Source organism: Canis lupus, chromosome 1 (genome assembly GCF_048164855.1).
Source record: "Canis lupus baileyi chromosome 1, mCanLup2.hap1, whole genome shotgun sequence".
NCBI classification, from domain to species: Eukaryota; Metazoa; Chordata; class Mammalia; order Carnivora; family Canidae; genus Canis; species Canis lupus.
The window spans coordinates 1,018,306-1,119,959 of NC_132838.1; the positions used below are offsets into that span (position 1 = coordinate 1,018,306).

Consider the following 101,654-nt stretch of genomic DNA (forward strand, 5'->3'; position numbering starts at 1 on the left):
CACTTCTTAAAAGTAACTAGAAATGGCTCAGAAATCTTAAGAGCCCACCAGTTGAATTTGTGAGGATAAACTGGTTCAGAGTAGCGTCCTTTTCTCTCACGGCCTCACATATCTCAAATATTTTATGCTTCTATCTCCTCTCAATAATGTTTGTTCTTCGTCTGATGTTTCTTCTACACGAAAGAAAATCAAAAAGCAAAATTGAATGCATTTTTATTCCTGCTTTCTTTCAGCCATTTGCCAACATTACACTATTTGTTATAAGAAATGAGCCTGTCTTTTCTAGTCTTTTAATTTTGTATACTATTAATGGGGCCACTTTGTTATCCTTAGGTGTTTATGACTATAAAAATCTGGTATTAGATCATTATATCTTTCAGTTGCTAATACTGTTAGGAGTTAGCTAGATGGTTAGGGAGTCAAGACCAGGATCCCCAACACAAAAATATGGAGTCAGGACAGATAGAAAAACACTACTGACATCCTGTTCTACAGATTACACGGGACCACACTCACATTCTGCTTTGCAGCCCTTGCAGAAATGACTTCTGCAAAACATCCTAAATTGAGACAATTAGCCACAAAGCATTTGTCAATGTCACGGGCAAGGGGCAGTGAAGACCTAAGCCCCCAGATATCAGCATAAAAAGGCCATCAACAGCACAGACACATTAACCTAATAGGTAGACAGATACTGGACCAAAGCCCTGATTGGCAGGACTCAGCACACCCTGATTGCTTAAGATAGTTCTGCAAAAGAGCTCTTAAAAATCCCTAAACTTAGAAACTCCAGGAGCAACCCTCTCAGGCTCCCCCTTCTCTCTGGAAGTTCTATATTCTCGCTCAGTAAACCTTGCTTTGCTGCTCACCACTCTTGGTCTGGTCTACCTCTTCATTCTTTGAAGTGGAGTGACCAAGAACCTGGGCACTTAGGAGCACAAATCCTGTAGCAATGAAACCTGAAGAACTCATGCTGTTGATGAGCTTTAGTGTTCTGACTACTGCCTAGGCTGCCAAAATGAGCACATATTTTTGAGCACTCAACAAGCTATCTACATGACTTATAGACCATTGTTTGAAAAAATATGGCATTATATGTTTTGTTAACTATCTCATATAAAAATATGGTGATGAGATCTCTGATAACCACACCTAGAAAACCTGTCACCCTGGGTAGTCCGTGTATAAAGCCTGCACCCTTCCACTACATTACCCTGTTTACTAACTTTCTCTCAATTTTAGCTTTAAAGTGCCTGATTCCTGATGGACACAGCACCTAATGTCTCTTCACAAGCACACAGGGAGCCCGGGAAGGGATCCAGAGAGCGTGGCCTGAAATGCCACAGCAGCCCAATCCCATACATCAACGTGTTGACAAAGGGCTCAGACCAGTGCAGACATAGCTATTGCTGGTTTCCCAAATGGGACATTGGGCTTCTAGAACGTGGTATCCACTTTTGAAAACGAGAGAAATTGGTTTGCCTGGGTTGGGAGAGTCTGTTGGACTTCTCCGCTTCAACAAACATCTCTGAATCAGGCTTCTATTCCTTCAAGAACCATACTTACCTTCAAGTACATTTTGGCTCAGAGAGGCCCTCATTACCAGTTATGTTCACAAAGAAAGGAATCCTTTCAGGGAGACTTCAGAAAATATATGAAAAGGGTCTTTGAAAGCTATCACATTTTGAAATTGACTTTCAATGAGCTACTGCAGCTGCAGTGATCACGTCATGTAGATGCAATGGTTTTTCTGTATTTTTAGTATTCTAGAGTTCACTTTTCCCTGCTATTCTCAAATAACCTAAATATTCTGAGCCTTCTGATGCTCTCTTTACAAGAAAACTGATAGCATAAGAAGAAGCATTCTTTTTCCCTGGTAATGTCCCTAGCAGATTTCTGCATTGCTGACAAGACTATGGTTAACGAGGGCAGCCCTGGTGGCTCAGTGGTTTAACGCCGCCTTCAGTCCAGGATGTGATCCTGGAGACCCGGGATCAAGTCCCACCTCTGGCTCCCTGCATGGAGCCTTCTTCTCCCTCTGCCTCTGTGTGTGTGTGTGTGTGTGTGTGTGTGTGTGTGTGTCTCATTAATAAATAAGTAAAATCCTTAAAAAAAAATTAAGACCTTGACTTCTTAAAAAAAAAAAGACTATGGTTAATGAGCATACATCTATAAGCATAACTATAAACTGTATTCAATAAAACAAACATTCAAAATGTCACCTTCACTAAAGGGTAGTGCTACTTTAAGTACTATGTTTTGGGGTTTAGGAACTGAAAGAGATGCTTTTTTTTTTTTAATTTTTTAATTTATTTATGATAGGCATACAGTGAGAGAGAGAGGCAGAGACACAGGCAGAGGGAGAAGCAGGCTCCATGCACCGGGAGCCTGACGTGGGACTAGATCCCGGGTCTCCAGGATCACGCCCTGGGCCAAAGGCAGGCACCAAACCGCTGCGCCACCCAGGGATCCCAAGATGCTTTAAATGAAGAAATAGCTGCCTAGATGACTCCACGCGGGTGGAGATCACATCCCCAATGTGGCAGATTCTATTCATAAACTCCTTTTCTGTCCTTCCTCACCACCTCTCACACCAGAATCAGGTCAATGTTTAGCTCCCCGAAACTGTTCTGTGCTTATGTTACTTTTATTAAATACTTATTACATGCATTGAAAGTGTGAAAGTGTGAAAAGCGAAATAAAATAGAGTCACTTAGGTCAAGGAATTTTACAATGGAACCGGGAGGCCATGAAATAGGGGGCTGTATGCATGTCTTCACCAGATGGAACCATGAACTTTTGAACTGGGCCAAACAGCAAATAAATGCTCCAAGGACTCTGCTCTGAACACCTGCAACTTGCTTACAGTTGGGGACTTTTGCTCAGTGATAGCCTTAGCAACCAATTATGTCTAGCCACATTAGTTTTCTGTTACCTATACTGATTAAAATTCTTTGTAAACATCATATTCAAGTATTCCCTTTTGGTCTTTAAAAACCCCTGCCTTGGGATCCCTGGATGGCTAGCGGTTTAGCCCTGCCTTCGGCCCAGGGCGTGATCCTGGACACCCGGGATCAAGTCCCGCCTTGGGCTCCCTACATGGAGCCTGCTTCTCCCTCTGCCTGTGTCTGTGCCTCTCTCTGTCTCTGTCTCTGTTTCTGTCTCTCATGAATAAATAAATAAAACCTATATTAAAAAAAAAAACCTGCCTTTGCTCCCTAATGGGAAACTATTACCTTGAATTATAAATGTGTTGATCCCAAAAGAATACTTTTTTTAAAGTTTTTATTTATTTATTCATGACAGACAGAGAGAGAGAGAGGCAGAAGGCAGAGACACAGGCAGAGGGAGAGGGAGAGAAGCAGGCTCCACAGGGAGCCTAAGTGGGACTCGATTCTGGGTCTCCAGGATCACACCCTGAGCCAAAGGCGGCACCAGACCACTGGGCCACCGGGGCTCTCAAATTTTTGCTTAATTATTGCCTCCTGACAATTTTAGGTTGACAAGGAACACAACTGAATTTAATTTTCATAGTAACCTCTTGAAGTGGGTACTATTTTTGTTCCCACTTTACAAAGGCAGAGGCTGAAGCTTGTAAATTCTGCTTAACAATTGGCCGTTAAGTAGTGACTCAGACTCAGAGCCCTGCTTCTTCATTATTGCACTAAAATATGTCTCCTTGCCAAGTTCCTTCCACCTAGGATTGGTCCGTAAGTCCCTAAATTTAATCTGAAGTGTTCTAATAAGAAGGATAATCACAGGTAGGAAATAAGTTAGTGGGACCTGAAATCTCTGGCCACTAGAAACAGAAAGGAGCCCCTGACAGAAATAACAGTGAACATTAGGTGTGAAGTCAGTTATTCCGGCTGCTTCACCCAGCCTTGGCCAGCCTTAGCCTAGAGACATCAAGACCTGCCACAAGCACAGAGGGGAGACTCTAATGCTTTATTGTTCTTTTTTTATTTTTTCTTTTTCAGACTTGTGGGCTTTGGAAATCTGCCAGAAAAGCTTGACAATGGCCTTAGGAGAACTGTTGGCAGCACCCTTAGGAGCTGTTGGCCAAAAGCTTCAAACACCACTTCTCATCACTGAGACTTGTCTGTTGGGAGTAGTTCAAAGATATTCTTTCAACCAAGATAATTAGTTTCACAAAAGGAACCCAGTGTGGTTTAGAGAGCTCACCATCAATTACTAGGTCAAGATAAGGATTGTTCTCTCTTTTTTCCCTCCAAAGACCTTAGATAGTAAAGTACTTCCGACCTTGTGCAATAGAGATTCTCTTTCCCTTTCAGAATCATGTGGTAAGGTGCAAAGAAATCAACATCCATTGTACCACTTCTCAGCACCCATGTTTACACTGTCAGTCACTTAACCCACAGGCATGTGGCCCTAGCCAGCAGAATCAGGAGAAAAACACAACATTCCTCAGACCAGCAATGGCCCTGAGGGGGTCAGAACATACCACCCTGAGATAGGCTGCCTTAGCATATTGATTATTTTGAGCTGAAAGCACTTGGCAAATAACAGATGCAGAAGGGGTCCCGCTTTCTACTAAAAGTATGTCATAAGATTTGTCTTGGAAAAGATGTCCTTCTTGCACTGGGAAAAGAACGTTCTTACCACCAGAGATGAACACACAAGCAAACCTACTAAAATAACTCTTATCTTCCATTAGTTTCTCCCATATATTTTCTCATCACTGCCTCACGATTTGCTGCCCGTAGCCCAAACTTCTCTGTCTTAAACCATATACCCACAATTTTTTTTTAAGATTTTATTTACTTATTCATAGATACACAGAGAGAGGCAGAGACACAGGCAGAGGGAGAAGCAGGCTCCACGCAGGGAACCTGATGTGGGACTCGATCCGGGGTCTCCAGGATCACACCCCAGGCTGCAGGCGGCGCCAAACCGCTGCGCCACCGGGGCTGCCCACATACCCACAATTTATCATTAGTTGCTTTAAAAAAAATACATAAGCTTTGGGACCTAATGGCTTCTTTTGGTCACCAGTTTCATTTGAAGACTCACATGCACACATTAAATATTAAATAAAATTTGTATGCTTTGCTCCTGCTAATCTGTCTTCTGTCAGCTTACTTCTTAGAGCCAGCCACAGACCCTACCTAGGATGGTGGCAGGAAGTTTCCCCTTCCCGAGAGACCTCTTGGAAAGCATGGAAAGTTTTGTTCCAAGTAACTTGATGACAAAAAAACAGCCAAACTGATGAAATGCCTCATTAAAATATTTTTTCCTCTTTTTTGTTTTTATGCATTCTATTCACAATCATTGAAAAAAAATGTAAAAAATACAATTGAAAAGAAAGTGAGGGGATGCCTGGGTGGCTTGGTGGTTGCACGTCTGCCTTCAGCTTAAGGCGTGGTCCCAGAGTCCCAGGATTGGGTCCCACATCAGGTTCCCTGCCTGGAGCCTGCTTCTCCCTCTGCCTCTGTCTCTGCCTCTCTGTGTGTGTGTCTCTCTCATGAATAAATAAATGGGTAAAAGTCTTTGAAGAAAAAGAAAAGAAAATGGGTAAATTAAAACCACTCAAAATACTACTATTCAGAGATAATAACCATTAATACTTTTTGCAGATTCTTCCAAGCTCTTTCTTGGATTTGTTTTGTCTTTTTCAGTTTTATTGAGAAATTACTGGCATACATCACCTAGTAAATTTAAGGCATACAGCATAATGGTTTGATTTGCATATATTGTGAATGATAACCACAATAAGTTCAGCTAACAACCATTCTCATATAGATAAAATGAAAAGAAAAGGAAGAATGATAGAAAAAATTTTCCCCTTATAATAAGAATTCACATTTAGTCTCCTATTAACTCTCCTCTATATCATACAGCAATGTTAGCTATAGTCATCATGTACATGGCATCACAAATACTTACTTACCTTGTAACTGGAAGTTTGTAATTTTGAGAATCTTCCTTCAAGTCTGCCTTCCCCTACTACTTGCCTCTGGCAACTACAAATCTAATCTATTTTCTTTTTTTTTTTTTTTTAAGATTTATTTATTTATTTATTTATTTATTTATTTATTTATTTATTTATGATAGACATAGAGAGAGAGAGAGAGAAGCAGAGACACAGGCAGAGGGAGAAGCAGGCTCCATGCCGGGAGCCGGACATGGGACTCGATCCTGGGACTCCAGGATCGCGCCCTGGGCCAAAGGCAAGTGCCAAACCGCTGAGCCACCCAGGGATCCCCTCAAATCTTTTTTCCTATGAGTTTGGGGTGGGTAATTTTTTGCCCTGTGTTTTTGTTTGTTTTAGGTTCCACATATGAATGAGATCATACAGTATTTGTCTTCTCTAATTTATTTCACTAACCATAGTGCCTTCAGGGTCCTTCCATGTCATTGAAAGTGGTAGGAATTTCTCATTTTTGTGGTTAAATGTGTATACACACATATATATACATGTATATATATAAAAAACGCAAAAAGTAAATATAAATGTATATGCATATGTGTGTGTATATATATATATATATATATATATATATACAAAAACTCCTTTATCCATTCATTCACTCATTCATTGAAGGAAATCTAGGTTGTTTCCTTGTTTGGGCTATTGAAAATAACGCTTCTATGAACATGGAAGTGAAGATGAACTTTTTAAGTTAGTGTTTTTGTAACCTTTGCCTATATTCCCAGAAGTGCAATTGCTTGGGTCATATAGCTGTTCTATTTTTGAGGTTTTTTTGAGGATCCTCCAACCAACATTTTCCTTAACAGTCCTTGAAAGTGCCATAACATCCTTAGCAGAGCAAATCAATGGGTCCTTATTAAAATGCCAGAAGAGAGAAGAAGCAGTTTTGCTGCTTTGCCACGAGGCCCCTCCACTGGGGTCTTATACTTTGCTAAGATAATGTAAATGATTGTCATTCTGTTGCCCCCGTTTGTAAAATGAGACGGCAGCTGAGTTAGATTATTATCTCAGAACAATGGAGAATCCAGGGGCCTTCTGAGAAGGCATTTGTTGCAATGTGCAGCTTTGTTAAGACAATGGAGCAAAACCCAGCATTTGGTGTAGAGCTCTGCAGCAGTTGGTAAAAGCTGATGCTTCAGAGATGCAGAACTTACTTATTAGCCTAATATATATATATAGCACTTAGTATGTGCCAGCCGCTCTAGGTGCTTTATAAATCTCAAATCGTTTACTTCTTATAACAATCCTGTAATAAGGTAAATAGCATCTCTATCCCTATTTTTACATGGAGGTTAAAATAACTTGGGATTAATTCTAGAGTCTGTGTATCTAACCACATAACAGTATTGTCCATCAGGGAATGCTCTTAATCATACCAAGAACACCCCCAACCACTCCCACACGTCTAGCATAATAAATGCTCAATTTTCCAATCAAGCAGAAAGCACCATTTAACTGGTATTAGAAAAGTAAAAACAACAAAAATGGAAATTTGCACACAAAAGGCCACATAATACCTAAAATAACGAAAATAATTTTTAGAGGGTAATGTGCTCCCGGCACCTGATTTAGCCCTGGTTTCATCTGCCATTTATTAACTTTTTCTTTTCCAGGCAGATTCATTTTTTTCTTCAATAAATCATAATCGGACTATTTAAGGCTGTATTTTTCCAAAGCCCTATGACATATATCATCTTATCAAATCCCCCAAACAATCAGTTAGGAAAGTATTGAGGCTTAAAAAGGCTAAGTGATTTATTTGCGGTAACAAAAGGAAGACATGAACACATCTTCTGACTATTTCACCACTCTATCATATGTCTTGGCCTCCATAATCTTACAATGGGCATTGAAACGAAGCAAAAATGTAAGTGTGCTTATATGTTAACAGACATAGGCAGTTAGGTAAACAGATTAATATCTAGACACACACACACAACTATAATATTTCATGTATTTTGAATTCAACCATCTGGTGAGCTCACCTTTTAGAACTCAGGATCACCTAATCATTTTATGTATGCATGCATGCATGCATTGATGTATAGAATATGCATGTATTTGTTCACCTCTAGTCAGCTTCCTCTTGCATACCTCACAAAACTGATTCTTTTTTTTTTATTATGATAAGTGTACTCTTTAATCTCCATTACCTATTTCATCCATCCCCCCACTCACCTTTCCTCCTGTAACCCTGTTTGCTCTCTATACTTACGAGTCTGTTTTTTGGTTTGTCTCTTTTTTTCCCCTTTGCTTATTTGTTTTGTTTCCTAAATTCCACATATGAGTGAGATCATATGGTATTTGTCTTTCTCTGATTGACTTATTTTGCTTAGCATTATATTCTCTTGCTCTATCCATGTTGTTGCAAATGGAAAGATTTCATTTTTTATGGCTGAATAATATTCATATATATATATGAATATATGAATTCATACATATATATATCACATCTTCTTTATCCATTCAACTACTGATGGACACTTGAGCTGCTTCCATAGTTTGGTTGTTGTAAATAATGCTGCAGTAAACATAGGGGTGTATGCATCCCTCTGAATTAGTGTTGTTATATTTTTTGGATAAATACCCAGTAGTGTGATTGCTGAATCAAAGGGTAGTTCTATTTTCAATTTTTTGAGGAACCCCATCCTGTTTCCCACAGTGGCTGCTCTAGCTTGCATTCCCAGTGACAGTGCATGAGAGTTCCTTTTTCTCCATATCCTTGCCAACAGTTGTTTCTTATGTTTTTTATTTTAGTCCTTTTGGCAGGTATGAGGTGACCACAGAACTGATTCTTAAATTTCACATGTCAAGCACCCAAGCTTTTTTTCTCTCTACAATTGACAGAGAAAGTTAAGGCCATCTTTCATTTATTTATTCAGATGCTCATTCAAATGTATGACACCGTGCTGGAACCTTCTACACAACTTATAAAAACACCCTCAGTCTCTTTCAACATAAACAAATACACTTGCAAACACATATGCACAGACATGCATGTATACACACACACTCATGTGTGTACCCATGCACACACCTACATTCTGTAGTCTTGAATTTCCTCTGGTTTCTATAGCTTATAGATAAGATGTCAAAATCTCCTTTTATTCATTATATATTACATTATTTCCAGCATACCCCAAGGCCCCATATACTAATAACCTAGATTTGACAAATCCTAACATTTTAACTTTTTTTATTTTACTAAAGAATACCATACTATATGTATCATAGGAACTCTGATACTCCTCTCCTTGACCCCTTTTCTTTCTCTTCCTCACTGAAGGTAACCAGTAACATGACTATATCATATAGGGGTTACATATTTTATTATTTATACATGTATCAATTAATAATTAATGCATATATTAATTAACATTAATTTAAGTATAGTTAAATAAATAATTGTAATCTTTTGTATTCTCAAAATTTCCTTTAAATGGAATACTGGAGTATCATCTTGAAATTTTCTTCATTCATCTAACATTGCTTTTTGAAACTTATTTGCAATGATCCATGTAGTCATAGTCCATTGTAATTTCATTTTAGTAGTAGGCTACTGTATGTACACGTTACAATTTATTTATACTGTTACCTGTTTATGAATATGTAGGTTATTTATTTATTTTTTTAATTATAAGATCTCATCTCTTGCTTCTTCATAGAAATGAAGTTCCTAAAAGGGAACCCTCTTACACTGTTGGTGGGAATGTGACCTGGTGCAGCCACTCTGGAAAACTGTGTGGAGGTTCCTCAAAGAGTTAAAAATAGATCTGCCCTATGACCCAGCAATTGCAATGCTGGGGATTTACCCCAAAGAAACAGATGCAATGAAACGCCGGGACACCTGCACCCCGATGTTTCTAGCAGCAATGTCCACAATAGCCAAACTGTGGAAGGAGCCTCGGTGTCCATCGTAAGATGAGTGGATAAAGAAGATGTGGTTTATGTATACAAGGGAATATTACTCAGCCATTAGAAACGACAAATACCCACCATTTGCTTCAATGTGGATGGAACTGGAGGGTATTATGCTGAGTGAAGTAAGTCAGTCGGAGAAGGACAAACATTATATGTTCTCATTCATTTGGGGAATATAAATAATAGTGAAAGGGAATATAAGGGAAGGGAGAAGAAATGTGTGGGAAATATCAGAAAGGGAGACAGAACGTAAAGACTCCTAACTCTGGGAAACGAACTAGGGGTGGTAGAAGGGGAGGAGGGCGAGGGTGGGGGTGAGTGGGTGACGGGCACTGAGGGGGGCACTGGACGGGATGAGCACTGGGGGTTATTCTGTATGTTGGCAAATTGAACACCAATAAAAAATAAATTTATTATTAAAAAAAAAGAGAGAGAGAGATGAAGATCCCGAGTTCAGAGTTCAGCAGCAGCAGCCCGAGCCCATGACTCCCATATGCCCTGTAGTTTCTTTCACCTCCGTGCCCAGCCGCTGGGGGAAGATGCCAAGATGGCGGCCGGAACTACTTTGGATTCACCCACAGTGGGGCGGCGGCAGCAGCGGTAGGGCTGCGGCCCAGTATAGCCAGCATCCAGCTTCTGGTGTAGCCTACTCTCATCCAACTACAGTTGCTAGCTACGCTATCCATCAGGCTCCAGTAGCTGCTCACACAGTTACTGCGGCCCATGCACCAGCAGGCACCACAGTTGCAGTTGCCAGGCCTGCCCCAGTAGCTGTTGCAGCTGCTGCAATAGCTGCTGCTTATGGAGGCTACCCCACTGGACATACAGCAAGTGACTATGGCTCTATCCAGAGACAACAAGAAGCACCACCACCAGCACCCCCAGCTACTACACAGAACTACCAGGACTCATACTCATATGTAAGATCCACTGCTCCTGCTGTAGCATATGATAGTAAGCAGCTGCCTGCCCAGCCTCAGCCTTCTGTTGCTGAAACCTACTATCAGATTGCCCCCAAAGCAGGTTATAGCCAAGGTGCAACTCAGTATACACAAGCCCAGCAAACTCGACAAGTGACAGCCATAAAACCAGCCACACCAAGTCCAGCTACCACTACTTTCTCCATTTATCCCGTATCTTCCATCGTTCAGTCAGTAGCAGTTGCAGCTACTGTGGTGCCATCCACTATACCCAGAGTGCTACTTATAGTACCATGGCAGTTACTTATTCTGGTACATCTTATTCAGGTTATGAAGCAGCAGTATATTCAGCTGCATCCTTCTACTACCAACAGCAGCAGCAGCAACAGAAGCAGGCAGCAGCGGTGGCAGCAGCAGCAGCGGCAGCAGCAGCTGCTATTGCAGCAGCTGCCTGGACAGGGACCATCTTTACTAAAAAAGCACCATTCCAAAATAAACAACTGAAACCAAAACAGCCTCCCAAACCGGCCCAGATAGATTATCGTGATGTTTGTAAGATTAGCTGTGCTGAACCACAGACTTATAAAGAACATTTAGAAGGACAAAAACATTAAAAAAAAAAAAAAAAAAAAAAAGAAGCCACATTGAAAGCTTCACAAAATACCAGCAGCAGCAACAATTCTATCGTGGGACTCGAAATCACCTATGTTGTGAGCTCTGCAATGTGTCTTGTACAGGAGCAGATGTATATGCTGCCCACATTCGTGGTGCTAAGCATCAGAAAGTGTTTTTATTATTATTATTATTGGTGTTCAATTTGCCAACATACAGAATAACACCCAGTGCTTATCCCATCAAGTGCCCCCCTCAGTGCCCGTCACCCAGTCACCCCCACTCCTCGCCCACCTCCCTTTCTACCACCCCTTGTTCGTTTCCCAGAGTTAGGAGTCTCTCATGTTCTGTCTCCCTTTCTGATATTTCCACCCATTTTTTTCTCCTTTCCCCTTTATTCCCTTTCACAATTTTTTTATATTCCCCAAATGAATGAGACCATATAATGTTTGTCCTTCTCCGATTGACTTATTTCACTTATTTCACTCAGCATACCCTCCAGTTCCATCCACGTCGAAGCAAATGGTGGGTATTTGTCATTTCTAATGGCTGAGGAATATTCCATTGCATACATATACCACATCTTCTTTATCTATTCATCTTTCAGTGGACACCGAGGCTCCTTCCACAGTTTGACTATTGTGGGCATTGCTGCTATAAACATCGGGATGCAGGTGTCCTGGCGTTTCACTGCATCTGTTATCTTTGGGATAAATTACACACAAAACTTGGTAAACCCATTCCTTCAACAGAACCAAATGTTGTTAGCCAAGCTACTTCTTCAACAGCTGTGTCTACTTCAAAACCTACTGCCTCTCCCTCAAGCATTGCAGCAAGCAACTGTACTGTAAATACTTCATCAATTGCAACTTCTTCAGTGAAAGGTCTTACAACTACAGGAAACTCATCTCTTAATAGCACATCCAACACTGAAGTATCACCAGAGCCTACAAATATGGCTGCCAAGAAAACATCTACACCCAAAATAAACTTTGTTGGTGGGAATAAGCTGCAATCAACAGGAAATAAAACAGAAGACTTAAAAGGAACAGAATGTGTTAAAAGCACTCCTGTCACCTCTGTACAGATTCCAGAAGTAGGCCAGACACCGTGTCAGAACCAGTCACACCTGCATCTCTTGCTGCTTTGCAGAGTGACATGCAGCCAATGGGCCATGATTATGTGGAGGAGGTACGAAATGATGAGGGAAAAGTAATTCGATTCCATTGTAATTATGCAAATACAGTTGTAATGATCTCAATGCTAAGGAGATGCACTTGAAAGGGCAAAGACACAGACTTCAATATTAAAAAAAAAAAAGTAAATCCAGATTTGCAAGTAGAAGTAAAGCCCAGTATTCGAGTCAGAAAGATTCAAGAAGAGAAAATGAGGAAGCAGATGCAGAAAGAAGAGTATTGGCGAAGACGAGAAGAATGCTGGAGAATGGAAATAAGGCGTTATGAAGAGGACATGTACTGGAGAAGAATGGAGGAAGAACAACACCATTGGGATAATCGCCACCGAATACCTAATGGAGGATATTCTCATGGTCCCCCAGGCCCATTAGGCCTTCTAGGAGTCCGACCAGGCATGCCTCCCCAGCCACAGGGGCCTGCACCTAACTTATGCCTGACTCCTCTGATGACCATTATGTAATGACAAAACATGCAACCATTTATCCAACTGACGAGGAATTGCAGGCAGTTCAGAAAATTGTTTCTATTACTGAACGTGCTTTGAAACTTGTTTCAGACAGTTTGAACTTGAGAAGAGCAAGAGCAAAGAGGGAGATGATAATAAAGAGGGAGGTAAAGACAAAGCTTTAAAAGGAGTTTTGTGAGTGGGAGTATTGGCAAAAGGATTACTTCTTCGAGCAGATAGAAATGTCAACCTTGTTTTGCTGTGCTCTGAGAAACCTTCAAAGACATTATTAAGCCGTATTGCAGAAAACCTACCCAAACAGCTTGCTGTTATAAGTCCTGAGAAGTATGACATAAAATGTGCTGTGTCTGAAGCTGCAATAATCTTGAATTCATGTGTGGAACCCAAAATGCAAGTCACTATCACCCTGACATCTCCAATTATTCAAGAAGAGAACATGAGGGAAGGAGATGTAACCTCAGATATGGTGAAACACCCACCGGTGTTAATCTTCTGTCTTGGACAGGCAAAAATGCCTTGACACTCTGGCTGCTCTACGCCACGCTAAGTGGTTCCAGGCTAGAGCTAATGGTCTGCAGTCCTGTGTGATTATTTACGTATTCTCCAGGACCTCTGTCAGACAGTTCCAACATGGTCTGATTTTCCAAGCTGGGCTATGGAGTTACTAGTAGAGAAAGCAATCAGTAGTGCTTCTAGTCCTCAGAGCCCTGGAGATGCACTGAGAAGAGTTTTTGAGTCCATTTCTTTAGGGATTATTCTTAAAGGTAGTCCTAGACTTCTGGATCCTTGTGAGAAGGATCCATTTGATATCTTGGCAACAATGATTGATCAACAGCGTGAAGACATCACATCCAGTGCACAGTTTGCATTGAGACTCCTTGCATTCCACCAGATACATAAAGTTCTAGGCATGGATCCATTACCCAAATGAGCCAACGTTTTAACATCCACAGGGAACCAAGAAAGGATAGCGATGGAATTGATGGATTTGAAGCTGAGGGAAAAAAGACCATTATGATAACTTTTAAAAAGTTCCTGTAAATCTGCAGTGTTAAAAACAACAGGTGCCCATTTATTGGTTGTTTTTCATTCATAATAATGTCTACTTTGAAAAATTTATCAAGAATTTAAAGAATTTCATGGAAGAACCAAGCTTTTCTGTGACATTAATATCTTAATGTACAGTGTTAGGTATTATATGAATGGAATGACACCCAAAAAAATTGTGGTCCAACTAGGGGAAAAACAATACTTCACATGTTTTCCCCATTATTTTGGTTTTATTTACTGGTTGCCCTCTCTCCCCCTATTTTTGTGTCTTTTATTAGCTGGTCTTATTAAATCTTTACTGTATTTAATGCAGTATTTGTGCTTCGGTTGCTATGTGTATTTTGATATTTTTATTTAGGAGTCTTGTTTGCTCTTTGACACTAGTTGTTATTTTGGGGGGGGTTGTTTTTATTTTAAAGATTTTATTTATTTATTTATTTATGAGAGACGCAGAGAGAGAGAGGCAGAGACAGAGGCAGAAGGAGAAGCAGGCTCCATGCAGGGAGCACAATGTGGGACTTGATCCCTGGTCTCTGGATCAGGCCCTGGGCTGAAGGCAGCACTAAACCTCTGAGCCACCAGGGCTGCCCTCTAGTTGTTACTTTGTGTTATAGATGATATCCTTTACCCCTTCTTAATATTTTACAGCAGTACCTTTTTTGTAATGTGAAACTGAAGAATTTTTTCCTTTTGTTTTGTTATTCTGTATGTGATGGATTACAACACAAAAAGTTATCCTGCCATTTAAGTGCTCAGAATTGAATGTTTCTGCAGATCTTGTGGCATTTGTCTCTAGTGTGATATATAAAGGTGTAATTAAGACAGATCCCTGTTAATCGAGTTTGCTGTTAGTTGTGCATTAGCAGTATAAAAGCTAATATATACAATATGGTCTTGCAACAGTTTTAAAGCCTCTGCATAATTGAATAAAAATGCATGACGTTTTTGTTTTTATTTTTATTTTTTTCATTTTTGTTTTTAATAGACTTTTAAAATTATAATTTTAGGTTTGACACGTAGATCTTTGTACAATTGACTTTTTGACATAGCAAGGCCAAAAATAACTTTCTGAATATTTTTTCTTCTGTATAAGTGGAAAGGGCATTTTTCATATATAAGTGGGCTAGCCAATATTTTCAAAAAACTTTATCATTGTGCAACTAACAACAGTAACCAGCCCTTAATTATGACAGTTCCTTATTGTTGTGTGTGAGATTACTGTAGCAAACTCTTACAGTATAACATAGTTGAATGATCCTCCCCTCTTCCCTCACACCCCATCACCCAGATAATTTACAATTCTCTTAACAGCGAGGTTGATAAAGTATTACTGATAAAAAATTAAGGTTATCTAAGGAAGTAAAACCCAGAAAATTATTTGGTGTGGCCATCTCACATGCTTATGTGTCCTACGAAAAGCTAAATATTCTAGCAGTGGTGTAATGAAAAGTTACATCTTACTTTTGATATATGTATGCTCTGGTACACAGATGTCATTTTGTTGTCACAGCACTACAGTAAAATACACAAATAAAAAGTTAAATTAAAAAAAAAAGAAAGAAATGAAGCTCCTGGCCCCTACAATGGTAAACTACCCCAAGGCTGCTAAAGAACCTATTTATGCACTCACCACTCTTGTGTTGAGTTATCCCTTTGTGTAGGGGTCCTGGGGTTATCTCTTACATTTTGCAAATTTAGCTACACATTTAAAGCATGTTTGTTATATTTTATCCAACATATTAGGTGTGACTTAGCAAGGTTGTTTTCTGGTTAGCAGGTCCCTCTTACTACCTGAAGTGGGAAAGCCACTACTTTCTTTTCTAAACTTTCCTTTTCATTGGTATCACCACATTCTATTGCATCTCTCCCTTTTTGCTCGTCATCCCACTTCTTGTTCTTTAAATATAAAAATCATGATAAAGTTTGCCTGATCCTTCTCACTCTAATGTATACTTCCTGGGTGATCGTTTTCATAGACATAATTGACCATAACATACAGATGACTCACAAGTCAGGAACCCAGAATTCTCTGACCTAAATCTTCCTGATTTTCAGATCTGTATATCCAACTACCTCCTATTTATTTTCACCTGAATGGGCCACTGGGACTTTAAATCCATTGCTTCTGAAACTTAACTCATTCCTTCCCCTAAATCTTCTTTCTGTTTTGTATCTCTAAGAAACAGACAATGTCATCTACCCAAGTCAGAAAACTTAGTCACTATACACTCCTTCTTTTCCCTCAAATCTCAGCCTCCTATATCCTGCCAGAATCATTAGCTATCACATCCACCCAGGTCCATCTCTCTTCTCCTCCACTCAGTCTTCCACTTTTTTCTCTCTTTTTTTTTTTCACATTTTAGGCCTTGTCATCTCTTTGAGCAATCACCACAGCCACTTAACTGTGCACTTGTGCCTTCCAACCAGGGTTGCCAAATCTAGCAAATAAGAATACGGAATGGCCAATTAAATTTGAATTTCATATAAACAATCAATATTATCTTAGTGTACATATTTCCCAAATATTAATAGGAACCTATCATTTATCTGGCAATCCTACAAACACATCTTTAATATTGCTGTCAAAGTGAGCAAAAAAATTGTACCATAGTATTTTCCAGCTTAATGTTGTCAAAGTTTCCTTTTTGTCCACAAGACTGTCTTTGGAAAGGTCTTGACCTGGCACACAAAGCCTGCCATGACCTGGCCACTTCATATCTTTCCAATTTTCCTCACAGATCTCTCCCCTCATTTACTGTGTTCCAGCCACATTAGCCTTGGTCCTATTTTCTATCTTAGAACTTGCAGGCCCATCTACCTGAATCACTGTCTCCCAGATATTTATACAGCTCTCAGACTCTCATTTTTCAGAACTTAGCTAACTGTTACTTCCTCGTGAAATCTTCTCCGGGCATTCTATCTATAGTAGCTACTAGTTACTCTTCATCTCATTCTTGCTTCTTTTCTTGATGACAGTTTCATAATCTGAGAGTATCTTGTTTATTTGCTCAATAGTTTATTATCTATCTTTTCATTAGAACATAAATTCTATGAGATCAAAGACTTAACTTGTTCACCACTGCACTCCCAAGCCTTAAAACAGTTCCTAACACAGAGTTGGCACCCAATGAATATTTATAGAACAAATAAACAAATGAGCAAATAGGTGAATGAGTGAATGAATGAATAAGCAAATGAACAAATGAATGAATAGTTAAGTCCTCTAGCCATCAGTTCCTTTTGAGTCCTTGCTTACCCTATGCTGCATGCCCTATCTTAGTTTGGGCTGCCATAACAAAATATCCTAGGATGAGTGCTTTAAACAATAGAGATTAATATTCCCACAGTTCTGGATCACGATCAAGGTGTGAGCATGGTCAGTGTCTAATGAGGACTCTCTTCCTGGCTTATAGGTGATCGCCTTCTCACTGAATCCTCATATAGTAGAGAGAGAGAGAGAGAGAGGGAGAGAATGAGCAAGCTCTCTAGTATCTCTTCTTACAAAGACACAAATCCCATCATAAAGTCTCCACCTTCATGATCTCATCTAAATCTAATATCTATCTTCCAAAGTCTCCATTTCCAAATACCATCACATAGGGGTGAGGACTACAATATCTGAATTTGGGGGAGACACAATTCAATCCATAGCATGCTCCAAGTGTAGTGCCCTCTTCCCGTTCTGTGTGCTCAAGAATCACTATCTCTATACAGAGACTCCAGGGAAAATAAATCACTTCTTCCTTTGAACCTCACCAACACCCTATATACTTGTTGTAGTTTATTATAACTAGTTGTTTGTTTGTTTGTTTGTTTTATATAGGACTGTCTCCCTCTCTGAGATTTTAAGTTCCCTGGGAGCTGTACCAACACCTCACTGTGCCATGTCTGCCATAATGTCTGGTACTATATTCCTAAGGTTTAATACAGTTCAACAAATATTCATTAACTGCATAGATAATTGGATGAATGAATAGAAGGTACCTAAGAAGGCAGTATAAAATAATCAGGATTTGAATAGCCAATATTCGTTTTATAAAGCTCATAAAAGCTACTCGTAGAAAATATATTCTTAGACTTTTTCAAAGTCTATTTATGGTTAGTTTTCATGGTATTCATTAATTTAGATACAGGATTTTCAAGCTAACCTATAACAGTTTGCTAGGGTGGCCATAACAAAGTACCACACACTGGATAGCTTAAACAACAGAAATGTATTTTCACTGTTTTGGAGACTAGAAATCTTAGATAAGGTTTTAGCGGGGTTGGCTACTTCAGGGGGCTGTGAGGGAGGGATCTGTTTCAGACTCTCTCCTTGGCTTATAGATGGCTGTTTTCTCCCTGTGTCTTCACATCCTCTTTCTTTAGGTTTCTGTGTCCAAAGTTTCTCTTCTTGTAAGAACTCTAGCCATTCGGATTAAGCCCACCCTAACGACCTCATCTTAACTTGATACACTTGTGAAGACTCTATTTCCAAGTAGAGTCACATTCTGAAGTATTGGGTTAGAACTTCAACATATAAATTTTGGGGAGAACACAATTCAGTCCATAACATAATCTCTGTAATGCAAATGAGAAAAATGGCTGTCAGGGCTGGTCTAAGCTGTGACATAACTACAGAGAAAGAAGTGACAACCAATCTCCTGAAACCAAAAGGCAGACAGAGCATAGTGGGCCCGGGCTGGGTAAGGAGTGGCAGCGAAGAACACATTGAAAAACAAGCACAACATACATAAAAAAAAAAAAAAAAAGGTCTGGCGGCACCTCGGTGGCTCAGTGGTTGAGCATCTGCCTTTGGCCCAGGGCATGATCCCAGAGTCCCAGGATGAAGTCCCACATCGGGCTCCCTGCATGGAGCCTGCTTCTCCCTCTGCCTGTGTGTGTCTCTCTCTCTGTGTCTCTCATGGATAAATAAATAAAATCCTAAAAAAAAAAACAAAAAAAATTCTGGCCAAAGGGCAGAGTGCATTGCTGTTCAAGATAATAAACAGAGTCTGTAGGACAACATTTGGTTATGTATAGAATACTTCGTTTAAAAGGGCAAAGGGCTGTAATACATTTTATAAAGTGGTCTTTTCAAGTACAATTGCATTGTTCTAAATATTGTGTCTTAAATATAAACCTCCAAGGCACACGAAAAGTTTCATTACTCAGCCGGCCACTGCTCCCAGTGGTTTCTAGTAACTCCCATCTTCAAGTGAATTACCATAGATTATAGAGTAAAAGTGAAAAAACAAAATATCAAGTAGTTCCCAAAAATGGGTTAAAATACCAGGAATATGCATTCAGGCAAGAAACACCATGTGCAAAATAAGACATATTCTATTGTTTAATTCTTATATTTGCTCTTAATTTCTCCTTTGCCACCCACGTTCTGGAGCATTCTGGAAGAATGAATCACCATGTGTTAAGGAAACTCAGGAGTATTGGTTTCTTGGAAGTCTGGGAGGTGACTCATATTTCATAGATTTTGTCTTAAACAATTTCATTTGGAAAAAAGGATTCACATTTCCCAAATATACAGTATGTCTGTTAAAAAATTTAAACATAAAATAAATACATATAAAATAATACATAGCTTTTTAAAGCTTGAAAATGTTATATATTTTTGTAACATAAGGTATTTTCATTTCATTATGTTGTCTTCTACACTCATATTTTTAACTATAACTATAATCAATAATTGCATTAATCAGAGTAATGCTAATTGTTTTGGCAAATACATGACCAAAATTGTATTTTTGTTCAAACACAACAACCTTGAATATTTTATTTGGGACAATTCAACTCTGTCTTTGAGGATCCTAGCACTTCAATATTTGAAAATAAACCAAATATGAGGATACTTCCTATTATATTTCAATCAACATAGAGAGAACTCTATACATTGGATATTCCTGAATTCTTTCTTCTGTACATTAGAAGTTTGGTTTTGATCTGGATTTCTTTATATTCCTGAAATCTCCTGAAGGAATATTCCAATTTAGGCCACTGTCTGGGCTGAAGTAACAGTGGAGCTTACCAATTTAAGGCACCATACACCATAAATAAGTACAGTGGCTTTGTAGAACCCCCAAAGGAGTTAATTTCTACTTCTTTAAACAGCCAAGTATATACACATAAATGAGATAGCATTTATCTCCTGGTATAAAAAGAAGTTTAATGAAATACTGTATGTAGAGTATTTAGCATAGTACTATATTATCTGTAGGATACAGAGAATAATGAATATACAGAATACGACCTTCTATAAGCAGCACTTAAAAGAATATGCATTCAGATATTAGCAGTGATTTGCTCTGTTTGATAATATTTTGAGTGTTATTCCATTTTCCTATCTGTATTTCTCTGTATATAGAGAGCATTTAGAGTTTCATAACAAGATTAATAACTGATTTTTAGTTTTTAAGATAATACTTTAAATTCAGTGACAAGTGTTTGTTTTTTCATCTTTTTACATCAGAAATTTCCCTGTTGATTAATTAGTCCAAACTACCCATTTGCAAAAGAGTTTCATGTATTTACAATTTTGTTAGTGACATACAGATACAATTATAACACATATATGAAAGGAAATGTTTTCTTGCCTATGAAAGCAGTCATCTTTTTTTGCTTCTACAGGCTAAATTTGGAGCAAAAGTATTAACAGCAGATAACCTGATAATCATAACAGTATTTCCGATTAAGATGAGATGAATCACTGCCTGAAAATCTAAGTTACAGGATGTGCCTAAAATTCTATGTTGGCTCCCATTCTCACCCTGTATCTATTCTGAAGCCAAACTCAGGTTTTGCCACATCCACAGAATATATCCAACACTACCATGCATTCATTAGTAATACCAATTTTACTGATGATTTCTAGGGGAAATGAGGAAAAGAAATTACATAACATATTGCCCAGAAAAATGTAATGAAGGTTAATCTTCACTGTTTTACATTCCCTTCTCTTGTCTGCTAATCAAAAATTATTTCTATTATCTTAACATTCAAATCCAGCCTTTGGCTTGAATTCTTCAATTATCAAAAAGGTGACCAGTGAATGCCCTTCACACGTAATAGCCATCACCACCACTGTAAAAAAACAGATCAATAAATAATGAGTGTTGATTAAGTCTGGCTCATGGGTTTTTCATGTTCCATCCTGAGTAGTTTATCAAAATATTCACCCAGTAAAGCAGGTGTGTGTGTGTGTGTGTGTGTGTGTGTGTGTGGTGGTGGTGGTGGTGGTGGCAGTCGTGAAATGCTGCAGGTAAGAGAATGTTATTTTTACCTGATAGATAAATATGCAATATTGTTATATATCCATAAACATATATGGATAAACATACAATATGAAAGTGACAAGGACTCTCAGTTCTGCTCCTGGCCTGTCTTTGCCCTGGCTTCAGCTTCTGATGAGAATAAGCTGGCCAACCTAGAGTTCCTGGTGCTGGGACAAGGGCTCTTTGAATTTAAGTTCCCTCTGTGTTGGGAGGTTTCTGTATGACTTCTCAGAAAGCACATAGCTATGGCTACTGAGGACACATGGAGCCTCCCAGGGTAAGTATTTTTTAAGAGAACTTTTTTAAAATAAAAAAAAAATGTCTTCTCTATACTTTTATATAACACGCTTGACAGATCGAGATGAATTTTAATTTGATATACCCAGAAAACTTCCACTTTCCTTCCAGAGTCCTGTGTCCCATTCGTATATAAAGCTATCTATAATATGAGTAAGAAATTTTAACTTGATAGCTGTCATGAATCCAAATTCAAGCTTTTTTCCAACTATTGATGCCATCACTCAGCAACCATTTACTAATTGCCTAGTTACTGTTTCCAAGTATGTGGGCTCTGGCTTGTAAAGTCAGAGTGGGAAAAGAGGAAAATCCAGCCTACAAAGTTTCCGTCAAATAAGTCTAAACATCAGACATGCCTTGAGTCACTCCGACTCTACTTGGTTATTGAAATTATATGGAAACTTTTTCTACTTGTTGGCACCACTAAAACTTTCAGAAAACTGGTTTCCAGCCTTGTGGTGCCATGTGCTGTTTTTCTCTAATTACTTTTTGAAACATGAAGAGAGTCTGACCTTTCCACTTTCTTCCTTGCTGTTTTGAGGCTTCAAAAATGTATGCTTGCATATTATCTAAGTAATTCTTATTTAAAGGTAAAGATGATTGCAACTTTAAGTTTTAATATTTCACTTCTTCATTTGATGTTGCTTTTCAAAACCAAAGTCACTCCAACAGTCTAAGATAACCACGTTTCATAGTTGTCTCACACTTACCTGATGAATATAGCTTTCTGGCAAATCTGTGAAGGAAGTGTGTTTGCCCTGGATACAACGACATTTCCAGGTTTTGGTATTTTATTATAGTCCTGTGAGATGTTACCACTGGTGGAAGCTGGGGGAAGGGTATACTGGATTCTTTCCTCTATTTTTTCAGCTTCCTCTGAGTCTATAATTATTTCAAAAATACTTTATTTATTTACCAGATTGTATTTATGCATTTGACAGGGAATGAGAGAGAGCACAAGGAGGCAGAGCAGCAGGCAGAAGGAGAGAGAGAAGTAGCCTCCTTGCTGAATAGAGAGCCCGACATGGAGCTCCATCCCAGACCCTGGAATCATGGCCTGAGCCAAAAGCAGACATTTAACCAACTGAGCCACTCAGGTGCTCCTCAGAAATACTTTAAAAAATGATAAAGGAATTTAAAGTTTTCCTAGAAAGGTACAGTGCACTAAAGAAATAGTGTGAATATCTTACTTGCCTCATTTTCAGTTACCTTCAACATCTTGAAGTGCAATGTGCATTATTTCAAAGTAACTAACAACTGGGGTGCCTGGGTGGCTGCATGGGTTGAGTGTGCCTGACTCTCAGTTTCAGCTTAGGACATGATATAATGGGTGGTGAGATGGAGTCCCACAACCAGCTCTACCTCAGTGGGGAGTCTGCTTGAAGATTCTCTCCCTCTGTCCCTCCCTGCACTTATGCCTGTGCCTTCTCTGTCTGTCTCCTTCTAAAATAAATAAGTCTCTAAAGTAACTAATAACTACTCCCACAAAACAACTCACTAAACAAGAAGCATCTCCAATTCTCAAAAAAATTTTTTTGAAAGCATTACTATGACTTTTCTCATTTGCCTGTTTTGAGCAGAGTTATTCATCCTGACTTGCCCAAAGATGGGTAAGAGTGAAGTGGGGGAAATTAATATGTTTTTCACTGTTTAGAAAATATCACATGAAACACTGGAGTTCTGATATTCAAAAATAGGGCTTTGCCCAGAGACACTAGCCTTTCACCAGGGATTATTATTTGGGGAAATGAGTATCTAAATTTCTTTTTTTTTAATTTTTATTTATTTATGATAGTCACACAGAGAGAGAGAGAGAGAGGGAGGCAGAGACACAGGCAGAGGGAGAAGCAGGTTCCATGCACTGGGAGCCCGACGTGGGATTCGATCCCAGGTCTCCAGGATTGCGGCCTGGGCCAAAGGCAGGCGCCAAACCGCTGTGCCACCCAGGGATCCCAGTATCTAAATTTCTTGATCTCCTCTTCAACATACTCAGGAACTGACTTGACTGCCAAGACACAGAGTTTTCAGTGCAGAGGATCCAGAAGGAGAAGATGTTCCTCCTTTTTGGCCTTGTTGACTGTGGAAAGAAGAAGAAAACAGTCCTTGCAGTTGGATGTGTGTATCAGTTTTTACATTGCTGGGCTACAGACCAAATGTGGTAGGTTCCTGAGGAAATAACTTTTGAGGGTACAGAGGAGGTGGCCTTGGGAAGCTTGGAAGAAGCTGATGGGAGCCAACATAAGGCAATAGGGCATGGTCATGGAGAGAGAGGGAGAAGAACCCATTTTCCTGAGGCACAGATCCTGGTTTAAAGGCAGCTTGTGTGGGAGAAGAAATCCCACATTAGGAGGTGGGATTGGATTTCAAGGCCAGCTGGATAGAGAAGATGTGGTGAGAGACTGAGGCTGAAGTGCCTACGTGGAATGGATGGACCTTGAGTTTAGCACCAGTAGATTTCAACACAGGGAACCAATGGGCAATTCCATGGCAAGGCAGAGATGAATGTACCGCTCCCTGCAGAAGATGCCAGCCAGAGCACATTCATGAACAACAGGAAGACAGGGATCTCCTCCCAAGCATCACAAGGTCATGAAATCCACCTTTTTTTTTTTTCATTTAAACGTGGACATTATCCAAGACAGAAAAAGAGAATGAAATATTTTCATCCTAGAGTGTTCAAATACCACTCAAAAAGATTGCTTTTACATTATAAGGTCACACTAGGCTTTAAACAGAACTAGGGTTCAACTTTTTCCTGTCAACCAGCAGATGGTGACTTCTCTGCCCATCTGAATTACAGCATAGTGAATTATGAGTTAGATTTTTCAGTCTGCTATGTGTCTTGTAAACTACAGGCACTCTACAGGTACCTGGAAGCTAAAGAAAAGAAGGAAGATTAAAATTGAGCAGAATTTAGTCTAACCAGATTTAAATACATGGCAGGACAAATCATGTTATTGTATCCTTACATGTAAAGTTTCTCTAAGCATAGCTTAATATATAGCCAAAGCTGTTAGTGCTTTCCTAACACCAGTTTAAATGTGCCCAGAGAAACGAACAAGGGGTAGTGGAAGGGGAGGTGGGTGGGGGATGGGGTGACTGGGTGACAGGCACTGAGGGGGGCACTTGACGGGTGTTAGCCCTGGGTGTTATACTAATGTTGGCAAATTGAACTCCAATAAAAAATATATATAAAAATAAATAAACAAACAAACAAACAAGCCCAGATAAGTTTACTTAGCATTTACTGAGCCCCTTCTCAATCAGACACTCTGGTAGTCACTGGTATAAAGGTAAAGTTTCTACTAACAAGTTACTCAGATTGATCATAAATAATTGTGATATAACAACGTATGAGCTAAAATTACTTTTAAGAGCAATGGTGTGACAGAAGTTCTGAAGTTATGGAACAGAATGAAGATCTATCAGCCAGCCTTTCACCAAGGCTCTAGCCAGCCATGTTATCAAATCAATAATGTATCTAGTAATAGTACAATAGGTTCAAAGAATTATGTTTTTAAATCTGTGGATTATTTTATATTTTTTAAAAATGTGTTATTTTCCTACAATCTAATTTTTAGGACCAGACTAAGTTCTTTCACATTGGGATCTATAGTCCCATGTTAATTTTCAGAGCAAGTAACAGATGATAATAATAGCAGTTTTCACTTTCCTAAGCAGGTTTCATGTGTTAGCTCACTGAATCTTTACAACAGGTATTAAACTGTCCAATTTTAGCAACGAAAGTGAACTGCACAGAGTTTATGCAGTAGGATACCAGAGCACCATTTTAACCTTGTGCCCTACTTCAGTTTCCTGTGCTTTCTCTGAAGCACTGGGCAGGCCCATCCATGTAGTACTAGTTTAACAAATTGTCTCCGTTGCTCCATATTTACAAGTCTATTCTTCAGAACACTAGCACTATAGGCACAGGTTGCTGGCGCACCTTTTGTTTTTAGTTACAAAGTTCTTTTTATTTTTTTATTTTTTTTAAAAAGTAACTGAGAGTACTATTTAACTTTATTAATTTTTAAAGATTTATTTTTATTTATGATAGAGAGAGAGACAGGCAGAGGGAGAAGCGGGCTCCACGCCAGGAGCCCGATGTGGGACTCGATCCCAGGACTCCAGGATCGCGCCCTGGGCCAAAGGCAGGCGCGAAACCGCTGAGCCACCCAGGGATTCCCTCTTTTTATTTTTTTAACTGAAAAGAAAGAAATCCTTGGGCCTTTGATATCTTAATGTGCACAAATATACTTCCAAAGGACATAATCATGTTCAATGCTTCCCAAACATAGAGACCAATTGGAAATAGAGCATCCCAGGTCTGTTAGTCAAGTTTCTCCAGAGAAACCGAACTAATATCACACACACACACACACACACACACACACACACACACACACACATATAATAAGTTTTATTTTAAGAAACTGGTTCATGGGGCCACCTGGGTTGGTCAGTCAGTTAAGGTCTGCCCTCGGCTCAAGTCATGATTCCAGAGTCCTCAGTTCTAGCCCCAAGTTGAGCTCCCTGCACAGCAGGGAGCCTGCTTCTCCCTTTCCTTCTGCCCTTTCCCTACCCTCCTCATGTACTCTCTCTTGCTCCTTCTCAAATAAATAAATGACATCTTAGAAGAAGGAGAAGAAGAAGAAGAAGAAGAAGAAGAAGAAGAAGAAGAAGAAGAAGAAGAAGAAGAAGAAGAAGAAGAAGAAGAAAGAAGAAGAGGAGGAGGAGGAGGAGGAAGAAAGAAGAAGAAGAAGAAGAAGAAGAAGAAGAAGAAGAAGAAGAAGAAGAAGAAGAAAGAAGACGACAACTGGCTCTTGCCGGGCACCTGGATGGTGAGTCAGTTAAAGCATCCAACTCTTGATTTCGGCTCAGGTCATGATTTCAGGGTCATGAGACTGAGACCCGCATTGGGCTTCCTGATGGGCAGGGGAAGCTTGTGTGGGCACTCTCTGTTTCTAAAGTAAAAGAAGAAGATGAAATAAAAAGATACTGGCTAGAATGGAATTATGAAAGCTAGAGAATTCAAAATCTGCAGGGTATTCCGCATGATTTTCCGACCTAGGGAGGAGCAATTTGCAGTTCAAATCCCAAAAGCTAATGTTGCAGATTAAGTGTTGAAGAGAGTTTTCTGGAAAATTCCCTCTTGCTTGGAGAGGTTTTTGTTCTAGTCAAGACTTCAGCTCAATGGATGAGACCCATCTACATTTCAGAGGGCAATGTGCTTTCTCAAAGTCCACCTATGTGGATGTAGGTGTAATGCAAATTTTTATTAAAAAACACCTTCAATGGAAACATCCACCAGGCAAGTTAGTGCATATAATGAGACAGCGTACGTGAGGATTAGGATTCCACAGATGTCGCCTTAGAAAACACTGCCTTAGCTGGATAATCAGTTTGAAGGCAAGACCTGAGTTTTGGATTCTTGTATCCTTCAATATCATGATTAATTGATAGCAATAGGCTATCACTATAGTGAAATAGAATGAGCACTTAACTTGGGGTCAAAAAAACATGGAGTCCAATCGTGGTTTAGCATTCTAGTAACTTTGAGATCTTGAGTAAATAATTTGGACTCTATTCTTATCAGGTTTGTTATAGTGTACTGGGAGCAATCACAACTGTGTCAAAAGATTGTGAAATTAAATGAGGAGAGAGGCGAAGGTGTGTGGTGCACTGTATGAATTAGAAAATGTTTCATAAAGCAGACAATGATAACTCCATGACAAAAGACTATGTCAAAATATGGCAATGTCAAACCACATCTCTGAAAATCAAACACTCTATTTTAAACGACAGAGCCTAACCACGTGAAATTGTCAATGCTTAGCAATTTTAGTTACATGCATGGAGATTTCTTATGGCTTATCTTGGTGCTGTAATAGGAATAGAGGATAAGATGCAGGCTTATGCTTGGGGCTATTGCTAACAGATTGGTTATTGCAAACTAAGAACTTGATATACCCTATTCAATGAATATATCAGAAGGAGAAGAAGAGAGAGAATGTTAAGAATATATCCTATTCATTATCTGCCTACAGGGAGACTTGACTCTGGAATAAGGTGACTCAGAGTACCTGTTAAACATAACAAAAAGAAGGTATGCCTGGGTGGCTCAGCAGTTGAGCATCTGCCTTTGGCTCAGGGCATCATCCTGGAATTCCAGGACCAAGTTCCACATCGGGCTCCCTGCATGGAATCTGCTTCTCCCTCTGCCTGTGTCTCTGCCTCTCTCTGTGAGTCTCATGAATAAATAAATAAAATCTTAAAACAAAAAAGAAAAAAATACCTGATCACTTTTTTAACTTGGTTGCAACTTTGAAAATAATCTCCTTTATCTATTTTTTTTTATTTGTAAGTGGATTCCAGGAAATGATGAAGAGAGAGGTCTGAAAAGACAAGAAATTTTTTTCTTACAGCCATGCTGACTTTCTACAGCTCCTTTGAGCACACGCCTTTGTAGCTTTCCCCATGAATCTGCCTGCTTAACACCTCATTTTGTTCAAGTCTCCTCATACCTCACCTTCTCAAGGAAGGCTACCTGACCAACCTATTTTACATTTTTAGCAAGCTGCCCTCACAACCTGTTTTCCTGCTGCTTTTCACCAGCATTACTTTTCTTCATTCTTTTTTTTTTATAGCACTTACCATTTTCTCACACATATGATTTAATTTTCTTATCTGTTGTATCTATTATTTATTGTTTGTCTTCTTTGCTAGAATATAAGCTTCTCTAGGGCAAGGCTTTTGGTCCAGTTTTTTTTCACTGATTATCCAAAGCCCCTGGAACAGTGCCTGGGACACAGAAATTCAATTAACATTGGCTGAATAAAAGGATTTAATAAGAAGATCTTGAATAGGCAAGACATGCTGCCAAATGACTAGGAAAAGGTAGTCAGTTCCAGATTCAAAGGAACAGCAAGAGAGGAAAGCATTTTTAATATCAAAGTAATCCATTAAAGATTTGATTCTAAATTTCTTTTCCTAATTTGTGAAAAATTTTGCTTAAATGCTATAAGAGGCAGAGGTTAGAATATGATTCTTGATGAAATCTCTGTAGAAAAACCTCATTTTCTGAGACGAGATCCATGCAAATCAGGCAGAAACTCATAAATATACTGCCAATGCCAGTTGATTGAACCATTGTGGTCAATCCATTTCCGTTATTTTTATTTTCCTTTCCAATATCCTGAAGTAAAAAGATTAACCATGCCATGGTTCTTACCCACCCCACCTTCCTGCCTTAAAGTGCTTATGTGGCCATAACTTAGAAAAATATTCTTGGACCTAACCAATGGATATGGATTGTAATAAAAGCAGGCCAAATTTAAAGATCAGGGCAACCACTAACCATGATGGAGGATGCTATTAATGTGGCTAACTCGTCCTGGCAGGAAATATAGGAGTCAAACCTGCAAATCACAGGGCAAAGAACAACCTGACACAATCCACAAATCTGAGTCATTGAGGTTGTGCCTAAACCCAAGTGAAGCAGAAGCAATTGCCTGGTTAGTTCAAAATGAGTGCTTTTATTTCCTTTGGAAACTAACAAACCTTTTAAGGATCCCATGAAATAGACAAGACACTGTCATAATAGTTAGGCAAATCTTCTCAATTTCAAGAAATGTGAAAACTTTTTTTAGGTCCTTGTTCATCCCTCAGAGAAACAGAACATTATTCTTTAATTAAGTAAGCCTTAACAGAAGGACTAGCTGGCCTCTTCAGATTTCTTCTAGATCTAGGAGCCTTTGACTTATACATTAACAAACAGTATCATAGGAGAATAGAAATAGTGTAGCTCTAAGTCTGGGTCCTACTTTATTAGTCATCATTCAACTGCCTTTATACTGTGAATCTGGGAGTCAGAGTTGCACAAATTCTGTCACTGGAAGACTGAGGTTTGTTCCTGTCTGGAAGTTTGTTCAAGCGTGAGTCCTGATTGAGGGAGTGATTGTGGTCTGCCAAGGGTTCTGTGTAAAAAGGAAGTCGATTCTTCCAACAGCCTTGTTTGTGTTTTCAAAAACTGTTTCAGTTTATGTTCTGTTTCCATTCCCATGCCTAGCCCTCCCAAAGTAAACAGATGACAAGTAGTGGTGGTGGGATAGTGGTGATGCAGGGGCGGGAATGGAGGTGGAGGAAGGAAAGAGAGGTCCCTAGGGCAAGAGGACTTCTCAAAGAACCCAAATGTAATTTGGATATAAACTCAAGTGCCAAAACCAGATGGGATTTATAGCATTAAGATCAGCCCAACCTATAGGCATAAATACAGACTCCTAAAAATTCCATTTACTTATTCTAATGTGATCAAACACTGATGAACATTCTTATACTAAACTCCAGCTAAATTAGTGGCTGAAGATGAATCATTGACACATCAATAGGTGCACTCCTTTCTTCCATTCATCCCACCCATCCACTTCTACTTGCCCAGAAAACTCATTTATTTCTCACTTTTTAGAATAATAGACCTTGAACTCCCTTAATAAAAAGTATGGCATTAAAAACTCTGAAAGGTTAAAAAAAAAAGAAAGAAAGAAAGAAAGAAAGCATAGAAAAGAAAAAATAAACAAATGTATTGAGAAAATAAACTTCCAGAATTTTAACTAAATCTGGAAAATAAGCCAACATTTAGAATTTTCCTTCTTTCCTAGTCTACTCCTAAGACCTTAACTGACCTCACTCAGAAAGTTCTATTTCTACAAAGGAAATTAATTGTAAACTTTGATTCAGTAACATTGGAACTTATAAAAATCTCCCTTTTATATATTTGTCTACCAAAATATATATAACTAGTAGTAGTATGTGGTCCCTCTATTTAAAGGCAAATAATTCTATTGTATTAAATTATAATTTATATAGAAAGTACTTGTCAAAGTTAGTTGATCATGTATTTCTGTGTCAGCAGAATAAAAAGAAAAGATAATTATATTACTGAGATGACATAATTCTATTGTCCAAAAGTAAAAAATAACTATATATGTATATATATAGTTATACAGTTTGTATAGTGTTACAATGAGTATGTTAGTTTTATGATTCAGAAAGCATAAGTTATTTCCATTTTTGGTGGGGGAGAACTACATCTCATTAAATTTGGATTTTAAATATATCAACTTAGAAATTAAAGTTGTGCCAATACAGTACTTTTAGTTTTAGAAAATAAAACTACCGGGTGCCTGGGTGGCTCAGTGGTTGAGTGTCTGCCTTTGGCTTGGGTGGTGATGTTGGTGTCCTGGGATGGAGACCTGTGTCAGGTTCCCTGCTCATCGAGAAGTCTGCTTCTCCCTCTCTTGCACCTCACTCCTGCTTCTGCTCTCTCTCTTCTGCGCTCTCTCTCTCTCATAAATAAGTAAGTAAATAAATAAATAAATAAAATAAACAAACAAATAAAATCTTAAAAGAAAATCCTCAACAAAATATTAGCAAATTGAATCCAACAATATATGGAAATACTTGTACTTCACGACCAATTCGGATTTATCTCAGGTATGCAAGGCTAGCCAGACATTTGGAAAACAATTAATGCAATCCATCACACCAAAAAGCTAAAAAAGAAAAAATAATATATTGATAGATAGATATTAATAGAAAAAAGATTAGAATAGAAAAAAAGCATTTGACAAATCCATTTTATAATAAATAGTTCTCAGTAAACTAGGATTAGAGAAGAATTTCCCCAACTTGGTAAAGAATATCTACCAAAAAAGCTACCACTAACACCATATGTAATAGTGAGAAACTCAAAACTTTCCTACTAAGGCAAAGTTCAAGGCAAGGATGTCCCCTCTCCCTTCTCCTTTCCAACATCATACTGCAAGTTTTAGCTAACATAATAAGACAACTAAATGTAAGGAAAAGGCAATTAAATGTATACAGATAGGGAAGGAAGAAATAAAACTGTGTTGGTTCATAGATGCTTTGATTGGCTATGTAGAACATTCAAAAGAATCAACAACAAAAGAAAACTTGGAACCAATAAGTGATTTTAGTAAAGTTGCAAGATACAAGATTTTCAAAAGTCAATCACTTTTCTTTATGCCTGCAATGAACAAGTGGAATTTGAAATTAAAGACACAATACCACTTAACATTAGCAAATTCAAAATGACATACTTAAATATAAATCTAACAAAATATTTGCAAGATATAAACGAGGAAAACTAAAGTGGTGAAAAAAATAAAGAACTAAATAATGGAGAGATATTCCATGTTCATGAATAGGAGGTTTCACTATTGTTAGGATGTTAGTCTTCTACTTGATCTATAGATTCAAAGCAATCTTAATCAAAATCCCAGCAAATCTTTTATGAATATCAACAAACTCATTCTAAGTTTATAGAGAGGCAAAAGATCTAGAACAGCCAATATGATACTGAAAGAGAAGAACAGAGTTGGAGGATAATTGCTACCTGACTTCAAGACTTATTAAAAACCTAGAGTAATTAAGACAGAGTAGTACTGCAGCAAGAACAGACAAATAGATTAATGGAACAGAATAGAGAGCCCAGAAATAACTCACATAAATATAGTCAACTGATCTTTGACAAATGAACAAAGGGAATATGATGGAACAAATATAGTTTTTTTTTTAATAAACAGTCCTGGAACAAGTGGAAACTCACATGCAGAAAAATGAATCTAGATACAGACCTTCCACCCTATATGAAAAATTAACTCAAAATGGATCATATACCTAAATGTAAAATGAAAAACTATAATACTTTTAAAAGATAACGAAGAAGAAAATCTAGATAATCTGAATTTGGTGATGACTTTTTAGATACAATACCAAAGTCACAATCCATAAAAAAATAATAAGCTAGATTTCAGTAAAATTAAAAATTTTTGCTCTGCAAAAGACAATATCAAAAAAATTAGAAAATGAGCCACAGGGGGATTCCTGGGTGGCTCAGCGGTTTAGTGCCTGCCTTCTGTCCAGGGCATGATCCCAGAGACCTGAGATCAAGTCCCATGTCAGGTTCCCTACATGGAGCCTGCTTCTCCCTCTGCCTGTGTCTCTGCCTCTCTCTCTCTCTCTCTCTCTCTCTGTCTGTCTCATGAATAAATAAATAAAATCTTAAAAAAAAGAAAAAAAGAAAATGAGCCACAGACTAGGAGAAAATATTTGCAAAAGATACATCTCATAAAGGACTTATTCAAAATATACGAAGAACTCTTAAAACTGAACAATTAAAAAAAATCTTATTTAAAAATAGGTTTAAGACCTTAACAGACACCTCACCAAAGAACATAGCAAATAAGCATATGAAGGTTCTCCACATTCTATATAATCGGAGAAATGCAAATTAAAACAATGAGATACCATTACACAGCTATTGGAATGGCCAAAATCCAGATCACTGACAACATCAAAAGTTAGCAAGGATGTAGAATGACAGGAAATTTCTTTTATTGTCATAGTAATGCAAAATGGTAGAACAAATTTGGAAGACAGTTTGGCAGTTTCTTACAAAACTAAACAGGGGTGCCTGAGTGACTCAGTTGGTTAAGCATCTGCCTTTGGCTGAGGTCATGATCTCAGCATCCTGGGGTCAAGTCCCCAAGTAGGCTCCCCATTCAGTGGGGAGTCTGCTTCTCCCTCTCCCTCTGCTCCCTCCCTTCATGCTCTCTCTCCAATAAAAAAATAAAACCTTAAAGAACTAAACATACTCTTACCAACAATTATGCTCTTTGGTATTTATCCAAAGGAACTGAAAACTCATGCCCACACAAAAACCTATATATGAATGTTCATAGGAGCTTTATTCATAATTGCCCAAGCTTAGAAGAAACCCAGGTGTCTTTCAATAGGTAAATGAATAAATAGATGAGTATATCCAGACAATGGACTCACGTTTTTTTGTACATGTAGTTATAAATATGAGATATAAATAGAGAGATCCTAGACAAAAATATGTAGACACAGATTGTATTTTTGTTGACTAAAGGGGCATAGATACAGTGATACTCCAGAAGTAATTAGGGCACCAGCACTCACTAAATGGAATAAGAGCTCCTTGGACAAATGGCTGACTCCAGAGTTAGCACAGAGAAGTGTAAGAGGAGCCTAAACATTTTTTGTATCAAAAAGTAAGGAGGTGCTCTAAAAATGATGAGGATATGTCAAAGAACACAAGAGTTCACTTAATGGAGCTCCCACAGGCCAAATCTGGGGCAATTTGAGTACTAAAATAAGTAACAATTATAGTGTATTTTACTTCATGGGAATAAAAAGAATCTATGAGTCTATACAAATAATAAACAAATAATGAGCAAATAAACACATAAGATAGGAAAACTTTTCCTTACAGTAGAATGTTAATAAGTGTAGAAGGAGTAATGGCAGTTTAAGAAAGAACCCTTTTGCAACTATAATAGCAAAAATTTAATCAGAAAGAATTAATTATTAAATAATTAATTATTAAAGATAGTGGATGATTTAATGAACCAGGAAGTTTATAGGGTCTCAAGTATCCCCACAAATAACTTACAAATTATAAAGGGGGAAATATTATCTTTACAGAAGGGAAGCCAGGTGAACACCAACTTAGACAACTGATCAAATTTGGCATCAGTAACAATGGTATAATTGAACATCTTGTGCTTCTCGATACAAAGCACTGAGAACACACCATCACTGTTGTACTGTTTCTGTCAAAGATGCAAAACATTGATCCAATTATCAAGAAATGTCAGAAAACCCAATTTGAGGGACAGACATGTACAAAATACATGACCTAGACTCATAAAAAAAAGGTCAACATTATTTGGTAAAGCCTTATTATTTATTTATTTATTTGTTCATGAGAGACAGAGAGAGAGGCAGAGACACAGGCAGAGGGAGAAGCAGGCTCCATGTGGGACTCAATCCCAGGACTCCAGGACCATGCCCTGGGCGGAAGGCAGGCGCTAAACTGCTGAGCCACCCAGGGATCCCCTGTAAAGCCTGATTTTACATTAGAAGAGAACAAAGTGGAAAGAAAACAAGGCATTGAACAATTCTGTCTTGGATCCCAGAAAATAATATAAAGGACATTACTGAAAATATAAGAAAATTTGAATTAGACCTATAAATTAAATAATAACGTCAGTGTACAAACATTAAACCTCCCAACTACAGCTTAATCTTAGGAAATACAGACTGAAGTTTTGGGGGTGAATGGGTATAATGACTAGCATGTACTCTCAGAAAGTTCAGGGAGAAAAGACTATATATATAGTCAGGATATTAACAATTGGTAAAGCTGGCTGAAGGTTATACAAGAGTTCTTTATATCATTCTTGCAAACGATGCATCTTTTGTATCTGGAAATTCTAAATAAATGTATATTTCTGTACATTTCTGTATCTGGAAATTCTAAATAAATGTTTTTCAAATGCAACTAACTTTATTGTCTACATTTTCAGATTTAAAAAAAAATAAAACAAACTAATTGTAAAAACTTGACTACATACTTAAAGTTGTAGCACTTTCAAAGCCCTTGTAATTCCATGACCTGTCAAATAATTGGTATCCTTCCTTCAAAATGATTTCAGATATATGCACTTCTTTTTAATAGGATAATGATTATGCAAAAGAAAGGTATAATATCACACAATCTCTATGCAAAACAATAAACTTCAATTTTTCTCTGACTGAAATTTGTGTTGAGTACTCATTTGATCTAATAATAGAAAACAATTCAGTCACTTTCAGAGAAATTCAGAAACACTAAGAACATTCAGAGTTAAATTCAGTTCAGGATTGTAACCATCCTCCATTTGTCTCCCCATGGTGCAGTCTAAATTCAGGTGATCTTATCTAATTTCCAGGTTGTGATGGGGCAGAGAAACATGAATTGTGGGAATTCTATTTATACTCGGGGTTTTAAGGTTTCGGGTTTAATGTTCCAGGTAACTAGAAATAGTTTAATTGGTGTCTTACAGTTTTCACTGCACAATTTTTTAAACTATGAGTGGAGAAAATATGTTAAAACAAAACGAAAGATGAATGGATAAAGAAGATGTGGTTTATGTATACAATGGAAATGTATACTCAGCCATTAGAAATGACAAATACCCACCATTTGCTTCCACGTGGATGGAACTGGAGGGTATTATGCTGAGTGAAATAAGTCAATTGGAGAAGGACAAACATTATATGGTCTCATTCATTTGGAGAATATATAAAATAGTGAAAGGGAATAAAGGGGAAAGGAGAAAAAATAAGTGGGAAATATCAGAAAGGGAAACAGAACATGAAAGACTCCTAACTCTGGGAAACGAACTACGGGTGGTGGAAGGGGGGTGGGGGGGTGACTGGGTGGTGGGCACTGAGGTGGGCACTTGATGGGATGAGCACTGGGTGTTATTCTGTATGTTGACAAATTGAACACCAATAAAAAAATAAATTTATTAAAAAAAAATAAAGAGCTGGTTTTCAAAACAAAACAAAACAAAACAAAAAACCATTGGCGTTTAAACTAACTAAAGCCTCTGTCCCCTGGATGAACAATCATTTGGAACATTGCTAGTCTAGCAATCCAAAAATCTGATCAATGGTATTTCCTCTCAAAAAGTATGGGATCTCCTTGATTAATATGTTTTGAAAAATTAAAGATAAACAGAAACAGAGTGACTTTTAAAATTTTTAGATACCAAGAGGTCACCAAGTTAAAAAAAAAAAATCTCCCTCTCTCTTTACCATTAATTATTAATTCCTACCTCTCCCCACCCCAGCTTTATTATAAAATCAGGGATTGACAAAGGATAGCTTGTTTTTTTGCTTGTTTCTTTTTTTTTTTAGAATTATTTCTTCACTCATTCATTCATTCATTCATTCATTCATGAGAGACACAGAGAGAGAGAGAGAGAGAGGCAGAGACACAGCCAGAAAGAGAAGCAGGCTCCTGCTGGGAGCATGATGTGGGACTCCATCCCCCGACTCTAGGATCATGCCCTAAGTAGAAGGCAGATGCTTAACCGCTGAGCCACCCATGCATCCCTGTTTGTCTGTTTCTTAAATAAAGTTTATTGGAGCCAAATCTAACCCTCTGTTTCTTTTTGTAAATAAAGTTTTATTTAAACACAGCCACTCCAATTTCTTTTACATATTATCAATGAGTACTTCCTTGATGTAATGGCAGAGTTGACTTTAGGGGACTGTATGGCCTAAGACATTTTATCATCTGGCTCTTTTTCTTTTTTCTTTTTTTTTTTTTCGATTCTTTTCATTTATGAGAGAGAGAGAGCATGAAGGAGGGGGACGCAGAGGGAGAGGGAGAGGCAGACACTCACTGAATGGGGAACCCCTACACAGGGCTCCAACCCAGGACCCTGAGATCATGACCAGGGCCAAAGGCAGATGCTTAACTGACTGAGCCACTCAGGCGCTCCCTCTTCTGGTCCTTTAAAGAAAAAGTGCTGACGCCTAAGACATGATAGCATGCTATTTTACCTAGTTCATTTAACAGTAGACATACATTCAATATATAGGTCTACTTCTTTCTTCATAGTATTGGAATAGCATTTTTCCATTCCATTGTTTAAACATAATTCCATAATTTGTTCAACCAGTCTTTGAGGTTGTTTTCTGGTCTTTTCTACTGTAAAAGATCTGTTTATACAATTTTTACAAGTGAAATTATTGAATGAGGTAATGTGCTTCTTTTAATAAATATTGTCTGATCGTCAAATCTAACACTTCTTGTACAATGCTCACCAAAGTGATACTTTCCTTGCTCTCCCTTCTGTTTAGATAATGCTGGGCAGGAAAATATAGCCAAAGATTACAAGTGAGATAAGAAATCTCATATAACACAGCACAATCTCTGCAAAACAAAACAAACAAAAAAAAAGTGTGACCTCAAAATACAGTTCACATTTACAGAGATGAAGAAGTGAAAAGGAATAATGAAATTATGCCACATGGCTTTTTTAAGGAGTTAAGGAAAAATAGAGAGTTTTATTTTGCGATTATTTAAGAGGGAAAAATCATTTATATTCCCCCAGAATTCATTTATATATTAGGTTATAGTTTCAAATGTGGGTAAATATGTCTTTAGTTGCAAAATTTCAGAGACAGGCTGTGCTTTTTTCTGGTAAAAGTCCAGCTCAGTAAGTTCTACATCACAGACCTGAGCGATGTGGGCTTGCCATCTTTCTTCAATCCAAACAGCTTTCTGGTTTATCTTCCTATAAAACAGAAACAAAAGACTGTTTTTCATAGGGTATTATTTTTCATTAGCAGAAAGATCTTTTATCATTTAGAAACTTTCCTTTTTCCTGGGATTTTTATTGCCTTAAATCTTGATATAGCTAAATTTTGTGGTTTACTAAAATAAAAAGAAGACAAAAGTATACTATAGCAAATACAGACCACCACAAAGTCATAAAATTTAACTATTTTAATATTTACTTCAGATAGAAAAGAAATAAGATCTTACAGATGAAGTTAAATCCCCAGTTCAGCACTAATCATGATCACAAGTCCATGTGAATTCAGCCTGTGTTTTAACTTTTACTGCACATCAATATATAATACATAGTATTGACTTAAGAGTTTTCAAGCTTATGTTATTATAAGTGACAGTGTATAATTACTTTCTCAGTCAGTATTATGTTTGCGATCCATCCATAGTGATATATCTAAAGCTAGTTAAATTATTTGTTATTAGTTGTGGCTTATGATAGCATTTTTTTCATTGCCATATTGATAGTATTTTTGGCATTATAAATAATATGGTAATGAATAACTTGGCACATGTCTCCTATATTCAAGAATATGAGTTTCTAAGATCTATAAATGGACTTGCTAGATCATAGAGTACATGCAACTTTAATTTTACCAGATATTAAACCTTCCACTCCTCAAGGCATTCATACCAATTTACACTTGTCTTGGCAGTGGAGGATAATACCTATTTCCCTCACATCCTTGCCAAATTATGGTGCAAAATACTGTTTCATCTCTGTTTCATTTTATTACCCTAAGTATCATTATAGAAGAGTATCTTTTCAGACATTTCTTTGCCACCTGACTTTTAATAGGCTTTTTACTATATAAAAGTTAAGTCGATCATTTAAAGCCATGGATTTCTACATATTTTCTTATTCTTTATAGTAATTTTCTGATACTCACATGGTATTGTTAATTTTCATTTAGATTTTTTTAAGTATGAAAATTTAAGGGTTTGTTTAATTAGATGAGTGTTTTAATAACTGTCATTTGAATTCAGCATAGTTATTTTTTAAATATGCAGGCTTTAAAAAGGCATCTATTATTTGACCTAAAGGAAGTGTAAGAGGAAAGTACTGCTTGTCTACAGCCTCTCAAGCACTTCTCTGTGTGGGATTAATGTTGTGTGTTAATTTTTAAAAATAAATATACAGTGTACTAATTTGACCTCATATTTCCAATGAGAATGTAATTAATTCTTTTTTCCTGCCTTTACTATGCCCCATTTCAGCAGTGTTTAATAGTTTTTATCACATTTTTTGTAAAGTTCTCTCCCACTTGATTTATATTGCTCTGCTCTCTTATGGTTTATTTGGTATTTAGCCAAATAAATATTTACTCAACACCAGACTCGGTCTATCCTCTTAAAATTCTGATTCAATAAACCTAAAGCACAACACATAACTATATCTAGGCAGAGGTGCTTCTCAAGTCCTTTAATATCAGCTAGTCCCCCTGCACCAACCAATCTGAACAGAAGCCAGCAAGAGACAACTCTTACTATACTCGTGCATCCCAACAGAAGAGCAGCCTTGCATACATACAATTTTTATGAGCTGTATTTAAATACAATTGATCCTTGAACAAGTTTGAGCTATGGGGATCCACATATATGCAGATTTGTTTCATTAAGTACAGTACAGAACTGCAATGGTCTTTTCCTTATTATTTTCTTTCTTTGTTTCTTTGTTTCTTTCTTTTTCTTTCTTTCTGTCTTTCTGTCTTTCTCTTTCTTTCTATCATTTCTACAACTGATGACAATTCCTTCAGATCTCCTACAGTAGGGGAGCTGAGGAATTGGATTATCTAAAAGTGCAGTTTCCATACATCATGCCCTGTAAAGCAAGTCAACTATTTCATTGTGTGCTCAAGGCACAATTACCTTTTCTAATGTTAGGGGGAATATTGGTTGATTTAGACTTAAGGTATAGTTTGTAGATGCCTTATTGGGTGATTTGATTATAGAGGATTTTACTTGTATATAGTCTCCCTTTATGTGGACTGCAGAATGTGTAACTCTAACATAAGATGTGATTCTTTAAAATGGCCACCATTTGTTTACTATTTATTGAGATTTCTTAGGATTTTATAAGAAATAACTAATGCTTACAGGAATTTTATGTGAATTTTTGTATATAGTTGAGGAGATTGACATTCAGTTATTTACCCAAAGAGGCAATGTCAATAACTCAGTACAGGATGTCCAACTCAAAAATCCATGCATTTAAGATCTTTTCTACACTGTTTCTCATGTATCCTCCTAGGTGTTCAACTAGTTTCTCAAATTGAAGACCACCAAAAGCAAATTGATTCTTTGCAAAACAACTGATTGTCTCATATATTTCTTAGTCAGTCATGCCTAAATTTTCAGTTACTTTTGACCCTTTCTCATCCTGCCACATCCTATGCATAATCTCTTATAATCATAGTTTGGGGGATGTAGGGGTTGCTCAGCCATTGAGCATCTGCCTTTGGCTCAGGGAGTGATCCTGGTTCTGGGGTCGAGTTCCACATCGGGCTCCCTGCATGGAGCCTGCTTCTCCCTCTGCCTGTGTCTCTGCCTCTCTCTCTCTCTCTCTCTCTCTCTCTGTCTCTCATGAGTAAATAAATACAAATCCTTAAAAAAATCATAGCTTGGCTTAAGTTTGCTTTACACTCATCATAATCTTTATAAATGTCATATCCTTATTATTATACTGCAAATTCCTTAGTATCTTAAATAATGTCCAACTCATTATTGTTGATGTCTTCTTCAATGGAGATGATGCCCTACCAATTTTGAGATTATCTTTACTTTGGATGTCAGAGATTTCATACCATTTGTATTTTACCTTGAAGCCTTCTGTCTTGTATTTTACCTTCTATCTTGAAGGTAGAGTTTTTAGCAGATGGAAAAGAAAGGCATTCTAGGAAAGAAAAGCATGAGCAACGATGTTGAAGTAGGGAAATTCAAGATGTATCAAGTCATTTCAAGGACTTCAGTGGGCCCACAACTTGGGTTTGTAAGGTCAACTGAAGGTACATTGTGAAGAGCCTTAAGTACAGGCCTAGATGTTTTTGTTTGCTTGCTTTTGTTTTTTTATTTAGAGTAGCTAAAGTTTTGGGATGAGAAAGGATATCACAATGAAAACCTAACATTTAGGGTAAGTCAGTAGTGGTGTACAGAGGTGAACAAGAGGAGGACAAGAGACAATGAAGCTATTTAAGATTCATTTTCAAAAGTTCTGATAAAAGGCAATAAGGGCCTAGACCAGGGAGAGCCAATATTTTCTTCTTTGCATACCCATTTTAATCAATCCATAGTAGCTACCTAGACTCTGCTATAAAGAACTACTAAATTCTGACTGATAACCAGCATCACGCTGTATTAGCCACCACTGTCTGACACTGGAAAAGTAAGTGAAGAATGATTGCTTACCATTTTTTGGAAACCCTTGCCTACTCTAGGACTATGAGAGACCTACTGCTTAGCCTCTAACCTTTGCTATCCAACTTTAGTCATTGAAAGGCCAGTAACATTCAAGTTAAAATACTATCTTCCACACCCAATTAGAATGTCACCTTCCCTATTAAGTAATATTTCTTCTTTTAAATCCTATAGTAATTTTCACTGTCCTTCTTTGTCTCACTTATCTCTTCCTTCTTCTATTGTACTAGGCATTCAAGGGCTAGACTATGAGTCCCTTTTGATAGAATTCATGACTAATTTATTGGTGTATCTCCCACAGTACACAGTATGGTGAAGGAGTTATGTGTTGAACACCTGAAAGAAGAGAGATGAATCCCAATCTGGCCTGGAACCTAAGTTTTAATTTCCAGTCTCTACTAGCCTATGGGATTTTTCCATGTGAACCCTTATTTCTACAAAGAACATGCATAAACATAACTGTCTTATCGACCAACCAAAATAGTTCTCATTCCTAATTTCCCTCTGTTATCTCCTGATTACCTACATTTAAAATCTATGATTCAGGGATGCCTGGGTGGCTCAGCAGTTGAGCATCTGCCTTTGACTCAGGGAGTGATCCCGTGGTCCCGGGATCGAGTCCCACATCAGGCTCTCTGCATGGAGCCTGCTTCTCCCTCTGCCTATGTCTTTGCCTCTGTGTGTGTGTGTTTCTCATGAATAAATAAATAAAATCTTAAAAAATAAATAAATAAAATCTCTGATTCATCTTCGAGTATCCCTTTTTCTTTGTCTGTTGCACCCAATCAGTTAGTTATCAAATCTTTTCTCCATTGAAGGTTCTTCTCAATCCTCTCAATTTGTTCAAATTCTGCCCATTTTTAGGGCCCAGCTCTACTCTCCCATTTTATATAACCTTCCTTTATTGATTATTCCAGCCAAATGTGCTTCAAATTTGAAACACTAAATCCTTATAACATTATTTAGCAGTTAATCCAACTTTGGATTTAGCAATTAAAGCAACTTTGTGACATCTCTTATTTTTTAAAATAACTTTTCTATTATCAACTGACCCATTATGTGTCTATATTTCATTTATCCTTATTTATATCTCATTTATATATCAAAATTATATATGAACTCCTTAAGGTCAGAGACAATGTATTCCTCCATGGTGTGTTCTAAAAAAGTTTCTTTCACAGTACTATGCACTTAATAGATACTCAATATATTTGTTGAATAACTAGTAAAACACAATTACAAGAATATATATTTTTCTATAAAAACATATGCAAGTTTAAGTAACTATTTACATACCATTTTCCTTGATCCATATTAGATACTAAAGTAGACTAACACATGATTTTTTTTTTTTAACACATGATGTTTTAAAAAGGTGTTACTCATTATCTATGTGTCTGTAATTAATTTCAGACCTCATGTTCCCAGCTGGTGGAGTTTTTGTATTTACATATTCATTCAGTAAACACTGAGTGCCAGCTTTGGCACAGAACTCTAAATTTTCTGTATTAAGAATAAAAATATTAATATGATATCATCCCTTCCCTTATGAATGAGTGTGAATAAAGTGTATATAAATTTAATACAAAATATATGCATATATATATATATATATATATACACACACACACACTTGGTCAGGTAGGCATATACATATTTAAATTGACATCAATTACATGAAGATCAATAGTCCAAGGAAAAGCTCAAGAATGAGGTAATTTTTAGTACAGCTCTATCCATGAAACAACTAAAAAGTATGTTGTAGTCAAAGCCACTTTGATGAAAGCCTGGAGGAACTTGGACTAATCATTTTCTCAGGTCCTGAGGACTCTACAGGAGCAGACTCACTGGGCAGCTCTTCATGTTGGTAGGTCAGTGAGGCATAATAAGAGGTAGGACACTAACCCTTTATCTTTCCTTCTATTCTGAATGACAGCCTTGCTGGATAAAGTATTCTTGGCTGCAGGTTCTTCTCATTTAGGACCCTGAATATATCCTGCCAGCCCTTTCTGGCAAATTGAACTCCAATAAAATTTTTTTATTAAAAATAAACTAAAAAAAAAAAAAAGGAGGTAGGACATCCAACCAACCAGGGAAGGCATTAGGGGTGTGGCTCTAGCTTTTGCACTGGTCAGCACCACAAAGTAGTGCACTAGGGTAGGAACACTAGTGTTCATTATGTATCTAAAAACACAATTGAAGGGAAAATACAAATCAAAACCACAATGAGATACCACCTCACACCAGTGAGAATGGTGAAAAGTAACAAGACAGGAAACAACAAATGCTGGAGAGGATGTGGAGAAAGGGGAACCCTCTTACACTGTTGGTGGGAATGTGAACTGGTGCAGCCACTCTGGAAAACTGTGTGGAGGTTCCTCAAAGAGTTAAAAACAGAACTACCCTACAACCCAGCAATTGCACTGCTGGGGATTTACCCCAAAGATACAGATGCAGTGAAAGCCCAAGACACTTGCACCCCAATGTTTATAGCAGCAATGTCCACAATAGCCAAACTGTGGAAGGAGCCTCGGTGTCCATCGAAAGATGAATGGATAAAGAAGATGTGGTTTATGTATACAATGGAATATTACTCAGCCATTAGAAATGACGAATACTCACCATTTGTTTCAACATGGATAGAACTGGAGGATATTATGCTGAGTGAAGTAAGTCAATCAGAGAAGGACAAACATTATATGGTTTCATTCATATGGGGAATATAAAAAACAGTGAAAGGGATTACAGAGGAAAGGAGAGAAAATGAGTGGGAAATATCTGAGAGGGTGACATAACATGAGATACTCTTAACTCTGGGAAATGAACAAGGGGTAGTGGAAGGGGAGGTGGGCCGGGGTATGGGGTGACTGGGTGACGGGCACTGAGGGAGGCACTTGACAGGATGAGCACTGGGTGTTGGCAAATTGAAATCCAATAAAAAATACACAAGAAAAGAAAAATAAATAAATAAAAGTAAAAACAATTGAAAATATATTGTTATTACACTTTTGCTTCTAAAACTTATAAATGAAAAAGAACTTATAAATGTCATACATTTTTAAAGAAACGTTATAGTAAAAATATAGTCAAGAAAGTAAATGAATAGAAAGTACAAAATCTTATCACATGTTTTTAGATTTCCATAAGCCAGAACAGAACTTTATAGAAGCCTGAACTTGGTCATTATAATATTATGGGAAAATATGAGAATACAAAGGAAAGCAGACCATGATATTATGCCTCTTGTGTTTTCTAGTTGGAAAACAGAAGCCCCAATTCCAACTCTAGCACGGCACTTCTGCTAGATGTCTGGGTGAATGCTAATCTTCTCACATTCTATGACTTGATAAGTTTCCTTAATTTTAACATAGAGGTGATCCTGTACTACCAACTTCATAATGAAGACATGGGGATAGATCCTTACAACTAATATGACAGTCCTTTAGTTTTAGATAATAAACATGAAAGTGCTTTTTAAAGTTTTAAGTGAAAAATAAAGGTAGACTATTATTAGGAGCCCATGAAAAGAAATATGACTGTATGACTGCTATACATAGTGATATTACTGTGATTTTAGGATTTCTACATTAATTCAAAGGGTTTGTATTCTGACTTTCCCACTTATTAGCTGTGGAACATAAACAAGATACTTAACCTCTCTATATCTGTTTCTCCATCTCTAAATAGGGAGGCTAACAGAATCTAACATAGGAATGTTTTGTGGACCAAATGAAGTGTATGTGTTTAGAAAGGTATTTATCATGTAGTAAAGTGCTATCAAAGTGATTGCTAGAATTATTGAATGGTGAAATGTAGGATTAATAAGCACTAAAATAAGGACAAGACAAATGAAATACAGAAAGGCCACACACTGAGTTGTCATAAATGTTCCTCTATCAAAAGGTACAGGTAAGAGGAATGCCTGGGTGGCTCAGTGATTGGGCGTCTAGCTTTAGCTCAGGGTGTGATCCTAGAATTCCGGGATCGAGTCCCACATCAAGGTCCCTGCATGAAGTCTGTTTCTCCCTCTGCCTACGTCTCTGTCTCTCTCTCTCTGTGTCTGTCATGAATAAATTAGTAAAAAAAATTTTTAAAGGTATAGGTAGAAACCATTGCTTTACACAATCTAGGCTCAGACAGCATAATTGTTTAGTTCGGTCCTTCATAAACTTTGATAATAAAAGAAATAATAGATAAAACTTCCAAACCTCTCTATTCCTGTGTGCTGTATCCAAAGGTAATTCTTAGCAATGTATTATGACCAGGTTTGGTACAAAGATGTACAAGTTAATACAACTGGTTTCCTAGGGGAAACTTCTACCCTCTCCTGGAAGATATTTTATGAATCATCCACTATTGGACAATATTATGAATCATCACTACTTGGTCTTTTAAATTAATTGCCGGACTGGCTCTATATTTATTGATAGTACAATGAGTCTTTCTTATCTCTTTAACCTTCACAAAAACACATGTTCCCTGTGCCCATTTGTTTAGAAATTTTCTAAGTAAAAATTTTGCTAAGCTTTTCCTAAATAAAAACTTTGCTAATTTTTTCTTTGCACATTAGTTTAAATATTTGCCATATAAAATTTTGTAATATATTTAGACCAGTTGAAGATAGTCAGTGATAACATCCCTATGTAAATATATTGTGTAATATTAGAATTCTAACCTTTTATTTAGCATACTGAGGTTTCCCCTCATGATACCCTATTGCTAAATCAAAAAATCCATTTGTTTTCAAATTATTTACCCTGTAATTTCATTTGGAGAATCAAAATGACCATCATAATTATAATCAAATACTGGCCCACTAACCACATTTACTCCATTTCTTTCCATGGTGTGTTTTACAAGAAGAAAACTGTGGAAGTAATCCCACATTTCTAAAAAATAATAGAATAAGACGTTAAAAACATCTACCTTTATTGAACACAGAAATATTTTCTATAATAGGGAGATACATTTAAATAGCATCAAATTCTGTTTCAATAATTGTCAGTGGTGCTTAGGTAATTCTGAAAAATAGTCCATGTAACAAAAAGAATAGTCACATTGATAGGGGTACCTGGGTGGCTCAGTCAGTTGTGTGTCTGCCTTCAGCTCAGGCCATGATCTGAGGGGTCCTGGGATCAAATCCTGCATTGGGCTCCCTGCTCAGTGAGGAGTTTGTTCCTCCTTCTGACCCTCCCCTCCTTGCACTCTTTCTCTCTCTCTCTCTCTCTCTCTCAAATAAATAAATAAATAAATAAATAAATAAAATCTTAAAAAGATAGTCACTTTGATGATACTTCCTGTTACTGAGGTAGTTGCAGTCTTGAAATTAAGTAAAATGTTTCCTTTAAAAAAAAATTATTTATTCATGAGAGACACAGAGAGAGAGAGGAAAAGACACAGGCAGAGGGAGAAGCAGAAGCCTGATGCAGGACTCGATCCCAGGGCTGCAGGATCACACCCTGAACTGAAGGCGGACACTCAACCACTGAGCCACCCAGGCGTTCCAAGTAAAATATGTTTCCAAATTCCTTTCTAGTACTGAGGTGCTTTGGGGACAGTTATATTAAATCATGGTCAGAATATACACATTGCTTTATTGATTATGATTATAGAGACAAACATGTTGCACTTACTTATGGTGAGTGTCAGTAAAATTTTGTTTTGTGATTAGCCATTTACAGCTGAATTAGATTAAAAACAAATTATTGAAGTTCTAGTCAGAAGGCACCCAAAATTGAAGTAAGCTGAAAAAAACATAACTATGCCAGAGATCTTCCTATTTCTAAATTAAAACATTAGAACATAATGACTCAATATCAGGGACAAATTGCGAAAAAAAAAAAAAAACCAAAGATGTGTTTAATTTATAAGTTCATAAAGTCACTTAGGTGTTTTAAAATTAATAATCTAAATGAATACTTACCTTTAAATGCTTTATACATAGGGACCAAATTACTTGTGATTAAAACATCATATTGACTACCAGAAGTCCTATTATTTGCTGTAAAACAAATTTGATTAACTCTAGCTAGTAGAGAAAATATAACAAAATACGTAATCAGTAAAATACTATTACATACCAATGAAAATTTATTAGCAGCTAAAACATAGGAATATTAAGTACTCCCCAGTAAAGGTTATCAATAAGGCCAGCAGTTTTATGCATTTGATACCTATAGGTCGAATGGTGACCTTCAGAAAGATATGTTCAAGTCCTAACCCCCTGTACCTGTGAATGTGATACATAGGAAAATCGAGTCTTTACAGATACAATTGAGTTATGGGTCTCAAGATGAGATTATCTTGGATTTAGAGTAGGCTGGTGTTTTTATAAAGACAGGAGGTTCAGAAGAGGAGAGATTCAGGGGAGAAGGCACTGTGAAGACACATGCGAAGATTGGAGTGATGTAGCCATCAACCAAGTGATGCCTGAAGCCCCCCAGAAAGTGAAAGAGGTAAAGAAGGATTCTCTCTAGGTTCTCTCCTTTAGAAAGAGCATGGCCGGGCCATCATCTTTATTTTGGACTTCTGGTCTCTAGATCTATGCGAGAATACAATTCTATTGCTTTAAGCTATCAGTTTGTTGTAATCGGTTTACAACAGCCCTAGAAAACAAGTACTGTAACAATATGAAAGCATTGATATTGAATGTGCACAAAGTAATAGTGCTGTTATAAACAACTCTTCCAAAATCAAATGTTCCTAAGAAAGTAAGTTTTAACTCAATGCTCATGACACCACACATGATTGGTTTGGAGGACTGGGGGATGTGCTCCCTGGCTTAGTGCCGGACATGTGTGGTCCAGAATCAGAGTGCCTGGGTTGAAAGCCCAGCTCTGCTGCATACCAGCTTAACCAGTGGAGCAAAGTGCTTTGTCTTATGACATTTATATCGTGGAAATATCATGAGGATGAAAAAAGCTGCAAGCCTATAAATGTTTATCATAATGTTTTTTTATATTTAAATTATACTTGGATATGCGAACTAATATTTAAGTGAAAGGCCAGTGGGTGGGTACCAAAAACCAAGGAAAAACAAATTGTTGGGGTCTTTTTCCTTAAAATTTCACATGCTATTCACAGTCCTCAGAACCCTAGAAGCTTTCTCTATTTTTTAAATTAAGCTCTGAAAGTTGGGATAGCAATCTGGACAGTATTACCTCATTTTCAGAGAAAAGTAAGATTAGTTTCTGATGGAATTTCTAACAAACAAAATAGTGGAGAGTTAGCAAAGAGTTTCATTTAATCCTTAATATTTTAAGACAAGTTGTTTAGTTATTAATTTCATTTCCTGGTTGAGGCAAATATTTATATATCAACCAATGCCTTACGGCTCAACAGATATAATTTTATATGCCAATTTTAAAAATTATTAATAAAATGTTGCAACTACTTAAGGTTTGCATAAGCTTGGGAGCTCTGCAGATATTTTAATAAGATATATCAGTTTATTTATCCTAACTCTGTGCTAGGTATTTATTTATTTATTTATTTTATTATTTTTTTTTATAAATTTTTTTTTTAAATTTATTTATGACAGTCACACAGAGAGAAAGAGAGAGGCAGAGACACAGGCAGAGGGAGAAGCAGGCTCCATGCACCGGGAGCCCAACGTGGGATTCGATCCCGGGTCTCCAGGATCGCGCCCTGGGCCAAAGGCAGGCGCCAAACCGCTGCGCCACCCAGGGATCCCTGTGCTAGGTATTTAAATTGATATACTACTTCTTTTCACCAAGCCTTTTTTTTCCCCCACTCTAAAAATCCCTAAGCTATAAATCTCCAAATTGACCTCTTAGGTCATGGCTTACAGAAAAATTAAGCCAAATATCAGGAGTAAATCCATTCTCAGAAGCTGAAATTGTTGAAAATCTCATGAGTGAGTTAATAAAAATGACATTTCCTGCTAAATAGGGAAGAGATTTCAGTTCAGAAAAATGACACTGGCTTTTGCATGTTCTGAAGAGAGATGCTTTCTAAAAAAACAAAGCAAAACAAAACACAAAAAAATGTAAAGTTCATTCAGCTGCTTAATCCACAATGTGAAATTGTTGGACACAAGCATGCTCTGTGTGTTACAGGCGTGAATCCCAGTCTGATTTCTTGCTACAGGCACAGCTGCATGCACCGTACAGGCCTTAGCTTGGGTAGCAGCCAGAAAAAATGTGTTTTTTAGATGCCTTGTGTCCCTCTCCAAAGAATCTTCAGTTTTAAAATTAAACCCTAAATCTGCTGACCTCTCTAAACATCTGGGCCAGATTACAGCTGATGTGCAGTTCCTACTGCAAAATTTATTAGTCTTTATTATAGCTGTTACATGGCTATAGGTCACCCCACAACCACTGGAAGCCTCCTGGGCAGCCAGTTTTGCCCAAGCAGGTAGTTTCGGTGGGGGAGCGTATGTTTAAGGCACATGCCCACATCCAGCTGATGAGGGCTTTCTAAGTTGCTGCCCTAAAAAAGAGTTATACTAACCAGGAGGATAGAGGAAGCCGTGGGTGATATTCTCGTCTGCTAAATAAAAGGAACACTTTTGGCTTTCAGAAGGAGCAACTCTGACATCAGCCCGCAGACAGTCTGGGACAGTGGGAGGAAGAGGCGATGTGTCTCCCTGTTGAAAGAGAAAAAAAAAAAAAAAAAAAGTTACGCCTACAGTGGTGGCTAACCCATTACCTTATATGGTTTGTAACTTCCCTAGAATGTTTTTCATTTAACCTTTTCTTATTTTCTTAGTGAATCAGGTCTACGCAAGCAATGGAAATGGGTGTCTTCAGCAATGTTTTCTTCTGTGGTTCCCTTCTGGTTAGGAACACTGGGAAGGCAAATCAAATACATCCTGGAAAGGAATATTTGCAGAATAAAATCCTGAATTGAGAGCAAATGAATAATGAGAGCTCCTGCTAAAAAACAAAAATTCTTTTTAAGATCTAACTTTTAGTTGGTGATGATATATGGTGTACTTACAAGTAAATATTGAAAGTAAAATAAAAGCAATTCATTTTTAAAATGCACATACGAGGGATCCCTGCGTGGCGCAGCGGTTTATCGCCTGCCTTCAGCCTGGGGCGCGATCCTGGAGACCCGGGATCGAGTCCCACATCGGGCTCCCGGTGCATGGAGCCTGCTTCTCCCTCTGCCTATATCTCTGCCTCTCTCTCTCTCTCTCTCTCTGTGTGACTATCATAAATAAAATAAAATAAAATAAAATAAAATAAAATAAAATAAAATAAAATAAAATAAAATAAATAAAATACCCATACGAGGGACACCTGGGTGGCTCAGTGGTTGAGTGTTTGCCTTTGAATCAAGACATGACCCTAGGGTCCTGGGATTGAGTTCTACATCCCCACTTCTCCCTCTGCCTGTGTTTCTGTCTCTGTGTCTCTCATGAATAAGTAAATAAAATCTTTTAAAATATACATATAAAAAATAAAAAATAAAATAAAATACACATACAAACTGTTGGGCAATCTGAGATTAATTTAAAGCAACTTCAGTTATCTGAACTTACTTATTTGGGGACTTAAAAAAATTGTAGCTGTGCTTCATTCATCATGTAATATAGGAATATGTTTTTTGCAATTTTCTTTGTAACTTCATTTAAAGGCTAAAACAATAATTAGTCCACTAGCAGACATCCTATAAATATGCTGCCTAACCCAAGTGTTTAAGGCAATATAGTCTTAAATCATCATATTTCAATTAGCATATAATCATAAGTAAACATTTCACTATTCATTTAATTTTTTTCAGATTTTGATTCATATGAACATTACTGCCCATAGTGTATATATTTCTTAACAACAAAGAAGGTTTAATTAAATTAGGATATCCTTCCCTTATTTACTGCATTGTAATAAAAGCAAAAATTACCTGGTGTCTAAATGTATAGAGTAATCATTTGATAATATATACATGTATGAAATTATCACATGGTGCATTTTGAGCTTACACAGTGTTTTATGCCAATTATATCTCAGTAAAGCGGAGAAACATAAAATGTGAAAGATCAGTTTACAAAGAAAAAGGCAAAAAACACTGTACTATATCCATAGGCATGATGAGGTATAGAATAGGTAGGAGAGGGGGGATCCCTGGGTGGTGCAGCGGTTTGGCGCCTGCCTTTGGCCCAGGGCGTGATCCTGGAGACCTGGGATCGAATCCCACGTCGGGCTCCCAGTGCATGGAGCCTGCTTCTCCCTCTGCCTGTGTCTCTGCCTCTCTTTCTCTCTCTCTCTCTCTGTGACTATCATAAATAAATAAATTAATTAAGGAAAAAAAAAGAATAGGTAGGAGATGAGGATGGGGGAAGTCTGGAAAGCCAACAAGAGAATGTACTCCCTAACATACTACAACACTCCAGTTGGAGAAGACTATATGGAAGTTGAGTAGACCCCTCAACTTAATTGAACACATTTATTTCTGCTCCCTTCCAAAATTCCACTAAAAGAACATTAATGATGAAAACACATAATAGATAATAAATGTTCAGAAGCTGGAAATCAGATCAACATAGTTGTTTACTATTACATTACAACATGACTTAGTAGACCACTAAATACTGACATTGAAAAGCCGTGACTCGGGAAGGCACAATGGAATGGATTCCTACTGCCAAACCTCAAGGGTAGAATTTGGGAATCTCCTAAAGACAGGCAATGTACATAGGGCCAGAAAGAAGAGACCCGGTTGAAAGTCTGTAAAAGAGGATAGATAAAAAGTTTACTCACTGGAGAAGTTGAACCAGAGAGATGTTCAGTCTAAGGACACAAGACAGGCCAGAGAGCAAGTGCACCATATTGAAAGCAATGGGATTAAATAAAAATTTATATACTGCATGGTAAGACTCCTCCCATTATCATTGCTCACATGAAGGCTGCCTGATTCTATATGCTAGGTCAGATTAAAAGTGTCCTTCTTTGGGAAACAAACCAGCCTGAAAGGAAAACTAGATGCTTACAATTGGAAATTTTCCCCAAGAAATGGCTGGTTCTTATCCTGAACAACCTATCAGCCTATCAGCTGGCCAGCCCCAGCCATGAAGCTTAGCACCTCTCCCTTAACATATAAAATTATAACCAAGGATCACCAAACATTTTGTCAGGGTTGAAGAGGAACCATGATAAAAAAGAGACAATGCAGAGAGAGAAGAAAACTTGCTCCTTAGAGAGATGAGAGTATACAAGGCATCCATACAGAAAGAAGAGAAAGCTATAGAAAAGGAGAGAGAGCTCTTTGAATTAAAAAATATATAAATATGACAACAGAAATAAAATATTCAGTAATATTTATAAGATGAAGTTGCAAATATCTCTCAAAAAGTAAAATTAAAGACAAAAGATGGAAAAATTAGGGAACATATAAAAATATTAGACAGTGCAGGAAATGTTATCTCCTATTAATTTGAAGAAAAATTATCTCTAAAATTCTAATAATTCTTAATAATTCCACTAAGTATATAGATGGAATAAGAATTTTTAAGATGCATAAAGTCTCAAAAATATATCTTTCCTTCTTTCAAAAATACATCACAACAAACAGTTCTGAATGACATAAAGGGGCATGTGAAGATGTTATAAAATGGGAGAACCAACAACATCAATTGTGAGCCTCAGAGACAACCAGAATATTGTGAGTTGATGTTTCCTGCCACACGTCTTATTCATTTTACTCTAAAACTTCACAGGTTTTGTACATTTTACTTGAAGAAATGTACAATACATAAATGTAGCCATGGGTGTATTCTCTGTAATGTAAGGAAGATAAAACCCCTATTTTCAACAGTTAAAATTATAAAAATGTTAAAGAAAGAAGTGTATTATAATTTTTAGCAAAGGCTGCAGTTGGGCAAAAATGTTTACTATTTTCTCAAAGTAGCACAGACTTTGAGTTGGGGAAAATGGATCAGGATGGCTTTAGTCAGAAAGTACTAAAAAAAATTATACTTTTTCTGTTTACTGAAAATCTTGTTTCTTACATACCAAACTTGAACCCCAAATATAAGTGTATTGACACTAGGGAAGACAGGATGTGGCCTCCTTTATAAAGGTGAGATTATGCAACAGGCAGCGCTCTACCAGGATGGGGGGGGGGGGGCGGGTATGGTCATGTCATTTCTGAGTCCTGGGTTCCTGAGAAAGCACAGCAAACCATCCTCCCATCCCCACATATAGAAACAGCTTCAACCCTGCTAGCTTTTCAGAGTTCCTTAAGAGTTTTTTAAGCTAAAGGATAGAGAGTCAGGAAAACAATAATTAGAACTCAGATAACATCTGAACTCTCTAGCTCTCAAAATTCTTCAAGAGAAGTAGATGATGAGCATAGACAGGAAAGTGAGATGCTTTCATTTATAGTCTGGTATGGGGTTAAAATAATACTTGAACAGTGGATAACATTATTTTTATTGAAGTTATAGCCTTTCTTTACCTATAGGCTGAACATAAAAGCTGAAGTTATTTATTTAGATATTGGATTGTTACCATCTAGTCTTACAGTAAGGATAATGACTATATACTTTTAAAATTCTTATTCTGGTCATAGTTTTTTCCTACAGGGAAAAATATTTCTTATAGTTCAAAAAATGTGATACATAAAAATGTTCTTAGTTTTTTAAAGAATCATAAGACATAATTAGATCATAATTTATATTAGTGCTAACAAGCTTTGGAAACAAGAAAAGGCTATTCAAAAATCCAATGATATACACATATATATCAAGAGAAAGGGAAACATTGTTTAAGTGTGCTAGATTTTCCTCTCTCTAAAAGTTCTTTGATATACATCAAATTTATAAGGTAAATGTTCTAAAACGTAATCATAATTTCTGCTCTTAATTTCAATTTTTCACCCAGCAACAGAAAAAGCAGTTCACATAATCCTACTGAGTGGCCCCAGAAGTGAAGCCCATATATAGTCTAATAGTTTTGAAGCTCTTGTTGCAGGACCGTGATTTCAAATCACAGCTACTTCTCCAGAACTCTTCTGAGATAACAATAACAACAACAAAAATTAGAAAACCCACCAAAACCACAGAAAAACAAAAGCTCCATAAAACTTCAAGACACAAGCCAATTGGGCCCATGCTCCGAAAAGTGCTTATTTAAAGTCTGATTTTTCAAACACAGGGCTGATTTACAACATTTTTATGTGAATCTCAGAACATCCTTGTATGTAATTTTCTTGAACCACAACATACTAACGGAGTAATTTCTGAATTAGAAAGCAGAAAATTGCTAGAATTCCATCCTGTCACATGGAGGGAGAAATACTTAAGTAGTTCTGTGGGATCAGTGAACAGACAGCAACTTTTGGTAACAAAGAAGCTAGTTTTAAAACAATAACAAAAAAGAATTGTACTAAACTCTTGGTCTGAGCCCACTTAAAATCTCCTTGCCTCTGGTTTCCGCTAAAGCTCATATAAATTCAGGAATGCAAGACAGTAGGAGAAAATATTAAAAACACAAACATTCCCCTTAACTCCACACAATCCCTGATACCTGGACTTTTCAAAATAGAGAACTAAATCATATGATTGGTCTTGAATCATACCGCCTTTCTCAAAAACAGAAACAAACTATTTTAAGGAATAAGTAACTTCACATTGTTGTTCCACAGTATGTTGAAAAAAATCACAACCTGAACATTTTGCGTAATAGGAAAGTGATATTGCCATTAACCATACACATGAACTCAGGTAACTGTTGGTAAAATATTTGCCCACATTGGAAAACAACATCAGTGCTCTCCTACCACTGACCACAATTAAACCATTGTCAGCAACAGAGTTGGTGTTCAGAACACACAAAGTTTCAATTAATAGTGGGCAAATATGCTTATTTTTCTCCAGAAATCTTGAATTGGAACAAGAAGAGTAAATAAACCAGATACAACCAATCACTTCCCTGCCATAAAAAGTATCTCTTGGCTAAGCAAGAACATTAATAGGTTGAGGTTTGTCAAAAGAGTCTTTGGACCTAAGAGATCACAATTTTCTTTACAAAAACAGCTTCCTGATTATTTACCCTTCTAGTTGAAAGTACTGCTTTGTCCTCAAGTCTTTAAAAATAATGGCTGGGATTAATGTAGCCAATGCATTCATTCAGAAACATTTACTGGGCAGCACTATTGGGCGAGGATACATTAAATAGAACCATCTCTTCCCTGAAGGAGTGTTTTGACTGATTTTTGGCAGACTTTAATTTTTGCTTTCCTTTACATTTCCCTGGTTGCTAATGAGGTTCAATTGCTTGGCTCATATATTCATTGCCCATTTATTAGCTAAGATGTTTGTCATTCTCTTGTTTATTGGAAACTTATTAGCCATTCTGGATTTTAATTACCATTCTGGATACTCATCTCTTGTTTCTTACATACAATGTAAACATATTCCCTCATCCGTAACTTTGTCTTTTTGTCACACGTTAGCATTAATATAGCCAAATTAACCAATTCCCTCTGTATTTGTTGTTGTTCTTGTGTCCTAAGGAAACCTTCTCTACCCCAAGGTCATAAAAATACATGCAAAGGAAAATATGGATTTGCTGTTCACATTTAGGTCTATAAATTCACCAACAATTTAATTTTGTATATGGTGTGAGTTAGAGATCTGACATTTTCTTCCTTTTGATAGCCAAATGACCCAGGGTCACTTATCGAAAGAGAGATTGTTGGACAGTGAAAAAAGAAGAGAATATCAATAATTGAATTCTCAACCTCAGCCTGGAGAGACCTATGATATAGCACATCTCTACATGTAAGTCTAGCCTGACCTAGGGGAGTACTAGATACTTTGGGGAAGGATTACTGCTTATTCACATTATGTTCTTTGTGCCTACCATGATACACAGCAGAAAGTAAAGTATGTGGTAAATAACCAGGTAAATGTAAAGCCCTTTATAATCTAGTTAGCATCACCTTCTAGGTGCATCCACCATGTACTTAGGATGTACAAAATAGATAGTGTGCCTCTGTGTTTCCTGTTGCCACTCTTCAAAAGCTTCTTTTCTACCTGCCTTACCAATTGGCCTGTACACATCTTTTAATTTCTCCAGGCAAAACATGATGTGTTCCCCTTTTGCACCCACATATCACCCATAAATACATTTGAGAAATATGTGGGACATTGTCTTACAAGACACAGGCCAGCGAACTCCCTTTGGGATCTCTACTGAAAATCAAAATTCAATTCTTAGAATATTAGGGAACCACAGATTTTTTCCAGCCTTCATGGATCAGTGGACACAGGAACTTACTGGTTTTGGTACTGTATATGATCTCCACAAGGGCATCTTGATAGCTTTTCCAAATCCACTGACATATTCCCTGTGATATAGAAGACAGTATTCCTTGTTCTGCATAATCCTGGACCTCCCAAATGGCATATTTAGTTCCTCTGTTGCTGCTACTAGAGTAAAAATAACCTAAAATAAAAATGGTTGTAAAATTAGCAAATGCTTCCATGCATAAAAGCATCATCATTCTCTGATGGTTTATTATGCACCTGTTTCTCTGATAAATATTTTACATTCTTAACCTCTTAATCCTTATAACTCCGAGGCTATTACTGTTCCATTCTGTTCCATTACAAAACTAGGGCTTAGAAAAGTAATTTGGCCAAGCAGCTAACAGTGCATAGGACATATTTGAAGAGATGAAACCTCAAAACCAAAAGGACATACTTTGTAACAAAGATGATCTACCTTAGTAATTATCATAGGAAAGATATTGCAATTTTATAAAGAAAAGTATGTCCTAATGTACTTATTTATTTTTATTTGCCTGTTGTAATATTCTAAAAATCCATCAGTTATTGATGGTTTAAAAACCTACAAGATATTCATGTCATGTCAATAGATTATAAAAATATTGTCAACCAACAAAGATATTTACTGAACTCTTACTGTGTGCCAGGCACCATTCTAAGTACACATTAAATTAACACATTTAATTTTCACAAAAACTCAATAAAGACGGTATTCCCATTTTACAAATGATGCAACAAGCCTAGTGAGTTTAACACAAGAGCACTTGGTGTTATTCTGTATGTTGGCAAATTGAACACCAATAAAAAATAAATTTATTATTAAAAAAAGAATATTTAAAAGATAATAGGTAATAAGAATGTTGTTACAGGCCAGGGACTGTTCTAAATTCTTTCCATGCATTAACTCTTTCAGTTTTTACAACGACACGAGGTGGGTTCCATTATTATAGATGAGGAGACTGAGGTACAGAGAGGTTAAGTGATTTGGCCCAGTCACACAGCCAATAAGCTGCAGGGGTAGGCAGTTTGGGCTATTCACATGTAACAAAAAGAACAGCCACAACCATTTGAAGGAAATTTGTTATGTTCCTGGAACCACTGCAAGTACTCCAGGCTTATGATTATTGTTATTAGATCAGTTTTGTGGGATTTTTTTCTTCCTGTATATCAGCAATACAATCTTGATGTTCAAAAGCTTCTGTGAGTTTATTTTAAAGGATCCCCAAAAGGCAATATTGTGTTTTGTTAGGCCTATACACCAAAGACTTGACCTATTTTCTATTGACTTACTTTGGTCTTCAGGGAGATTAAGCATTTGATTCACATGTTCTAGAGAAGTATTCTACAAGACAACGTGGGCAAGAGAAAGTAATTCAAAGTGATAACACATGTTGTAAAAGGCCATCAGAATTCTTTCTCCAGTCACACCCAAATGTTATACTACTCAACAAAGAGCCAAACCAGCTTGAATTTAAATTCCCATTCTGCCACTTGCTCAGAAATACTTTGTGTGGGAGTCTGCAGATACAAGAAAATGGGGCAAAGCATTTTGACAGCAGCTAGAATCGACTACTAAATTGGCAGGACAACGTCCCTGGGCTTCTCAAGCTAATATGAGTACAACTCACCTGAGGGTCTTGTTAAAATGCAGATTTTGATTAGTAAACCCAGTGAGGCCTGAGATTCTGGATCTCTGATCAGCTTGCAAGTGAAGCAGATGCTGATCCTGTGACCACACTTTGAATAGCAAAGGGCATTCTTAACAGAGAAGAATTTGGACATTTGTAGTCAGGTAGACCAAATTTCTGTGGCCTTGGACAGTTTTCCTAGCCTTTCTGATCCTTCTTTTCTCCTAAAACAGAGACAAAAACATCCACATTGTAATGTTTTATTATGATGATGATGATTTTTTTTTTGATGATGATGATTTTAAATGGCAGTTTCATCGAGGTAAGCTATAGATAAGGAATCCATACCCCTACCCTGATCTTGGCTGTGGATTTGACTTTTATTGGACATATTGACTGGACTTTTTTCTGTTCAAGACTCTTTTGGTCAGCATTTATTTATAAATACTTACTGATCTATGTGGTGTAATGTTACTTTGAGGATTAGAGAAAATCAAGTCTTTGCTGACTCCTGGCTATAAGGAATAATTCTTACCTGAGACAGTGGATACTTATTGAGTTCTACAAAAATATTTTTAATTTGGCATCAGATGCACCTTGACATTGGTTTTAACTTGATGGACTCTTGATAACTGGGCTCCAACTCCATTCTGAAATCCCAGCCCCCATCCTTGTGTTGCAGTAGGGTTGGTCCTTAAATTTGGAACTTCTGTTCTGATCCCATATCTTTGGGGAGTAGGGGGATCTCCTAGCACTGGAACCTCACCTTACTGAGTCTCCTGGGATCTGAAGTCAAGCTCCTGAACTCAGCCAAGTGCCTGATCCACTAAAAAGACCTGTAAGAAAACTTGCAGCTGTAAGAGCGTTCTGTTGATGAAAGAAATCAAAGAGCTCCAAGATTCTACTGTTTTGAAGGGTTAAGGACATTTAGCTCACAAGGGAATTAATAATTTTCAGATAGTAGTTTCTAGTTTACAAAGCATATTCACACACTCAATCTTACAATGTATCTCCTCTCATCTCCAGACAAGTTTCAGAGAAATCACATACATTTACTTAGGTAAATACCTAAACTAGAACACAAACCTGATCATCAGCTACCCTGGTTGTAACCCCGGTTATAGATTTACTTGCCCCTTTACATTTTTATGAATATGTGAAGTTATTACTTACACTTTGTAGCTCAGGGCATGAACAATCTAGAGCATCTGTGGGCAATGCAACAGTAAGGCCACAAACAGAAAACTTTGACGCTTCCTCTGTATGGGATGGCTCATAAAAAGGTACCTTCAGAAGATGGTTTAAACTACCGTGGAGGCCATTGTTTGGTGCTGGTTGAATGTGTAGAAGATCTGTTTTTAAAAATAAGTTCAAAGTAGTTTTATTTTTTTTAAGATTTTATTTATTTATTCATGAGACACACACACACACACACAGAGGCAGAGACACAGGCAGAGGGAGAAGCAGGCTCCATGCAGGGAGCCTGGTGTGAGACTCGATCCCAGGACTCCAGGATCACGCCCTGGGCAAAAGGCAGGCACTAAACAGCCGAGCCACCCATGGATCCCTCAAAGTAGTTTTAAATTAAAAGGCACAACATCTATCTAGGAGATGGGAGAAAACAAAACCTCCTTTAATAAATTCTCTTGTACTGTATCTGCCATCCAAGTTAGTGACTCTTCCCCTCAGGTTTTGTTTTTGGGTTTTTTTTTTTTTGGAGGGGTGTTTTTAGAGAGAGGGAGAGAGAGGGGTGAGGTGGGGACAGGGCAGAAGGAAAGGGAGAGAGAAATCCCTCCAAGCAGACTCCCCACTGAGCAGAAAGCCTGATGTGGGGTTCAATCCCACTACCCCAAGACCATGACCTGAGCTGAAACCAAGAGTCAAACTCTTAACCACCACCCAAGCACCACTGCCCTCTCCACCAGGGTGTCTATCACCTCCTCTTTCTAGAGAATGGCCATATTTGTTATAGAAGCTACAGGCACTTCCAGGAACTATTTCTGCTCCTCCAGAAAAAAGTATCATCGCTTAAATGATCACTTTGTTCCTTAAGCATATCCCAGTTTTCTAGCATACAAAGCTATACTTTTATCAAAAACAATTTTGAAGAAGTTAAATAATTAACAATCTTATTTGTAATATATTTGCTTGGTTATATGAAACTTCTCTAAGGGCAGATACCTTTAAAATATTAAACTCATGAATTTTGTGTGATTTTTGGATAGCTTCTATTTTTTTCTACAACAACACAATATACAAATAGTTTACAAACATAGTTCTTTAAGTGGCTCCTGCTGAATACCACCAAATCTCACTTAGAACTGAAATCCTACCTTGTTCCTTCTAAGCCTCTACACAAAGGGCCAACATCCCAGTCCACAAACTCAGCTTGATAATCAAGAGTCTGAGCTGTTAAGACTATAACAAATTATTTTCAAATGGATACTTTATTGTTTCTAAGCCATATTTAATCACCACATGCCTTTGGCAAGATTAGGAATGACAACTGTGAGTGTATTTATGTCAGAACTCCTGCAGCTCAAGGTGAAATTGCAACTTATCCATTTGCCTTGCTTAGATAAATGATTTATCAGTACAATGGTCTGACGTAAGCATGTAGGCAGAAAGGTAGGGGAGATCCCCGAAAATTCTAATTCCTTAAGGTGGTTTTTGTTTTTCTTTTTGTTTTTAAACACTGTTATAATCCCAAGCATCTGTCCATAATAGGGCTTTCTAGCATCCTTTTATGCCAGAAGTTTTTTTCTCTGTCATTACAAAAAAAAAAACAAAAAACAAAAAACAAAAAAAACACTTGAGCTTGAGGGGGTTTTTCCTGCTTTGAAAAGTTTGAAATGGGGATCCCTGGGTGGTGCAGCAGTTTGGCGCCTGCCTTTGGCCCAGGGCGCGATCCTGGAGACCTGGGATCGAATCCCACATCAGGCTCCCGGTGCATGGAGCCTGTTTCTCCCTCTGCCTATGTCTCTGCTTCTCTTTCTCTCTCTGTGACTATCATAAATAAATAAAAATTTTAAAAAAAGGAAAGTTTGAAATGTAATTTTATTTGTCTAAGTTTTATGAAATTTTCAAATAGTGAGTAAGTGGTAGAAAAGCTGGTCTCCTGAGATCTAATGTTTATCATTATCATGAAACAAAGAATTCACTCTTACAGTTCAATCATTCTGAATGATGACTCATTCCCATCTTTTCCAGTTTCTGTCTTAGTACAGAGCACCCACCTCAGAGATTCAGTTTATTACCAATTTCAAAATACATAATTTAAAAAACATATCCATATTTTGATGTTAAATTTATATAGATGTCCTCACTACATACAAGGTTATAGACTTCAATATTTTCAAATGGTTCAATTTCAGTTTTTTCTTTAAAACTGGATCCACATGCCAAGAAGATAGCCTAGGTGGTAATGGTCCTACTGTTATTAGATGCCATCTCAATTCAAAAACAGATGTTGGAAGAGACACAATTTTCCTTCTGTCACAGCTCTCCCAGTTATGACTGAGGCCACTGTAAGGATTTCTTTTCAGATTTGCATGTGATTTTTATATCATTTGCACCTATGATTGGGATCTCAACTATACAATAAATTATCATCTGTATTGTGTTTACTTTTTCTAAATGTACTTGCTTCCACAGCACCTCTTATGCCTACAGATGAGGGGAAACAAGCAACAGTAGACAACCAATGTAAGCACAGTTCTACTATATGTAGACAATATAAATTATAAATTCATCACATAACATCAGATACCCTTATCATAGTCATTTCAAATCATTGTTCAAATATGTTAACACATGGCCAAAAGCTGTTGATGTTTCTAAACACTATGTTTTTTCACAGCTTATACTAACCCACCGATATCTCAAATATATCTCCCCTTTACTTTTAGGGTGAAGAAACCTAAATATTTTTATGTATATTGAATTAACTCATGTTTAACTTAATTATATTACTCATAACACATTTGATACTTTTATATTGTGAAGAACAAGAAGAAAAGTGTCAAACATAAACAATTATTTTGCAATAATGGGGCCAAATACATACATTTTTATAAATATATTTTAATATATTCATATATTATATATTTATATATTTATAAAAGCACTTATTATATATTATAAATATGTATATATATTCAACAGTTGTCCAGGCTGTATAATATATGTATTTTTTTCCAAGATAATTAGCAAAGAACTGGAGGCATAAGTTTTCCTGATACTGATTGACTTAATTATCAAATAATACTCTATTTAATAAAGAAGCACTCTGTCTCCAGAGACTTTTCAAACATTTACAAGGATATATAGCTCATCATGACAATGTTAAAAGGCACTATATTCATAAAGAGCCCAACACATTTTCTTTATTTGGGAAGGGATATGTGTGTGTGTGTGTGTGTGTGTGTGTGTGTACGGAAATAGATAAGACAACCAGGCTGCAAAAACCATAAAGCCTTATCTATGGGGGAATATCAGCTACACTTTATTCATGAGCTCTTCCAAATAGTCTCTTCCCTGGGTTTCTATGACATACTATGTTCCTGGTTTTCTTCCTTCCTTACTGCCTGTACTTGTAGGTGTGTTTGCCAGTGATTCTCTTTCTTTCAACTTTTTCAAGTAGAATTGCTTAGAGCTCAGTACTTGGTCTTTCTTTCTACTCATACTCAGTTTCTGAGGATCTTATCTAGTTGCATATTTTTAAAATAAGTTACATTCCTAAAACCCAAGTTTTAATCTCTGAGTAGATAGACTCTCTTTAGGTGCCTATATAACATCTCTACTTTCATGTCTAATACATATTTTGAACTTCAGATACCCACTTGAACCCTTGCTCCTTCCTCTTGAATCAGCCACAGTCATAGCTTATGAAGGCTCTCTTATCCCCAGCATATCAGGCAGGTTGCCACCTTTGGGCCTTTGCACTGGCTGTTTCCCCAGCCTGGGACACTCGTCCCCTGAATATTTGAAAGGTTGATTTTTTTCACCCTCTTCAAGTCTCTGTTCAAACATCATCTCAATGAATCTTACCTTCTCCACCTTATGTAAAACTGCATACTGCCCCTCTGGTACCCTGAAACACACCCAGTTTCTACCTACTATGCTTTACTTTTATTTCTCATGGCACTTATCCCCTAACATACCAAATAATGTATTTCTTTATTATGCCAATTGTCTATATGCCTCTGTTAGAATGAAAGCTTCATGAGAGCAGAGATCCTTATCTGTTTCATTCAGTGCTGTACACAAGGGTCCTAAAAATTGCCTATCACAAAGTAGGTGCTCAGGACTCCTGGGTAGCTCAGCAGTTGAGCATCTGCTGTAGCTTGGGGCGTGATCCCAGAGTCCTGGGATCGAGTCCCACATCAGGCTCCTTGCAGGAAGCCTGCTTCTCCCTCTGCATATGTTTCTGCCTCTCTCTGTGTCTCTCATGAATGAATAAATAAAATCTTCCAAAAAAAAAGTAGGTGCTCAATAAATACTTGTTAAAAAAAAAGCAGTAGGTTACCTCCATGCTCTTAAATTCATTGTTATAACAATGATTACCTCCTCCACAGAATATGTTTTACTCCTTTAAAGAAATATTACATTGCAATCAATACATTGATATGAGATCTTACTGTATACTGAGCTTTAATGGATTTTTATGTAGCTTCTCTTTTATATAATTTTTCTGTCAACGATAGCATAAACATAGTTATTTTTGGACTCAAATTAATAACTAGAGGAACAAACAGAATGGTAGGAGAGAAAGAAGGAGAATCCAGAATCTATAAATAGAATTTAAAAGCCTTTGGCTCTTAGACATTGACAACACAATGATAACAGAGGCACAGATTAAAAAAAAGAAGAAGAATTTGAATATAACATTGTACATTAGTACACATCAATTAAAAATTAATTTAAAATGTTAAAAAAATTGTCTTCAAGCTTACCTGTATCTTTTAGACATTAATTAATGCCCATGTGATTAAGAATAGTTTGACTAATATACTACTTTAAGCATTTCAGTACTTTAGAAACCAGTCTTTGAAACTGGGAAAAAATATTGATTTCTATTTTACACAGGAGATATCTAGGAAAATAGCATAAAATATAAAGAAGAGGGCAGCCCTGGTGGCTCAGCGGTTTAGCGCCGCCTTCAGCCCGGGGTGTGATCCTGGGGACCCAGGATCGGGTCCCACATCAGGCTCCCTGCATGGGGCCTGCTTCTCCCTCTGCCTGTGACTCTGCCTTTATCTCTCTCTCTCTCTCTCTGTGTGTCTCTCGTGAATAAATAAATAAAATCTTTAAAACATATATATAAAGAAGATGGAAAGTTAATTATAATACTTGGTAAGAAAAGGCTAGTACATTCTCATAAATTCAGACTTTATTTTTAATTTTGGGGTTGCTGTATTACTTGAATGACTTCAAATGTAATTAGTCTTTTGCCTATCTCCTATTTTAGCATTTTAATTCAGCAGTATTAGCAATTTTATACTGTTTGTTTTTATACATGAAAACAAAATATCAATAAATAAACTTAGATTTATTTTTTTTTTTTATTGGTGTTCAATTTACTAACATACAGAATAACACCCAGTGCCCGTCACCCATTCACTCCCACCCCCCGCCCTCCTCCCCTTCTACCACCCCTAGTTCGTTTCCCAGAGTTAGCAGTCTTTACGTTCTGTCTCCCTTTCTGATATTTCCCACACATTTCTTCTCCCTTCCCTTATTTTCCCTTTCACTATTATTTATATTCCCCAAATGAATGAGAACATATAATGTTTGTCCTTCTCCGACTGACTTACTTCACTCAGCATAATACCCTCCAGTTCCATCCACGTTGAAGCAAATGGTGGGTATTTGTCATTTCTAATAGCTGAGTAATATTCCATTGTATACATAAACCACATCTTCTTTATCCATTCATCTTTCGTTGGACACCGAGGCTCCTTCCACAGTTTGGCTATAGTGGCCATTGCTGCTAGAAACATCGGGGTGCAGGTGTCCCGGCGTTTCATTGCATTTGTATCTTTGGGGTAAATCCCCAACAGTGCAATTGCTGGGTCGTAGGGCAGGTATATTTTTAACTGTTTGAGGAACCTCCACACAGTTTTCCAGAGTGGCTGCACCAGTTCACATTCCCACCAACAGTGTAAGAGGGTTCCCTTTTCTCCGCATCCTCTCCAACATTTGTTGTTTCCTGCCTTGTTAATTTTCCCCATTCTCACTGGTGTGAGGTGGTATCTCATTGTAGTTTTGATTTGTATTTCCCTGATGGCAAGTGATGCAGAGCATTTTCTCATATGCATGTTGGCCATGTCTATGTCTTCCTCTGTGAGATTTCTGTTCATGTCTTTTGCCCATTTCATGATTGGATTGTTTGTTTCTTTGGTGTTGAGTTTAATAAGTTCTTTATAGATCTTGGAAACTAGCCCTTTATCTGATATGTCATTTGCAAATATCTTCTCCCATTCTGTAGGTTGTCTTTGAGTTTTGTTGACTGTATCCTTTGCTGTGCAAAAGCTTCTTATCTTGATGAAGTCCCAATAGTTCATTTTTGCTTTTGTTTCTTTTGCCTTTGTGGATGTATCTTGCAAGAAGTTACTATGGCCGAGTTCAAAAAGGGTGTTGCCTGTGTTCTTCTCTAGGATTTTGATGGAATCTTGTCTCACATTTAGATCTTTCATCCATTTTGAGTTTAGCTTTGTGTATGGTGAAAGAGAGTGGTCTAGTTTCATTCTTCTGCATGTGGATGTCCAATTTTCCCAGCACCATTTATTGAAGAGACTGTCTTTCTTCCAATGGATAGTCTTTCCTCCTTTATCGAATATTAGTTGCCCATAAAGTTCAGGGTCCACTTCTGGATTCTCTATTCTGTTCCACTGATCTATGTGTCTGTTTTTGTGCCAGTACCACACTGTCTTGATGACCACAGCTTTGTAGTACAACCTGAAATCTGGCATTGTGATGCCCCCAGATATGGTTTTCTTTTTTAAAATTCCCCTGGCTATTCGGGGTCTTTTCTGTTTCCACACAAATCTTAAAATAATTTGTTCTAACTCTCTGAAGAAAGTCCATGGTATTTTGATAGGGATTGCATTAAACGTGTATATTGCCCTGGGTAACATTGACATTTTCACAATATTAATTCTGCCAATCCATGAGCATGGAATATTTTTCCATCTCTTTGTGTCTTCCTCAATTTCTTTCAGAAGTGTTCTATAGTTTTGAGGGTATAGATCCTTTACATCTTTGGTGAGGTTTATTCCTAGGTATCTTATGCTTTTGGGTGCAATTGTAAATGGGATTGACTCCTTAATTTCTCTTTCTTCAGTCTCATTGTTAGTGTATAGAAATGCCACTGACTTCTGGGCATTGATTTTGTATCCTGCCACGCTACCGAATTGCTGTATGAGTTCTAGCAATCTTGGGGTGGAGACTTTTGGGTTTTCTATGTAGAGTATCATGTCATCGGCGAAGAGGGAGAGTTTGACTTCTTCTTTGCCAATTTGAATGCCTTTAATGTCTTTTTGTTGTCTGATTGCTGAGGCTAGGACTTCCAGTACTATGTTGAATAGCAGTGGTGAGAGTGGACATCCCTGTCTTGTTCCTGATCTTAGGGGAAAGGCTCCCAGTGCTTCCCCATTGAGAATGATATTTGCTGTAGGCTTTTCATAGATGGCTTTTAAGATGTCGAGGAATGTTCCCTCTATCCCTACACTCTGAAGAGTTTTGATCAGGAATGGATGCTGTATTTTGTCAAATGCTTTCTCTGCATCCAATGAGAGGATCATATGGTTCTTGGTTTTTCTCTTGCTGATATGATGAATCACATTGATTGTTTTACGGGTGTTGAACCAGCCTTGTGTCCCAGGGATAAATCCTACTTGGTCATGGTGAATAATTTTCTTAATGTACTGTTGGATCCTATTGGCCAGTATCTTGTTGAGAATTTTTGCATCCATGTTCATCAGGGATATTGGTCTGTAATTCTCCTTTTTGGTGGGGTCTTTGTCTGGTTTTGGAATTAAGGTGATGCTGGCCTCATAGAACGAATTTGGAAGTACTCCATCTCTTTCTATCTTTCCAAACAGCTTTAGGAGAATAGGTATGATTTCTTCTTTAAACGTTTGATAAAATTCTCCTGGGAAGCCATCTGGCCCTGGACTCTTGTGTCTTGGGAGGTTTTTGATGACTGCTTCAATTTCCTCCCTGGTTATTGGCCTGTTCAGGTTTTCTATTTCTTCCTGTTCCAGTTTTGGTAGTTTGTGGCTTTCCAGGAATGCGTCCATTTCTTCTAGATTGCCTAATTTATTGGCGTATAGCTGTTCATAATATGTTTTTAAAATCGTTTGTATTTCCTTGGTGTTGGTAGTGATCTCTCCTTTCTCATTCATGATTTTATTAATTTGAGTCTTCTCTCTCTTCTTTTTAATAAGGCTGGCTAATGGTTTATCTATCTTATTAATTCTTTCAAAGAACCAACTCCTGGTTCTGTTGATCTGTTCCACAGTTCTTCTGGTCTCGATTTCGTTGAGTTCTGCTCGAATCTTTATTAACTCCCTTCTTCTCTTGGGTGTAGGATCTATTTGCTGTTTTTTCTCTAGCTCCTTTATGTGTAAGGTTAGCTTTTGTATTTGAGTTCTTTCCAGTTTTTGAATGGATGCTTGTATTGCAATGTATTTCCCCCTTAGGACTGCTTTTGCTGCATCCCAAAGATTTTGAACGGTTGTATCTTCATTCTCATTAGTTTCCATGAATCTTTTTAATTCTTCCTTAATTTCCTGGTTGACCCTTTTATCTTTTAGCAGGATGGTCCTTAACCTCCATGTGTTTGAGGTCCTTCCAAACTTCTTGTTGTGATTTAGTTCTAATTTCAAGGCATTATGGTCCGAGAATATGCAGGGGACAATCCCAATCTTTTGGTATCGGTTCAGACCCGATTTGTGACCCAGTATGTGGTCTATTCTGGAGAAAGTTCCATGTGCGCTTGAGAAGAATGTGTATTCAGTTGAGTTTGGATGTAAAGTTCTGTAGATATCTGTGAAATCCATCTGGTCCAGTGTATCATTTAAAGCTCTCGTTTCTTTGGAGATGTTGTGCTTAGAAGACCTATCGAGTATAGAAAGAGCTAGATTGAAGTCACCAAGTATAAGTGTATTATTATCTAAGTATTTCTTCACCTTGGTTAATAATTGATTTATATATTTGGCAGCTCCCACATTCGGAGCATATATATTGAGGATTGTTAAGTCTTCTTGTTGAATAGATCCTTTAAGTATGATATAGTGTCCCTCTTCATCTCTCACTACAGTCTTTGGGGTAAATTTTAGTTTATCTGATATAAGGATGGCTACCCCTGCTTTCTTTTGAGGACCATTCGAATGGTAAATGGTTCTCCAACCTTTTATTTTCAGGCTGTAGGTGTCCTTCTGTCTAAAATGAGTCTCTTGTAGACAGCAAATAGATGGGTCCTGCTTTTTTATCCAGTCTGAAACCCTGTGCCTTTTGATGGGGTCATTAAGCCCGTTCACATTCAGAGTTACTATTGAGAGATATGAGTTTAGTGTCATCATGATATCTATTCAGTCTTTGTTTTTGTGGACTGTTCCACTGAACTTCTTCTTAAAGGGGAATTTTAAGAGGCCCCCTTAAAATTTCTTGCAGAGCTGGTTTGGAGGTCACATATTCTTTTAGTTGCTGCCTGTCTTGGAAGCTCTTTATCTCTCCTTCCATTTTGAATGAGAGCCTTGCTGGATAAAGGATTCTTGGTTGCATGTTCTTCTCATTTAGGACCCTGAATATATCCTGCCAGCCCTTTCTGGCCTGCCAGGTCTCTGTGGAGAGGTCTGCTGTTACCCTAATACTCCTCCCCATAAAAGTCAGGGATTTCTTGTCTCTTGCTGCTTTAAGGATCTTCTCTTTATCTTTGGAATTTGCAAGCTTCACAATTAAATGTCGAGGTGTTGAACGGTTTTTATTGATTTTAGGGGGGGATCTCTCTATTTCCTGGATCTGAATGCCTGTTTCCCTTCCCAGATTAGGAAAGTTTTCAGCTAGAATTTGTTCAAATACATATTCTGGCCCTCTGTCCCTTTCGGCGCCCTCGGGAACCCCAATTAAACGTAGGTTTTTCTTCCTCAGGCTGTCGTTTATTTCCCTTAATCTATCTTCATGGTCTTTTAATTGTTTGTCTCTTTTTTCCTCAGTTTCCCTCTTTGCTATCAACTTGTCTTCTAGTTCACTCACTCGTTCTTCCACCTCGTTAACCCTCGTCGTTAGGACTTCTAGTTTGGATTGCATCTCATTCAATTGATTTTTAATTTCTGCCTGATTAGCTCTAAATTCTGCAGTCATGAAGTCTCTTGAGTCCTTTATACTTTTTTCTAGAGCCACCAGTAGCTGTATAATAGTGCTTCTGAATTGGCTTTCTGACACTGAATTGTAATCCAGATTTTGTAACTCTGTGGGAGAGAGGACTGTTTCTGATTCTTTCTTTTGAGGTGAGGTTTTCCTTCTAGTCATTTTGCTCAGTGCAGAGTGGCCAAAAGCAAGTTGTATTGGGAAAAAGAGAAAAAGAGAGGAGAGAAAGAAGGAAAGAAAAGAGAAAGAGAAAAAAAAAGGGAAGAAAAAGAAAAAAAAAACGAAAAAAAAAAAAGAAGAAAAAGAGAAAGAAAAAGAAAGGAGAAAAAAAAGGGGGTGGGGGAAGGAAACAAATCAAAAAGCAAAACAAAACAAAAACAAAAACAAACAAACAAAAAAAGAACCACCGGGGAGTATCTTCTGATTCTGTGTACTTTAAGTCCCTTGGCTTCTCCTGGAAGTTGTCCGTCTAGCTGGTGTTCTGGGGGAGGGGCCTGTTGTGCTGGTTTTCAGGTGTTAGCAGTTGGGGGAGCTGCTGTGCCCCTGCCTGGTGCAGGGCTCGGTGGGGGTTGTTTACCCCGTGAGGCCGCAGGAGGAACAGCCCCAGTGGCGGGGCAGCTCTGGAAACCTGGATTCAGCTCCGGCAGGAACTCCGGAGCTCTCCGTCTGCAGGGCCTGGAGGCTCCGGGGCGGGGCCGCTGATGTGCTCAGCTGGGGCAGGAGCGTCCTCGCTGTCCTGGGCCCTCCCGGCCTCTGCCTGTCCCGGGGGAGGCGGGATCCTGGGCTGTGTCCCGGCGCCCTGTGCTCCGGAACCTGCGCTGGTGGATTCGCGCTCCCGGGCCGCGCAGCCCCCTCCGCGGAGCCGCCGCCCGAGCCCCTCCGAGCTGCTCCTGGAACCGCGCAGCCCCCTCCGCACGGAGCCTCTTCCTCTGCCCGAGCCCCTCCGAGCTGCTCCCGGGGCCGCGCAGCCCCCTCCGCGGAGCCGCCGCCCGAGCCCCTTCAGCTGCTCCGGGTCCCGCCGGGTCCCGCCGTGCGCGCTGCAGCCCTTAGGGAGCTCGGCGCACTCTCCTGGGTGCGCAGTTGCTGTTACTGTCCCCGGGAGCCCTCGGGCCTCCCCGCCCTCCTGGGTCCTGCTCCAACTCCCCGCGAGCCCCTTTCCCCCGGCAAGGTCGGTGCAGCTCCTGCGTCTCCGGGACCAGATTTATTTTTTAAAGTAAAAATGTCATACTGGTTCCAATTAGGTTTCTAATGGGTAAAAGATTCCTCTTTTTTAACAGTTGTCCGGGCTGTTTACAGAGACGGGCTGGGGGCTGCATCACCTCTCACGCACCCCTTGGAGGGACCCCGGCCTCCCTGGAGGCGGTGTGGGCACTCTGTCTTGCTCCGGGCCGCCTGGGGTCTCACCAGCAGGAGTGCCGGCGGGCGGGCCAGTCATCCCAGCGCCTCAGCCCTCGGATCCCGGGCAACAGTAGGTGCTTTCACTCCCTCAGCCTGCAAGGGTCAGATTTGCCATAGAAACGACGACCTCTACTGTTTTCTTTTGTGTTTTGATAAACACTGAGGAAGCTGGAGCTGTACAACTTTATCTTGGGGAAGTCCTCAGAACTGGTTTATTTGGTGTCGTGTAACCTCTTTCTGCTTTCAATACACGATTAGTAATAAAAAAAAAAAAAGAGAGAGAGAGAGAAAGAGAGATTTGTCTCATTTACTTTCCTACTACCCACCTCAGGTAAATACACAAGCACACAATGTTTTTGTTTTTGCATTGTAGGCAGGACTTTAATTTAGTGTCTTAAAAAAAAATCAACTTTCAAAACATTCATAAGTGACTCTCACTCATCTTAAATAAAAATAAATCACAAAATGGAAAATAAATCACAACACTGAGCAGGCTACACTCAATGCTACCTAAAAGAGGGAAGAAAGGAAAGGCTAAGGACTATCTAGAATGGGGAAAGCGAGAGGATTCTTATTTATAAGGGTTTTAAATTCAGTTACTCAAAGGTGCCAGTTCATTACCTTGGTTAATTCTAATAAAATTTTTGGCATAAGATTTGTTTAAAATATATACATATTTTTAAAGATTTTATTTATTCATGAGAGACACAGAGAGAGAGAGAGAGAGGCAGAGACACAGGCAGAGAGAGAGAAGCAGGCTCCATGGAGGGAGCCTGATGTGGGACTCAAACCCAGACCCCAGGATCAAGGCCCTGAGCCAAAGGCAGACACTCAACCACTGAGGCACCCAGGCATCCCTAAAATATTTTAAAAGATAAAAAGTATTTTTTTCTTTATTACATAGATATTTGCAAGATTATTGGAACTATTTGGGTATAATTAAGTTTTAAATTCTGTGTGGGAGGCTAGAGTATTCATTAATGAAAGAAAAAAGGGTCTTTAGAACTAAGTCATTGGTAAAATTTTCTAAAATGGATCCTTTCTATATTTTCAGAAAAAGACTTTTAAAAAATGTTTTCGACTTCTAACCCAACTCAATTAGAAAGCTTTAGTTAATACTAAAGTCAATACTTATTCAGAGATTAAAGATGAGAAATAGTGTTTGAAAAACACTATTTTCTATTCTTCTCAAGTGAAAATTTTAGAAATTTACTCTTCTAACTGCTCATGTTTATGCTTTCCAATCATTAATTTGACTCTGGAAATTACATATGGAAAAATAGAAGCTAGCATTTGGAAAAAATGAGTTGATTCTATCTGTCATGATTTAGCTCAACTTCCAAGTACCATATGAAATCTTCTGGAACAAATTCTCTTTTATCTTCTCAATGTCTAATTAATAAAGTCGAAATCAAGGCCAGTTCCTCTGCCACAGGTGAGTGATGACACAGATGGGAGATGAGTAAGACTTACTTCCTGACCCCAGGAGAGTCCTAGCCACCTATGTAGAACCTTTCACATTTTCCCCTGCTCTCCTCTTCTGCCACCATTCTAAGCTGACCCGAACAAAGTTCCTAATTGGTTATCCTAACTCCAAACTTCAGAATCTTCCCACAAAGAGCACGTGTGCGCACGCGCACATACACATACACACACCTACTATTATTGAACATTGTTAGCTCTCTGAAATGCAACTCCACACATCCACATATTCACCTCCAGCCACATTGTATCCACCAATGTGAATTTTCTTTACAGTCAAAGTCACACTATTTAGTCATGACAGTTGGATCCTTCAGAAGGAAAGCAGCTTCCTTCATCGGAACCTAGTCCTGTAATCTATTTCTACACTTCCTTGTCCCAGAGCAACTGCTGGCTTTAAAAAAGATGTCCCACTACTCTGGGTAGAGTATTTCAAGACAGAAGCACTTCTGAGATTATACAGCCTGACAGTGCTCAAGGCTTGGTCAGCAGATGGATGTTTTCCAGTCAAGAAAAATGGCCCATTTCCTTCTGCAGATAGAGCCTCCAGTCAGAGCTCAGTGAGCTAAGCAAGGGTTATGCTTCTATTGCCTCTCATCTTGGCTGAGTGCCTCTGGACAATGCACAGACTGCACAAAGCTTGGGGCAGACCTGCTGTATGTGACAGCATTTAGCCTAACCCATCCTGACTCTTCAAAGCCCATACCAAGGGCAGCCCAGGTGGCTCAGTGGTTTAGCACCGCCTTCAGCCCAGGGCCTGATCCTGGAGACCTGGGTCAAGTTCCGAGTCAGGCTTCCTGCATGGAGCCTGCTTCTTCCTCTGCCTGTGTCTCTGTCTCTCTGTCTCTCTGTCTCTCTCTCTCTTTCATGAATGAATAAATAAATAAAATATTTAAAAAAAAATTTTTTTTTAAAAAAACCCAGAGCAAGAACCACACCTACCAGGAAGTATCATCTGACCTTCTTTGACATCCACACCTGGGCTGTGTAATCACTCTTTTTGTTTCCTTGTACCTTGTACTTGATCCTAGCTCAGCATTTGTTACACCTGATTATAATTGTTGTCTTCCTCCCTGCCTGCACAAAGATCATTAGGGTGGGGACTGTGCCTATTCCCATTTCTTAGAAAAGTACCTGGGAAGTATTTGTAACTTTCCAATCATAAAATAAAAAGTTATTATTCATGTTCTTTAAGGGAGGCACTTTAACAATATTTCAGCTGTAGTTCAAATAATTGGGTTTCCCCGAATTAGTAAAATCTAAACATTTTAGGCAAAATAAGGATGATAATGGTGGTGATAGGTTACACTAAGTGATGGAATTTGCTGATTCTGGAAAGGAAATCAAATCTAGTCATCAAACGTTGGACATTATAACTAAAGACAGCATACTTTAATGTAGAAACTAGGTAGCCTGACACTTGTGTGTTAAAAGAGTTGGAAGTAGAGTGAACCCAGGACTTAATCAGATGAGACCCCTTGATTGCTCTGGTTAGAGCTGTAATCAACATTTCCCTTGATGTAAATTAGTTTACTTTAATATCAAGGGAGTAATAAAACCAGGCTCATTTTGTGTTACAGATGATGAAAATGAAACCTGAGACATGAATTTAAGTTCTCATAAGTTAGGGTGTGGAGGTGGGTCTTGAACTCTCAGCCTGCTGTTCTTTTTACATCTCACCACTAGCTATTAAATATACAAGGCTTATAATTTGAGACTAGATATTAATTATGATACCCAGATGTACTGTGGTGGCTGGACTCTCCTTCTATAACCCATAGGCCATGTTATAAGATGGATGGGCACTTTCTCATTTTGCATTAATGGCCTCCTAACTTCTTTAATTTCATACTCTCAACAGTAAATATTTGGGTAATTCACCTACATTTGGACATATTTGTTCACATATTATGCACTTAAATTACTAAAAACCTTACATACTTAATATTAGTAAAGCTTAGTCTTTTTAATTCTTCTAGAGAATGCTATGTTGAGTCACACAGTAAAGCCACTGACCTTCCAGAGAAGAGCTATGAAACTCTAAACCCAAGAAGAGAGGCCAGTGCCATCTAGAGGCCAGGGGTGAACATGCACACTCTCCGGATCAGCCGGGTACTGACTGCTTGGGTTTCAGGGTTGTCTCATACAATAGGCTCTACCAAAATCACAGTTCCTCATCCTGCACACACTTATATTAGAGCCCAACTACCTCATTTGTTTTTGCTTCCTCTTTGTGAAACATATCTTTCAAACTCTGAATTCCTATTTTCCTCTGTATCTTCCAGCTTTACATAGCATACAAATAAGGCCAGAAAACAGTAGGATCCTGATTCCATTTAAAGCCACTTATGTACAAGAAAAAAAAAAACCCACTGGAACGAAATATAAAAATAGGAAACATTAGTTAAACTACTAGAAAATGTGTATGTATTTGTTTGCTGGCTTATCATCAGTCTTCTTCATTTGACAAGAATCCTGCCTGTATCCCAAATGCCTAGAACAAGGCCCAGCACATACCATAACACCAATATGATTTTGTGAAACCAGTGAATTAATTGGTTATTTGGAATGAGCCGATTTGGAATGGTTTTTATTTTCTCTACACATAATTATCATTTGCAAATTCTCAACAATCAACATGAATTATAACTAGAAAAAAGAAATAAATGTTAATATCTAATTAGTTAGCTTGGCCTTAGAACCAATAAAGGTGCTCTTTCATAAAAACCATCAAGATGACAAAGATCTCAAAGAGCCATCTAATCAATTACTTACTACCAGCCTGGAAGACAACTGATACTGTCTTTACATCCTGTCTACCCCTGGAAAAAGACCCCATGGGGGTTAGCAATATGCTGCTATTGACAGCTTCTGGAGTGGTCTATAAACAGTGCCAAGCTTCTTCTTCCCATTCTTCTATATTGTGAGGCTTAGGAATCTAAGATTGGCCCCCTAGTAATAGGGGTTTCTAATGTAGAAGTGCTAGGTAGCATATAAAAAGTCAAGGAATTATTAGTATCAGGAAAAATTACAGGATAATAGCAGGATAAAATTAAGGTAATTTATAATGAAAAATAGTTGTTAAAACTATCAAGAGACAAGTAAATATATGCACAAATCTCACAGCCAGCTACTGCCGATCCACCAAAAGATGAGCTTTATCAATTCTGACATTTTTGGCAAAATGTAGTCGTTTTGGCAAATCAGGAGTCAAATAAGGTTTGAAATGCTGATCAGGTTTCTGGCAATAAAAATAAGTAAATTCTTTCTTTGTGTATGTTATAAAATATGCAAGCTAATTCAACAATTTCATCTTCTAAGACAATTAAGTACTTTTTAAAAGTAAGAGGGTTTAAGCTTGGCTAATAAAATAAGGATATTAAGTATTAAATTAAATGAGAATATTAAAATATTAAAGGATATTATGTTGTTTTTATTGTTGTAACAATACTTAAATTGAAATTAAAAATGTGATTTAGGAGAGGAGGAGCAAGATGCCGGAAGAGTAGGGTCCCCAAGTCACCTGTCTCCACCAAATTACCTAAATAACCTTCAAATTATCCTGAAAATCTACGAATTCGGCCTGAGATTTAAAGAGAGACCAGCTGGAATGCTGCAGTGAGAAGAGTTCGCGCTTCTATCAAGGTAGGAAGACGGGGAAAAAGAAATAAAGAAACAAAGGCCTCCAAGGGGGAGGGGCCCGCGAGGAGCCGGGCTGAGGCCGGGGCGAGTGTCCCCAGGACAGGAGAGCCCCGTCCCGGAGACGCAGGAGCTGCACCAACCTTCCCGGGCGGAAAGGGGCTCGCGGGGAGGTGGAGCAGGACCCAGGAGGGAGGGGATGCCCTCGGAATCCCGGGGACACTAACAGACACCTGCGCCCCGGGAGAGTGCGCCGAGCTCCCTAAGGGCTGCAGCCCGCACGGCGGGGCCGGGAGCAGCTCGGGGGGGGGCTCGGGCGGGGGCTCCGTGGAGGGGGCTGCACGGCCAGGAGGGCGAATCCAACAGGACAGGCCCGGGAGCACTGGATGCCGGGACACAGCCCAGGATCCGGCCTCCCCCCGGGGCAGGCAGAGGCCCGGAGGGCCCAGGACCCCAAGGACGCTCCTGCCCGGAGCTGAGCAGATCAGCGGCCCCGCCCCGGAGCCTCCAGGCCCTGCAGACGGAGAGCACCGGAGCTCCTGCGGGAGCTGAATCCAAGGCTCCAGAGCTGGCTGCCGCCACTGGTTGTTCCTCCTGCGGCCTCACGGGGTAAACAACCCCCACTGAGCCCTGCACCAGGCAGGGGGCAGAGCAGCTCCCCCAAGTGCTAACACCTGAAAATCAGCACAACAGGCCCCTCCCCCAGAAGACCCGCTAGACTGACAACTTCCAGGGGAAGCCAAGGGACTTAAAGTATACAGAAACAGTAGATACTCCCCCGTGGTTTTGGGTTTTTTGTTTTTGTTTTTTTATTTTTGCTTTTTGATTTGTTTGCTTCCCCCACCCCTTTTTTCTTTCTTTCTTTTTCTTTCTCTTTTTCTTCTCTTTTTTTCCCTTTTTTTCTTCCTTTTTTCTTTTTCTCTTTTCTTTTCTTCTTTCTCTCCTCTCTTTTTCTCCTTTTCCCAATACAACTTGTTTTTGGCCACTCTGCACTGAGCAAAATGACTAGAAGGAAAACCTCACCTCAAAAGGAAGAATCAGAAACAGTCCTCTCTCCCACAGAGTTACAAAATCTGGATTACAATTCAATGTCAGAAAGCCAATTCAGAAGCACTATTATACAGCTACTGGTGGCTCTAGAAAAAAGCATAAAGGACTCAAGAGACTTCATGACTGCAGAATTTAGAGCTAATCAGGCAGAAATTAAAAATCAATTGAATGAGATGCAATCCAAACTAGAAGTCCTAACGACGAGGGTTAACGAGGTGGAAGAACGAGTGAGTGACATAGAAGACAAGTTGATGGCAAAGAGGGAAACTGAGGTAAAAAGACACAATTAAAAGACCATGAAGACAGATTAAGGGAAATAAACGACAGCCTGAGGAAGAAGAACCTACGTTTAATTGGGGTTCCCGAGGGCGCCGAAAGGGCCAGAGGGCCAGAATATGTATTTGAACAAATCATAGCTGAAAACTTTCCTAATCTGGGAAGGGAAACAGGCATTCAGATCCAGGAAATAGAGAGATCCCCCCCCTAAAATCAATAAAAACCGTTCAACACCTCGACATTTAATAGTGAAGCTTGCAAATTCCAAAGATAAAGAGAAGATCCTTAAAGCAGCAAGAGACAAGAAATCCCTGACTTTGATGGGGAGGAGTATTAGGGTAACAGCAGACCTCTCCACAGAGACCTGGCAGGCCAGAAAGGGCTGGCAGGATATATCCAGGGTCCTAAATGAGAAGAACATGCAACCAAGAATACTTTATCCAGCAAGGCTCTCATTCAAAATGGAAGGAGAGATAAAGAGCCTCCAAGACAGGCAGCAACTGAAAGAATATATGACCTCCAAACCAGCTCTGCAAGAAATTTTAAGGGGGACTCTTAAAAGTCCCCTTTAAGAAGTTCAGTGGAACAATCCAAAAAAACAAGGACTGAATAGATATCATGATGACACTAAACTCATACCTTTCAATAGTAACTGTGAACGTGAACAGGCTTAATGACCCCATCAAAAGGCGCAGAGTTTCAGACTGATAAAAAAGCAGGACCCATCTATTTTCTGTCTACAAGAGAGTCATTTTAGACAAAAGGACACCTACAGCCTGAAAATAAAAGGTTGGAGAACCATTCACCATTCAAATGGTCCTCAAAAGAAAGCAGGGGTACCATCCTTATATCAGATAAACTAAAATTTACCCCGAAGACTGTAGTAAGAGATGAAGAGGGACACTATATCATACTTAAAGGATCTATCAAACAAGAGGACTTAACAATCCTCAATATAGGGATCCCTGGGTGGCGCAGCGGTTTAGCGCCTGCCTTTGGCCCAGGGCGTGATCCTGGAGACCCAGGATCGAATCCCACGTCAGGCTCCCGGTGCATGGAGCCTGCTTCTCCCTCTGCCTGTGTCTCTGCCTCTCTCTCTCTCTCTCTCTATCATAAATAAATAAAAAAAAAATTAAAAAAAACAAAAAAACAAAAAACAATCCTCAATATATATGCCCCGAATCCGGGAACTGCCAAATATATAAATCAATTATTAACCAAAGTGAAGAAATACTTAGATAATAATACACTTATACTTGGTGACTTCAATCTAGCTCTTTCTATACTCAATAGGTCTTCTAAGCACAACATCTCCAAAGAAACGAGAGCTTTAAATGATACACTGGACCAGACGGATTTCACAGATATCTACAGAACTTTACATCCAAACTCAACTGAATACACATTCTTCTCAAGTGCACATGGAACTTTCTCCAGAATAGACCACATACTGGGTCACAAATACTGTCTGAACCAATACCAAAAGATTGGGATCATCCCCTGCATATTCTCAGACCATAATGCCTTGAAATTAGAACTAAATCACAACAAGAAGTTTGGAAGGACCTCAAACACGTGGAGGTTAAGGACCATCCTGCTAAAAGATGAAAGGGTCAACCAGGAAATTATGGAAGAATTAAAAAGATTCATGGAAACTAATGAGAATGAAGATACAACCGTTCAAAATCTTTGGGATGCAGAAAAAGCAGTCCTAAGGGGGAAATACATCGCAATACAAGCATCCATTCAAAAATTGGAAAGAACTCAAATACAAAAGCTAACCTTACACATAAAGGAGCTAGAGAAAAAACAGAAAATAGATCCTACACCCAGCAGAAGAAGAGAGTTAATAAAGATTTGAGCAGAACTCAACGAAATCGAGACCAGAGAACTGTGGAACAGATCAACAGAACCAGGAGTTGGTTCTTTGAAAGATTTAATAAGATACCTAAACCATTAGCCAGTCTTATTAAAAAGAAGAGAGAGAAGACTCAAATTAATAAAATCATGGATGAGAAAGGAGAGATCACTACCAACACCAAGGAAATACAAACTATTTTAAAAACATATTATGAACAGCTATACACCAATAAATTAGGCAATCTAGAAGAAATGGACGCATTCCTGGAAAGCCATAAACTACCAAAACTGGAACAGGAAGAAATAGAAAACCTGAACAGGCCAATAACCAGGGAGGAAATTGAAGCAGTCATCAAAAACCTCCCAAGACACAAAAGTCCAGGGCCAGATGGCTTCCCAGGGGAATTCTATCAAACATTTAAAGAAGAAACCATACCTATTCTCCTAAAGCTGTTTGGAAAAATAGAAAGAGATGGAGTACTTCCAAATTCGTTCTATGAGGCCAGCATCACCTTAATTCCAAAACCAGACAAAGACCCCGCCAAAAAGGAGAATTACAGACCAATATCCCTGATGAACATGGATGCAGAAATTCTCAACATGATACCAGCCAATAGGATCCAACAGTACATTAAGGAGATTATTCACCATGACCAAGTAGGATTTATCCCCAGGACACAAGGCTGGTTCAACACTCATAAAACAATCAATGTGATTCATCATATCAGCAAGAGAAAAACCAAGAACCATATGATCCTCTCATTAGATGCAGAGAAAGCATTTGACAAAATACAGCATCCATTCCTGATCAAAACTCTTCAGTGTGTAGGGATAGACAGAATATTCCTCAACATCTTAAAAGCCATCTACGAAAAGCCCACAGCAAATATAATCCTCAATGGGGAAGCACTGGGAGCCTTTCCCCTAAGATCAGGAACAAGACACGGATGTCCACTCTCACCACTGCTATTCAACATAGTACTGGAAGTCCTAGCCTCAGCAATCAGACAACAAAAAGACATTAAAGGCATTCAAATTGGCAAAGAAGAAGTCAAACTCTCCCTCTTCACTGATGAAATGATACTCTACATAGAAAACCCAAAAGTCTCCACCCCAAGATTGCTAGAACTCATACAGCAATTTGGTAGTGTGGCAGGATACAAAATCAATGCCCAGAAATCAGTGGCATTCCTATACACTAACAATGAGACTGAAGAAAGAGAAATTAAAGAGTCAATCCCATTTACAATTGCACCCAAAAGCATAAGATACCTAGGAATAAACCTAACCAAAGAGGTAAAGGATCTATACCCTCAAAACTATAGAACACTTCTGAAAGAAATTGAGGAAGACAAAGAGATGGAAAATATTCCATGCTCATGGATTGGCAGAATTAATATTGTGAAAATGTCAATGTCACCCAGGGCCATTTACACGTTTAATGCAATCCCTATCAAAATACCATGGACTTTCTTCAGAGAGTTAGAACAAATTATTTTAAAATTTGTGTGGAATCAGAAAAGACCCCGAATAGCCATGGGAATTTTTAAAAAGAAAACCATATCTGGGGGCATCACAATGCCAGATTTCAGGTTGTACTACAAAGCTGTGGTCATCAAGACAGTGTGGTACTGGCACAAAAACAGACACACAGATCAATGGAACAGAATAGAGAACCCAGAAGTGGACCCTGAACTTTATGGTCAATTAATAAAGGAGGAAAGACTATCCATTGGAAGAAAGACAGTCTCTTCAATAAATGGTGCTGGGAAAATTGGACAGCCACATGCAGAAGAATGAAACTAGACCACTCTCTCACCATACACAAAGATAAACTCAAAATGGATGAAAGATCTAAATGTGCGACAAGATTCCATCAAAATCCTAGAGGAGAACACAGGCAACACCCTTTTTGAACTCGGCCACAGTAACTTCTTGCAAGATACATTCACGAAGGCCAAAGAAACAAAAGGAAAAATGAACTATTGGGAATTCATCAAGATAAGAAGCTTTTGCACAGCAAAGGATACAGTCAACAAAACTAACAGACAACCTACAGAATGGGAGAAGATATTTGCAAATGACGTATCAGATAAAGGGCTAGTTTCCAAGATCTATAAAGAACTTATTCAACTCAACAGCAAAGAAACAAACAATCCAATCATGAAATGGGCAAAAGACATGAAGAGAAATCTCACAGAGGAAGACATAGACATGGCCAACATGCGCATGAGAAAATGCTCTGCATCACTTGCCATCAGGGAAATACAAATCAAAACCACAATGAGATACCACCTCACACCAGTGAGAATGGGAAAAAGTAACAAGGCAGGAAACCACAAATGTTGGAGAGGATGCAGAGAAAAGGGAACCCTCTTACACTGTTGGTCGGAATATCAACTGGTGCAGCCGCTCTGGAAAACTGTGTGGAGGTTCTTCAAAGAGTTAAAAATATACCTGCCCTACGACCCAGCAATTGCACTGTTGGGGATTTACTCCAAAGATACAGATGCAATGAAACGCCGGGACACCTGCACCCCGATGTTTCTAGCAGCAATGTCCACAATAGCCAAACTGTGGAAGGAGCCTCGGTGTCCATCGAAAGATGAATGGATAAAGAAGATGTGGTTTATGTATACAATGGAATATTACTCAGCCATTAGAAATGACAAATACCCACCATTTGCTTCAACGTGGATGGAACTGAAGGGTATTATGCTGAGTGAAGTAAGTCAGTCGGAGAAGGACCAACAATATATTTTATTTTCATTTGGGGAATATAAATAATAGTGAAAGGGGATATAAGGGAAGGGAGAAGAAATGTGTGGGAAATATCAGAAAGGGAGACAGAACATAAAGACTCCTAACTCTGGGAAACAAACTAGGGGTGGTAGAAGGGGGTGAATGGGTGATGGGCACTGATGGGGGCACTTGACGGGATGAGCACTGGGTGTTATTCTGTATGTTGGTAAATTGAACACCAATAAAAAAAAAACTTATTAAAAAAATAAAAATAAATAAAACAGGAGAAAAAATAAAATAAAAATAAAAATAAAAAATAAAAATGTGATTTAAATTATGAAATTATGATTAGAAATAAACATTCTAAATTTTTATTTGTATATATCTTTAGCCACCATAAATCCCCCTCCTTTTTTGGCAGACAGTAGGTCTGTCTAGATTTTTTTTTAAGATTTTATTTATTTATTTATGAGACACAGAGACAGAGAGAGAGCGGCAGAGACACAGGCAGAAGGAGAAGCAGGCCTCATGCAGGGAGCCCAATGTGGGACTCAATCCCGGGATTGCAGGATCATGCCTTGGACTGTAGGCAGGCACCAAATTGCTGAGCCACCCAGGAATCCCCTATATGTCTAGATTTTGAGTGGCAATTACAACTCTTGAATTTAAATTATATATGAAAGTATACAACAAATTAGTAAATATCAGGAAAAATTTAAAACATTAGTTTAATTGCACCAAAATCCTTTTACCATGGATTCAATTTACCCTTGAAATAACCTACATTTGCTTAATTGTCAAATCAAGTCAAAAGTTTTTGAGATCTAGTACACGCTCCTTATTTGTGAAAAATTCGTGGATCTCTTACAAACTGGAGTGACATGTTTCTTTAATAATTACTGCCGTAACTTGATGACGTATTTTTAAACTGTGTAAAAGTGCAACTCCCAGGCATCTAAAAAGAAAGTCGGAAAATGAGAACTAGAAGTACAAAGTGACTTTTTCCCCCTTATGACCTTTTTGAGAGAAAAAGATACAGGGAAGAATATGGGAAAATTAAAATTTTTCTACTTCCTCATTCTTATTTTAAGTCTCAATAATCTCAAATGTTAAGGCTGTCACTACTATTTTGTGCTCAATTTGTATAAGAAAAAAAGACACTATGAAATTGAACAAAAAACTTAAAAGGAAGTATGGATAATAGAGCAAGGAGAGTTATAGAATAAAAAGAGAAAAAGAAATGATTTCTTGCACAGATATGTTGGCCAGGATTTTTCTTGCTTATTTTGGTATCTTTACCAGTCTTCTTCTTTTTCTTTTTAATTCATCATGATTTCCTTCTGAAGCCAGTATTTTTGTAATATCCAGACAAGGACACGATGGCAGCTGTTGGGTATGTGGCTTCCTCAAAGATACAAGGGACTAGAATGTGTCATTAAGGACCAGAGATCATGTGATAGGCACACTTTCCTAGTTGGTGTGTAGCCAGAGTAAATCCAGAGGAAACTGCTGCCAATCTCTGTAGAAGTATGGGGTTATACTCTGCATTTGAGAATTGAGGCTGAAGACCCTAAAGTTGGGAAAATTTGGAGTCATTTTATCTAAAAACATAGTTGATGCTGTTGTCTAATATGTAGCCAGAATGAGTCGCCTGTTCATGTTTGGTTATGTTTGTCCAATATAAGCTCAATACAGGCCCATGGTATAGCATTACTTGTGCTACCACATGAAATATTTCCTGGGAGGGGGGCAGGGCAAGATGGCGGAGGAGTAGGATTCCCCAAGTCACCTGCCCCCACCAACTTACCTAGATAATTTTCTAATCATCCTGAAAACCTACTAATTTGGCCTGAGATTTAAAGGGAGAACAGCTGGAATGCTACGGTGAGAAGAGTATGCATTTCTATCAAAGTAGGAAGACAGAAAAATAAATAAATAAAAAAAATCCAGTTGGGGAGGGGCTCCTGCGAGGAGCCAGGCTAAGGATGGGTGGTGAGAGCCTCTAGAATAGGAAAGCCCAGTCCCGGAGAAGCAGGAACTTTACCAATCTTCCCGGACAGAAAGGCACTCGCAGGGAGCTCGGGCAGGATCCCAGGAGGGGTAGTGGAGCCACCAGGTTCCCGGGGTCACTAACAGAGGAAGTGCACCCTGGGGGAGAGGGCACCACACACCGCAGGCTGAGCTCCATAAAGGGCTGGAGCGCACACCTGGCGGGGCCTCAGGAGCACCTCAGGTGGCAGCTCAGGCACGGCCTCCGGGTGGAGGGGGCTGCGTGGCCCCCAGAGCGCAATTCCAGCGGCATAGGCCCCGGAGCCCAGGGCACTGGGGAACATAGCTCAGGATCCGGTGCTCCCTACGGGACAGGCAGAGGCCGGGAGGACACAGGACAGGAAGGGCGCTCCTGCCACCGGGAGCCCCCGAGCTGTGCAAGTCAGCACTGCCATCCCCGGGAGCATCTAGGCCCCTGCAGACTGGTGTCTGTGGTAGTTACTGCGGGAGCTGACTCCAGGGCTGGAGAGCTGGCTGCCGCCACTGTTGTTATTCCTCCTTGTGTCACGCTGTGTCTGGGAGGGTCGGGGCCACAGGGAACAGGGGCCTCACAGGAAAAACAGTTCCCATGGAGCCATACACCAGGAAGGGGCAGGGCAGCTCCCCCAGGTGCACACACCTGAGAGTCAGCACAGCAGGCCCCTTCCCCAGAAGACCAGCTGGAAGGACAGGGGAAGAGCAAGTTCTTGACTGAGCAGCACTGGAAACTTCCAGGGGAAGTCGAGGAACTTACAGTATATAGAATCAGAGGATACCCCTCCTTGTTTTTTTTTTTTTTGTTTGTTTATTATTTTTGTTGTTTTCTTTTTTGTTTGTTTTTGTTTTTACTTCTTTGTTTTCCTCCTTTTTTTTTCTTTTTCATTCCTTTTTCCAGTACAACTTGTTTTTAGCCACTCTGCACTGAGGAATATGACTAGAAGAAAAACTCACCACAAAAGAAAGAATCAGAAACAGAACTCTCTCCAACAGAGTTACAGAATTTGTATTACAATTCAATGTCAGAAAACCAATTCAGAAGCAAAATTATAAAGCTACTGGTGACTCTGGAAAAAGCATAAAGGATTCAAGAGACTTCATGACTACAGAATTTAGATCTAATCAGGCCGAAATTAAAAATCAATTAAATGAAATGCAATTCAAACTGGAGGTCCTAACTAGGTTAATGAGTGTTAATGAGGTAGAAGAACAAGTGAGTGGCGTAGAAGACAAGTTGATGGCAAGGAAGGAAGCTGAGGAAAAAAGAGAAAAACAACTAAAAGATCATGAGGAAAGGTTAAGGGAAATAAATGACTGCCTTGGAAGGAAAAATTTATGTTTATTTGGGGTTCCAGAGGGTGCCGAAAGGGACAGAGAACCAGAAAGTGTATTTGAACATATCATAGCTGAGAACTTCCCTAACATGGGGAGGGAAATAGGCATTGAGATCCAGGAGATAGAGATTCCCCCCTAAAATCAATAAAACCTGTTCAACACTCAGCATTTAACAGTGAAACTTGCAAATTCTGAAGATAAAGAGAAGATCCTTAAAGCAGCAAGAGACAAGAAATCCCTAACCTTTCTGGAAGAAGTATTAGGTTAACAGCAGACCTCTCCACAGAGACCTGGCAGGCCAGAAAGGGTACTAAATGAGAAGAACATGCAGCCAAGAATACTCTATCCAGCAAGCCTCTCATTCAGAATAGAAGGAGAGATAGAGAGCTTCCAAGATAGGCAGAAACTGCAAAAATATGTGACCACCAAACCAACTCTCCAAGAAATATTAAGGGGGACTCTGGAAAAGAAAGAGGAAGCCCAAAGAAACAATCCACAAAAACAGGGAGGTATCATGATGACACTAAATATATATCTTTCAATAGTAACTCTGAACGTCAATGGGCTTAATGATCCTATCAAGAGGCAGAGTTTCAGACTGCATAAAAAAAGCAAGACCCATCTATTTCCTGTCTACAAGAGACTCATTTTAGACTTAAGGACACCTACAGCCTGAAAATAAAAGGTTGGAGAACCATTTACCATTTAAATGGTCCTCAGAAGAAAGCAGTGGTAGCCATCCTCATATCATATAAATTAAACTTTATCCCAAAGACTGTAGTAAGAGATGAAGAAGGACACTATATCATACTTAAAGCATCTATCCAACAAGAGGACCTAACAATCATGAATATTCATGCCCCTGAATATGGGAGCTGCCAAGTATATCAATCAATTAATAGCCAAAGTTAAGACATACTTAGATAACAATACACTAATACTGGGAGACATTAATATGGCACTTTCTGTAAATGACAGAACTTCTAAGCACAACATGTCCAAAGAAACAAGAGCTTTAAATGATACACTGGACCAGATGGATTTCACAGATATATACAGAACTTTACATCCAAACGCAACTGAATATACATTCTTCTCAAGTGCACATGTAATTTTCTCTAGAATACACCACATACTGGGTCACAAGTCAGGTCTCAAGTGATACCAAAGGATTGGGATTGTCCCCTGCATATTATCAGATGAAAATGCTTTGAAACTAGAACTAAATCACAAGAAGAAATTTGGAAGGACCTCAAACACGTGGAAGTTAAGGACCATCCTGCTAAAAGATGAAAGGGTCAACCAGGAAATTAGAGAAGAATTAAAAAGATTCATGGAAAAAATACAAATAAAAAGATTCACGGAAACTATGAGAATGAAGATATAACAGTTCAATATCTTTAGGATGCAGCAGAAGCAGTCCTGAGGGATGTATTTCCCTAATACATCGCATTACAAGCATCCCTCAAAAAACTGGAAAGAATTCATATACACAAGCTAACCTTGCACCTAAAGGAACTGGAGAAAGAACAGCAAATAAAACCTACACCCAGCAGAAGAGAGTTAATAAATATTTGAGCAGAACTCAATGAAAGAGACCAGAAGAATCTGGAAAAGATCAATAAAACCAGGAGTTGGTTTTTTGAAAGAATTAATAAGATAGATAAACCATTAGCCAGCCTTATTAAAAACAAAACAGAAAAGTCTCAAATTAATAAAATCACGACTGAAAAAGGAGAGACAACCACCAATATCAAGGAAATACAAACGATTTTTAAAACTTATTATGAGCAGCTATACACCAATAAATTAGGCAAACTAGAAGAAATGGATGCAATTTCTGGAAAACCACAAACTACCAAAACTGGAACAGGAAGAAATAGAAAACCTGAACAGGCTGATAACCAGGGAGGAAATTGAAGCAGTCATCACAAACCTACCAAGTCCAGGGCCAGATGGCTTCCCAGGGGAATTCTATCAAACGTTTAAAGAAGAAACACCAATGTTTATAGCAGCAATGTCCACAATAGCCAAACTGTGGAAGGAGCCTCAGTGTCCATCGAAAGATGAATGGATAAAGAAGATGTGGTTTATGTATACAATGGAAAATTACTCAGCCATTAGAAATGACAAATACCCACCATTTGCTTCAACATGGATGGAACTGGAGGGTATTATGCTGAGTGAAATAAGTCAATCGGAGAAGGACAAACGTTATATGTTCACATTCATTTGGGGAATAGAAATAATAGTGAAAGGGATTAGAAGGGAAGGGAGAAGAAATGGGTAGGAAATATCAGAAAGGGAGACAGAACATAAAGACTCCTAACTCTGGGAAATGAACTAGAGGTGGTGGAAGGGGAGGAAGGCAGGGGGTGGGGGTGAATGGGTGATGGGCACTGATGGGGGCACTTGTCGGGATGAGCTCTGGGTGTTATTCTGTATGTTGGCAAATTGACCACCAATAAAAAATAAATTTATTATTTAAAAAAAGAAGAATAAACCATACCTATTCTACTAAAGCTGTTTGGAAAGATAGAGATGGAATACTTCCAAATTTGTTCTATGAGGCCAGCATCACCTTAATTCCAAAACCAGACAAAGACTCCACCAAAAAGGAGAATTATAGACCAATATCCCTGATGAACACAGATGCAAAAATTCTCAAAAAGATACTAGCCAATAGGATCCAACAATACATTAAGGAGATTATTCACCATGACAAAATTGGATTTATCCCTGGGATGCAAGGCTGGTTCAACATTCATAAAGCAATCAATGTGATAGATCATATGAACAAGAGAAAAAACAAGAACCATATTATCCTCTCAATTGATGCAGAGAAAGCATTTGACAAAATACAGCATCCATTCCTGATCAAAACTCTTCAGAGTGTAGGAATAGAGGAAACATTCCTCAACATCTTAAAAGCCATCTATGAAAAGCCCACAGCAAATATTCTCAATGAGGAAACACTGGGAGCCTTTCCCCTAAGAACAGGAACATGACAGGTATGTCAACTCTCACCACTGCTATTCAACATAGTACTGGAAGTCCTAGCCTCAACAATCAGGCAACAAAAAGAAATAAAAGGTATTCAAAATGGCAAAGAAGAAGTCAAACTCTCCCTCTTTCCAGATGTCATGATACTGTACATAGAAAACCAAAAAGACTCCACTCCAAGATTGCTAGAACTCATACAGCAATTCAGCAGTGTGGCAGGATACAAAACCAATGCCCAGAAATCAGTGGCATTCCTATACACTAACAATGAGACTGAAGAAAGAGAAATTAAGGAGTCAATCCCATTTACAATTGCACCTAAAGGCATAAGATACCTAGGAATAAACCTAACCAAAGAGGTAAAGGATCTATACCCTAAAACTACAGAGCACTTCTGAAAGAAATTGAGGAAGACACAAAGAGATGGAAAAATACTCCATGCTCATGGACTGGAAGAATGAATATTGTGAAAATGGCAATGCTACCCAGGGCAATTTACACATTTAATGCAATCCCTATCAAAATACTATGGACTTTCTTCAGAGAGTTGGAACAAATCATCTTAAGATTTGTATTGAATCAAAAAAGATCCTGAATAGCCAGGGGAATATTGAAAAAGAAAACCAGAGCTGGGGGCATCACAATGCCGGATTTCAGGCTGCACTACAAACCTGTGATCATCAAGACAGTGTGGTACTGGCACAAAAACAGACACATAGATCAATGGAACAGAATGGAGAATCCAGAAGTGGACCCTCAACTCTATGGTCAACTAATATTTGACCAAGCAGGAAAGACTATCCACTGGAAAAAGACAGTCTCTTCAATAAATGGTGCTGGGGAAATTGGACAGCCACACACAGAAGTATGAAACTAGACCATTCTCTTACACCATACACAAAGAAAAACAAAAATGGATGAAAGTTCTAAAAGTGAGACAAGAATCCATCAAAATCCTAGAGGAGAACACAGGCAATACCTTTTTTGAAATTGACCATAGCAATTTCTTGCAAGACACATCTATGAAGGCAAGGGAAAAAGAGCAAAAATGAACTATTGGGACTTCATCAAGATAAAAAGCTTCTGCACAGCAAAAGAAACAGTCAACAAAACAAAACAAAACAAAAAACCCTACAGAACGGAAGAAGATAGTTGCATATATATCTGACATATCAGATAAAGGAGTAATATCCAAGATCTATAAAGAACTTATTAAACTCCACAGCAATTGCACTGCTGGGGATTTACCCCAAAGATACAGATGCAATGAAACGCCGGGACACCTACACCCAGATGTTTATAGCAGCAATGTCCACAATAGCCAAACTGTGGAAGGAGCCTCGGTGTCCATCGGAAGATGAATGGATAAAGAAGATGTGGTGTATGTATATAATGGAGTATTAGTCATTAGAAATGACAAATACCCACCATTTGCTTCGACGTGGATGGAACTGGACTTAGTGAAATAAGTCAATCAGAGAAGGACAAACATTATATAGTCTCATTCATTTGGAGAATATAAAAAATAGTGAAAGGGAATAAAGGGGAAAGGAGAGAAAATGAGTGAAAATATCAGAGAGGGAGACAGAACATGAGAGATTCCTAACTCTGGGAAATGAACAAGGGATGGTGGAAAGGGAGGTGGGCAGGGGGTGGGGGTGACTGGGTGATGGGCACTGAGGGGGGCACTTGATGGGATGAGCACTGGGTGGTATGCTATATGGTGGCAAATTGAACTCCAATTAAAAAAATGAAGTAGGAAGAAAAATAAATTTCTTATACCTGGTAAAATAAATAAATAAATAAATAAATAAATAAATAAATAAATAAAGTATACAATCTGAGGCTCGTGGGGCCCTCTGTTGGCAGGTGCATGACTCTTGATCTCATGGTCATGAGATGAAGCTCCAAACTGGGTGTACATAATAGTTAAATAAATAAATGTTAAGGAATTACAGTGTACAAAAATATAAAAAATAATAAAAAAAATAAAATTGGAGGTTAGAAACTAAACCACAGGCAGTGTGAAAGCGCCAGGGACAGTGCCTGTGCTCAACTCCCAGAGGTTAAGTATGCCTTGAAGACAGCTTACAACAATACTTGCTCCTACGGGAGTTACAACCTAACACCATTCACAGTAGGAATTTCCATTGCAAAAGCTGTATCGAACTTGGAGACACAGGCTTTCCAGGTGTGAAGCTTGACACTTGCCTCACAGGCAACATCTAACAAGTACCTAAAAGAGTATTAGAAAAAAAATAAATAAAATAAAGAGTATTAGAAACTAAATTCATACACAGTGTGGATCTGCGGGGGACAGCACGTGTGCTGAAGTCTCAGAAGTCAGTATGTCCTGAAGCCAGTTTTCACCTAGCCTCTGATTTGTGGGAATTAGTATACAGCTCCATTCTAAGTGAGGCTATTTCTAGGAAACTGCTCTATTGAACATGGAGATACAAGTCATCAGGACCTGCAACTTTCACTTGCCTCTCACACAAATTCTGTCAAGCATGGAACATTAGGATGTTAGAAGCAAACTCTAAGGCAGTCTGGATGTGGGACGGTCATGCCATCAACTGAACACTCAGAAAAAAGGAGGACTTGTAGCCAGCTTTCAAGTAACCTCTCTCCCTTAGATTACCAATAAGGATCTACCCTCAGTGAAATTTCAATGTAAAGCGCTGTATTGAAGTAGGAAAATAAGCTTTCCTTTTCCACACCATGCCACCTGCCTCTCACACATCTTCTGACAGGGATGTAACGTAAGGGAGTATGAAGCGAAGTATGCATGGACTGTGGAACCGTGAAAAAGGAATTTTGCTAAAATCTCAGAAATAAGTATATCATGATGCCAGCAATCAAGGAGCTTCATTCTTATTGGAGTAAGAACCTAGCCCTGTTCTAGGTGAAGAGGTTCCATGGAAACCACCCCACTTACTCGGAGACACAAGCTTTCTAATCTGGCAACTTGCTGCTTGCTGCTCATGCAGATTCTGAAAACATCTAAAATGAGGGTGTTAGAAACTCAATCCACAAGCAAAGTAGAACTGCAAGGGACAGCATGTATGCTCATCTTTGAGACATCAGTGTGTCCTGAAGCCAGGGTTCACCTAGCCTCTCATTTGTGGGAATGACCTTGTAGCTCCATTTTAAGCAATGCAATTTCTAGGAAACCACACTATTGATCATGGAGACACTAGTGTATTGGCCTGCAACATTCACTTGCCTCTCACTCAAGTTCTGACAGACAGCCAAATTTAGGATATTAGAACCTAAGTTTACAAGCTGTGTGGATACAGGAGGGTCATGAAATCAACTCAACTCTCAAAACTAAATACACCTTGTAGCCAGCTTTCAAGTAGCCTCTCTCCTTTCACAGTTACAATGTAGCTCTACTCCAAGGGAGCCATTTCGATGGAAAGTGCTCTAGCGAGTTAGAGGACAACAAGCTTTCTGTTTGGGCACCTTGCCCCTTGCCTGGGAAACGACTTCCGCCAGCAGCGCACATTAGGATGTCAGAAGCTATGTTGACAGGCAGTTTGGGTGCGGGACGGTCACACCGTCAGCCTCCCTCTCAGAGGTAAGTAGGCTTCGTGGCCAGCTTTCAAATAGCCTCTCTCCCTTAATGTTTATAGTGCAGCTGTACTCTCCGTTAGAAGGTTCGATGTAAAGCACTGAATTGAAGTAGGAAAACAAGCTTCCCTTTCCCACACCGTGCCACTTAACTCTCACACAGGTTATGACAGGCATGTAACATGAGTGCGTTTGATGCTCAGTACACATGCAGTGTGGAACCTCGAAGGTTAGTCCCTTTGATCAACACTCACGCAGAAGTATGCGCTGGTGCCAGCACTCAACGCGGTTAGTTCTACCTGGAGTTGGAGCGTATCAAGATCATTGGCGAGGAGGTTCCATGCAATGCCCTCTGCTGGACCTGGAGACACAAAGCTTCCAAGCTGGCAGCGTGCCGCTTGCCTCTCCCGCAGATTCGGACAATCATGTAAAACGAGGGTGTCAGAAACTCAATGGAGAGGCAATGTGGAACTGCCAGGGACACCAGGTGTGTTCCTGTTTCATAGGCCAGTGTGTCCTGAAGCCAGGTTTCAACTAGACTCTCGTTTGTGGGAATGACTATGTAGCTCCATTCGAAGCGAGGCCATTTCCTGGAAACTACTCTCTTGATGATGGAGACACTGGTCGTCTGGGTCTGCAACATTCACTTGCCATTCACTAAACTTCTGTCATGCAGAGAACATTAGGACACCAGAAGCTAGGGTTCCAGGCTTTGTGGATGCCGGAGCGTCATTCTGTCAACTCAACTCTCAAAACTAAAGAGACTTTGTAGCCAGCTTTCAAGTAGCCTCTCTCCTTTCACAGTTACAATGTCGCACTTCTCAAAGGGAGCCATTTCGATGGAAAGTGCTCTAGCGAGTTAGGACAACAAGCTTTCTTTTTGGGCACCTGCCCCATGCCTGGGAAACGACTTCCACCAGGCAGCGCACATTAGGATGTCAGAAGCTATGTTGACAGGCAGTTTGGGTGCGGGACGGTCATGGCGTCAGACCCACTCTCAGAAGTAAGTAGGCTTCGTGGCCAGCTTTCAAATAGCCTCTCTCCTTTAATGTTTACTGTGCAAGTCTCCCTGGAAAAGCATTTTTGCGTCAGCTTCCTTTTAGAGGAGATGATGGAATATTTGATGACAATTTTATTAAAGAAAGGAAGCAAGGGCTGGAGCTGTTTATAAATAATGTCGCTGGTCATCCTCTGGCACAGAATGAACGTTGTCTTCACATGTTTTTACAGGACGAAATTATAGATAAAAGCTATACACCATCTAAAATAAGACATGCCTGAAATTTGGTGAGAAGGGCGCCAAAAAAAAAAAAAACTTTCCATGACTATTAATGATTCATATGCACCAATGAAGAAGTTCTAACTAACTTTTAGCATGCTGCGCAGAAACTGGTATAACACGCCTTCAGTATACTAACATTCATATGCTCAGTTTCGTTTTGTTTTGTTTTGGCAGTTGACAAGAAGTTAATTTGCTTTAGTGAAAATCCCTCATCCACCCTTTCCCTTGCTGTTTTAATGTGGTACACACTATAGCCTCGCAGACTTGTTACTCCAGTATAATCTGCAGTGTCCTAACTAAAGTTACTGACTTGGTCTTATCTGCAGTTTTTGTGTCCTGTTTGTTTCTTGAATCTGATTAACTAGAATATTTCTCTTGCTCCTTTTTAATATGTGATGTCACTTGACCTAATTTATGTGTAGAAGCACTACACCATTGGTTTCCAGTACCCTATGTATAAGATACACACTTGTGTGCAGAAAGTATCTACCTTCAGGCTTGTAATACCCTTCACGTGGAAGATCAATGAGGGGAATCTTTATATTCTGTATAAAAACAGTGTATGTTCTCATTCATTTGGGGAATATAAATAATAGTGAAAGGGAATATAAGGGAAGGGAGAAGAAATGTGCGGGAAATATCAGAAAGGGAGACAGAACATAAAGACTTCTAAATCTGGGAAACGAACTAGGGGCGGTGGAAGGGGAGGAGGGCGGGGGGTGGGGGTGAGTGGGTGACGGACACTGAGGGGGACACTTGATGGGATGAGCGCTGGGTGTTATTCTGTATGTTGTAAATTGAACACCAATAAAAAATTAATTTATTAAAAAAATAAAAAATAAAAACAAATCAAATTTATATACTAAAATCATTCGTCTAAAAATTTAAGTTGTTTTCAGATAAAAATAAAAAAACATTTCTGAAATGAAAAAAAAATCCTCCGTTAGAAGGTTCGATGTAAAGCACTGAATTAAATAGGAAAACAAGCTTCCCTTTCCTAAAACATACCACTTAACACACACAGGTTATGACAGGCATGTAACATGAGTGCCTTTGATGCTCAGTACACATGCAGTTTGGAACCATGAGGGTTAGTCCCTTTGCTCAACACTCATGCAGAAGTATACGCTGGTGCCAGCACTCAACACAGATAGTTGTATGTGGAGATGGGGCGTAGCAAGATATTCGGTGTGGATGTTCCATGCAATGCCCTCTGCTGGACCTGGAGTCACAAAGCTTCCAAGCCGGCAGCTTGCCGCCTGGCTCTCCCGCAGATTCTGACAATCATGTAAAACGAGGGTGTCAGAAACTCATTCCAAGGCAATGTGGATCTGCCAGGGACACCATGTGCGTTCCTGTTTCAGACGTCAGTGTGTCCTGAAACCAGGTCTCATCTAGCCTGTCATTGTTGGGAATGACTATTTAGCTGAATTCTAAGCGAGGCCATTTCCTGGAAACCACTCTCTTGATGATGGAGACACTGGTCGTCTGGGTTTGCAACATTCACTTGCCACTCACTAAATTTCTGTCATGCAGAGAACATTAGGATACCAGAAGCTAGGGCTCCAGGCTTTGTGGATGCGGGAGCATCATTCCATCAACTCAACTCTCAAAACTAAATACACCTTGTAGCCAGCTTTCAAGTAGCCTCTCTCCTTTCACAGTTACAATGTAGCTCTACTCAAAGGGAGCCATTTCGATGGAAAGCGCTCTAGCGAGTTAGGACAACAAGCTTTCTGTTTGGGCACCTTGCCCCTTGCCTGGGAAACGACTCTCTCCAAGCAGCGCACGTTAGGATGTCAGAAGCTATGTTGACAGGCAGTTTGGGTGCGGGACGGTCACGGCGTCAGCCCCTCTCTCAGAAGTAAGTAGGCTTCGTGGTCTGCTTTCAAGTAGCCTCTCTCCTTTAAGGTTTGCAGTGCAGCTGTACTCTCCCTTAGAAGGTCAATGTAAAGGGCTGAATTGAAGTAGGAAAAGAAACTTCCCTTTCCCACACCGTGCCACTTAACTCTCACACAGGTTATGACAGGCATGTAACATGAGTGCATTTGAAGCTCAGTCACATGCAGTGTGGAACCGAGAGGGTTAGTCCTTTTGCTCAACACTCACGCAGAAGTATGTGCTTGTACCAGCCCTCTACGCGGTTAGTTCTACGTGGAGATGGGGCGTAGCAAGATCCTCGGTGAGGAGGTTCCATGCATTGGACTCTGGTGGACCTGGAGACACAAACCTTCCAAGCCGGCAGCTTGCTGCTTGCCTCTTCCGCAGATTCTGACAATCATGTAAAACGAGTGTGTCAAAAACTCATTCCCAAGCAATGTGGATACGCCAGGGACTCCATGTTTTTTCCTGTTACAGACGTCAGTGAGTCCTAAAGCCATGTTTCAACAAGCCTGTTTTTTGTGGGGATGACTATATAGCTGCATTCGGAGCGAGGCCATTTCCTGGAAACCACTCTCTTGATGATGGAGACACTTGTCGTCTGGGTCTGCAACATTCCCTTGCCTCTCACTCAACTTCTGTCTTGGAGAGAACATGAGGATACCAGAAGCTAGGTCCAGGAAGTTGGAAGCGGGAGCGTCATGCCGTCAACTCAACTCTCAAAACTAAAGAGACCTTGTAGCCAGCTTTCAAGTAGCCTCTCTGCTTTCACAGTTACGATGTAGCTCTACTCGAAGGGAGCCATTTCAATGGAAAGCGCTCTTGCAAGTTAGGACCACAAGCTTTCTGTTCCTTGCCCCTTGCCTGGGAAACGACTTCTGCCAGGCATAGCACATTAGGATGTCAGAAGCTATGTTTTCAGGCAGTTTGGGCACGGGATGGTCACGCTGTCAGCCCTACTCACAGATGTAATCGCCAGCTGTCAAGTAGCCTCTCTCCTTTAAGATTTACAGTGCAGCTCAACTCTCCCTGAGAATTTTCATGTAGAGCACTGATTCGAAGTAGGAAAACAAGCTTTCCTTTCGTTCATCATGCCACTTAACTCTCACACCCTCTATGACAGGCACGTAACTTGAGTGCGTTTGAGATAGGACAACAAGCTTTCTTTTTCAACACCTTGCCCCTTGCCTCTGAAACGACTTCAGTCAGAGTCCAGTATTTTATGTCCGAAGCTATGTTTACAGGCATTTTGGATGTGCAAGGGTCATGCCGTCATCCCAACTCAGAAGTAGTAGGGCTCATGGAGAACTTTCAAGTATCTTCTCTCCTTTAAGATGTACAGTGTAGGGGTACTCTCGGTTGGAATTTTCACTGGAAAGCTTTGCATGGACATCAGGATTCAACGTATACCTTTCTTTTTTTAATTTTTTTTTAATTTTTATTTTTTTATGATAGTCACAGAGAGAGAAAGAGAGAGAGGCAGAGACACAGGCACAAGGAGAAGCAGGCTCCATGCACCGGGAGCCCGATGTGGGATTCGATCCCGGGTCTCCAGGATCGCACCCTGGGCCAAAGGCAGGCGCCAAACCGCTGCGCCACCCAGGGATCCCAACGTATACCTTTCTAAACCTTGCCACTTCACTCTCACACAGTTTCTGAGACGCATGTAACATAAGTGCGTTTGAAGCTAAGTACACATGCAGTGTGGAACCGCCTGGTATAAGCACCTTGCTCAACACTCAGAAAGAAGTATTTCTTGGTGCCACCTCCCAGAGAGCTTCTTTTCCCTTGAAGTGAAAACCTAGCCCCATTCCATTTCAGAAGGATCCATGGCAGTGCTCAAATCTACTCGGAGACACGACCCTTCCACACGTGCAGCTTGCTGCTAGCCTCTCAGGCAGATTCTATAATATAAAATGAGGGTGTTAGAAACTCAATCCACTGGCCATGTAAGACTGCGAGGGGCAGCATGTGTTCTCATGTTTCAGAAGTCAGGGAGTACTGAGGCCAGGTTTCAAGTGACCTCTCATTAGTGGGAATTAGTATATAAATGCATTCTAAGTCAGGCTATTTCTAGGATAGTGCTCTCTTGATCATGGAGACACAGTCGTCTGGGCTGCAACGTTCACCTGCCTCTCACACAACTTCTGTCTGTCATCGATCATAAGGATGATAGAAGCTAAGTGTACAGGCAATCAGGAGGTGGGAGCGACAGGCCATAAGCTCAACTGTCAGAAGGAAGTATGCCTTGAAGTCAGATTAAAACTAGGCTTGCTCTTTTGGGAGTTACAGGCTAACTCCATTATATGCTTAGAATTTCCATCGCAAAAGCTGTATTGAACTAGTAGACACAAGCCTTCCAGGCCTGCATCTTGCCAATGCCTCTCACAAATCTTCTGACAAGCATCTAAAAAGAGGATGTGGGAAACTAAATCCCCAGGCATTGTGAAATAGTGAGGGAAAGCACCTGTGCTCATCTATCAGTAGTAAATATGCCTTGGGAGTTGGGGCAAGATGGTGGAAGAGTGGGGTCCCCAGTCACCTATCCCCACTAACTTACCTAGATCACTTTCAAATCATCCTGAAAAACCTATGAATTCGTCCTCAGATTTAAAGAGAGAACAGCTGGGATGCTACAATGAGAAGAGTTCGTGCTTCCATCAAGTACAACTTGTTTTTAGCCACTCTTCACTGAGGAAAATGACTAGAAGGAAGAAGTCACCACAAAAGAAATAATCAGAAACAGTCCTCTTTCCCACAGACTTACAGAATTTGGATTACAATTCAATGTCAGATGGCCAATTCAGAAGCACAATTATAAAGCTATTGGTGGCTCTGGAAAAAAAGCACAAAGGATTCTAGAGACTTCATGACTGCAGAATTTACATCTAATCAGGCTGAAATTAAAAAATCAATTAAATGAGATGTAATCCAAATTGTAGACACAAAAGTCCAGGGCCAGATCCTGGGGATAAATCCCACTTTGTCATGGTGAATAATCTTTTTAATGTATTGTTGGATCCTATTGGCTAGTATCTTCTTGAGAATTTTTGCATCTGTGTTCATCAGGGATATTGGTCTACAATTCTCCTTTTTGGTGGGGTCTTTGTCTGGTTTTGGAATTAAGGCGATGCTGGCCTCATCGAAGGAGTTTGGAAGTACTCCATCTCGTTCTATCTTTCCAAACAGCTTTAGTAGAATAGGTATGGTTTCTTCTTTAAACGTTTGATAGAATTCCCCTGGGAAGCCATCTGGCCCTGGACTTTTGTGTCTTGGGAGGTTTTTGATGACTGCTTCAATTTCCTCCCTGGTTATCGGCCTGTTCAGGTTGTCTATTTCTTCCTGTTCCAGATTTGGTAGTTTGTGATTTTCCAGAAGTGCGTCCATTTCTTCTAGATTACCTAATTTATTGGCGTAGAACAGCTCATAATATGTTTTCAAAATCGTTTGTATTTCCTTGGTATTGGTGGAGATCTCTCCTTTCTCATTCATGATTTTATTAATTTGAGTCTTTTCTCTCTTCTTTTTAATAAGGCTGCTAATGGTTTATCTATGTTATTAATTCTTTCAAAGAACCAACTCTTGGTTTTGTCGATCTGTTCCACAGTTCTTCTGGTCTCTATTTCATTGAGTTCTGCTCGAGTCTTTATTAATTCTCTTCTGCTGGGTGTAGTTTCTATTTGCTGTTTTTTTTTTTTCTCCAGCTCCTTTAGGTTCAAGGTTAGCTTTTGTATTTGTGTTCTTTCCAGTTTTTGGATGGACGTTTGTATTGCGATGTATTTCCCCCTCAGGACTGCTTTTGGGGTATCCCAAAGTTTTTTTTAAATTATTTATTTATTTATGATAGTCACACAGAGAGAGAGAGAGAGAGGCAGAGACACAGGCAGAGGGAGAAGCAGGCTCCATGCACCGGGAGCCCAACGTGGGATTCGATCCCGGGTCTCCAGGATCGCGCCCTGGGCCAAAGGCAGGCGCTAAACCGCTGCGCCACCCAGGGATCCCTATCCCAAAGTTTTTGAATGGTTGTATCTTCATTCTCATTAGTTTCCATGAATCTTTTTAATTCTTCTCTAATTTCCTGGTTTACCTTTTCATCCTTTAGCAGGATTGTTTAACATCCTTCCAAACTTCTTGTCATTTCGTTCTAGTTTCAAAGCATTATTGTCTGAAAATATGCAGGGGACAATCCCAATCTTTTGGTGTCACTTAAGACCTGATTTGTGACCCAATATGTGGTCTATTCTGGAGAAAGTTCCATGTGCACTTGAGAAGAATGTATATACAGTTGCACTTGGATGTAAAGTTCTGAAAATATCTGTGAAATCCATCTGGTCCAGTGTATCATTTAAAGCTCTTGTTTCTTTGGAGATGTTGTGCTTAGAAGATCTGTCGATTGCAGAAAGTGCCATGTTCATGTCTCCCAGTATAAGTGTATTATTTAAGCATGTCTTAACTTTGGTTATTAATTGATTGATATACTTGGCAGCTCCCACATTCGGGGCACAAATATTCATGATTCTTAGGTCCTCTTTTTGGATAGATCCTTTAAGTATGATATAGTGTCCCTCTTCATCTCTTCTTTCAGTCTTTGGGAGAAACTTCAATTTATCTGATATGAGGATGGCTACCCCTTTCTTTTGAGGACCATTTGAATGGTAAATGGTTCTCCAACCTTTTATTTTCAGGCTGGAGGTGTGCTTAGGTCTAAAATGAGTCTCTTGCAAACAGCAAATAGATGGGTCTTGCTTTTTTATCCAGTCTAAAACCTTGCATCTTTTGATGGGATCATTAAGCCCATTCACGTTTAGAGTTACTATTGAAAGTTGTGAATTTAGTGTCATTATGTTACCTATCAGTCCCTGTTTTTGTGGATTATTTCCTTGGATTTCCTCTTTCTTTTACTGAGTCCCCCTTACTATTTCTTGCAGAGCTGGTTTGGTGGTGCATATTCTTTCCGTTTCTGCCTATCTTGGAAGCTCTTTATCTTTCCTTATATTCGGAATGAGAGCCTTGCTGGATAAAGTATTCTTGGCTGCAGGTTCTTCTCATTTAGGACCCTGAATATATCTTGCCCGCCCTTTCTGGCCTGCCAGGTCTCTGTGGAGAGGTCTGCTGTTAACCTAATACTTGTCCCCATAAAGGTTAGGTATCTCTTGTCTCTTGTTGCTTTAAGGATGTTCTCTTTATATTTGGAATTTGCAAGTTTCACTATTAAATATAGAGGTTTTGAGTGATTTTTGTTGATTTTATGTGGGGGATCTCTCTATCTCCTGGATCTGAATGCCTGTTTCCCTTCCCAAGTTAGGGAAGTTGTCAGCTATGATTTGTTCAACTACACTTTCTCTGTCCCTTTCGGCACCCCTGGGAATTCCAATTAAATGTAGATTTTTCATTCTGAAGCTGTCATTTATTTCCCTTAACCTATCCTCATGATCTTTTCATTGTTTTCCTCTTTTTTCCTCAGATTCCTTCCTTGCCATCAACTTGTCTTCTATGTCACTCACTCGTTCTTCTACCTCATTAACCCTCATCATTAAGACCTCCAGTTTGGATTGCATGTCATTTAATTGATTTTTAATTTCTGCCTGATTAGATCTAAATTCTGCAGTCATGAAGTCTCTTGAATCCTTTATGCTGTTTTCTAGAGCCACAAGTAGCTTTATAATTGTGCTTCTGAATTGTGCTTCTGAATTGGCTTTCTGATATTGAATTGTAATCCAAATTTTGTAACTCTGTGGGAGAGAGGATTGTTTCTGATTCTTTCTTTTGTGATGAGTTTTTCCTTCTAGTCATTTTCCTCAGTGCAGAGTGGCCAAAAAGATGTTGTAATGGAAAAAGGAGAAAAGAGAGAAAAAAGGGGAAAAGGGGGGGGGGAACAGAAAACACAAAAAAGGGTGGGGGGGAGTATCTTCTGATTCTATGTACTGGAAATCCCTCGACTTCCCCTGTAATTTTCCAGTGCTCCTTGGTCAATAACTTCTTTTTCCCTTGTCCTTCTAGCTGGTCTTCTGGGGGAGGTGCCTGCTGTGCTGATTCTCAGGTGTGTGCACCTGGGGGAGCTGCTCATCCCCCTGCCAGGTGCATGGCTCAGTGGGAGCTGTTTATCCTGCGAGGCCCCTGCTGAGTCCCAGGTACAAGGTGACACCAGGAGGAACAACAATTATGGTGGCCAGCTTTCCAACTCTGGAGTCAGCTTCCACAGTAACTACCGCAGCTCCCAGTCCACAGGGGCCTGGATGCTCGGGGGGATGGGGCCGCCCATCTGCACAGCTTGGGGCTGCCAGGCGGCAGGAGCCTCCTTGCTGTCCTGTGTCCTCCCAGCCTCTGTCTGTCCTGGGGGGAGCGCCGGATGTTAGGCTTTGTCCCCCAGCACCCTGGGCTCCGGGGCCGCACACCCCCCACCTCGTGGAGCCGCCGCCAGAGCCGCCACCCGAGGGGCTCACAGGACCGCGCAGCGCCTCCACCCCCCCCCCCCAGCTGCTCCCTGAGCTTCCTGAGCTGCTCTCCAGGCCCCACCAAGCAC

The 101,654-nt window shown here is 39.0% G+C and overlaps 2 pseudogenes; one reads left to right on the top strand and one right to left on the bottom strand.

The window, feature by feature from the left end:
* Positions 1-10,353: 10,353 nt before the first annotated feature.
* Positions 10,354-14,389, top strand: LOC140609958 (zinc finger RNA-binding protein-like; annotated as a pseudogene).
* A 23,297-nt stretch (positions 14,390-37,686) lies between these two features.
* LOC140608702 (ectonucleotide pyrophosphatase/phosphodiesterase family member 3-like) lies at positions 37,687-92,611 on the bottom strand (annotated as a pseudogene).
* Positions 92,612-101,654: the final 9,043 nt, after the last annotated feature.